Consider the following 144,179-nt stretch of genomic DNA (forward strand, 5'->3'; position numbering starts at 1 on the left):
GATGAGAAACGAGGCTAACTTTTTTTTTCAAAATTTCAAAAAACATGGGCTATAACCTTTCGTTTTTGTCATTTCGTAATTTTTTTCAAATCTTTAAAAATGATGAAAAACGGCGCGCTATAGAATGCCGTACGATATGGGCTATAGCCCATGGTCCAAAATGATGAGAAACGAGGCTAACTTTTATTTTCAAAATTTCAAAAAACATGGGCTATAACCTTTCGTTTTTGTCATTTTGTCATTTTTTTCAAATCTTCAAAAATGATGAAAAACGGCGCGCTATAGTATGCCGTACGATATGGGCTATAGCCCATGGTCCAAAATGATGAGAAACGAGGCTAAGTTTTTTTTTCAAAAATTCAAAAAACATGGGCTATAACCTTTCGTTTTTGTCATTTCGTCATTTTTTTCAAATCTTCAAAAATGATGAAAAACGGCGCGCTATAGTATGCCGTACGATATGGGCTATAGCCCATGGTCCAAAATGATGAGAAACGAGGCTAACTTTTTTTTTCAAAATTTCAAAAAACATGGCCTATAACCTTTCGTTTTTGTCATTTCGTCATTTTTTTCAAATCTTCAAAAATGATGAAAAACGGCGCGCTATAGTATGCCGTACGATATGGGCTATAGCCCATGGTCCAAAATGATGAGAAACGAGGCTAACTTTTTTTTTCAAAATTTCAAAAAACATGGGCTATAACCCATCGTTTTTGTCATTTCGTCATTTTTTTCAAATCTTCAAAAATGATGAAAAACGGCGCGCTATAGTATGCCGTACGATATGGGCTATAGCCCATTGTCCAAAATGATGAGAAACGAGGCTAACTTTTTTTTTCAAAATTTCAAAAAACATGGGCTATAACCCATCGTTTTTGTCATTTCGTAATTTTTTTCAAATCTTTAAAAATGATGAAAAACGGCGCGCTATAGTATGCCGTACGATATGGGCTATAGCCCATGGTCCAAAATGATGAGAAACGAGGCTAACTTTTTTTTTCAAAATTTCAAAAAACATGGGCTATAACCTTTCGTTTTTGTCATTTCGTCATTTTTTTCAAATCTTCAAAAATGATGAAAAACGGCGCGCTATAGTATGCCGTACGATATGGGCTATAGCCCATGGTCCAAAATGATGAGAAACGAGGCTAACTTTTTTTTTCAAAATTTCAAAAAACATGGGCTATAACCTTTCGTTTTTGTCATTTCGTCATTTTTTTCAAATCTTCAAAAATGATGAAAAACGGCGCGCTATAGTATGCCGTACGATATGGGCTATAGCCCATGGTCCAAAATGATGAGAAACAAGGCTAACTTTTTTTTTCAAAATTTCAAAAAACATGGGCTATAACCTTTCGTTTTTGTCATTTCGTCATTTTTTTCAAATCTTCAAAAATGATGAAAAACGGCGCGCTATAGTATGCCGTACGATATGGGCTATAGCCCATGGTCCAAAATGATGAGAAACGAGGCTAACTTTTTTTTTCAAAATTTCAAAAAACATGGGCTATAACCTTTCGTTTTTGTCATTTCGTAATTTTTTTCAAATCTTTAAAAATGATGAAAAACGGCGCGCTATAGAATGCCGTACGATATGGGCTATAGCCCATGGTCCAAAATGATGAGAAACGAGGCTAACTTTTTTTTTCAAAATTTCAAGAAACATGGGCTATAACCTTTCGTTTTTGTCATTTTTTTCAAATCTTCAAAAATGATGAAAAACGGCGCGCTATAGTATGCCGTACGATATGGGCTATAGCCCATGGTCCAAAATGATGAGAAACGAGGCTAACTTTTTTTTTCAAAATTTAAAAAAACATGGGCTATAACCTTTCGTTTTTGTCATTTCGTCATTTTTTAAAAATCTTCAAAAATGATGAAAAACGGCGCGCTATAGTATGCCGTACGATATGGGCTATAGCCCATGGTCCAAAATGATGAGAAACGAGGCTAACTTTTTTTTTCAAAATTTCAAAAAACATGGGCTATAACTTTTCGTTTTTGTCATTTCGTCATGTTTTTCAAATCTTCAAAAATGATGAAAAACGGCGCGCTATAGTATGCCGTACGATATGGGCTATAGCCCATGGTCCAAAATGATGAGAAACGAGGCTAACTTTTTTTTTCAAAATTTCAAAAAACATGGGCTATAACCTTTCGTTTTTGTCATTTCGTAATTTTTTTCAAATCTTTAAAAATGATGAAAAACGGCGCGCTATAGAATGCCGTACGATATGGGCTATAGCCCATGGTCCAAAATGATGAGAAACGAGGCTAACTTTTATTTTCAAAATTTCAAAAAACATGGGCTATAACCTTTCGTTTTTGTCATTTTGTCATTTTTTTCAAATCTTCAAAAATGATGAAAAACGGCGCGCTATAGTATGCCGTACGATATGGGCTATAGCCCATGGTCCAAAATGATGAGAAACGAGGCTAAGTTTTTTTTTCAAAAATTCAAAAGACATGGGCTATAACCTTTCGTTTTTGTCATTTCGTCATTTTTTTCAAATCTTCAAAAATGATGAAAAACGGCGCGCTATAGTATGCCGTACGATATGGGCTATAGCCCATGGTCCAAAATGATGAGAAACGAGGCTAACTTTTTTTTTCAAAATTTCAAAAAACATGGCCTATAACCTTTCGTTTTTGTCATTTCGTCATTTTTTTCAAATCTTCAAAAATGATGAAAAACGGCGCGCTATAGTATGCCGTACGATATGGGCTATAGCCCATGGTCCAAAATGATGAGAAACGAGGCTAACTTTTTTTTTCAAAATTTCAAAAAACATGGGCTATAACCCATCGTTTTTGTCATTTCGTCATTTTTTTCAAATCTTCAAAAATGATGAAAAACGGCGCGCTATAGTATGCCGTACGATATGGGCTATAGCCCATTGTCCAAAATGATGAGAAACGAGGCTAACTTTTTTTTTCAAAATTTCAAAAAACATGGGCTATAACCCATCGTTTTTGTCATTTCGTAATTTTTTTCAAATCTTTAAAAATGATGAAAAACGGCGCGCTATAGTATGCCGTACGATATGGGCTATAGCCCATTGTCCAAAATGATGAGAAACGAGGCTAACTTTTTTTTTCAAAATTTAAAAAAACATGGGCTATAACCTTTCGTTTTTGTCATTTCGTCATTTTTTAAAAATCTTCAAAAATGATGAAAAACGGCGCGCTATAGTATGCCGTACGATATGGGCTATAGCCCATGGTCCAAAATGATGAGAAACGAGGCTAACTTTTTTTTTCAAAATTTCAAAAAACATGGGCTATAACTTTTCGTTTTTGTCATTTCGTCATGTTTTTCAAATCTTCAAAAATGATGAAAAACGGCGCGCTATAGTATGCCGTACGATATGGGCTATAGCCCATGGTCCAAAATGATGAGAAACGAGGCTAACTTTTTTTTTCAAAATTTCAAAAAACATGGGCTATAACCTTTCGTTTTTGTCATTTCGTAATTTTTTTCAAATCTTTAAAAATGATGAAAAACGGCGCGCTATAGAATGCCGTACGATATGGGCTATAGCCCATGGTCCAAAATGATGAGAAACGAGGCTAACTTTTATTTTCAAAATTTCAAAAAACATGGGCTATAACCTTTCGTTTTTGTCATTTTGTCATTTTTTTCAAATCTTCAAAAATGATGAAAAACGGCGCGCTATAGTATGCCGTACGATATGGGCTATAGCCCATGGTCCAAAATGATGAGAAACGAGGCTAAGTTTTTTTTTCAAAAATTCAAAAGACATGGGCTATAACCTTTCGTTTTTGTCATTTCGTCATTTTTTTCAAATCTTCAAAAATGATGAAAAACGGCGCGCTATAGTATGCCGTACGATATGGGCTATAGCCCATGGTCCAAAATGATGAGAAACGAGGCTAACTTTTTTTTTCAAAATTTCAAAAAACATGGCCTATAACCTTTCGTTTTTGTCATTTCGTCATTTTTTTCAAATCTTCAAAAATGATGAAAAACGGCGCGCTATAGTATGCCGTACGATATGGGCTATAGCCCATGGTCCAAAATGATGAGAAACGAGGCTAACTTTTTTTTTCAAAATTTCAAAAAACATGGGCTATAACCCATCGTTTTTGTCATTTCGTCATTTTTTTCAAATCTTCAAAAATGATGAAAAACGGCGCGCTATAGTATGCCGTACGATATGGGCTATAGCCCATTGTCCAAAATGATGAGAAACGAGGCTAACTTTTTTTTTCAAAATTTCAAAAAACATGGGCTATAACCCATCGTTTTTGTCATTTCGTAATTTTTTTCAAATCTTTAAAAATGATGAAAAACGGCGCGCTATAGTATGCCGTACGATATGGGCTATAGCCCATGGTCCAAAATGATGAGAAACGAGGCTAACTTTTTTTTTCAAAATTTCAAAAAACATGGGCTATAACCTTTCGTTTTTGTCATTTCGTCATTTTTTTCAAATCTTCAAAAATGATGAAAAACGGCGCGCTATAGTATGCCGTACGATATGGGCTATAGCCCATGGTCCAAAATGATGAGAAACGAGGCTAACTTTTTTTTTCAAAATTTCAAAAAACATGGGCTATAACCTTTCGTTTTTGTCATTTTGTCATTTTTTTCAAATCTTCAAAAATGATGAAAAACGGCGCGCTATAGTATGCCGTACGATATGGGCTATAGCCCATGGTCCAAAATGATGAGAAACGAGGCTAACTTTTTTTTCCAAAATTTCAAAAAACATGGGCTATAACCCATCGTTTTTGTCATTTCGTCATTTTTTTCAAATCATCAAAAATGATGAAAATTGGCGCGCTATAGTATGCCGTACGATATGGGCTATAGCCCATGGTCCAAAATGATGAGAAACGAGGCTAACTTTTTTTTTCAAAATTTCAAAAAACATGGGCTATAACCTTTCGTTTTTGTCATTTCGTCATTTTTTTCAAATCTTCAAAAATGATGAAAAACGGCGCGCTATAGTATGCCGTACGATATGGGCTATAGCCCATGGTCCAAAATGATGAGAAACGAGGCTAACTTTTTTTTTCAAAATTTCAAAAAACATGGGCTATAACCTTTCGTTTTTGTCATTTCGTCATTTTTTTCAAATCTTCAAAAATGATGAAAAACGGCGCGCTATAGTATGCCGTACGATATGGGCTATAGCCCATGGTCCAAAATGATGAGAAACGAGGCTAACTTTTTTTTTCAAAATTTCAAAAAACATGGGCTATAACCTTTCGTTTTTGTCATTTCGTCATTTTTTTCAAATCTTCAAAAATGATGAAAAACGGCGCGCTATAGTATGCCGTACGATATGGGCTATAGCCCATGGTCCAAAATGATGAGAAACAAGGCTAACTTTTTTTTTCAAAATTTCAAAAAACATGGGCTATAACCTTTCGTTTTTGTCATTTCGTCATTTTTTTCAAATCTTCAAAAATGATGAAAAACGGCGCGCTATAGTATGCCGTACGATATGGGCTATAGCCCATGGTCCAAAATGATGAGAAACGAGGCTAACTTTTTTTTTCAAAATTTCAAAAAACATGGGCTATAACCTTTCGTTTTTGTCATTTCGTAATTTTTTTCAAATCTTTAAAAATGATGAAAAACGGCGCGCTATAGAATGCCGTACGATATGGGCTATAGCCCATGGTCCAAAATGATGAGAAACGAGGCTAACTTTTTTTTTCAAAATTTCAAGAAACATGGGCTATAACCTTTCGTTTTTGTCATTTTTTTCAAATCTTCAAAAATGATGAAAAACGGCGCGCTATAGTATGCCGTACGATATGGGCTATAGCCCATGGTCCAAAATGATGAGAAACGAGGCTAAGTTTTTTTTTCAAAATTTCAAAAAACATGGGCTATAACCTTTCGTTTTTGTCATTTCGTCATTTTTTTCAAATCTTCAAAAATGATGAAAAACGGCGCGCTATAGTATGCCGTACGATATGGGCTATAGCCCATGGTCCAAAATGATGAGAAACGAGGCTAACTTTTTTTTTCAAAATTTAAAAAAACATGGGCTATAACCTTTCGTTTTTGTCATTTCGTCATTTTTTAAAAATCTTCAAAAATGATGAAAAACGGCGCGCTATAGTATGCCGTACGATATGGGCTATAGCCCATGGTCCAAAATGATGAGAAACGAGGCTAACTTTTTTTTTCAAAATTTCAAAAAACATGGGCTATAACTTTTCGTTTTTGTCATTTCGTCATTTTTTTCAAATCTTCAAAAATGATGAAAAACGGCGCGCTATAGTATGCCGTACGATATGGGCTATAGCCCATGGTCCAAAATGATGAGAAACGAGGCTAACTTTTTTTTTCAAAATTTCAAAAAACATGGGCTATAACCCATCGTTTTTGTCATTTCGTCATTTTTTTCAAATCATCAAAAATGATGAAAATTGGCGCGCTATAGTATGCCGTACGATATGGGCTATAGCCCATGGTCCAAAATGATGAGAAACGAGGCTAACTTTTTTTTTCAAAATTTCAAAAAACATGGGCTATAACCTTTCGTTTTTGTCATTTCGTCATTTTTTTCAAATCTTCAAAAATGATGAAAAACGGCGCGCTATAGTATGCCGTACGATATGGGCTATAGCCCATGGTCCAAAATGATGAGAAACGAGGCTAACTTTTTTTTTCAAAATTTCAAAAAACATGGGCTATAACCTTTCGTTTTTGTCATTTCGTCATTTTTTTCAAATCTTCAAAAATGATGAAAAACGGCGCGCTATAGTATGCCGTACGATATGGGCTATAGCCCATGGTCCAAAATGATGAGAAACGAGGCTAACTTTTTTTTTCAAAATTTCAAAAAACATGGGCTATAACCTTTCGTTTTTGTCATTTCGTCATTTTTTTCAAATCTTCAAAAATGATGAAAAACGGCGCGCTATAGTATGCCGTACGATATGGGCTATAGCCCATGGTCCAAAATGATGAGAAACAAGGCTAACTTTTTTTTTCAAAATTTCAAAAAACATGGGCTATAACCTTTCGTTTTTGTCATTTCGTCATTTTTTTCAAATCTTCAAAAATGATGAAAAACGGCGCGCTATAGTATGCCGTACGATATGGGCTATAGCCCATGGTCCAAAATGATGAGAAACGAGGCTAACTTTTTTTTTCAAAATTTCAAAAAACATGGGCTATAACCTTTCGTTTTTGTCATTTCGTAATTTTTTTCAAATCTTTAAAAATGATGAAAAACGGCGCGCTATAGAATGCCGTACGATATGGGCTATAGCCCATGGTCCAAAATGATGAGAAACGAGGCTAACTTTTTTTTTCAAAATTTCAAGAAACATGGGCTATAACCTTTCGTTTTTGTCATTTTTTTCAAATCTTCAAAAATGATGAAAAACGGCGCGCTATAGTATGCCGTACGATATGGGCTATAGCCCATGGTCCAAAATGATGAGAAACGAGGCTAACTTTTTTTTTCAAAATTTCAAAAAACATGGGCTATAACCTTTCGTTTTTGTCATTTCGTCATTTTTTTCAAATCTTCAAAAATGATGAAAAACGGCGCGCTATAGTATGCCGTACGATATGGGCTATAGCCCATGGTCCAAAATGATGAGAAACGAGGCTAACTTTTTTTTTCAAAATTTCAAAAAACATGGGCTATAACCCATCGTTTTTGTCATTTCGTCATTTTTTTCAAATCATCAAAAATGATGAAAATTGGCGCGCTATAGTATGCCGTACGATATGGGCTATAGCCCATGGTCCAAAATGATGAGAAACGAGGCTAACTTTTTTTTTCAAAATTTCAAAAAACATGGGCTATAACCTTTCGTTTTTGTCATTTCGTCATTTTTTTCAAATCTTCAAAAATGATGAAAAACGGCGCGCTATAGTATGCCGTACGATATGGGCTATAGCCCATGGTCCAAAATGATGAGAAACGAGGCTAACTTTTTTTTTCAAAATTTCAAAAAACATAGGCTATAACCTTTCGTTTTTGTCATTTCGTCATTTTTTTCAAATCTTCAAAAATGATGAAAAACGGCGCGCTATAGTATGCCGTACGATATGGGCTATAGCCCATGGTCCAAAATGATGAGAAACGAGGCTAACTTTTTTTTCCAAAATTTAAAAAAACATGGGCTATAACCTTTCGTTTTTGTCATTTCGTCATTTTTTTCAAATCTTCAAAAATGATGAAAAACGGCGCGCTATAGTATGCCGTACGATATGGGCTATAGCCCATGGTCCAAAATGATGAGAAACGAGGCTAACTTTTTTTTCCAAAATTTCAAAAAACATGGGCTATAACCTTTCGTTTTTGTCATTTCGTCATTTTTTTCAAATCTTCAAAAATGATAAAAAACGGCGCGCTATAGTATGCCGTACGATATGGGCTATAGCCCATGGTCCAAAATGATGAGAAACGAGGCTAACTTTTTTTTTCAAAATTTCAAAAAACATGGGCTATAACCCATCGTTTTTGTCATTTCGTCATTTTTTTCAAATCTTCAAAAATGATAAAAAACGGCGCGCTATAGTATGCCGTACGATATGGGCTATAGCCCATGGTCCAAAATGATGGGAAACGAGGCTAACTTTTTTTTCAAAATTTCAAAAAACATGGGCTATAACCCATCGTTTTTGTCATTTCGTCATTTTTTTCAAATCTTCAAAAATGATGAAAAACGGCGCGCTATAGTATGCCGTACGATATGGGCTATAGCCCATGGTCCAAAATGATGAGAAACGAGGCTAACTTTTTTTTTCAAAATTTCAAAAAACATGGCCTATAACCTTTCGTTTTTGTCATTTCGTCATTTTTTTCAAATCTTCAAAAATGATGAAAAACGGCGCGCTATAGTATGCCGTACGATATGGGCTATAGCCCATGGTCCAAAATGATGAGAAACGAGGCTAACTTTTTTTTTCAAAATTTCAAAAAACATGGGCTATAACCTTTCGTTTTTGTCATTTCGTCATTTTTTTCAAATCTTCAAAAATGATGAGAAACGGCGCGCTATAGTATGCCGTACGATATGGGCTATAGCCCATGGTCCAAAATGATGAGAAACGAGGCTAACTTTTTTTTCCAAAATTTAAAAAAACATGGGGTATAACCTTTCGTTTTTGTCATTTCGTCATTTTTTTCAAATCTTTAAAAATGATGAAAAACGGCGCGCTATAGTATGCCGTACGATATGGGCTATAGCCCATGGTCCAAAATGATGAGAAACGAGGCTAACTTTTTTTTTCAAAATTTCAAAAAACATGGGCTATAACCCATCGTTTTTGTCATTTCGTCATTTTTTTCAAATCTTCAAAAATGATAAAAAACGGCGCGCTATAGTATGCCGTACGATATGGGCTATAGCCCATGGTCCAAAATGATGGGAAACGAGGCTAACTTTTTTTTCAAAATTTCAAAAAACATGGGCTATAACCCATCGTTTTTGTCATTTCGTCATTTTTTTCAAATCATCAAAAATGATGAAAAACGGCGCGCTATAGTATGCCGTACGATATGGGCTATAGCCCATGGTCCAAAATGATGAGAAACGAGGCTAACTTTTTTTTTCAAAATTTCAAAAAACATGGGCTATAACCTTTCGTTTTTGTCATTTCGTCATTTTTTTCAAATCTTCAAAAATGATGAAAAACGGCGCGCTATAGTATGCCGTACGATATGGGCTATAGCCCATGGTCCAAAATGATGAGAAACGAGGCTAACTTTTTTTTTCAAAATTTCAAGAAACATGGGCTATAACCTTTCGTTTTTGTCATTTTTTTCAAATCTTCAAAAATGATGAAAAACGGCGCGCTATAGAATGCCGTACGATATGGGCTATAGCCCATGGTCCAAAATGATGAGAAACGAGGCTAACTTTTTTTTTCAAAATTTCAAGAAACATGGGCTATAACCTTTCGTTTTTGTCATTTTTTTCAAATCTTCAAAAATGATGAAAAACGGCGCGCTATAGTATGCCGTACGATATGGGCTATAGCCCATGGTCCAAAATGATGAGAAACGAGGCTAAGTTTTTTTTTCAAAATTTCAAAAAACATGGGCTATAACCTTTCGTTTTTGTCATTTCGTCATTTTTTTCAAATCTTCAAAAATGATGAAAAACGGCGCGCTATAGTATGCCGTACGATATGGGCTATAGCCCATGGTCCAAAATGATGAGAAACGAGGCTAACTTTTTTTTTCAAAATTTAAAAAAACATGGGCTATAACCTTTCGTTTTTGTCATTTCGTCATTTTTTAAAAATCTTCAAAAATGATGAAAAACGGCGCGCTATAGTATGCCGTACGATATGGGCTATAGCCCATGGTCCAAAATGATGAGAAACGAGGCTAACTTTTTTTTTCAAAATTTCAAAAAACATGGGCTATAACTTTTCGTTTTTGTCATTTCGTCATTTTTTTCAAATCTTCAAAAATGATGAAAAACGGCGCGCTATAGTATGCCGTACGATATGGGCTATAGCCCATGGTCCAAAATGATGAGAAACGAGGCTAACTTTTTTTTTCAAAATTTCAAAAAACATGGGCTATAACCCATCGTTTTTGTCATTTCGTCATTTTTTTCAAATCATCAAAAATGATGAAAATTGGCGCGCTATAGTATGCCGTACGATATGGGCTATAGCCCATGGTCCAAAATGATGAGAAACGAGGCTAACTTTTTTTTTCAAAATTTCAAAAAACATGGGCTATAACCTTTCGTTTTTGTCATTTCGTCATTTTTTTCAAATCTTCAAAAATGATGAAAAACGGCGCGCTATAGTATGCCGTACGATATGGGCTATAGCCCATGGTCCAAAATGATGAGAAACGAGGCTAACTTTTTTTTTCAAAATTTCAAAAAACATGGGCTATAACCTTTCGTTTTTGTCATTTCGTCATTTTTTTCAAATCTTCAAAAATGATGAAAAACGGCGCGCTATAGTATGCCGTACGATATGGGCTATAGCCCATGGTCCAAAATGATGAGAAACGAGGCTAACTTTTTTTTTCAAAATTTCAAAAAACATGGGCTATAACCTTTCGTTTTTGTCATTTCGTCATTTTTTTCAAATCTTCAAAAATGATGAAAAACGGCGCGCTATAGTATGCCGTACGATATGGGCTATAGCCCATGGTCCAAAATGATGAGAAACAAGGCTAACTTTTTTTTTCAAAATTTCAAAAAACATGGGCTATAACCTTTCGTTTTTGTCATTTCGTCATTTTTTTCAAATCTTCAAAAATGATGAAAAACGGCGCGCTATAGTATGCCGTACGATATGGGCTATAGCCCATGGTCCAAAATGATGAGAAACGAGGCTAACTTTTTTTTTCAAAATTTCAAAAAACATGGGCTATAACCTTTCGTTTTTGTCATTTCGTAATTTTTTTCAAATCTTTAAAAATGATGAAAAACGGCGCGCTATAGAATGCCGTACGATATGGGCTATAGCCCATGGTCCAAAATGATGAGAAACGAGGCTAACTTTTTTTTTCAAAATTTCAAGAAACATGGGCTATAACCTTTCGTTTTTGTCATTTTTTTCAAATCTTCAAAAATGATGAAAAACGGCGCGCTATAGTATGCCGTACGATATGGGCTATAGCCCATGGTCCAAAATGATGAGAAACGAGGCTAACTTTTTTTTTCAAAATTTCAAAAAACATGGGCTATAACCTTTCGTTTTTGTCATTTCGTCATTTTTTTCAAATCTTCAAAAATGATGAAAAACGGCGCGCTATAGTATGCCGTACGATATGGGCTATAGCCCATGGTCCAAAATGATGAGAAACGAGGCTAACTTTTTTTTTCAAAATTTCAAAAAACATGGGCTATAACCCATCGTTTTTGTCATTTCGTCATTTTTTTCAAATCATCAAAAATGATGAAAATTGGCGCGCTATAGTATGCCGTACGATATGGGCTATAGCCCATGGTCCAAAATGATGAGAAACGAGGCTAACTTTTTTTTTCAAAATTTCAAAAAACATGGGCTATAACCTTTCGTTTTTGTCATTTCGTCATTTTTTTCAAATCTTCAAAAATGATGAAAAACGGCGCGCTATAGTATGCCGTACGATATGGGCTATAGCCCATGGTCCAAAATGATGAGAAACGAGGCTAACTTTTTTTTTCAAAATTTCAAAAAACATAGGCTATAACCTTTCGTTTTTGTCATTTCGTCATTTTTTTCAAATCTTCAAAAATGATGAAAAACGGCGCGCTATAGTATGCCGTACGATATGGGCTATAGCCCATGGTCCAAAATGATGAGAAACGAGGCTAACTTTTTTTTCCAAAATTTAAAAAAACATGGGCTATAACCTTTCGTTTTTGTCATTTCGTCATTTTTTTCAAATCTTCAAAAATGATGAAAAACGGCGCGCTATAGTATGCCGTACGATATGGGCTATAGCCCATGGTCCAAAATGATGAGAAACGAGGCTAACTTTTTTTTCCAAAATTTCAAAAAACATGGGCTATAACCTTTCGTTTTTGTCATTTCGTCATTTTTTTCAAATCTTCAAAAATGATAAAAAACGGCGCGCTATAGTATGCCGTACGATATGGGCTATAGCCCATGGTCCAAAATGATGAGAAACGAGGCTAACTTTTTTTTTCAAAATTTCAAAAAACATGGGCTATAACCCATCGTTTTTGTCATTTCGTCATTTTTTTCAAATCTTCAAAAATGATAAAAAACGGCGCGCTATAGTATGCCGTACGATATGGGCTATAGCCCATGGTCCAAAATGATGGGAAACGAGGCTAACTTTTTTTTCAAAATTTCAAAAAACATGGGCTATAACCCATCGTTTTTGTCATTTCGTCATTTTTTTCAAATCTTCAAAAATGATGAAAAACGGCGCGCTATAGTATGCCGTACGATATGGGCTATAGCCCATGGTCCAAAATGATGAGAAACGAGGCTAACTTTTTTTTTCAAAATTTCAAAAAACATGGCCTATAACCTTTCGTTTTTGTCATTTCGTCATTTTTTTCAAATCTTCAAAAATGATGAAAAACGGCGCGCTATAGTATGCCGTACGATATGGGCTATAGCCCATGGTCCAAAATGATGAGAAACGAGGCTAACTTTTTTTTTCAAAATTTCAAAAAACATGGGCTATAACCTTTCGTTTTTGTCATTTCGTCATTTTTTTCAAATCTTCAAAAATGATGAGAAACGGCGCGCTATAGTATGCCGTACGATATGGGCTATAGCCCATGGTCCAAAATGATGAGAAACGAGGCTAACTTTTTTTTCCAAAATTTAAAAAAACATGGGGTATAACCTTTCGTTTTTGTCATTTCGTCATTTTTTTCAAATCTTTAAAAATGATGAAAAACGGCGCGCTATAGTATGCCGTACGATATGGGCTATAGCCCATGGTCCAAAATGATGAGAAACGAGGCTAACTTTTTTTTTCAAAATTTCAAAAAACATGGGCTATAACCCATCGTTTTTGTCATTTCGTCATTTTTTTCAAATCTTCAAAAATGATAAAAAACGGCGCGCTATAGTATGCCGTACGATATGGGCTATAGCCCATGGTCCAAAATGATGGGAAACGAGGCTAACTTTTTTTTCAAAATTTCAAAAAACATGGGCTATAACCCATCGTTTTTGTCATTTCGTCATTTTTTTCAAATCATCAAAAATGATGAAAAACGGCGCGCTATAGTATGCCGTACGATATGGGCTATAGCCCATGGTCCAAAATGATGAGAAACGAGGCTAACTTTTTTTTTCAAAATTTCAAAAAACATGGGCTATAACCTTTCGTTTTTGTCATTTCGTCATTTTTTTCAAATCTTCAAAAATGATGAAAAACGGCGCGCTATAGTATGCCGTACGATATGGGCTATAGCCCATGGTCCAAAATGATGAGAAACAAGGCTAACTTTTTTTTTCAAAATTTCAAAAAACATGGGCTATAACCTTTCGTTTTTGTCATTTCGTCATTTTTTTCAAATCTTCAAAAATGATGAAAAACGGCGCGCTATAGTATGCCGTACGATATGGGCTATAGCCCATGGTCCAAAATGATGAGAAACGAGGCTAACTTTTTTTTTCAAAATTTCAAAAAACATGGGCTATAACCTTTCGTTTTTGTCATTTCGTAATTTTTTTCAAATCTTTAAAAATGATGAAAACGGCGCGCTATAGAATGCCGTACGATATGGGCTATAGCCCATGGTCCAAAATGATGAGAAACGAGGCTAACTTTTTTTTTCAAAATTTCAAAAAACATGGGCTATAACCTTTCGTTTTTGTCATTTTGTCATTTTTTTCAAATCTTCAAAAATGATGAAAAACGGCGCGCTATAGTATGCCGTACGATATGGGCTATAGCCCATGGTCCAAAATGATGAGAAACGAGGCTAAGTTTTTTTTTCAAAATTTCAAAAAACATGGGCTATAACCTTTCGTTTTTGTCATTTTGTCATTTTTTTCAAATCTTCAAAAATGATGAAAAACGGCGCGCTATAGTATGCCGTACGATATGGGCTATAGCCCATGGTCCAAAATGATGAGAAACGAGGCTAACTTTTTTTTTCAAAATTTCAAAAAACATGGGCTATAACCTTTCGTTTTTGTCATTTCGTCATTTTTTTTAAATCTTCAAAAATGATGAAAAACGGCGCGCTATAGTATGCCGTACGATATGGGCTATAGCCCATGGTCCAAAATGATGAGAAACGAGGCTAACTTTTTTTTTCAAAATTTCAAAAAACATGGGCTATAACCCATCGTTTTTGTCATTTCGTCATTTTTTTCAAATCTTCAAAAATGATGAAAAACGGCGCGCTATAGTATGCCGTACGATATGGGCTATAGCCCATGGTCCAAAATGATGAGAAACGAGGCTAAGTTTTTTTTTCAAAATTTCAAAAAACATGGGATATAACCTTTCGTTTTTGTCATTTCATCATTTTTTTCAAATCTTCAAAAATGATGAAAAACGGCGCGCTATAGTATGCCGTACGATATGGGCTATAGCCCATGGTCCAAAATGATGAGAAACAAGGCTAACTTTTTTTTTCAAAATTTCAAAAAACATGGGCTATAACCTTTCGTTTTTGTCATTTCGTCATTTTTTTCAAATCTTCAAAAATGATGAAAAACGGCGCGCTATAGTATGCCGTACGATATGGGCTATAGCCCATGGTCCAAAATGATGAGAAACGAGGCTAACTTTTTTTTTCAAAATTTCAAAAAACATGGGCTATAACCTTTCGTTTTTGTCATTTCGTAATTTTTTTCAAATCTTTAAAAATGATGAAAAACGGCGCGCTATAGAATGCTGTACGATATGGGCTATAGCCCATGGTCCAAAATGATGAGAAACGAGGCTAACTTTTTTTTTCAAAATTTCAAGAAACATGGGCTATAACCTTTCGTTTTTGTCATTTTTTTCAAATCTTCAAAAATGATGAAAAACGGCGCGCTATAGTATGCCGTACGATATGGGCTATAGCCCATGGTCCAAAATGATGAGAAACGAGGCTAACTTTTTTTTTCAAAATTTCAAAAAACATGGGCTATAACCTTTCGTTTTTGTCATTTCGTCATTTTTTTCAAATCTTCAAAAATGATGAAAAACGGCGCGCTATAGTATGCCGTACGATATGGGCTATAGCCCATGGTCCAAAATGATGAGAAACGAGGCTAACTTTTTTTTTCAAAATTTCAAAAAACATGGGCTATAACCCATCGTTTTTGTCATTTCGTCATTTTTTTCAAATCATCAAAAATGATGAAAATTGGCGCGCTATAGTATGCCGTACGATATGGGCTATAGCCCATGGTCCAAAATGATGAGAAACGAGGCTAACTTTTTTTTTCAAAATTTCAAAAAACATGGGCTATAACCTTTCGTTTTTGTCATTTCGTCATTTTTTTCAAATCTTCAAAAATGATGAAAAACGGCGCGCTATAGTATGCCGTACGATATGGGCTATAGCCCATGGTCCAAAATGATGAGAAACGAGGCTAACTTTTTTTTTCAAAATTTCAAAAAACATAGGCTATAACCTTTCGTTTTTGTCATTTCGTCATTTTTTTCAAATCTTCAAAAATGATGAAAAACGGCGCGCTATAGTATGCCGTACGATATGGGCTATAGCCCATGGTCCAAAATGATGAGAAACGAGGCTAACTTTTTTTTCCAAAATTTAAAAAAACATGGGCTATAACCTTTCGTTTTTGTCATTTCGTCATTTTTTTCAAATCTTCAAAAATGATGAAAAACGGCGCGCTATAGTATGCCGTACGATATGGGCTATAGCCCATGGTCCAAAATGATGAGAAACGAGGCTAACTTTTTTTTCCAAAATTTCAAAAAACATGGGCTATAACCTTTCGTTTTTGTCATTTCGTCATTTTTTTCAAATCTTCAAAAATGATAAAAAACGGCGCGCTATAGTATGCCGTACGATATGGGCTATAGCCCATGGTCCAAAATGATGAGAAACGAGGCTAACTTTTTTTTTCAAAATTTCAAAAAACATGGGCTATAACCCATCGTTTTTGTCATTTCGTCATTTTTTTCAAATCTTCAAAAATGATAAAAAACGGCGCGCTATAGTATGCCGTACGATATGGGCTATAGCCCATGGTCCAAAATGATGGGAAACGAGGCTAACTTTTTTTTCAAAATTTCAAAAAACATGGGCTATAACCCATCGTTTTTGTCATTTCGTCATTTTTTTCAAATCTTCAAAAATGATGAAAAACGGCGCGCTATAGTATGCCGTACGATATGGGCTATAGCCCATGGTCCAAAATGATGAGAAACGAGGCTAACTTTTTTTTTCAAAATTTCAAAAAACATGGCCTATAACCTTTCGTTTTTGTCATTTCGTCATTTTTTTCAAATCTTCAAAAATGATGAAAAACGGCGCGCTATAGTATGCCGTACGATATGGGCTATAGCCCATGGTCCAAAATGATGAGAAACGAGGCTAACTTTTTTTTTCAAAATTTCAAAAAACATGGGCTATAACCTTTCGTTTTTGTCATTTCGTCATTTTTTTCAAATCTTCAAAAATGATGAGAAACGGCGCGCTATAGTATGCCGTACGATATGGGCTATAGCCCATGGTCCAAAATGATGAGAAACGAGGCTAACTTTTTTTTCCAAAATTTAAAAAAACATGGGGTATAACCTTTCGTTTTTGTCATTTCGTCATTTTTTTCAAATCTTTAAAAATGATGAAAAACGGCGCGCTATAGTATGCCGTACGATATGGGCTATAGCCCATGGTCCAAAATGATGAGAAACGAGGCTAACTTTTTTTTTCAAAATTTCAAAAAACATGGGCTATAACCCATCGTTTTTGTCATTTCGTCATTTTTTTCAAATCTTCAAAAATGATAAAAAACGGCGCGCTATAGTATGCCGTACGATATGGGCTATAGCCCATGGTCCAAAATGATGGGAAACGAGGCTAACTTTTTTTTCAAAATTTCAAAAAACATGGGCTATAACCCATCGTTTTTGTCATTTCGTCATTTTTTTCAAATCATCAAAAATGATGAAAAACGGCGCGCTATAGTATGCCGTACGATATGGGCTATAGCCCATGGTCCAAAATGATGAGAAACGAGGCTAACTTTTTTTTTCAAAATTTCAAAAAACATGGGCTATAACCTTTCGTTTTTGTCATTTCGTCATTTTTTTCAAATCTTCAAAAATGATGAAAAACGGCGCGCTATAGTATGCCGTACGATATGGGCTATAGCCCATGGTCCAAAATGATGAGAAACAAGGCTAACTTTTTTTTTCAAAATTTCAAAAAACATGGGCTATAACCTTTCGTTTTTGTCATTTCGTCATTTTTTTCAAATCTTCAAAAATGATGAAAAACGGCGCGCTATAGTATGCCGTACGATATGGGCTATAGCCCATGGTCCAAAATGATGAGAAACGAGGCTAACTTTTTTTTTCAAAATTTCAAAAAACATGGGCTATAACCTTTCGTTTTTGTCATTTCGTAATTTTTTTCAAATCTTTAAAAATGATGAAAACGGCGCGCTATAGAATGCCGTACGATATGGGCTATAGCCCATGGTCCAAAATGATGAGAAACGAGGCTAACTTTTTTTTTCAAAATTTCAAAAAACATGGGCTATAACCTTTCGTTTTTGTCATTTTGTCATTTTTTTCAAATCTTCAAAAATGATGAAAAACGGCGCGCTATAGTATGCCGTACGATATGGGCTATAGCCCATGGTCCAAAATGATGAGAAACGAGGCTAAGTTTTTTTTTCAAAATTTCAAAAAACATGGGCTATAACCTTTCGTTTTTGTCATTTTGTCATTTTTTTCAAATCTTCAAAAATGATGAAAAACGGCGCGCTATAGTATGCCGTACGATATGGGCTATAGCCCATGGTCCAAAATGATGAGAAACGAGGCTAACTTTTTTTTTCAAAATTTCAAAAAACATGGGCTATAACCTTTCGTTTTTGTCATTTCGTCATTTTTTTTAAATCTTCAAAAATGATGAAAAACGGCGCGCTATAGTATGCCGTACGATATGGGCTATAGCCCATGGTCCAAAATGATGAGAAACGAGGCTAACTTTTTTTTTCAAAATTTCAAAAAACATGGGCTATAACCCATCGTTTTTGTCATTTCGTCATTTTTTTCAAATCTTCAAAAATGATGAAAAACGGCGCGCTATAGTATGCCGTACGATATGGGCTATAGCCCATGGTCCAAAATGATGAGAAACGAGGCTAAGTTTTTTTTTCAAAATTTCAAAAAACATGGGATATAACCTTTCGTTTTTGTCATTTCATCATTTTTTTCAAATCTTCAAAAATGATGAAAAACGGCGCGCTATAGTATGCCGTACGATATGGGCTATAGCCCATGGTCCAAAATGATGAGAAACGAGGCTAACTTTTTTTTTCCAAATTAAAAAAAACATGGGCTATAACCTTTCGTTTTTGTCATTTTGTCATTTTTTTCAAATCTTCAAAAATGATGAAAAACGGCGCGCTATAGTATGCCGTACGATATGGGCTATAGCCCATGGTCCAAAATGATGAGAAACGAGGCTAACTTTTTTTTTCAAAATTTCAAAAAACATGGGCTATAACCCATCGTTTTTGTCATTTCGTCATTTTTTTCAAATCTTCAAAAATGATAAAAAACGGCGCGCTATAGTATGCCGTACGATATGGGCTATAGCCCATGGTCCAAAATGATGGGAAACGAGGCTAACTTTTTTTTCAAAATTTCAAAAAACATGGGCTATAACCCATCGTTTTTGTCATTTCGTCATTTTTTTCAAATCATCAAAAATGATGAAAAACGGCGCGCTATAGTATGCCGTACGATATGGGCTATAGCCCATGGTCCAAAATGATGAGAAACGAGGCTAACTTTTTTTTTCAAAATTTCAAAAAACATGGGCTATAACCTTTCGTTTTTGTCATTTCGTCATTTTTTCAAATCTTCAAAAATGATGAAAAACGGCGCGCTATAGTATGCCGTACGATATGGGCTATAGCCCATGGTCCAAAATGATGAGAAACGAGGCTAACTTTTTTTTTCAAAATTTCAAAAAACATGGGCTATAACCTTTCGTTTTTGTCATTTCGTCATTTTTTTCAAATCTTCAAAAATGATGAAAAACGGCGCGCTATAGTATGCCGTACGATATGGGCTATAGCCCATGGTCCAAAATGATGAGAAACGAGGCTAACTTTTTTTTTCAAAATTTCAAAAAACATGGGCTATAACCTTTCGTTTTTGTCATTTCGTCATTTTTTTCAAATCATCAAAAATGATGAAAAACGGCGCGCTATAGTATGCCGTACGATATGGGCTATAGCCCATGGTCCAAAATGATGAGAAACGAGGCTAACTTTTTTTTTCAAAATTTCAAAAAACATGGGCTATAACTTTTCGTTTTTGTCATTTCGTCATTTTTTTCAAATCTTCAAAAATGATGAAAAACGGCGCGCTATAGTATGCCGTACGATATGGGCTATAGCCCATGGTCCAAAATGATGAGAAACGAGGCTAACTTTTTTTTTCAAAATTTCAAAAAACATGGGCTATAACCTTTCGTTTTTGTCATTTCGTCATTTTTTCAAATCTTCAAAAATGATGAAAAACGGCGCGCTATAGTATGCCGTACGATATGGGCTATAGCCCATGGTCCAAAATGATGAGAAACGAGGCTAACTTTTTTTTTCAAAATTTCAAAAAACATGGGCTATAACCTTTCGTTTTTGTCATTTTGTCATTTTTTTCAAATCTTCAAAAATGATGAAAAACGGCGCGCTATAGTATGCCGTACGATATGGGCTATAGCCCATGGTCCAAAATGATGAGAAACGAGGCTAACTTTTTTTTTCAAAATTTCAAAAAACATGGGCTATAACCTTTCGTTTTTGTCATTTCGTCATTTTTTTCAAATCATCAAAAATGATGAAAAACGGCGCGCTATAGTATGCCGTACGATATGGGCTATAGCCCATGGTCCAAAATGATGAGAAACGAGGCTAACTTTTTTTTTCAAAATTTCAAAAAACATGGGCTATAACTTTTCGTTTTTGTCATTTCGTCATTTTTTTCAAATCTTCAAAAATGATGAAAAACGGCGCGCTATAGTATGCCGTACGATATGGGCTATAGCCCATGGTCCAAAATGATGAGAAACGAGGCTAACTTTTTTTTTCAAAATTTCAAAAAACATGGGCTATAACCTTTCGTTTTTGTCATTTCGTCATTTTTTTTAAATCATCAAAAATGATGAAAAACGGCGCGCTATAGTATGCCGTACGATATGGGCTATAGCCCATGGTCCAAAATGATGAGAAACGAGGCTAACTTTTTTTTTCAAAATTTCAAAAAACATGGGCTATAACCTTTCGTTTTTGTCATTTCGTAATTTTTTTCAAATCTTCAAAAATGATGAAAAACGGCGCGCTATAGTATGCCGTACGATATGGGCTATAGCCCATGGTCCAAAATGATGAGAAACGAGGCTAACTTTTTTTTTCAAAATTTAAAAAAACATGGGCTATAACCTTTCGTTTTTGTCATTTTGTCATTTTTTTCAAATCTTCAAAAATGATGAAAAACGGCGCGCTATAGTATGCCGTACGATATGGGCTATAGCCCATGGTTCAAAATGATGAGTAACGAGGCTAACTTTTTTTTCCAAAATTTCAAAAAACATGGGCTATAACCCATCGTTTTTGTCATTTCGTCATTTTTTTCAAATCTTCAAAAATGATAAAAAACGGCGCGCTATAGTATGCCGTACGATATGGGCTATAGCCCATGGTCCAAAATGATGGGAAACGAGGCTAACTTTTTTTTCAAAATTTCAAAAAACATGGGCTATAACCCATCGTTTTTGTCATTTCGTCATTTTTTTCAAATCATCAAAAATGATGAAAAACGGCGCGCTATAGTATGCCGTACGATATGGGCTATAGCCCATGGTCCAAAATGATGAGAAACGAGGCTAACTTTTTTTTTCAAAATTTCAAAAAACATGGGCTATAACCTTTCGTTTTTGTCATTTCGTCATTTTTTTCAAATCTTCAAAAATGATGAAAAACGGCGCGCTATAGTATGCCGTACGATATGGGCTATAGCCCATGGTCCAAAATGATGAGAAACGAGGCTAACTTTTTTTTTCAAAATTTCAAAAAACATGGGCTATAACCTTTCGTTTTTGTCATTTCGTCATTTTTTTCAAATCTTCAAAAATGATGAAAAACGGCGCGCTATAGTATGCCGTACGATATGGGCTATAGCCCATGGTCCAAAATGATGAGAAACAAGGCTAACTTTTTTTTTCAAAATTTCAAAAAACATGGGCTATAACCTTTCGTTTTTGTCATTTCGTAATTTTTTTCAAATCTTTAAAAATGATGAAAAACGGCGCGCTATAGAATGCCGTACGATATGGGCTATAGCCCATGGTCCAAAATGATGAGAAACGAGGCTAACTTTTTTTTTCAAAATTTCAAAAAACATGGGCTATAACCTTTCGTTTTTGTCATTTTGTCATTTTTTTCAAATCTTCAAAAATGATGAAAAACGGCGCGCTATAGTATGCCGTACGATATGGGCTATAGCCCATGGTCCAAAATGATGAGAAACGAGGCTAACTTTTTTTTTCAAAATTTCAAAAAACATGGGCTATAACCTTTCGTTTTTGTGATTTCGTCATTTTTTTCAAATCTTCAAAAATGATAAAAAACGGCGCGCTATAGTATGCCGTACGATATGGGCTATAGCCCATGGTCCAAAATGATGGGAAACGAGGCTAACTTTTTTTTCAAAATTTCAAAAAACATGGGCTATAACCCATCGTTTTTGTCATTTCGTCATTTTTTTCAAATCATCAAAAATGATGAAAAACGGCGCGCTATAGTATGCCGTACGATATGGGCTATAGCCCATGGTCCAAAATGATGAGAAACGAGGCTAACTTTTTTTTTCAAAATTTCAAAAAACATGGGCTATAACCTTTCGTTTTTGTCATTTCGTCATTTTTTTCAAATCTTCAAAAATGATGAAAAACGGCGCGCTATAGTATGCCGTACGATATGGGCTATAGCCCATGGTCCAAAATGATGAGAAACGAGGCTAACTTTTTTTTTCAAAATTTCAAAAAACATGGGCTATAACCTTTCGTTTTTGTCATTTCGTCATTTTTTTCAAATCTTCAAAAATGATGAAAAACGGCGCGCTATAGTATGCCGTACGATATGGGCTATAGCCCATGGTCCAAAATGATGAGAAACGAGGCTAACTTTTTTTTTCAAAATTTCAAAAAACATGGGCTATAACCTTTCGTTTTTGTCATTTTGTCATTTTTTTCAAATCTTCAAAAATGATGAAAAACGGCGCGCTATAGTATGCCGTACGATATGGGCTATAGCCCATGGTCCAAAATGATGAGAAACGAGGCTAACTTTTTTTTTCAAAATTTCAAAAAACATGGGCTATAACCTTTCGTTTTTGTCATTTTGTCATTTTTTTCAAATCTTCAAAAATGATGAAAAACGGCGCGCTATAGTATGCCGTACGATATGGGCTATAGCCCATGGTCCAAAATGATGAGAAACGAGGCTAACTTTTTTTTTCAAAATTTCAAAAAACATGGGCTATAACCTTTCGTTTTTGTGATTTCGTCATTTTTTTCAAATCATCAAAAATGATGAAAAACGGCGCGCTATAGTATGCCGTACGATATGGGCTATAGCCCATGGTCCAAAATGATGAGAAACGAGGCTAACTTTTTTTTTCAAAATTTCAAAAAACATGGGCTATAACCCATCGTTTTTGTCATTTCGTCATTTTTTTCAAATCTTCAAAAATGATGAAAAACGGCGCGCTATAGTATGCCGTACGATATGGGCTATAGCCCATGGTCCAAAATGATGAGAAACGAGGCTAACTTTTTTTTTCAAAATTTCAAAAAACATGGGCTATAACCCATCGTTTTTGTCATTTCGTATTTTTTTCAAATCTTTAAAAATGATGAAAAACGGCGCGCTATAGTATGCCGTACGATATGGGCTATAGCCCATGGTCCAAAATGATGAGAAACGAGGCTAACTTTTTTTTTCAAAATTTCAAAAAACATGGGCTATAACCTTTCGTTTTTGTCATTTCGTCATTTTTTTCAAATCTTCAAAAATGATGAAAAACGGCGCGCTATAGTATGCCGTACGATATGGGCTATAGCCCATGGTCCAAAATGATGAGAAACGAGGCTAACTTTTTTTTTCAAAATTTCAAAAAACATGGGCTATAACCTTTCGTTTTTGTCATTTTGTCATTTTTTTCAAATCTTCAAAAATGATGAAAAACGGCGCGCTATAGTATGCCGTACAATATGGGCTATAGCCCATGGTCCAAAATGATGAGAAACGAGGCTAACTTTTTTTTTCAAAATTTCAAAAAACATGGGCTATAACCCATCGTTTTTGTCATTTCGTCATTTTTTTTCAAATCTTCAAAAATGATGAAAAACGGCGCGCTATAGTATGCCGTACGATATGGGCTATAGCCCATGGTCCAAAATGATGAGAAACGAGGCTAACTTTTTTTTTCAAAATTTCAAAAAACATGGGCTATAACCCATCGTTTTTGTCATTTCGTATTTTTTTTCAAATCTTTAAAAATGATGAAAAACGGCGCGCTATAGTATGCCGTACGATATGGGCTATAGCCCATGGTCCAAAATGATGAGAAACGAGGCTAACTTTTTTTTTCAAAATTAAAAAAAACATGGGCTATAACCTTTCGTTTTTGTCATTTCGTCATTTTTTTCAAATCTTCAAAAATGATGAAAAACGGCGCGCTATAGTATGCCGTACGATATGGGCTATAGCCCATGGTCCAAAATGATGAGAAACGAGGCTAACTTTTTTTTTCAAAATTTAAAAAAACATGGGCTATAACCTTTCGTTTTTGTCATTTTGTCATTTTTTTCAAATCTTCAAAAATGATGAAAAACGGCGCGCTATAGTATGCCGTACGATATGGGCTATAGCCCATGGTCCAAAATGATGAGAAACGAGGCTAAGTTTTTTTTTCAAAATTTCAAAAAACATGGGCTATAACCTTTCGTTTTTGTCATTTCGTCATTTTTTTCAAATCTTCAAAAATGATGAAAAACGGCGCGCTATAGTATGCCGTACGATATGGGCTATAGCCCATGGTCCAAAATGATGAGAAACGAGGCTAACTTTTTTTTTCAAAATTTCAAAAAACATGGGCTATAACCTTTCGTTTTTGTCATTTTGTCATTTTTTTCAAATCTTCAAAAATGATGAAAAACGGCGCGCTATAGTATGCCGTACGATATGGGCTATAGCCCATGGTCCAAAATGATGAGAAACAAGGCTAACTTTTTTTTTCAAAATTTCAAAAAACATGGGCTATAACCTTTCGTTTTTGTCATTTCGTAATTTTTTTCAAATCTTTAAAAATGATGAAAAACGGCGCGCTATAGAATGCCGTACGATATGCGCTATAGCCCATGGTCCAAAATGATGAGAAACGAGGCTAACTTTTTTTTTCAAAATTTCAAAAAACATGGGCTATAACCTTTCGTTTTTGTCATTTTTTTCAAATCTTCAAAAATGATGAAAAACGGCGCGCTATAGTATGCCGTACGATATGGGCTATAGCCCATGGTCCAAAATGATGAGAAACGAGGCTAACTTTTTTTTTCAAAATTTCAAAAAACATGGGCTATAACCCATCGTTTTTGTCATTTCGTCATTTTTTTCAAATCTTCAAAAATGATGAAAAACGGCGCGCTATAGTATGCCGTACGATATGGGCTATAGCCCATGGTCCAAAATGATGAGAAACGAGGCTAACTTTTTTTTTCAAAATTTCAAAAAACATGGGCTATAACTTTTCGTTTTTGTCATTTCGTCATTTTTTTCAAATCTTCAAAAATGATGAAAAACGGCGCGCTATAGTATGCCGTACGATATGGGCTATAGCCCATGGTCCAAAATGATGAGAAACGAGGCTAACTTTTTTTTCCAAAATTTCAAAAAACATGGGCTATAACCTTTCGTTTTTGTCATTTTTTTCAAATCTTCAAAAATGATGAAAAACGGCGCGCTATAGTATGCCGTACGATATGGGCTATAGCCCATGGTCCAAAATGATGAGAAACGAGGCTAACTTTTTTTTTCAAAATTTCAAAAAACATGGGCTATAACCCATCGTTTTTGTCATTTCGTCATTTTTTTCAAATCTTCAAAAATGATGAAAAACGGCGCGCTATAGTATGCCGTACGATATGGGCTATAGCCCATGGTCCAAAATGATGAGAAACGAGGCTAACTTTTTTTTTCAAAATTTCAAAAAACATGGGCTATAACTTTTCGTTTTTGTCATTTCGTCATTTTTTTCAAATCTTCAAAAATGATGAAAAACGGCGCGCTATAGTATGCCGTACGATATGGGCTATAGCCCATGGTCCAAAATGATGAGAAACGAGGCTAACTTTTTTTTCCAAAATTTCAAAAAACATGGGCTATAACCTTTCGTTTTTGTCATTTCGTCATTTTTTTCAAATCTTCAAAAATGATGAAAAACGGCGCGCTATAGTATGCCGTACGATATGGGCTATAGCCCATGGTCCAAAATGATGAGAAACGAGGCTAACTTTTTTTTTCAAAATTTCAAAAAACATGGGCTATAACCCATCGTTTTTGTCATTTTGTCATTTTTTTCAAATCATCAAAAATGATGAAAAACGGCGCGCTATAGTATGCCGTACGATATGGGCTATAGCCCATGGTCCAAAATGATGAGAAACGAGGCTAACTTTTTTTTTCAAAATTTAAAAAAACATGGGCTATAACCTTTCGTTTTTGTCATTTTGTCATTTTTTTCAAATCTTCAAAAATGATGAAAAACGGCGCGCTATAGTATGCCGTACGATATGGGCTATAGCCCATGGTCCAAAATGATGAGAAACGAGGCTAACTTTTTTTTTCAAAATTTCAAAAAACATGGGCTATAACCTTTCGTTTTTGTCATTTTGTCATTTTTTTCAAATCTTCAAAAATGATGAAAAACGGCGCGCTATAGTATGCCGTACGATATGGGCTATAGCCCATGGTCCAAAATGATGAGAAACGAGGCTAACTTTTTTTTCCAAAATTTCAAAAAACATGGGCTATAACCTTTCGTTTTTGTCATTTCGTCATTTTTTTCAAATCTTCAAAAATGATGAAAAACGGCGCGCTATAGTATGCCGTACGATATGGGCTATAGCCCATGGTCCAAAATGATGAGAAACGAGGCTAACTTTTTTTTTCAAAATTTCAAAAAACATGGGCTATAACCCATCGTTTTTGTCATTTCGTCATTTTTTTCAAATCATCAAAAATGATGAAAAACGGCGCGCTATAGTATGCCGTACGATATGGGCTATAGCCCATGGTCCAAAATGATGAGAAACGAGGCTAACTTTTTTTTTCAAAATTTCAAAAAACATGGGCTATAACCTTTCGTTTTTGTCATTTCGTAATTTTTTTCAAATCTTCAAAAATGATGAAAAACGGCGCGCTATAGTATGCCGTACGATATGGGCTATAGCCCATGGTCCAAAATGATGAGAAACGAGGCTAACTTTTTTTTTCAAAATTTCAAAAAACATGGGCTATAACCTTTCGTTTTTGTCATTTCGTCATTTTTTTCAAATCTTCAAAAATGATGAAAAACGGCACGCTATAGTATGCCGTACGATATGGGCTATAGCCCATGGTCCAAAATGATGAGAAACGAGGCTAACTTTTTTTTTCAAAATTTCAAAAAACATGGGCTATAACCTTTCGTTTTTGTCATTTCGTAATTTTTTTCAAATCTTTAAAAATGACGAAAAACGGCGCGCTATAGAATGCCGTACGATATGGGCTATAGCCCATGGTCCAAAATGATGAGAAACGAGGCTAACTTTTTTTTTCAAAATTTCAAAAAACATGGGCTATAACCTTTCGTTTTTGTCATTTCGTCATTTTTTTCAAATCTTCAAAAATGATGAAAAACGGCGCGCTATAGTATGCCGTACGATATGGGCTATAGCCCATGGTCCAAAATGATGAGAAACGAGGCTAACTTTTTTTTTCAAAATTTCAAAAAACATGGGCTATAACCTTTCGTTTTTGTCATTTTGTCATTTTTTTCAAATCTTCAAAAATGATGAAAAACGGCGCGCTATAGTATGCCGTACGATATGGGCTATAGCCCATGGTCCAAAATGATGAGAAACGAGGCTAACTTTTTTTTTCAAAATTTAAAAAAACATGGGCTATAACCTTTCGTTTTTGTCATTTCGTCATTTTTTTCAAATCTTCAAAAATGATGAAAAACGGCGCGCTATAGTATGCCGTACGATATGGGCTATAGCCCATGGTCCAAAATGATGAGAAACGAGGCTAACTTTTTTTTTCAAAATTTCAAAAAACATGGGCTATAACCTTTCGTTTTTGTCATTTTGTCATTTTTTTCAAATCTTCAAAAATGATGAAAAACGGCGCGCTATAGTATGCCGTACGATATGGGCTATAGCCCATGGTCCAAAATGATGAGAAACAAGGCTAACTTTTTTTTTCAAAATTTCAAAAAACATGGGCTATAACCTTTCGTTTTTGTCATTTCGTCATTTTTTTCAAATCTTCAAAAATGATGAAAAACGGCGCGCTATAGTATGCCGTACGATATGGGCTATAGCCCATGGTCCAAAATGATGAGAAACGAGGCTAACTTTTTTTTTCAAAATTTCAAAAAACATGGGCTATAACCCATCGTTTTTGTCATTTCGTCATTTTTTTCAAATCTTCAAAAATGATGAAAAACGGCGCGCTATAGTATGCCGTACGATATGGGCTATAGCCCATGGTCCAAAATGATGAGAAACGAGGCTAACTTTTTTTTTCAAAATTTCAAAAAACATGGGCTATAACCTTTCGTTTTTGTCATTTTGTCATTTTTTTCAAATCTTCAAAAATGATGAAAAACGGCGCGCTATAGTATGCCGTACGATATGGGCTATAGCCCATGGTCCAAAATGATGAGAAACGAGGCTAACTTTTTTTTCCAAAATTTCAAAAAACATGGGCTATAACCTTTCGTTTTTGTCATTTCGTCATTTTTTTCAAATCTTCAAAAATGATGAAAAACGGCGCGCTATAGTATGCCGTACGATATGGGCTATAGCCCATGGTCCAAAATGATGAGAAACGAGGCTAACTTTTTTTTTCAAAATTTCAAAAAACATGGGCTATAACCCATCGTTTTTGTCATTTCGTCATTTTTTTCAAATCATCAAAAATGATGAAAAACGGCGCGCTATAGTATGCCGTACGATATGGGCTATAGCCCATGGTCCAAAATGATGAGAAACGAGGCTAACTTTTTTTTTCAAAATTTCAAAAAACATGGGCTATAACCTTTCGTTTTTGTCATTTCGTAATTTTTTTCAAATCTTCAAAAATGATGAAAAACGGCGCGCTATAGTATGCCGTACGATATGGGCTATAGCCCATGGTCCAAAATGATGAGAAACGAGGCTAACTTTTTTTTTCAAAATTTCAAAAAACATGGGCTATAACCTTTCGTTTTTGTCATTTCGTCATTTTTTTCAAATCTTCAAAAATGATGAAAAACGGCACGCTATAGTATGCCGTACGATATGGGCTATAGCCCATGGTCCAAAATGATGAGAAACGAGGCTAACTTTTTTTTTCAAAATTTCAAAAAACATGGGCTATAACCTTTCGTTTTTGTCATTTCGTAATTTTTTTCAAATCTTTAAAAATGACGAAAAACGGCGCGCTATAGAATGCCGTACGATATGGGCTATAGCCCATGGTCCAAAATGATGAGAAACGAGGCTAACTTTTTTTTTCAAAATTTCAAAAAACATGGGCTATAACCTTTCGTTTTTGTCATTTCGTCATTTTTTTCAAATCTTCAAAAATGATGAAAAACGGCGCGCTATAGTATGCCGTACGATATGGGCTATAGCCCATGGTCCAAAATGATGAGAAACGAGGCTAACTTTTTTTTTCAAAATTTCAAAAAACATGGGCTATAACCTTTCGTTTTTGTCATTTTGTCATTTTTTTCAAATCTTCAAAAATGATGAAAAACGGCGCGCTATAGTATGCCGTACGATATGGGCTATAGCCCATGGTCCAAAATGATGAGAAACGAGGCTAACTTTTTTTTTCAAAATTTAAAAAAACATGGGCTATAACCTTTCGTTTTTGTCATTTCGTCATTTTTTTCAAATCTTCAAAAATGATGAAAAACGGCGCGCTATAGTATGCCGTACGATATGGGCTATAGCCCATGGTCCAAAATGATGAGAAACGAGGCTAACTTTTTTTTTCAAAATTTCAAAAAACATGGGCTATAACCTTTCGTTTTTGTCATTTTGTCATTTTTTTCAAATCTTCAAAAATGATGAAAAACGGCGCGCTATAGTATGCCGTACGATATGGGCTATAGCCCATGGTCCAAAATGATGAGAAACAAGGCTAACTTTTTTTTTCAAAATTTCAAAAAACATGGGCTATAACCTTTCGTTTTTGTCATTTCGTCATTTTTTTCAAATCTTCAAAAATGATGAAAAACGGCGCGCTATAGTATGCCGTACGATATGGGCTATAGCCCATGGTCCAAAATGATGAGAAACGAGGCTAACTTTTTTTTTCAAAATTTCAAAAAACATGGGCTATAACCTTTCGTTTTTGTCATTTTGTCATTTTTTTCAAATCTTCAAAAATGATGAAAAACGGCGCGCTATAGTATGCCGTACGATATGGGCTATAGCCCATGGTCCAAAATGATGAGAAACGAGGCTAACTTTTTTTTTCAAAATTTCAAAAAACATGGGCTATAACCTTTCGTTTTTGTCATTTTGTCATTTTTTTCAAATCTTCAAAAATGATGAAAAACGGCGCGCTATAGTATGCCGTACGATATGGGCTATAGCCCATGGTCCAAAATGATGAGAAACGAGGCTAACTTTTTTTTTCAAAATTTAAAAAAACATGGGCTATAACCTTTCGTTTTTGTCATTTCGTCATTTTTTTCAAATCTTCAAAAATGATGAAAAACGGCGCGCTATAGTATGCCGTACGATATGGGCTATAGCCCATGGTCCAAAATGATGAGAAACGAGGCTAACTTTTTTTTTCAAAATTTCAAAAAACATGGGCTATAACCTTTCGTTTTTGTCATTTTGTCATTTTTTTCAAATCTTCAAAAATGATGAAAAACGGCGCGCTATAGTATGCCGTACGATATGGGCTATAGCCCATGGTCCAAAATGATGAGAAACAAGGCTAACTTTTTTTTTCAAAATTTCAAAAAACATGGGCTATAACCTTTCGTTTTTGTCATTTCGTCATTTTTTTCAAATCTTCAAAAATGATGAAAAACGGCGCGCTATAGTATGCCGTACGATATGGGCTATAGCCCATGGTCCAAAATGATGAGAAACGAGGCTAACCTTTTTTTTCAAAATTTCAAAAAACATGGGCTATAACCTTTCGTTTTTGTCATTTTGTCATTTTTTTCAAATCTTCAAAAATGATGAAAAACGGCGCGCTATAGTATGCCGTACGATATGGGCTATAGCCCATGGTCCAAAATGATGAGAAACGAGGCTAAGTTTTTTTTTCAAAATTTCAAAAAACATGGGCTATAATCTTTCGTTTTTGTCATTTCGTCATTTTTTTCAAATCTTCAAAAATGATGAAAAACGGCGCGCTATAGTATGCCGTACGATATGGGCTATAGCCCATGGTCCAAAATGATGAGAAACGAGGCTAACCTTTTTTTTCAAAATTTAAAAAAACATGGGCTATAACCTTTCGTTTTTGTCATTTCGTCATTTTTTTCAAATCTTCAAAAATTATGAAAAACGGCGCGCTATAGTATGCCGTACGATATGGGCTATAGCCCATGGTCCAAAATGATGAGAAACGAGGCTAACTTTTTTTTTCAAAATTTCAAAAAACATGGGCAATAACCTTTCGTTTTTGTCATTTCGTCATTTTTTTCAAATCTTCAAAAATGATGAAAAACGGCGCGCTATAGTATGCCGTACGATATGGGCTATAGCCCATGGTCCAAAATGATGAGAAACGAGGCTAACTTTTTTTTTCAAAATTTCAAAAAACATGGGCTATAACCTTTCGTTTTTGTCATTTCGTCATTTTTTTCAAATCTTCAAAAATGATGAAAAACGGCGCGCTATAGTATGCCGTACGATATGGGCTATAGCCCATGGTCCAAAATGATGAGAAACGAGGCTAACTTTTTTTTTCAAAATTTCAAAAAACATGGGCTATAACCTTTCGTTTTTGTCATTTCGTAATTTTTTTCAAATCTTTAAAAATGATGAAAAACGGCGCGCTATAGAATGCCGTACGATATGGGCTATTGCCCATGGTCCAAAATGATGAGAAACGAGGCTAACTTTTTTTTCAAAATTTCAAAAAACATGGGCTATAACCCATCGTTTTTGTCATTTCGTCATTTTTTTCAAATCATCAAAAATGATGAAAAACGGCGCGCTATAGTATGCCGTACGATATGGGCTATAGCCCATGGTCCAAAATGATGAGAAACGAGGCTAAGTTTTTTTTTCAAAATTTCAAAAAACATGGGCTATAACCTTTCGTTTTTGTCATTTCGTCATTTTTTTCAAATCTTCAAAAATGATGAAAAACGGCGCGCTATAGTATGCCGTACGATATGGGCTATAGCCCATGGTCCAAAATGATGAGAAACGAGGCTAACTTTTTTTTTCAAAATTTAAAAAAACATGGGCTATAACCTTTCGTTTTTGTCATTTCGTCATTTTTTTCAAATCTTCAAAAATGATGAAAAACGGCGCGCTATAGTATGCCGTACGATATGGGCTATAGCCCATGGTCCAAAATGATGAGAAACGAGGCTAACTTTTTTTTTCAAAATTTCAAAAAACATGGGCTATAACCTTTCGTTTTTGTCATTTCGTCATTTTTTTCAAATCTTCAAAAATGATGAAAAACGGCGCGCTATAGTATGCCGTACGATATGGGCTATAGCCCATGGTCCAAAATGATGAGAAACGAGGCTAACTTTTTTTTTCAAAATTTCAAAAAACATGGGCTATAACCTTTCGTTTTTGTCATTTTGTCATTTTTTTCAAATCTTCAAAAATGATGAAAAACGGCGCGCTATAGTATGCCGTACGATATGGGCTATAGCCCATGGTCCAAAATGATGAGAAACGAGGCTAAGTTTTTTTTTCAAAATTTCAAAAAACATGGGCTATAACCTTTCGTTTTTGTCATTTCGTCATTTTTTTCAAATCTTCAAAAATGATGAAAAACGGCGCGCTATAGTATGCCGTACGATATGGGCTATAGCCCATGGTCCAAAATGATGAGAAACGAGGCTAACTTTTTTTTTCAAAATTTAAAAAAACATGGGCTATAACCTTTCGTTTTTGTCATTTCGTCATTTTTTTCAAATCTTCAAAAATGATGAAAAACGGCGCGCTATAGTATGCCGTACGATATGGGCTATAGCCCATGGTCCAAAATGATGAGAAACGAGGCTAACTTTTTTTTTCAAAATTTCAAAAAACATGGGCTATAACCTTTCGTTTTTGTCATTTCGTCATTTTTTTCAAATCTTCAAAAATGATGAAAAACGGCGCGCTATAGTATGCCGTACAATATGGGCTATAGCCCATGGTCCAAAATGATGAGAAACGAGGCTAACTTTTTTTTTCAAAATTTCAAAAAACATGGGCTATAACCTTTCGTTTTTGTCATTTCGTCATTTTTTTCAAATCTTCAAAAATGATGAAAAACGGCGCGCTATAGTATGCCGTACGATATGGGCTATAGCCCATGGTCCAAAATGATGAGAAACGAGGCTAACTTTTTTTTTCAAAATTTCAAAAAACATGGGCTATAACCTTTCGTTTTTGTCATTTCGTAATTTTTTTCAAATCTTTAAAAATGATGAAAAACGGCGCGCTATAGAATGCCGTACGATATGGGCTATTGCCCATGGTCCAAAATGATGAGAAACGAGGCTAACTTTTTTTTTCAAAATTTCAAAAAACATGGGCTATAACCCATCGTTTTTGTCATTTCGTCATTTTTTTCAAATCATCAAAAATGATGAAAAACGGCGCGCTATAGTATGCCGTACGATATGGGCTATAGCCCATGGTCCAAAATGATGAGAAACGAGGCTACGTTTTTTTTTCAAAATTTCAAAAAACATGGGCTATAACCTTTCGTTTTTGTCATTTCGTCATTTTTTTCAAATCTTCAAAAATGATGAAAAACGGCGCGCTATAGTATGCCGTACGATATGGGCTATAGCCCATGGTCCAAAATGATGAGAAACGAGGCTAACTGTTTTTTTCAAAATTTCAAAAAACATGGGCTATAACCTTTCGTTTTTGTCATTTCGTAATTTTTTTCAAATCATCAAAAATGATGAAAAACGGCGCGCTATAGAATGCCGTACGATATGGGCTATTGCCCATGGTCCAAAATGATGAGAAACGAGGCTAACTTTTTTTTTCAAAATTTCAAAAAACATGGGCTATAACCTTTCGTTTTTGTCATTTTGTCATTTTTTTCAAATCTTCAAAAATGATGAAAAACGGCGCGCTATAGTATGCCGTACGATATGGGCTATAGCCCATGGTCCAAAATGATGAGAAACGAGGCTAACTTTTTTTTTCAAAATTTCAAAAAACATGGGCTATAACCCATCGTTTTTGTCATTTCGTCATTTTTTTCAAATCTTCAAAAATGATGAAAAACGGCGCGCTATAGTATGCCGTACGATATGGGCTATAGCCCATGGTCCAAAATGATGAGAAACGAGGCTAACTTTTTTTTTCAAAATTTCAAAAAACATGGGCTATAACCTTTCGTTTTTGTCATTTCGTCATTTTTTTCAAATCTTCAAAAATGATGAAAAACGGCGCGCTATAGTATGCCGTACGATATGGGCTATAGCCCATGGTCCAAAATGATGAGAAACGAGGCTAACTTTTTTTTTCAAAATTTCAAAAAACATGGGCTATAACCTTTCGTTTTTGTCATTTCGTAATTTTTTTCAAATCTTTAAAAATGATGAAAACGGCGCGCTATAGAATGCCGTACGATATGGGCTATAGCCCATGGTCCAAAATGATGAGAAACGAGGCTAACTTTTTTTTTCAAAATTTCAAAAAACATGGGCTATAACCTTTCGTTTTTGTCATTTTGTCATTTTTTTCAAATCTTCAAAAATGATGAAAAACGGCGCGCTATAGTATGCCGTACGATATGGGCTATAGCCCATGGTCCAAAATGATGAGAAACGAGGCTAAGTTTTTTTTTCAAAATTTCAAAAAACATGGGCTATAACCTTTCGTTTTTGTCATTTCGTCATTTTTTTCAAATCTTCAAAAATGATGAAAAACGGCGCGCTATAGTATGCCGTACGATATGGGCTATAGCCCATGGTCCAAAATGATGAGAAACGAGGCTAACTTTTTTTTTCAAAATTTCAAAAAACATGGGCTATAACCTTTCGTTTTTGTCATTTCGTAATTTTTTTCAAATCTTTAAAAATGATGAAAACGGCGCGCTATAGAATGCCGTACGATATGGGCTATAGCCCATGGTCCAAAATGATGAGAAACGAGGCTAACTTTTTTTTTCAAAATTTCAAAAAACATGGGCTATAACCTTTCGTTTTTGTCATTTTGTCATTTTTTTCAAATCTTCAAAAATGATGAAAAACGGCGCGCTATAGTATGCCGTACGATATGGGCTATAGCCCATGGTCCAAAATGATGAGAAACGAGGCTAAGTTTTTTTTTCAAAATTTCAAAAAACATGGGCTATAACCTTTCGTTTTTGTCATTTCGTCATTTTTTTCAAATCTTCAAAAATGATGAAAAACGGCGCGCTATAGTATGCCGTACGATATGGGCTATAGCCCATGGTCCAAAATGATGAGAAACGAGGCTAACTTTTTTTTTCAAAATTTCAAAAAACATGGGCTATAACCTTTCGTTTTTGTCATTTCGTCTTTTTTTTCAAATCTTCAAAAATGATGAAAAACGGCGCGCTATAGTATGCCGTACGATATGGGCTATAGCCCATGGTCCAAAATGATGAGAAACGAGGCTAACTTTTTTTTTCAAAATTTCAAAAAACATGGGCTATAACCTTTCGTTTTTGTCATTTTGTCATTTTTTTCAAATCTTCAAAAATGATGAAAAACGGCGCGCTATAGTATGCCGTACGATATGGGCTATAGCCCATGGTCCAAAATGATGAGAAACAAGGCTAACTTTTTTTTTCAAAATTTCAAAAAACATGGGCTATAACCTTTCGTTTTTGTCATTTCGTCATTTTTTTCAAATCTTCAAAAATGATGAAAAACGGCGCGCTATAGTATGCCGTACGATATGGGCTATAGCCCATGGTCCAAAATGATGAGAAACGAGGCTAAGTTTTTTTTTCAAAATTTCAAAAAACATGGGCTATAACCTTTCGTTTTTGTCATTTCGTCATTTTTTTCAAATCTTCAAAAATGATGAAAAACGGCGCGCTATAGTATGCCGTACGATATGGGCTATAGCCCATGGTCCAAAATGATGAGAAACGAGGCTAACTTTTTTTTTCAAAATTTCAAAAAACATGGGCTATAACCTTTCGTTTTTGTCATTTTGTCATTTTTTTCAAATCTTCAAAAATGATGAAAAACGGCGCGCTATAGTATGCCGTACGATATGGGCTATAGCCCATGGTCCAAAATGATGAGAAACGAGGCTAACTTTTTTTTTCAAAATTTCAAAAAACATGGGCTATAACCCATCGTTTTTGTCATTTCGTCATTTTTTTCAAATCTTCAAAAATGATGAAAAACGGCGCGCTATAGTATGCCGTACGATATGGGCTATAGCCCATGGTCCAAAATGATGAGAAACGAGGCTAACTTTTTTTTTCAAAATTTCAAAAAACATGGGCTATAACCCATCGTTTTTGTCATTTCGTATTTTTTTTCAAATCTTTAAAAATGATGAAAAACGGCGCGCTATAGTATGCCGTACGATATGGGCTATAGCCCATGGTCCAAAATGATGAGAAACGAGGCTAACTTTTTTTTTCAAAATTTCAAAAAACATGGGCTATAACCTTTCGTTTTTGTCATTTCGTCATTTTTTTCAAATCTTCAAAAATGATGAAAAACGGCGCGCTATAGTATGCCGTACGATATGGGCTATAGCCCATGGTCCAAAATGATGAGAAACGAGGCTAACTTTTTTTTCCAAAATTTCAAAAAACATGGGCTATAACCTTTCGTTTTTGTCATTTTGTCATTTTTTTCAAATCTTCAAAAATGATGAAAAACGGCGCGCTATAGTATGCCGTACGATATGGGCTATAGCCCATGGTCCAAAATGATGAGAAACGAGGCTAACTTTTTTTTTCAAAATAACAAAAAACATGGGCTATAACCCATCGTTTTTGTCATTTCGTCATTTTTTTCAAATCATCAAAAATGATGAAAAACGGCGCGCTATAGTATGCCGTACGATATGGGCTATAGCCCATGGTCCAAAATGATGAGAAACGAGGCTAACTTTTTTTTTCAAAATTTCAAAAAACATGGGCTATAACCTTTCGTTTTTGTCATTTCGTCATTTTTTTCAAATCTTCAAAAATGATGAAAAACGGCGCGCTATAGTATGCCGTACAATATGGGCTATAGCCCATGGTCCAAAATGATGAGAAACGAGGCTAACTTTTTTTTTCAAAATTTCAAAAAACATGGGCTATAACCTTTCGTTTTTGTCATTTCGTAATTTTTTTCAAATCTTTAAAAATGATGAAAAACGGCGCGCTATAGAATGCCGTACGATATGGGCTATAGCCCATGGTCCAAAATGATGAGAAACGAGGCTAACTTTTTTTTTCAAAATTTCAAAAAACATGGGCTATAACCTTTCGTTTTTGTCATTTTGTCATTTTTTTCAAATCTTCAAAAATGATGAAAAACGGCGCGCTATAGTATGCCGTACGATATGGGCTATAGCCCATGGTCCAAAATGATGAGAAACGAGGCTAACTTTTTTTTTCAAAATTTCAAAAAACATGGGCTATAACCCATCGTTTTTGTCATTTCGTCATTTTTTTCAAATCTTCAAAAATGATGAAAAACGGCGCGCTATAGTATGCCGTACGATATGGGCTATAGCCCATGGTCCAAAATGATGAGAAACGAGGCTAACTTTTTTTTTCAAAATTTCAAAAAACATGGGCTATAACTTTTCGTTTTTGTCATTTCGTCATTTTTTTCAAATCTTCAAAAATGATGAAAAACGGCGCGCTATAGTATGCCGTACGATATGGGCTATAGCCCATGGTCCAAAATGATGAGAAACGAGGCTAACTTTTTTTTCCAAAATTTCAAAAAACATGGGCTATAACCTTTCGTTTTTGTCATTTCGTCATTTTTTTCAAATCTTCAAAAATGATGAAAAACGGCGCGCTATAGTATGCCGTACGATATGGGCTATAGCCCATGGTCCAAAATGATGAGAAACGAGGCTAACTTTTTTTTTCAAAATTTCAAAAAACATGGGCTATAACCCATCGTTTTTGTCATTTCGTCATTTTTTTCAAATCATCAAAAATGATGAAAAACGGCGCGCTATAGTATGCCGTACGATATGGGCTATAGCCCATGGTCCAAAATGATGAGAAACGAGGCTAACTTTTTTTTTCAAAATTTCAAAAAACATGGGCTATAACCTTTCGTTTTTGTCATTTCGTCATTTTTTTCAAATCTTCAAAAATGATGAAAAACGGCGCGCTATAGTATGCCGTACGATATGGGCTATAGCCCATGGTCCAAAATGATGAGAAACGAGGCTAACTTTTTTTTTCAAAATTTCAAAAAACATGGGCTATAACCTTTCGTTTTTGTCATTTCGTAATTTTTTTCAAATCTTTAAAAATGATGAAAACGGCGCGCTATAGAATGCCGTACGATATGGGCTATAGCCCATGGTCCAAAATGATGAGAAACGAGGCTAACTTTTTTTTTCAAAATTTCAAAAAACATGGGCTATAACCTTTCGTTTTTGTCATTTTGTCATTTTTTTCAAATCTTCAAAAATGATGAAAAACGGCGCGCTATAGTATGCCGTACGATATGGGCTATAGCCCATGGTCCAAAATGATGAGAAACGAGGCTAAGTTTTTTTTTCAAAATTTCAAAAAACATGGGCTATAACCTTTCGTTTTTGTCATTTCGTCATTTTTTTCAAATCTTCAAAAATGATGAAAAACGGCGCGCTATAGTATGCCGTACGATATGGGCTATAGCCCATGGTCCAAAATGATGAGAAACGAGGCTAAGTTTTTTTTTCAAAATTTCAAAAAACATGGGCTATAACCTTTCGTTTTTGTCATTTCGTCATTTTTTTCAAATCTTCAAAAATGATGAAAAACGGCGCGCTATAGTATGCCGTACGATATGGGCTATAGCCCATGGTCCAAAATGATGAGAAACGAGGCTAACTTTTTTTTTCAAAATTTCAAAAAACATGGGCTATAACCCATCGTTTTTGTCATTTCGTCATTTTTTTCAAATCTTCAAAAATGATGAAAAACGGCGCGCTATAGTATGCCGTACGATATGGGCTATAGCCCATGGTCCAAAATGATGAGAAACGAGGCTAACTTTTTTTTTCAAAATTTCAAAAAACATGGGCTATAACCCATCGTTTTTGTCATTTCGTATTTTTTTTCAAATCTTTAAAAATGATGAAAACGGCGCGCTATAGTATGCCGTACGATATGGGCTATAGCCCATGGTCCAAAATGATGAGAAACGAGGCTAACTTTATTTTTCAAAATTTCAAAAAACATGGGCTATAACCTTTCGTTTTTGTCATTTCGTCATTTTTTTCAAATCTTCAAAAATGATGAAAAACGGCGCGCTATAGTATGCCGTACGATATGGGCTATAGCCCATGGTACAAAATGATGAGAAACGAGGCTAACTTTTTTTTTCAAAATTTCAAAAAACATGGGCTATAACCTTTCGTTTTTGTCATTTTGTCATTTTTTTCAAATCTTCAAAAATGATGAAAAACGGCGCGCTATAGTATGCCGTACGATATGGGCTATAGCCCATGGTCCAAAATGATGAGAAACGAGGCTAACTTTTTTTTTCAAAATTTCAAAAAACATGGGCTATAACCTTTCGTTTTTGTCATTTTGTCATTTTTTTCAAATCTTCAAAAATGATGAAAAACGGCGCGCTATAGTATGCCGTACGATATGGGCTATAGCCCATGGTCCAAAATGATGAGAAACGAGGCTAACTTTTTTTTTCAAAATTTCAAAAAACATGGGCTATAACCTTTCGTTTTTGTCATTTCGTAATTTTTTTCAAATCTTTAAAAATGATGAAAACGGCGCGCTATAGAATGCCGTACGATATGGGCTATAGCCCATGGTCCAAAATGATGAGAAACGAGGCTAACTTTTTTTTTCAAAATTTCAAAAAACATGGGCTATAACCTTTCGTTTTTGTCATTTTGTCATTTTTTTCAAATCTTCAAAAATGATGAAAAACGGCGCGCTATAGTATGCCGTACGATATGGGCTATAGCCCATGGTCCAAAATGATGAGAAACGAGGCTAAGTTTTTTTTTCAAAATTTCAAAAAACATGGGCTATAACCTTTCGTTTTTGTCATTTCGTCATTTTTTTCAAATCTTCAAAAATGATGAAAAACGGCGCGCTATAGTATGCCGTACGATATGGGCTATAGCCCATGGTCCAAAATGATGAGAAACGAGGCTAACTTTTTTTTTCAAAATTTCAAAAAACATGGGCTATAACCCATCGTTTTTGTCATTTCGTCATTTTTTTCAAATCATCAAAAATGATGAAAAACGGCGCGCTATAGTATGCCGTACGATATGGGCTATAGCCCATGGTCCAAAATGATGAGAAACGAGGCTAACTTTTTTTTTCAAAATTTCAAAAAACATGGGCTATAACCTTTCGTTTTTGTCATTTCGTCATTTTTTTCAAATCTTCAAAAATGATGAAAAACGGCGCGCTATAGTATGCCGTACGATATGGGCTATAGCCCATGGTCCAAAATGATGAGAAACGAGGCTAACTTTTTTTTTCAAAATTTCAAAAAACATGGGCTATAACCTTTCGTTTTTGTCATTTCGTAATTTTTTTCAAATCTTTAAAAATGATGAAAACGGCGCGCTATAGAATGCCGTACGATATGGGCTATAGCCCATGGTCCAAAATGATGAGAAACGAGGCTAACTTTTTTTTTCAAAATTTCAAAAAACATGGGCTATAACCTTTCGTTTTTGTCATTTTGTCATTTTTTTCAAATCTTCAAAAATGATGAAAAACGGCGCGCTATAGTATGCCGTACGATATGGGCTATAGCCCATGGTCCAAAATGATGAGAAACGAGGCTAAGTTTTTTTTTCAAAATTTCAAAAAACATGGGCTATAACCTTTCGTTTTTGTCATTTCGTCATTTTTTTCAAATCTTCAAAAATGATGAAAAACGGCGCGCTATAGTATGCCGTACGATATGGGCTATAGCCCATGGTCCAAAATGATGAGAAACGAGGCTAACTTTTTTTTTCAAAATTTCAAAAAACATGGGCTATAACCTTTCGTTTTTGTCATTTCGTAATTTTTTTCAAATCTTTAAAAATGATGAAAACGGCGCGCTATAGAATGCCGTACGATATGGGCTATAGCCCATGGTCCAAAATGATGAGAAACGAGGCTAACTTTTTTTTTCAAAATTTCAAAAAACATGGGCTATAACCTTTCGTTTTTGTCATTTTGTCATTTTTTTCAAATCTTCAAAAATGATGAAAAACGGCGCGCTATAGTATGCCGTACGATATGGGCTATAGCCCATGGTCCAAAATGATGAGAAACGAGGCTAAGTTTTTTTTTCAAAATTTCAAAAAACATGGGCTATAACCTTTCGTTTTTGTCATTTCGTCATTTTTTTCAAATCTTCAAAAATGATGAAAAACGGCGCGCTATAGTATGCCGTACGATATGGGCTATAGCCCATGGTCCAAAATGATGAGAAACGAGGCTAACTTTTTTTTTCAAAATTTCAAAAAACATGGGCTATAACCTTTCGTTTTTGTCATTTGTCATTTTTTTCAAATCTTCAAAAATGATGAAAAATGGCGCGCTATAGTATGCCGTACGATATGGGCTATAGCCCATGGTCCAAAATGATGAGAAACGAGGCTAACTTTTTTTTTCAAAATTTAAAAAAACATGGGCTATAACCTTTCGTTTTTGTCATTTCGTCATTTTTTTCAAATCTTCAAAAATGATGAAAAACGGCGCGCTATAGTATGCCGTACGATATGGGCTATAGCCCATGGTCCAAAATGATGAGAAACGAGGCTAACTTTTTTTTTCAAAATTTCAAAAAACATGGGCTATAACCCATCGTTTTTGTCATTTCGTCATTTTTTTCAAATCATCAAAAATGATGAAAAACGGCGCGCTATAGTATGCCGTACGATATGGGCTATAGCCCATGGTCCAAAATGATGAGAAACGAGGCTAACTTTTTTTTTCAAAATTTCAAAAAACATGGGCTATAACCTTTCGTTTTTGTCATTTCGTCATTTTTTTCAAATCTTCAAAAATGATGAAAAACGGCGCGCTATAGTATGCCGTACGATATGGGCTATAGCCCATGGTCCAAAATGATGAGAAACGAGGCTAACTTTTTTTTTCAAAATTTCAAAAAACATGGGCTATAACCTTTCGTTTTTGTCATTTCGTAATTTTTTTCAAATCTTTAAAAATGATGAAAACGGCGCGCTATAGAATGCCGTACGATATGGGCTATAGCCCATGGTCCAAAATGATGAGAAACGAGGCTAACTTTTTTTTTCAAAATTTCAAAAAACATGGGCTATAACCTTTCGTTTTTGTCATTTTGTCATTTTTTTCAAATCTTCAAAAATGATGAAAAACGGCGCGCTATAGTATGCCGTACGATATGGGCTATAGCCCATGGTCCAAAATGATGAGAAACGAGGCTAAGTTTTTTTTTCAAAATTTCAAAAAACATGGGCTATAACCTTTCGTTTTTGTCATTTCGTCATTTTTTTCAAATCTTCAAAAATGATGAAAAACGGCGCGCTATAGTATGCCGTACGATATGGGCTATAGCCCATGGTCCAAAATGATGAGAAACGAGGCTAACTTTTTTTTTCAAAATTTCAAAAAACATGGGCTATAACCTTTCGTTTTTGTCATTTCGTAATTTTTTTCAAATCTTTAAAAATGATGAAAACGGCGCGCTATAGAATGCCGTACGATATGGGCTATAGCCCATGGTCCAAAATGATGAGAAACGAGGCTAACTTTTTTTTTCAAAATTTCAAAAAACATGGGCTATAACCTTTCGTTTTTGTCATTTTGTCATTTTTTTCAAATCTTCAAAAATGATGAAAAACGGCGCGCTATAGTATGCCGTACGATATGGGCTATAGCCCATGGTCCAAAATGATGAGAAACGAGGCTAAGTTTTTTTTTCAAAATTTCAAAAAACATGGGCTATAACCTTTCGTTTTTGTCATTTCGTCATTTTTTTCAAATCTTCAAAAATGATGAAAAACGGCGCGCTATAGTATGCCGTACGATATGGGCTATAGCCCATGGTCCAAAATGATGAGAAACGAGGCTAACTTTTTTTTTCAAAATTTCAAAAAACATGGGCTATAACCTTTCGTTTTTGTCATTTGTCATTTTTTTCAAATCTTCAAAAATGATGAAAAACGGCGCGCTATAGTATGCCGTACGATATGGGCTATAGCCCATGGTCCAAAATGATGAGAAACGAGGCTAACTTTTTTTTTCAAAATTTAAAAAAACATGGGCTATAACCTTTCGTTTTTGTCATTTCGTCATTTTTTTCAAATCTTCAAAAATGATGAAAAACGGCGCGCTATAGTATGCCGTACGATATGGGCTATAGCCCATGGTCCAAAATGATGAGAAACGAGGCTAACTTTTTTTTTCAAAATTTCAAAAAACATGGGCTATAACCTTTCGTTTTTGTCATTTTGTAATTTTTTTCAAATCTTCAAAAATGATGAAAAACGGCGCGCTATAGTATGCCGTACGATATGGGCTATAGCCCATGGTCCAAAATGATGAGAAACAAGGCTAACTTTTTTTTTCAAAATTTCAAAAAACATGGGCTATAACCTTTCGTTTTTGTCATTTCGTCATTTTTTTCAAATCTTCAAAAATGATGAAAAACGGCGCGCTATAGTATGCCGTACGATATGGGCTATAGCCCATGGTCCAAAATGATGAGAAACGAGGCTAACTTTTTTTTTCAAAATTTCAAAAAACATGGGCTATAACCTTTTGTTTTTGTCATTTCGTCATTTTTTTCAAATCTTCAAAAATGATGAAAAACGGCGCGCTATAGTATGCCGTACGATATGGGCTATAGCCCATGGTCCAAAATGATGAGAAACGAGGCTAACTTTTTTTTTCAAAATTTCAAAAAACATGGGCTATAACCTTTCGTTTTTGTCATTTCGTCATTTTTTTCAAATCTTCAAAAATGATGAAAAACGGCGCGCTATAGTATGCCGTACGATATGGGCTATAGCCCATGGTCCAAAATGATGAGAAACGAGGCTAACTTTTTTTTTCAAAATTTCAAAAAACATGGGCTATAACCCATCGTTTTTGTCATTTCGTCATTTTTTTCAAATCTTCAAAAATGATGAAAAACGGCGCGCTATAGTATGCCGTACGATATGGGCTATAGCCCATGGTCCAAAATGATGAGAAACGAGGCTAACTTTTTTTTTCAAAATTTCAAAAAACATGGGCTATAACCCATCGTTTTTGTCATTTCGTATTTTTTTTCAAATCTTTAAAAATGATGAAAAACGGCGCGCTATAGTATGCCGTACGATATGGGCTATAGCCCATGGTCCAAAATGATGAGAAACGAGGCTAACTTTTTTTTTCAAAATTTCAAAAAACATGGGCTATAACCTTTCGTTTTTGTCATTTCGTCATTTTTTTCAAATCTTCAAAAATGATGAAAAACGGCGCGCTATAGTATGCCGTACGATATGGGCTATAGCCCATGGTCCAAAATGATGAGAAACGAGGCTAACTTTTTTTTCCAAAATTTCAAAAAACATGGGCTATAACCTTTCGTTTTTGTCATTTCGTCATTTTTTTCAAATCTTCAAAAATGATGAAAAACGGCGCGCTATAGTATGCCGTACGATATGGGCTATAGCCCATGGTCCAAAATGATGAGAAACGAGGCTAACTTTTTTTTTCAAAATAACAAAAAACATGGGCTATATCCCATCGTTTTTGTCATTTCGTCATTTTTTTCAAATCATCAAAAATGATGAAAAACGGCGCGCTATAGTATGCCGTACGATATGGGCTATAGCCCATGGTCCAAAATGATGAGAAACGAGGCTAACTTTTTTTTTCAAAATTTCAAAAAACATGGGCTATAACCTTTCGTTTTTGTCATTTCGTCATTTTTTTCAAATCTTCAAAAATGATGAAAAACGGCGCGCTATAGTATGCCGTACAATATGGGCTATAGCCCATGGTCCAAAATGATGAGAAACGAGGCTAACTTTTTTTTTCAAAATTTCAAAAAACATGGGCTATAACCTTTCGTTTTTGTCATTTCGTAATTTTTTTCAAATCTTTAAAAATGATGAAAAACGGCGCGCTATAGAATGCCGTACGATATGGGCTATAGCCCATGGTCCAAAATGATGAGAAACGAGGCTAACTTTTTTTTTCAAAATTTCAAAAAACATGGGCTATAACCTTTCGTTTTTGTCATTTTGTCATTTTTTTCAAATCTTCAAAAATGATGAAAAACGGCGCGCTATAGTATGCCGTACGATATGGGCTATAGCCCATGGTCCAAAATGATGAGAAACGAGGCTAACTTTTTTTTTCAAAATTTCAAAAAACATGGGCTATAACCCATCGTTTTTGTCATTTCGTCATTTTTTTCAAATCTTCAAAAATGATGAAAAACGGCGCGCTATAGTATGCCGTACGATATGGGCTATAGCCCATGGTCCAAAATGATGAGAAACGAGGCTAACTTTTTTTTTCAAAATTTCAAAAAACATGGGCTATAACCTTTCGTTTTTGTCATTTCGTCATTTTTTTCAAATCATCAAAAATGATGAAAAACGGCGCGCTATAGTATGCCGTACGATATGGGCTATAGCCCATGGTCCAAAATGATGAGAAACGAGGCTAACTTTTTTTTTCAAAATTTCAAAAAACATGGGCTATAACCCATCGTTTTTGTCATTTCGTCATTTTTTTCAAATCATCAAAAATGATGAAAAACGGCGCGCTATAGTATGCCGTACGATATGGGCTATAGCCCATGGTCCAAAATGATGAGAAACGAGGCTAACTTTTTTTTTCAAAATTTCAAAAAACATGGGCTATAACCTTTCGTTTTTGTCATTTCGTAATTTTTTTCAAATCTTTAAAAATGATGAAAACGGCGCGCTATAGAATGCCGTACGATATGGGCTATAGCCCATGGTCCAAAATGATGAGAAACGAGGCTAACTTTTTTTTTCAAAATTTCAAAAAACATGGGCTATAACCTTTCGTTTTTGTCATTTTGTCATTTTTTTCAAATCTTCAAAAATGATGAAAAACGGCGCGCTATAGTATGCCGTACGATATGGGCTATAGCCCATGGTCCAAAATGATGAGAAACGAGGCTAAGTTTTTTTTTCAAAATTTCAAAAAACATGGGCTATAACCTTTCGTTTTTGTCATTTCGTCATTTTTTTCAAATCTTCAAAAATGATGAAAAACGGCGCGCTATAGTATGCCGTACGATATGGGCTATAGCCCATGGTCCAAAATGATGAGAAACGAGGCTAACTTTTTTTTTCAAAATTTCAAAAAACATGGGCTATAACCCATCGTTTTTGTCATTTCGTCATTTTTTTCAAATCTTCAAAAATGATGAAAAACGGCGCGCTATAGTATGCCGTACGATATGGGCTATAGCCCATGGTCCAAAATGATGAGAAACGAGGCTAACTTTTTTTTCCAAAATTTCAAAAAACATGGGCTATAACCTTTCGTTTTTGTCATTTCGTCATTTTTTTCAAATCATCAAAAATGATGAAAAACGGCGCGCTATAGTATGCCGTACGATATGGGCTATAGCCCATGGTCCAAAATGATGAGAAACGAGGCTAACTTTTTTTTTCAAAATTTCAAAAAACATGGGCTATAACCCATCGTTTTTGTCATTTCGTCATTTTTTTCAAATCATCAAAAATGATGAAAAACGGCGCGCTATAGTATGCCGTACGATATGGGCTATAGCCCATGGTCCAAAATGATGAGAAACGAGGCTAACTTTTTTTTCAAAATTTCAAAAAACATGGGCTATAACCTTTCGTTTTTGTCATTTCGTCATTTTTTTCAAATCTTCAAAAATGATGAAAAACGGCGCGCTATAGTATGCCGTACGATATGGGCTATAGCCCATGGTCCAAAATGATGAGAAACGAGGCTAACTTTTTTTTTCAAAATTTCAAAAAACATGGGCTATAACCTTTCGTTTTTGTCATTTCGTAATTTTTTTCAAATCTTTAAAAATGATGAAAACGGCGCGCTATAGAATGCCGTACGATATGGGCTATAGCCCATGGTCCAAAATGATGAGAAACGAGGCTAACTTTTTTTTTCAAAATTTCAAAAAACATGGGCTATAACCTTTCGTTTTTGTCATTTTGTCATTTTTTTCAAATCTTCAAAAATGATGAAAAACGGCGCGCTATAGTATGCCGTACGATATGGGCTATAGCCCATGGTCCAAAATGATGAGAAACGAGGCTAAGTTTTTTTTTCAAAATTTCAAAAAACATGGGCTATAACCTTTCGTTTTTGTCATTTCGTCATTTTTTTCAAATCTTCAAAAATGATGAAAAACGGCGCGCTATAGTATGCCGTACGATATGGGCTATAGCCCATGGTCCAAAATGATGAGAAACGAGGCTAACTTTTTTTTTCAAAATTTCAAAAAACATGGGCTATAACCCATCGTTTTTGTCATTTCGTCATTTTTTTCAAATCTTCAAAAATGATGAAAAACGGCGCGCTATAGTATGCCGTACGATATGGGCTATAGCCCATGGTCCAAAATGATGAGAAACGAGGCTAACTTTTTTTTTCAAAATTTCAAAAAACATGGGCTATAACTTTTCGTTTTTGTCATTTCGTCATTTTTTTCAAATCTTCAAAAATGATGAAAAACGGCGCGCTATAGTATGCCGTACGATATGGGCTATAGCCCATGGTCCAAAATGATGAGAAACGAGGCTAACTTTTTTTTCCAAAATTTCAAAAAACATGGGCTATAACCTTTCGTTTTTGTCATTTCGTCATTTTTTTCAAATCTTCAAAAATGATGAAAAACGGCGCGCTATAGTATGCCGTACGATATGGGCTATAGCCCATGGTCCAAAATGATGAGAAACGAGGCTAACTTTTTTTTTCAAAATTTCAAAAAACATGGGCTATAACCCATCGTTTTTGTCATTTCGTCATTTTTTTCAAATCATCAAAAATGATGAAAAACGGCGCGCTATAGTATGCCGTACGATATGGGCTATAGCCCATGGTCCAAAATGATGAGAAACGAGGCTAACTTTTTTTTTCAAAATTTCAAAAAACATGGGCTATAACCTTTCGTTTTTGTCATTTCGTCATTTTTTTCAAATCTTCAAAAATGATGAAAAACGGCGCGCTATAGTATGCCGTACGATATGGGCTATAGCCCATGGTCCAAAATGATGAGAAACGAGGCTAACTTTTTTTTTCAAAATTTCAAAAAACATGGGCTATAACCTTTCGTTTTTGTCATTTCGTAATTTTTTTCAAATCTTTAAAAATGATGAAAACGGCGCGCTATAGAATGCCGTACGATATGGGCTATAGCCCATGGTCCAAAATGATGAGAAACGAGGCTAACTTTTTTTTTCAAAATTTCAAAAAACATGGGCTATAACCTTTCGTTTTTGTCATTTTGTCATTTTTTTCAAATCTTCAAAAATTATGAAAAACGGCGCGCTATAGTATGCCGTACGATATGGGCTATAGCCCATGGTCCAAAATGATGAGAAACGAGGCTAAGTTTTTTTTTCAAAATTTCAAAAAACATGGGCTATAACCTTTCGTTTTTGTCATTTCGTCATTTTTTTCAAATCTTCAAAAATGATGAAAAACGGCGCGCTATAGTATGCCGTACGATATGGGCTATAGCCCATGGTCCAAAATGATGAGAAACGAGGCTAACTTTTTTTTTCAAAATTTCAAAAAACATGGGCTATAACCTTTCGTTTTTGTCATTTCGTAATTTTTTTCAAATCTTTAAAAATGATGAAAACGGCGCGCTATAGAATGCCGTACGATATGGGCTATAGCCCATGGTCCAAAATGATGAGAAACGAGGCTAACTTTTTTTTTCAAAATTTCAAAAAACATGGGCTATAACCTTTTGTTTTTGTCATTTTGTCATTTTTTTCAAATCTTCAAAAATGATGAAAAACGGCGCGCTATAGTATGCCGTACGATATGGGCTATAGCCCATGGTCCAAAATGATGAGAAACGAGGCTAAGTTTTTTTTTCAAAATTTCAAAAAACATGGGCTATAACCTTTCGTTTTTGTCATTTCGTCATTTTTTTCAAATCTTCAAAAATGATGAAAAACGGCGCGCTATAGTATGCCGTACGATATGGGCTATAGCCCATGGTCCAAAATGATGAGAAACGAGGCTAACTTTTTTTTTCAAAATTTCAAAAAACATGGGCTATAACCCATCGTTTTTGTCATTTCGTCATTTTTTTCAAATCTTCAAAAATGATGAAAAACGGCGCGCTATAGTATGCCGTACGATATGGGCTATAGCCCATGGTCCAAAATGATGAGAAACGAGGCTAACTTTTTTTTTCAAAATTTCAAAAAACATGGGCTATAACCCATCGTTTTTGTCATTTCGTATTTTTTTTCAAATCTTTAAAAATGATGAAAAACGGCGCGCTATAGTATGCCGTACGATATGGGCTATAGCCCATGGTCCAAAATGATGAGAAACGAGGCTAACTTTTTTTTTCAAAATTTCAAAAAACATGGGCTATAACCTTTCGTTTTTGTCATTTCGTCATTTTTTTCAAATCTTCAAAAATGATGAAAAACGGCGCGCTATAGTATGCCGTACGATATGGGCTATAGCCCATGGTACAAAATGATGAGAAACGAGGCTAACTTTTTTTTTCAAAATTTCAAAAAACATGGGCTATAACCTTTCGTTTTTGTCATTTTGTCATTTATTTCAAATCTTTAAAAATGATGAAAAACGGCGCGCTATAGAATGCCGTACGATATGGGCTATAGCCCATGGTCCAAAATGATGAGAAACGAGGCTAACTTTTTTTTTCAAAATTTCAAAAAACATGGGCTATAACCTTTCGTTTTTGTCATTTTGTCATTTTTTTCAAATCTTCAAAAATGATGAAAAACGGCGCGCTATAGTATGCCGTACGATATGGGCTATAGCCCATGGTCCAAAATGATGAGAAACGAGGCTAACTTTTTTTTTCAAAATTTCAAAAAACATGGGCTATAACCTTTCGTTTTTGTCATTTTGTCATTTTTTTCAAATCTTCAAAAATGATGAAAAACGGCGCGCTATAGTATGCCGTACGATATGGGCTATAGCCCATGGTCCAAAATGATGAGAAACGAGGCTAACTTTTTTTTTCAAAATTTCAAAAAACATGGGCTATAACCTTTCGTTTTTGTCATTTCGTAATTTTTTTCAAATCTTTAAAAATGATGAAAACGGCGCGCTATAGAATGCCGTACGATATGGGCTATAGCCCATGGTCCAAAATGATGAGAAACGAGGCTAACTTTTTTTTTCAAAATTTCAAAAAACATGGGCTATAACCTTTCGTTTTTGTCATTTTGTCATTTTTTTCAAATCTTCAAAAATGATGAAAAACGGCGCGCTATAGTATGCCGTACGATATGGGCTATAGCCCATGGTCCAAAATGATGAGAAACGAGGCTAAGTTTTTTTTTCAAAATTTCAAAAAACATGGGCTATAACCTTTCGTTTTTGTCATTTCGTCATTTTTTTCAAATCTTCAAAAATGATGAAAAACGGCGCGCTATAGTATGCCGTACGATATGGGCTATAGCCCATGGTCCAAAATGATGAGAAACGAGGCTAACTTTTTTTTTCAAATTTTCAAAAAACATGGGCTATAACCTTTCGTTTTTGTCATTTTGTCATTTTTTTCAAATCTTCAAAAATGATGAAAAACGGCGCGCTATAGTATGCCGTACGATATGGGCTATAGAGCGCCGCAGTGACGTCAGAGCCAGACCCAGAAGTAAAAATCCCATTCACCTGGACCATAGGGAATTCTCGTATCAGCCATAATATCGTAACAATTCCATGTACACTTACCATTGTGGTCGTGGTTGTAAAATGGTTCTATATGCTCCTGTAGAAACCCCAAGCATGCATGCTATCACTCTAGTTTTAGTAAAAACGATCTTTATGCGCGACCTCACGGAGAAGTACTTCATTACCCAGAATGCTAAAGTCCAAACATCCGGTGATGTCGACGTCTGTGATTGGTGGAGGTTGCGGTTTCCGTGGAAATCGTTACTGCCCCCTGTTGACCCGCCATATTAGAACACTAGTATTCTAATACCGTTTACAGGTATACGTTCAGGTACAATGATTTCTTTATCGAATATGTTACGGTATTTTAAAAATGAAGAAAAGAGTGTCCGCCGCGGTGAAAACCACTATGAGTCTGGCCATGTCCTGGCATGTTCTTTTTCACAAGGCCAGCTTATTGGCTCTGTAAGAGCCAGTATGAAGAACAAGACATACAAAGTTATGGTGAGTTCAGAATTAGTAACTAACGTTTATCTCTCTACGTCTACATAAATCAAACTGACTCAAACAATTCATGTTATAGTGGGAATTACAAATTAATTAACGAATTAATAAACAGCAGGGGAGAACACAAGTACCAGCCAGAAGTAACAACATTATTTATGATGACTGATGTTAAAATACAGTAGTGTACAGCAGGAGATCTCACACACACACACAGTCACACACACACACACAGTCACACACACATTAATATTTTAATGGCCAGTGGTGCATGTACTCAATTTGTTTTAGTAAAAAAAGTAAAAGTATCAATATTGCAATGTAGAAATACTCTGTTAAGTACAGTCAAGGTAATCAGAAGTTACTTGTAGTACTCATTGTGCAGAATGTCATGTTTCACAAGTTATTATATGTATACAATTTATCACAAAACAATGAGACATGTTGTAAGCTTGTAGATTGGCTATAAGTGTATATTTTTGTTATGTATGTGGTTCAATCATACATTATTTCAATAATAGCACTGCTGTTATCTTGACATTGCCTAGTTCCTTTAAGACGGTGAATGACGTCATCACGCTGAGACCGTAACTGTATCCCTGTATGAATAAGTGCGCCATTCTAACTAAAACAATGGATATACAGTAAACGTTGTTTGAGTCTTTATTTGCTGTTATTGTAAGAGAACAAACATAACAGAACTGGCGACGAGGTTATACGAATCTACAGTGCAACAAATGGACGTAAAAAAAATATATATATATATAAAGAAAAAGACGAGGAACGACGCTCCGACGATAAACAACAGAGCGAGGTAAAAGTAACTTGAAAACAACGCGAATATGGCTGGATTTGTGGCTGTGGGTCATATGGACAGTTTTGACAGTACAGCTGAAGATTGGACTTCCTACGTGGAAAGAGTTGAACAGTATTGTGGGGCTAACCAAATTGAAGAGGAGAGACAAGTTGCGGTGCTGCTCAGTGTTATGGGAGTTAAAACGTACAACTTGCTCCGCAGTCTCATTGCACCCACCAAACCTGCTACCAAAACGTTTACGGAGATCACAGACGTTCTAAAGAAGCATCTGAATCCAACACCACTGCTGATAGCAGAACGTTTTCGTTTTCACAAAAGGAATCAATCACAGTCTGAGACCATATCGGATTACATTGCAGAGCTCCGTAGATTGACGGAGCATTGTGAGTTTGGAGACGGACTATCGGACGCTCTGAGAGACAGACTTGTGTGCGGGATGCACAACGAAGGCATCCAGAAACGTCTTCTGACTGAAGACAAATTAACATTGGCTCGTGCATTGCAAATAGCCATATCAATGGAAACGGCAACAAAGGATGCAAATGAGCTACAAGGCAAACACAATGAAGCAGAAAGGTTAGTGCACAAGTTCCACACAAACCAACGAAATGAGAAAACACGAAATGAGAAAACACAGCCTTGCTACAGATGTGGAAAAAAGTCACATGATCCTGCAGATTGTTGGTTCAAGGATAAAGACTGCAGGCAGTGCAATAAACGGGGGCACATTCAGAAAATGTGCAAATCAAGGTACAGTGACAGACAAGGGAAGAGAACAGGAAAAGGCAGCCACAAAGTACATGAAGTAACAGAGACAGACTCAGATGACTCAAATGAAGAGAATTTGGCTTGTCTTGATTTATACTCCACAGAAGATGGTGACAATGAAGTCATATGGCTGACACCTAAAGTTAATGGAGTGCCATTCAAAATGGAACTCGATACTGGATCTGCACTGTCTATCATATCCTTACAGGACTACAAGGAGCATTTCCCTGATGTGAAACTGAAACGCACCAGTGTGAAACTGAAAACATACACAGGTGAGCGGATCACTCCACTGGGAAAAGTAAAGGTGAAAGTGGCATATGAGGGCCAAGGGTGCAACCTTGAGTTGTATGTACTTCAGTATGGAGGCGTGCCATTATTTGGACGACAGTGGTTGAGGCACATCCGTTTGAACTGGCATGACATAAAAGCCATGCAAATCGCCACCAAGGACAAGAACCTGTGTGCAGACGTGCAACTGACACAGGTAATGGATAAACATGCACAAGTGTTCAGAGAGGGCATCGGTACCCTAAAACACATCAAGGCACGGATTGAGCTTGAAGACGACGCAACGCCAAAATTTCACAAGGCTCGCCCTGTTCCATATGCATTACGCCCTAAAGTGGAAGCAGAGCTCCAACATCTAGTGGAGCAAGGAATATTATCCAAGGTGGACTGGTCTGAGTGGGCAACGCCTATAGTACCTGTGGGGAAAAAGACAACTGATAAAGTAAGGATTTGTGGAGACTTTAAAGTGACATTGAATCCTGTAATACATGCAGAACAGTATCCACTTCCACGCATTGACGATATTTTTGCTTCGTTGTCACACGGTGAGCGTTTCTCCAAGATTGACCTTGCACAGGCCTATCTACAAATGGAAGTGGAAGAGCCTTCGCAGAAATATCTGACCATAAATACACACAAGGGCCTGTACCAGTATAGTAGACTAGTGTTTGGCATTGCCAGTGCCCCAGCGATTTGGCAGCGGGCCATGGACCAGGTGTTACAAGGAATACCAGGCACACAGTGCTTTTTGGATGACATCGTGGTGACTGGGCCAGATACTGCCACTCATTTGGCAAACCTAGATGCTGTGCTAACAAGGCTGGAGGAGTATGGCCTGAGAGCTAATAGGAGCAAATGTGAGTTTTTCCAAGACTCCATTGAGTACTGTGGACACAAAATCGACAGACATGGCCTGCACAAGACTAAGGACAAGGTGGATGCCATGCTGAATGCTCCACAGCCAGAAAACGTGAGTCAATGTCGCTCATTTCTAGGTTTAATTAATTACTATCATCGATTCTTGCCAAATCTCTCAACTGTGTTACACCCACTGAATGCACTGCTACAAAAGGACACCAAATGGAGGTGGACCAAGGAGTGTGCACAAGCATTCACTGCAGCCAAGCAACTTATAACCTCTGATGCAGTGTTGGCACACTATGACCCATGCCTTCCTCTGCGCCTTGCTTGTGATGCTTCACCATATGGCATAGGGGCTGTATTATCACATAGGATGCCTGATGGCTCAGAGAGACCCATTGCTTTTGCTTCTCGGTCTTTAACGTCTGCTGAGCGCAATTATGCACAAATTGACAGAGAAGCTTTGAGCTTGGTATGGGGTGTGAAAAAGTTTAATCAGTACCTCTATGGGCAACGTTTCACTTTGATTACTGATCACCAGCCCCTAGTATCCATCTTTTGTCCCCAGAAAGGTGTTCCCGCCATGGCAGCGGCACGCATACAACGATGGGCTTTATTCTTAGGAGCGCACACGTACACAATTGAATATAAAAGTACTAAGCTCCATGGAAATGCGGATGGACTGTCTCGGCTACCACAAGCAACGTTTGAAAAAGCTACTGATCCTGCGGTAGTGCTGCATATGTCACAGATAGAACCCCTGCCTGTTACTAGCGCACAGGTACAAAGAGAGACAAGAAATGACCCTGTCCTAGCTAAGGTCTATGATTTGACAGTGAACGGATGGCCAGCACATGGGAATGCTCAGCTTCCGGAGTATGCCACACGACAACATCAACTCTCTGTGTGCCAAGGTTGCATTATGTGGGGGTCTCGTGTTGTCGTACCTCCAACACTACGTTCCAGAGTGCTCGCATCACTGCATGAAGGACACCTAGGTGTGGTTAAAATGAAAAGCCTGGCCAGAAGTTATGTATGGTGGCCTGGCATCGATAGCCAAATTGAAGACCTTGCCAAGTCATGCACAGGTTGTCAACAGACCCAGCGACAACCCCAGCCAGCACCTGTCCACACATGGGAATGGCCTTCCACCCCCTGGCATCGCATACATATCGATTATGCAGGGCCGTTTTTGGATCATATGTTTCTTATTGTTGTCGACGCCCATTCAAAGTGGCCTGAAATCTTTGCAGTTAAGAAAGCCACGGCTGCAAAGACAGTTAACCTCCTGCGAATGCTTTTTGCTCGCACAGGCTTGTGCCTGCAACTAGTGAGTGATAATGCCAGCATTTTCATGGGGGAGGAGTTCCAAGGCTTCCTCAAGAGCAATGGCATTAAACACATCACGTCAGCCCCTCACCACCCGGCCACGAATGGGCTGGCGGAACGTTTTGTTCAAACTTTCAAACAGTCAATGAAAGCAAGCAGGAAGGAGGAAGTGCCGTTACAACAGAAGGTAGCCAACTTTCTTCTGGCATACAGAAACACTGCACATGCCACCACAGGACAGACACCGGCAATGCTGTTCTTAGGACGACCCTTGAGGTCACGCTTAGATTTGCTAAAACCAGACATTCGCAAACACGTTCAAGAGAAACAGTGTTCTCCCAGCCAGCTGAAAAGGAAGATGAGAACCTTTGATATTGGACAAAAAGTCCTGGCCAGAGACTATCGCAGTCCCACTCAGAAATGGATGTCTGGGGAGATACTGTCACAGACAGGACCCTTGTCGTACACTGTCGGTGTGGAGCCCAACATGATCTGGCGCAGACACGTCGACCAGCTTCTAGATGCATCCACCGGTGAAGTCACCACAGAGACAGCGGGTTCAGATACTCCTCAGGCCACAGATGATACCTTCATGACAACAGCTCGTGGTACTGTTCACACTGACACTCAAATTCCAGAGACTGTGGACATTACTCAGGGTGTGACTGACTCTGACCCTGGTCCACTACGGCGCTACCCTGGAAGAGACCGTAGACCCCCTCAGAGGTTGGAATTATAGTTAACACGGATATGGACTACACGGCCTGTGAACTTTAACACACACGCACGCACACACACACACGCGCGCACACACACACACACACACACACACACACACACACACACACACACACACACACACACACACACACACACACTGGACTGATATTCAAAGAAAAATGAAAAAGAGTTTTGGGATTCTGTATTACATTTCATAACTGTTATGGTGCCTTAATTTCTGTTTGAATGCTATACCTATATTTACTTAATATTCCCTGGCACATTCTGATAGTTGGTGGACTTAAAAATTAGAAGGGAGGAATTGTTATGTATGTGGTTCAATCATACATTATTTCAATAATAGCACTGCTGTTATCTTGACATTGCCTAGTTCCTTTAAGACGGTGAATGACGTCATCACGCTGAGACCGTAACTGTATCCCTGTATGAATAAGTGCGCCATTCTAACTAAAACAATGGATATACAGTAAACGTTGTTTGAGTCTTTATTTGCTGTTATTGTAAGAGAACAAACATAACAATTTTGTAATAATAACCAAAATCTATAAAGTAACTAACTGCCTGGTAACTAAGGTTTTCAATTAATTGTAGTCGAGTAACACAAAATACATTATACATTATTTAAATCATGAGGTACCTTTGGATTTATATAAAATGTAATGATTAGGTAAGAACATATGCTATCCATTACATTGAAGCTGTGATTGTTATTTTTGTTATCAAGTATCAAACATTGAAGCTGTGATATCATCGTATACGTCTCGTCCATAATGTGAACGCCGACTTGTTCTTCGGGAAAGTGTGGAAACGGCAAATATTGACCCCAGGCCGGTGGTTGCAGTCGGGAACAAAGCACTGCACCATACTTATGTTATGGTACAAAAGAACAGATAAACTTTTTAATGTAGACTAGAAACTATAATCAAAGAACAAACACTACACGACTGACGACTCCAGTGCACAACGCGGGCAATTTCTCATTCCAGCCTTCCAGGAAGTGAACGTCAGTCGCAATGCTTCATGGGAGTGTAGTTTCAGCATTTTGGACAAAAAGTATGTACACAGTGTTGTACCCTGCCCCTTTTTTCTTCTTTCTGATTATTTATTCGGTGCAAAAAATTTAGTTTATTGTCATGATTTCTCACGACTCGAGTTGGCTTTGTACGAGCCTTAAAAGGTCTTTAAATAAATACGGACTGAATTGGCTATGACTGAAATGAATGGTAAGTTACTTCCTGGGCCGTTCGTCCGTTCTGAGAGGGGGAGGGACTGCGACGCTCTATAGGTTACAGTGTTTTTACAACCAGTATCACCCAAGTATAGATTACAGTGTTTTTACTTAACCAGTATCACCCAAGTATAGATTACAGTGTTTTTACTTAACCAGTATCACCCAAGTATAGATTACAGTGTTTTTACTTAACCAGTATCACCCAAGTATAGATTACAGTGTTTTTACAACCAGTATCACCCAAGTATAGGTTACAGTGTTTTTACTTGTGGGCCAGCCATGTTTCCATCAGAGTTTAGAAGCACTCGTTTTCTCTAAAAGCAACGTCCTGCTGCCTCTTGCATGCATTATGTGCTAATTCAAAACAGGTGGTACCCAGGGGCAGTTGAGTGATGTCTAACAAGCGCTTCCAAACTCCAGCACTTAGAAAAATAAGCAGCTGCAAGGACCCAAAGTAGCTCATAACATGAAACATGTCTACAGTGGACTTTTATGAAACAAACAAACAGCTGCAATGTTGGTGAGTTTGACGTTGTGTAGGCCTAATACAATCAGAGAGGACTTTTCTGTTTGGATGAATGGGCTGCCATTGCACCTATAGGTAGCACGTTGCCATTAACTTTAATATAATATGGTAAAATGGACGCGGTCTGCGTGATTCTCTCTCTCCCTCTCTGTCACGTCGCAGCCATCAGATCTACAAGCTCACAGAGCGGGGCGATGCGACGCGCTGTGAGCTTGTAGATCTGCTCTTCTAGTGTGGGCGGAACGAGGAAGTGTCTCGTTCCATCCCCCCCAAACAACAGTCAGAAGATCATTTGGGCGATCTTTTCCCTCTGTGCTCTCCAGCTCTGCTCTGCTCAACAAGGACAAGGTGTACACAGGTATATATAAAAGTATATATTTATGCCGTTAGTATGTTGTGTTTACACTTAACCTGTGGTTAACAATAAGCCTATACTACATGTATATCTGAATATTGAATACTTTAGTGTTTCCAATACTAAACTAAGCAACAGCTACATATCCTTAAATATTTTCAATAGCCTGTACTTATGTCTTCTGTAATCTCAGCATCATTGAAATTCTGAAAATGAAGACTTTGTCCTTTTATAAGAAAACAAATATACCGGTAGGTTAAATGTACTTTTCTGAGTTTAAGTTAGTGACAGTGCAATATATATATTTTTAAACAATGCATTTATTTTCCTTTTTTACACACACACAACTGACAATACAAACATACAAAAAACAACAATGAACATTACAAGACAATTACTGGTATAAAGAAAGCAAAACAACAATAACCACAACAAAAACAAACAACAACAGCACTACTCCTCTTCAGCTCCATCCATTAAATGTGACAATTTTTTGTTCTTTATGTAACTTATAAAACATCCCCACACCTCCTGAAACTTTTCTTGTTTGTCCTTAAGAATGTAATGCAATCTTTTCCAAAGGTAAACATAAACATAATTCCTTGAACCGCTGTGTGATACTTGGTTTGTCTGGCCTCTTCCAGGTCAATGCTATCATTCTCTTAGCTTGTAAAAGACATATATCGATAAACATTTGTTCATTACTCTTTGTGACAGACGCAATATAATTAGTATTATACACCAAAGACAAGCCCCTTGGCATTTTATCTGTTGATTTATCCTCCATTTTCAATTAATCTGAACATTAAAGACATGACATACAAATACACACTTCTATGAAAAAAGGAATAACTGTTAAATGAAGTGTATCTCAGTGTCTGTCTGTCTGTCTGTCTGTCTGTCTCTGTCTCTCTCTCTGTCTGTCTGTCTATCTCTGTGTCTCTGTCTCTCTCTGTCTCTCAATTTTCAACAGGCTTTATTGGCATGACATTTTACAAGTGTTGCCAAAGCACAATCACAGATATGACAAACAACAACATAACAACATAATATCAATGAAAAGAAAATAATAATACTTGTGACAGGAATTGACATATTCTGCAGCCAAAACTGCACATTGTTTCTGTTCCCCCAGAAGGAGTGGTAATTTCTCCCTTTCTGTCATACTTCGGAATTCTGGGAAATTTGTTTCAAATTTTGGGAAAAACTCCTCTAATATTTGTGTAGTTTTTACATTGTGTTAAGTGTAATTCTGTCTCTATAGCTCCGTCATCACAGTGTGTAGTTTTTACATTGTGTTAAGAAGTGTAACTCTGTCTCTATAGCTCCGTCATCACAGTGTGTAGTTTTTACATTGTGTTAAGAAGTGTAATTCTGTCTCTATAGCTCCGTCATCACAGTGTGTAGTTTTTACATTGTGTTAAGAAGTGTAATTCTGTCTCTATAGCTCCGTCATCACAGTGTGTATTTTTTACATTGTGTTAAGAAGTGTAACTCTGTCTCTATAGCTCCGTCATCACAGTGACAGCACAGGCACAGCCTCTCCTCTGGGCAGCCAGGTATGTCTGTCTGTCTGTCTGTCTGTCTGTCTGTCTGTCTGTCTGTCTGTCTGTCTGTCTGTCTGTCTGTCTGTCTGTCTGTCTGTCTGTGTCTAATCCAAAGCAGCACAGGCTGTCGTGTGCTGTGCTGTGCACAGCAAACAACGAACGGCATTTTGCATTTATAACTGAAATAAACTCAGAGGCTTCGTGGAAACGGCACACGCAAGTGTAAAGGAACGGCATTTTGCTTCTCTTGCCGTAAAATTAACTGAAATAAAGCGCCATTTAATCGAGGCTTTATGACAGCAGCGAGACGAGTGGTTGCTGCGCGAGGCGCACGCCACGCATGGCTCGCAATCATAGCTGCCTGGGAGAAATGCGAGGCCCTGTGCGTTAATAATTAAATTGTTAATATACAAAACTATACAAAGATGATCACATTTCTAAGGACAAACCTTATTAGAAAAAATATTAATAGCATAGCATAGCAAAGCCTTTTGAAATGTGTATAGGTTACTGAATTGCAGGTGCTGCTGCCAAATGTAAATATATACGGTATTTTTTTTTGTTGGGTCAGCCCTACTGTCCGTGCACATTGTCAAAGTCTTTCTCAGGTTTGTATCAGTTACTGTGGTTAGGTAGTCTGCCACAGTATACTGTCTGTTTAGAGGCAAATATGTTTCTAGTTTGTTGTGATTGTGTGAGTTCGTTCCAATATGTGATGCATTTATCTTTTTCTTTATATATAATCTAATAGTCTCTGTCTCTCTCTGTCTCTCTCTCTGTCCCTCTCTCTCTGTCTCTCTCTCTGTCTCTCTCTGTCTCTCCGCCCATCTCCACTTTATCTAATCAGGACACAGAAGTCATTTTATTATCCAGTCCAAAGTCTACAGTACAGAAGCAGAACCAAGGGTGGTGTACAGTACAGAACCATGGGCGGACGGGATTCATGACAGGTAAAGATTCAAACAAACATTTGATGACTATACGCATAACATCTTTATGGTGTGAATTTGTCCCCAGTGGGACAATAAAGGAAGATGAGATTTCATAAGTTGAAGCAGTGAATTATTATTCAAAGGATTTACTCTTGTTTTATTTCTTAAGATTTATGTTTTGGGGCTTTTATGCCTTTATTGATAGGACAGTAACTCACAGCATATGGGGAGTAACACGCAGCAAAGGTCGTCGGGATCGGGATTCGAACCATTGCAGCCTAGGGCGCCCGTACCACCACACCGGTGACCCGGGGTGTCTTGTTTGTCATTTCTATCGTCTACTCGTGCTTATGAGAACACCACAGACAGTTTGAAGTTGCTCGAAACTCCTTCAACTTGTTTTGTTTCATAAATATGTTAGTAACAACATATCAAAAGGTCCTATAAGAAATCCCAGTGGCGGAACATATTGAAAAATGCTGAAATAGGTCATGAATCACTCATCATGTACTTAATTATCTGTTTTGAATCTCAGGTATGTTTCCATTGGCATTGCATAGTTGACTCATCAACATAGAGTACAGTACAGTACAGTGCCACACCTTAATGTTCTGACAACAACTATTTAAGCTACAAAACTAGTTTAGCCTGTAGAACTCTCCTCATGTCCCCAAGTAACACTGTCCTCTGAAAGGCCATCTGCAGTAACCTAATATGAAGTATTACTGCACACCCATTCAGCTTTAATAACCTAACCTTTAAATCTGCATTTCACGCTTTGTTTGTATGTACAGGATTTACTACGACGTGGCTCTTTTGTTAACCCATTCTGACCTGAGATCAGATTCATACGAGGTTTCCACTGGACACACACTGGTCTGATTAACCCATTCTGACCTGAGATCAGATTCTAAAAAATGTCAGTCGTTCTTTGATTTTTCAAAAATAGCAGACCTACAAGCTCGTAGCGCGCCACTCGGTGGCGCGCTACGAGCTTGTAGATCTGCTATTTTTCAATAGCTAAAGCATAACATCGTGCTAACACCAAAATGGGTTCCCGGCCAGAATGGGTTAATAACCTAATAAGAAGTATACTGCACACACATTCAGCTTTAATAACCTAATATGAAGTATACTGCAGTAACTGCACACCCATTCAGCTTTGCAGCCAAGTGTCCCTTTCTCTTGCAACTGTACTTACTGTATAAGACCCATTTATTGAAATCCCAAACATGGAATGTACTGTACTTGGACCATGCATTGTGCCACATACAGTAATGCCTGTCTCAGGACGGCCACCTGCCAGTATACAGTGGATAACTTCCCAGTCTTGCTGGGTAAGTTAATTGGGTAACTACTGTATATATCTATAACTACTTTAACCCTGACATCCTGATTTTGGGCATGTCATTATAGGCTAAGAAGAAAGGACAATTGCTGATCTACAAGGTCACAACATGCCGTAATGTGTTGTGAGCTTGTAGATTGGCTTTTTTTGATAAGTGACTTATTTTAAAATGTGTAGCGCAGTGGAATAGAGTAGACCATATATGCCACGTCAAGAGTCTATTAGTACTGTAGGCTATACATTTGTGTTCTGGTAATATCATTGATCATTTAATTGTTTTGCATGTCCGTGGCAAAAATAAAACATTAATGCAAATGTCGATCACATTCACAAGCTGGCATAGTGAGGGTGCAGATAGTGCTGTACTATCATGGTTATTGGTGGTGAAGGCAATATACTAATAATGTTAGTCTGGATATATCAAATCCTGTGTTGAGGATCACATGCACTTTATGAACAAAATAACACCCAAACCAGACAATTAATTAAAAGGTTTCATAATTACAGTCTGCTTGAGGTGTAATGCAGCTTTAAACAACATAGCAGACAGTGGCACTGGTACATATCTGAACTCATCATCTTCTCCTCCTACAGTGCGTGTCAACCACATTAATCCCCATAGCCGACATTGGAATGGCCCTTTTGTTTTTCATACCAATCGTCGCATAGAAGCGTCATGGTTTTGTTATGCGTACACACCCATGGCGCTGTGCCAAGATAACTCACAAATCAAGACAAACGCACGCACACGCAGTCAAGTTGTCTACCGATGTTAACCATCTCAAACCCTCACCCTATAACCTAACCTCCCACGGGACAGCACACCTAAACCTAACCTAACCCTTAACGCACCCCTCAACAACCTTAACCCGGTCGTCTTAACGCACCCCTCACCAACCTTAATCCGGTCGTGTTAACGCACCGCTCACCAACCTTAATCCGGTCGTCTTAACGCACCCCTCACCAACCTTATCTAACCAAAGGATGTCTCCCGAGCCACTTCCAATGTGATTGAACTAGCCATTTTGTTTCTTAACTTTGTGTCTTATATCTTTATGGGTCCAATAAGCCGTGTCGGTCTGTCTCTGCCCCAAAAAGCAAGAATTTCAAACCCACAAAACGTATAATATTTGTCTCTTTCCTTTCGTTATTTTAATCCATTGGATGATATGCCCCAATCTCTTAACTTCATGTTTTCGTCAACGGACATGGAGAAAACGAATTAGAAAGTAAATAATAAAGCTGTCATTGGTCAAAAGCCAGTGCCCCTCACGGGGCCAGAGGGCTGAGCAGAGCCTTCTATAGGCTCTGGGGCCGACAAATATTAGCCCCAGTGTTGAGTAAATCAACAGAGGTGTGGCAGCGCCAGGAGAGTGTGACCCAACTTGATGTGTTTTTAAGAGTCTGTTTAATTATTTAATAATTTCGTTTCATGAAGGTTCACAATTAATACTGTGAATTAGTTGCACTAGCAAAGTGTAACATGCAGTGAGAGGACGGAACGTTTGTTCTTCTAGCCCAGGTTCTCTGGGGTCCCAATATAAGGAGCGCAGCTTCTGGTTCCCCTCAGTTACGTTCTGGAAAGAAAAGCAACACTCATTGCTCCGTCTTTATCCCTGTTTATTCAGGTTCAGTTTTATTAATGAGGTACTCAGCAGCCCTGAGACCCGTAACAGAGGCTTGTCATCAGTGGCGGAGGGAATGTCCCACGGGGCCCTGAGGCCAGATTGACTACTACCACACACCCCCCCGGCCGCACGGTGATACCACGGTGATACCACTTCCGACTGAACCCCTCAACGTGGCTCAGCTATACCAGTTATACCAGCATACCTGAATCAATGAATACACATAATGTAGCCTCACAGGTTGCATATTGAAAATCACGTCACATGTCAAAATGTATATGATATCCATAACCATTCATTCCTAACGGAGCTAATAAAATACTGGAGGGTGTATAAGGCCGCTACTCGCATACAGTTCAAGTTGTGCCGCCTGCCGTCTGTACATTCGGGATTTGTTGATTAAATAGTGTCTTAATGTTTCAATTCAAGTGGTAAAGTTCACGTCGGCATGTCCGTCCGTCTTTCTGATGCTGTTGTTGTCTTAACTCAATGTCTGCCAACGACCTAATTGACCTCTTTTTTAGCAACTCCCACAGCGCCAACGACGTCTTTGTCGTCTTTTTCAGACGGGTATAACATTGGACCAAAAAAAAAAAAAAAAAAAAATCTTTTTTTTTTTTTTTTTTTTAAACAAAAAAATGAAAATTTAAATTAAATAAAAAAATGTATAGAGACTGGCGCTTAGGGACTTTTTGGCACTTCTTAAAAGCGATGAATGAGTTAAGTTGGTATTCCTGTCATGCGACTTCACCCCACCTCCACTAAGTAAGACTCAGTGCATGTGGATGGAGCTGTTGTGTTTGTATTCCACCTTTTACTCCATCTATCTTGCCCTCTTTTGAAAGTGCCTGTGGTAATCTTTGGGTCTTGTTTTGACTGTTCAAAGAATCAAAACTCACCTTTTATCAGGCGATTGCAGAGCAGTACTGTACAGCCACCGGACAGACCAGAGCAAATCAGTCTACTCTTAACGTGCAGCCAAGCAGCCCAGTTTAAACACTCGATTTCCTGCCTGCGCCGTGAAGGGGCCTTCACAATACAGCGTCACCCTTTACCTCCCAATGAACTACATGTTACACTGCTTATTATTGACAGGAAATGTAGCTTTATTCGCGGTAACTTAACAGCGTGTTTGTGGGAGAGAGCGAGAGAGAGAGAGAGAATACAGTTTAATACCACGCATGCGGGAGCGGCCCCCTGAGCCCTGGCCTGAGGCGACTGCCTCGCCTATATCTCCGCGCCTGCTTGTCATGTCAGGAACAAGGAACTGAAAAATGTTACTCTGGGAAATTGAAACGATAAAGTTCCGTGAGTTGTTTAACAGGTTCTTCCCAGACCGTGCACGCCATCAAAGACATTAAGATGAATTGCAGTCGTGCCTTTTAGATGCGTGGTGAGACGAGAAAAAAGATGAGGGGGAAAATAGACGAGAAAAATAAAGGTTAAATGTACTTTTCTGAGTTCAAGTTAGTGACAGTGCAATATAATTAGTATTATACACCAAAGACAAGCCCCTTGGCATTGTATCTGTTGAATTATCCTCCATTTTCAATTAATCTGAACATTAAAGACATGTATGACATACAAATACACACTTCTATGAAAAAAGGAATAACAGTTAAATAAAGTTACAAATGACAATACAATAATTATTGCAGATTTGCAGTTTGGCCACACAGCCTTATTTATATCCTACCAAAACGTTTGAACTGATGCTGGAAAAACATGCAGGGAAGATGGCCCATTTTTAGCATTTCAATTCATTCAGTGAGTGAGAGAGAGAGAGACAGTCATTTGAATGCTTAGCATAGTAGCCTAAACCCACCATCACAACTTGTTTAGAAGTCAATTCAAAACATTAGCATCTATTCTAGACACTCTCTGGCAGACAGTTGATCACAGCCTGACAGAAGTGGGTATGGGTAAGGGAGGGAGCAGTGCTCCACCTTGTGGTACCAACTGGGATTGGCTGTGCTTCGAAAACTGTGCTGAAAACATAAACTGTGCTCACAGTAAGACGCACAGAGAGACAGATCATCATCATCATCATCATCATCATCATCATCATACTAAAATTCAGCTAATGTCTGAATTATGAGCTTGTAGGTCTGCTATTTTTGAAGAATCGAAGAACGACTGACATTTTTTAGAATCTGATCTCAGGTCAGAATGGGTTAATCGTACCAGTGTGTGTCCAGTGGAAACCTCGTATGAATCTGATCTCAGGTCAGAATGGGTTAAATCTGCATTTCACGCTTTGTTTGTATGTACAGGATTTACTACGACGTGGCTCTTTTGTTAATAACCTAATATGAAGTATACGGCACACCCATTCAGCTTTAATAACCTAATATGAAGTATACTGCAGTAACTGCACACCCATTCAGCTTTGCAGCCAAGTGTCCCTTTCTCTTGCAACTGTACTTACTGTATAAGACCCATTTATTGAAATCCCAAACATGGAATATACTGTACTTGGACCATGCATTAATAATTATGCCACATACAGTAATGCCTGTCTCAGGACGGCCACCTGCCAGTATACAGTGGATAACTTCCCAGTCTTGCTGGGTAAGTTAATTGGGTAACTACTAACTACTGTATATATCTATAACTACTTTAACCCTGACATCCTGATTTTGGGCATGTCATTATAGGCTAAGAAGAAAGGACAATTGCTGATCTACAAGGTCACAACATGCCGTAATGTGTTGTGAGCTTGTAGATTGGCTTTTTTTGATAAGTCACTTATTTTAAAATGTGTAGCGCAGTGGAATAGAGTAGACAATATATGACATGTCAAGAGTCTATTAGTACTGTAGGCTATACATTTGTGTTCTGGTAATATCATTGATCATTTAATTGTTTTGCATGTCCGTGGCAAAAATAAAACATTAATGCAAATGTCGATCACATTCACAAGCTGGCATAGTGAGGGTGCAGATAGTGCTGTACTATCATGGTTATTGGTGGTGAAGGCAATATACTAATAATGTTAGTCTGGATATATCAAATCCTGTGTTGAGGATCACATGCACTTTATGAACAAAATAACACCCAAACCAGACAATTAATTAAAAGGTTTCATAATTACAGTCTGCTTGAGGTGTAATGCAGCTTTAAACAACATAGCAGACAGTGGCACTGGTACATATCTGAACTCATCATCTTCTCCTCCTACAGTGCGTGTCAACCACATTAATCCCCATAGCCGACATTGGCATGGCCCTTTTGTTTTTCATACCAATCGTCGCATAGAAGCGTCATGGTTTTGTTATGCGTACACACCCATGGTGCTGTGCCAAGATAACTCACAAATCAAGACAAACGCACGCACACGCAGTCAAGTTGTCTACCGATGTTAACCATCTCAAACCCTCACCCTATAACCTAACCTCCCACGGGACAGCACACCTAAACCTAACCTAACCCTTAACGCACCCCTCAACAACCTTAACCCGGTCGTCTTAACGCACCCCTCACCAACCTTAATCCAGTCGTGTTAACGCACCCCTCACCAACCTTAATGCGGTCGTTTTAACGCACCCCTCACCAACCTTATGTCTAACCAAAGGATGTCTCCCGAGCCACTTCCAATGTGATTGAACTAGCCATTTTGTTTCTTAACTTTGTGTCTTATATCTTTATGGGTCCAATAAGCCGTGTCTGTCTCTGCCCCAAAAAGCAAGAATTTCAAACCCACAAAACGTATAATATTTGTCTCTTTCCTTTCGTTATTTTAATCCATTGGATGATATGCCCCAATCTCTTAACTTCATGTTTTCGTCAACGGACATGGAGAAAACGAATTAGAAAGTAAATAATAAAGCTGTCATTGGTCAAAAGCCAGTGCACCTCACGGGGCCAGAGGGCTGAGCAGAGCCTTCTATAGGCTCTGGGGCCGACAAATATTAGCCACAGTGTTGAGTAAATCAACAGAGGTGTGGCAGCGCCAGGAGAGTGTGACCCAACTTGATGTGTTTTTAAGAGTCTGTTTAATTATTTAATAATTTCGTTTCATGAAGGTTCACAATTAATACTGTGAATTAGTTGCACTAGCAAAGTGTAACATGCAGTGAGAGGACGGAACGTTTGTTCTTCTAGCCCAGGTTCTCTGGGGTCCCAATATAAGGAGCGCAGCTTTCGGTTCTCTGGGGTCCCAATATAAGGAGCAAATTGAAAATCAAGTCACATGTCAAAATGTATATCCATAACCATTCATTCCTAACGGAGCTAATAAAATACTGGAGGGTGTATAAGGCCGCTACTCGCATACAGTTGTGCCGCCTGCCGTCTGTACATGGCTGTGATGAATGGGACGGCTTCGGGATTTGTTGATTAAAATAGTCTCTTAATGTTTCAATTCAAGTGGTAAAGTTCACGTGGGCATGTCCGTCCGTCTTTCTGATGCTGTTGTTGTCTTAAGTTGGTATTCCTGTCATGCGACTTCACCCCACCTCCACTAAGTAAGACTCAGTGCATGTGGATGGAGCTGTTGTGTTTGTATTCCACCTTTTACTCCATCTATCTTGCCCTCTTTTGAAAGTGCCTGTGGTAATCTTTGGGTCTTGTTTTGACTGTTCAAAGAATCAAAACTCACCTTTTATTGCAGAGCAGGGCTAACAACTGTATATACAGCCACCGGACAGACCGGAGCAAATCAGTCTACTCTTAACGTGCAGCCAAGCAGCCCAGTTTAAACACCCTATTTCCTGCCTGCGCCGTGAAGGGGCCTTCACAATACAGCGTCACCCTTTACCTCCCAATGAACTACATTTTACACTGCTTATTATTGACAGGAAATGTAGCTTTATTCGCGGTAACTTAACAGCGTGTTTGTGGGAGAGAGCGAGAGAGAGAGAGAGAATACAGTTTAATACCACGCATGCGGGAGCGGCCCCCTGAGCCCTGGCCTGAGGCGACTGCCTCGCCTATATCTCCGCGCCTGCTTGTCATGTCAGGAACAAGGAACTGAAAAATGTTACTCTGGGGAAATTGAAACGATAAAGTTCCGTGAGTTGTTTAACAGGTTCTTCCCAGACCGTGCACGCCATAAAAGACATTAAGATGAATTGCAGTCGTGCCTTTTAGATGCGTGGTGAGACGAGAAAAAAGATGAGGGGGAAAATAGACGAGACGAGACGAGAAAAATAAAGGTTAAATGTACTTTTCTGAGTTCAAGTTAGTGACAGTGCAATATAATTAATATTATACACCAAAGACAAGCCCCTTGGCATTGTATCTGTTGAATTATCCTCCATTTTCAATTAATCTGAACATTAAAGACATGTATGACATACAAATACACACTTCTATGAAAAAAGGAATAACGGTTAAATAAAGTTACGAATTACAATACGATAATTATTGCAGATTTGCAGTTTGGCCACACAGCCTTATTTATATCCTACCAAAACGTTTGAACTGATGCTGGAAAAACATGCAGGGAAGATGGCCCATTTTTTGCATTTCAATTCATTCAGTGAGTGAGAGAGAGAGACAGTCATTTGAATGCTTAGCATAGTAGCCTAAACCCACCATCACAACTTGTTTAGAAGTCAATTCAAAACATTAGCATCTATTCTAGACACTCACTGGCAGACAGTTGATCACAGCCTGACAGAAGTGGGTATGGGTAAGGGAGGGAGCAGTGCTCCACCTTGTGGTACCAACTGGGATTGGCTGTGCTTCGAAAACTGTGCTGAAAACATAAACTGTGCTCACAGTAAGACGCACAGAGAGACAGATGTCATTGAATTGAGCATTATCTATACACAACAAAGTGTTAACATCTAGCTATAAAGCAAGTCTCCTCACTTTGTGCTATCTAGATCTAGCATAGTAAGACAAGACACGACACGACACAACAGATACAATGGTTCTTCTGAATGTGATCAATTGTGAGGGATTCACTAGACATTATAACCACAGACTGGTTGTTAGAGGGTTTCACTAGACATTATACCACAGACTGGTTGTTGGAGGGTTTCACTAGACATTATACCCACAGACTGGTTGTTAGAGGGTTTCACTAGACATTATACCCACAGACTGGTTGTTAGAGGGTTTCACTAGACATTATACCCACAGACTGGTTGTTAGAGGGTTTCACTAGGACATTATACCACAGACTGGTTGTTAGAGGGTTTCACTAGGACATTATACCACAGACTGGTTGTTGGAGGGTTTCACTAGACATTATACCCACAGACTGGTTGTTAGAGGGTTTCACTAGACATTATACCACAGACTGGTTGTTAGAGGGTTTCACTAGGACATTATACCACAGACTGGTTGTTAGAGGGTTTCACTAGGACATTATACCACAGACTGGTTGTTAGAGGGTTTCACTAGACATTATACCACAGACTGGTTGTTAGAGGGTTTCACTAGACATTATACCCACAGACTGGTTGTTAGAGGGTTTCACTAGGACATTATACCCACAGACTGGTTGTTAGAGGGTTTCACTAGACATTATACCACAGACTGGTTGTTAGAGGGTTTCACTAGGACATTATACCACAGACTGGTTGTTAGAGGGTTTCACTAGGACATTATACCACAGACTGGTTGTTAGAGGGTTTCACTAGGACATTATACCCACAGACTGGTTGTTAGAGGGTTTCACTAGACATTATACCCACAGACTGGTTGTTAGAGGGTTTCACTAGGACATTATACCACAGACTGGTTGTTAGAGGGTTTCACTAGACATTATACCACAGACTGGTTGTTAGAGGGTTTCACTAGACATTATACCCACAGACTGGTTGTTAGAGGGTTTCACTAGACATTATACCCACAGACTGGTTGTTAGAGGGTTTCACTAGACATTATACCCACAGACTGGTTGTTAGAGGGTTTCACTAGACATTATACCCACAGACTGGTTGTTAGAGGGTTTCACTAGACATTATACCCACAGACTGGTTGTTAGAGGGTTTCACTAGGACATTATACCCACAGACTGGTTGTTAGAGGGTTTCACTAGGACATTATACCACAGACTGGTTGTTAGAGGGTTTCACTAGGACATTATACCCACAGACTGGTTGTTAGAGGGTTTCACTAGGACATTATACCACAGACTGGTTGTTAGAGGGTTTCACTAGACATTATACCCACAGACTGGTTGTTAGAGGGTTTCACTAGACATTATACCCACAGACTGGTTGTTAGAGGGTTTCACTAGACATTATACCCACAGACTGGTTGTTAGAGGGTTTCACTAGACATTATACCCACAGACTGGTTGTTAGAGGGTTTCACTAGACATTATACCCACAGACTGGTTGTTAGAGGGTTTCACTAGGACATTATACCCACAGACTGGTTGTTAGAGGGTTTCACTAGGACATTATACCACAGACTGGTTGTTAGAGGGTTTCACTAGGACATTATACCCACAGACTGGTTGTTAGAGGGTTTCACTAGGACATTATACCACAGACTGGTTGTTAGAGGGTTTCACTAGGACATTATACCACAGACTGGTTGTTAGAGGGTTTCACTAGACATTATACCACAGACTGGTTGTTAGAGGGTTTCACCAACCTGGGATTCCCCAAAAGGAGGCAAAACACCATATATGCCGGAGAAACCGTTACTTTTACCCATAGAGTGCTGAGTGACATGTCTATTGTATCATGAAAACGCATCCCATGGTTTTGTAAAAGTAACTCTACTGCACCAATAATATTTGTGTCCTTCGATGCATCTCCTTTGTGTTGACATAAATAAATGGTTAAAATGTATGTGTGTGCGTGCGTGCCTGTAATCTTGACAGGTTTCCTGAAGACCAAAGATGAGTCAGTGTGAGGAGAGAGAGGAGGAGGAGGGAGCTGACAAACATCACATCCACAGACCAGAGTCTCCACATACAAAGTATGTTAATCCTGCTATTTGATTTTACTTATAAACATCACGGTTAATTCTTTTTGTTGTATTAATAACAAAATAAAAAATGACGCTCCTTACGTTAATTCACATATTGTACACATATTGAATAAATGGTCTTCTTCGTTTCTATGATTCCAGAAGTCTGTACCACAGAGCAGGGTCTCCAACACCCAGCCTTCTGTCTATGAAGAGTGACGTGTCTAAAGGAGAACCTCCTAACTTCAGTAATGAACCTGGACCTCCACACACACAGTATGTCAATCCTCCTGTTCAATATACACACTATGGACCTCATTTACAACAGCATTTACGCTCATATCGTGAGCGGAGCGTGAGCAAACGGGCATTTACGAGGATTCCCACATTACGTTGGTCGTAAACTCCGCTCAGTTCCACGTCAGCTCAGAGGATAGTGTACTCGCGATCAATGCATGCGTATATTTATTCAGAAGGCTTTAGGCTTCATGCTGAATCAATGAATAGTTGCCAGACCCATATAAAATATGTAGGCATGTGTCCCCAACATTGGTCAGCACATACATGTTTTTAAAGCAGAGTATCACGCATGGCTTGCGCTTGTATGCCTACAGTATATGCATGCATTCTAGAGGCATTGGTCAAGTTAGCCTACAGAAACTGCCCCGCAGCCGAAGCCCGACACCTTTTTATTTATTTATTAGGATATTTCTAGCATGCGACTCACTCTCAGCAGCCTTCTGCTCGCAGTGCAACGCGTTGTGAGCTTGTAGATCGGCTATGGCAGACTCGCGCTGCATGTTAGAAAACAAACTCACAGTTATAATAAGAACGTGCACTTATCTGCACTGTACAAACCCAACGTTGTTTAGTGTAGTAATGCCTGCAGTATAGGCCTATTTAAATTGTTTTGTTACGGAGCTCCTCTGAGTCAGTTATGACTGTGTGTGTGTGTGTGTGTGTGTGTGTGTGTGTGTGTGTGTGTGTGTGTGTGTGTGTGTGTGTGTGTGAGATTCAAGATTCAAGATTCAATAATTTATTTGCCATGTCAACAAGTTGATAGGAATTTGTCTTGGTTCATACTCAACATATACAGACAGTCAGACAACCATAGATACACAAACAAGAAGGACAATACAAAAACAAAAACCAGCAGCATAGGAAATTACATTCAGTTTTTTAAAGTGCTATAATTATGCATATACTATGAGTTCAGATGTCTAATGGCTACGGGGTAAGTGCTATCCCTGAAGCGACATGTTGAGCTCTGGATACTTCTATATCTCCTGCCTGATGGGAGGAGATTGAAGAGGTGATGTGCAGGATGGGAGTTGTCTGCAATGATTTTATTTGCCTTCCTAATTATTCTGGTGGAATAGAGTGAGGAAAGTGTAGGGACGCCTGGCTCCTGTGTGTGTGTGTGTGTGTGTGTGTGTGTGTGTGGGGACGGACGGACGGACGGCAGCATGCTGCCGCTGAACCAAGTCCAATCCGGGTGAAATTCACATCGTAAAATGTATATAACGGCGCGTCATTCGGCCATTCATCGTTTTAAGCCAGCTCACCTTAATTCATTATAATATGGGCAACTGTAGCTGTGTAAGCTGTAGGCTACTACATTGATCTCATCATGAGATCAATCAGGTTTGATGCCAACTAAAGCCAAATGTCCCGCGGATCATTTTAATAGGAGGACATCATGAAATGAACCTGCACTTATACATCTGACAAAGAGGATTTCATGATTCTGAATCCATTCCAAGCATTAGTTTTGCATGAAAAACTCTCCTTGGACTTAGTGTGTCAGAAACAGCTTTCCATAAAGCAATTATACATTTTGAACTCACAAAAGTGACTACTGGCCAATATCAGCGCGTCTTTTCCGGTACTTCTGTTTATATTAATAACGAAATAAAAAATGACGCTCCTTACGTTAATTCACATATTGTACACATATTGAATAAATGGTCTTCTTCGTTTCTATGATTCCAGAAGTCTGTACCACAGAGCAGGGTCTCCAACACCCAGCCTTCTGTCTATGAAGAGTGACGTGTCTAAAGGAGAACCTCCTAACTTCAGTAATGAACCTGGACCTCCACACACACAGTATGTCAATCCTCCTGTTCAATATACACACTATGGACCTCATTTACAACAGCATTTACGCTCATATCGTGAGCGGAGCGTGAGCATACGGGCATTTACGAGGATTCCCACATTACGTTGGTCGTAAACTCCGCTCAGTTCCACGTCAGCTCAGAGGGTAGTGTACTCGCGATCAATGCATGCGTATATTTATTCAGAAGGCTTTAGTCTTCATGCTGAATCAATGAATAGTTGCCAGACCCATATAAAATATGTAGGCATGTGTCCCCATCATTGGTCAGCACATACATGTTTTTAAAGCAGAGTATCACGCATGGCTTGCGCTTGTATGCCTACAGTATATGCATGCATTCTAGAAGCATTGGTCAAGTTAGCCTACAGAAACTGCCCCGCAGCCGAAGCCTGACACCTTTTTATTTATTTATTAGGATATTTCTAGCATGCGACTCACTCTCAGCAGCCTTCTGCTCGCAGTGCAACGCGTTGTGAGCTTGTAGATCGGCTATGGCAGACTCGCGCTGCATGTTAGAAAACAAACTCACAGTTATAATAAGAACGTGCACTTATCTGCACTGTACAGATCCAACGTTGTTTAGTGTAGTAATGCCTGCAGTATAGGCCTATTTAAATTGTTTTGTTACGGAGCTCCTCTGAGTCAGTTATGACTGTGTGTGTGTGTGTGTGTGTGTGTGTGTGTGTGTGTGTGAGATTCAAGATTCAAGATTCAATAATTTATTTGCCATGTCAACAAATTGATAGGAATTTGTCTTGGTTCATACTCAACATATACAGACAGTCAGACAACCATAGATACACAAACAAGAAGGACAATACAAAAACAAAAACCAGCAGCATAGGAAATTACATTCAGTTTTTTAAAGTGCTATAATTATGCATATACTATGAGTTCAGATGTCTAATGGCTACGGGGTAAGTGCTATCCCTGAAGCGACATGTTGAGCTCTGGATACTTCTATATCTCCTGCCTGATGGGAGGAGATTGAAGAGGTGATGTGCAGGATGGGAGTTGTCTGCAATGATTTTATTTGCCTTCCTAATTATTCTGGTGGAATAGAGTGAGGAAAGTGTAGGGACGCCTGGCTCCTGTGTGTGTGTGTGTGTGTGTGTGTGTGTGTGTGTGTGTGTGTGTGTGTGTGTGTGTGTGTGTGTGTGTGTGTGTGTGTGTGTGTGTGTGGGACGAACGGACGGATGGACGGCAGCATGCTGCCGCTGAACCAAGTCCAATCCGGGTGAAATTCACATCGTAAAATGTATATAACGGCGCGTCATTCGGCCATTCATCGTTTTAAGCCAGCTCACCTTAATTCATTATAATATGGGCAACTGTAGCTGTGTAGGCTGTAGGCTACTACATTGATCTCATCATGAGATCAATCAGGTTTGATGCCAACTAAAGCCAAATGTCCCGCAGATCATTTTAATTATGATTAAAGGAGGACATCATGAAATGAACCTGCACTTATACATCTGACAAAGAGGATTTCATGATTCTGAATCCATTCCAAGCATTAGTTTTGCATGAAAAACTCTCCTTGGACTTAGTGTGTCAGAAACAGCTTTCCATAACGCAATTATACATTTTGAACTCACAAAAGTGACTACTGGCCAATATCAGCGCGTCTTTTACGGTACTTCTGTTTATATTAATAATGAAATAAAAAATGACGCTCCTTACGTTAATTTACATATTGTACACATATTGAATAAATGGTCTTCTTCGTTTCTATGATTCCAGAAGTCTGTACCACAGAGCAGGGTCTCCAACACCCAGCCTTCTGTCTATGAAGAGTGACCTGTCTAAAGGAGAACCTCCTAACTTCAGTAATGAACCTGGACCTCCACACACACAGTATGTCAATCCTCCTGTTCTCCTTTACAACCAACAGCTCCATCTGGTGTCTGAATTGTGTACTCCAAGTCAAATCAAATCATGGAATACAAGCTAATGTTATGCTAATTACTGTCTGTTATTTACTTAGTATTATTTCTAGTAGTATTATTCACTGTCTCTGTTGTTTATGTATTGTTATTTCTGTCTGTATGATTCCAGAAGTGTCCACCACAGAGCAGAGTCGCCAACTCCCAGCCTACTGTCTGTGAAGAGTGACCTGTCTAAAGGAAAACCTCCTGACTTCAGTAATGAACCTGGACCTCCTGATTCACAGTATGTCAACCCTCCTATAAATATATACAACACTATAACACTGTAACACTATAAAATATACACTATTACACTATAACATATTTTATAGTGCCGGTGAGAAGGCGGGCAGCTGTGTTCTGCACTAGCTGTAAACGCCTGAGTGACGCCTGGTCGATGCCAATATACAAAGAGTTGCAATAATCTATTATTGATTAAATCAAAGCATGGATAACCATCTCCAGCTGTTTTTAGGGGGAGGTAGGATTTGACCGTGGCGATGATTGGAAGAAGAGAGTTTTAACGACGGAGCTGATTTGTATATTAAGTTTAAAATCTTTATCAAAAATAAAACCAAGAGGGGGGACAGTGGCACAGTCGGTAGTGTTGTCGCCTCACAGCTAGAAGGTCCTGGGATCGATTCCCGCTGTGGGCGCTGGGGGCGTGTTCTCTCTGCGTCATCAGAGCCCATACCCGAGGCGGGGTTGGCGAAACAGCCTTTCTGTGTGGAGTTTGTATGATCTCCCCGTTTCCCTTAGGGTAGGTACCCTCACATGTTCTCCCCGTGTCCCCTAGGGTAGGTACCCTCACATGTTCTCCCCGTGTCCCCTAGGGTAGGTACCCTCACGTGTTCTCCCCGTGTCCCCTAGGGTAGGTACCCTCACGTTTTATCCCCGTGTCCCCTAGGGTAGGTACCCTCACATGTTCTCCCCGTGTCCCCTAGGGTAGGTACCCTCACATGTTCTCCCCGTGTCCCCTAGGGTAGGTACCCTCACATGTTCTCCCCGTGTCCCCTAGGGTACCCTCACAAAAAAATGCAGTAATCCTGGTCGGAATGTGTTAAGGAGATAACTGTTACGATTGCTCAATTCAACAGACCCATTCAGGATTCTAAAAACGCCTTCTCAATCCTGACCTAAGTTTTAAGTGTTTAGAGAGGCACTCGTCTTTATCTCCTTGGGCAAATCATTCCATTGCACCGTTTGTACTACATGGAATACAAGTTACTGTTATGCTAATTACTGTCTGTTATTTACTTAGTATTATTTCTAGTAGTATTATTCACTGTCTCTGTTGTTTATGTATTGTTATTTCTGTCTGTATGATTCCAGAAGTGTCCACCACAGAGCAGAGTCTCCAACTCCCAGCCTTCTGTCTGTGAAGAGTGACCTGTCTAAAGCAATGCCTCCTGACTTCAGTAACGAACCTGGACCTCCTGATTCACAGTATGTCAACCCTCCTATAAATATATACAACACTATAACACTGTAACACTATACAATATACACTATAACATATTTTATAGTGCCGGTGAGAAGGCGGGCAGCTGTGTTCTGCACTAGCTGTAAACGCCTGAGTGACGCCTGGTCGATGCCAATATACAAAGAGTTGCAATAATCTATTCTTGATGAAATCAAAGCATGGATAACCATCTCCAGCTGTTTTTAGGGAGAGGTAGGATTTGACCGTGGCGATGATTGGAAGAAGAGAGTTTTAACGACGGAGCTGATTTGTTTATTAAGTTTAAAATCTTTATCAAAAATAAAACCAAGAGGGGGGACAGTGGCACGGTCGGTAGTGTTGTCGCCTCACAACTAGAAGGTCCTGGGTTCGATTCCCGCTGTGGGTGCTGGGGGCGTGTTCTCTCCTCTGCGTCATCAGTGCCCATACCCGAGGCGGGGTTGGCGAAAGGGCCTTTCTGTGTGGAGTTTGTATGTTCTCCCCGTGTCCCCTAGGGTAGGTACGCTCACATGTTCTCCCCGTGTCCCCTAGAGTAGGTACGCTCACATGTTCTCCCAGTATCCCCTAGGGTAGGTACCCTCACATGTTCTCCCCGTTTCCCCTAGGGTAGGTACCCTCACATGTTCTCCCCGTGTCCCCTAGGGTAAGTACCCTCACATGTTCTCCCAGTGTCCCCTAGGGTAGGTACCCTCACATGTTCTCCCCGGGTCCCCTAGGGTTGGTACCCTCACATGTTCTCCCCATGTCCCCTAGGGTAGGTACCCTCACATGTTCTCCCCGTGTCCCCTAGGGTAGGTAGGTACCCTCACATGTTCTCCCTGTGTCCCCTAGGGTAGGTACCCTCACATGTTCTCCCCGTGTCCCCTAGGGTAGGTACCCTCACAAAAACATGCAGTAATCCTGGTCGGAATGTGTTAAGGAGATAACTGTTACAATTGCTCAATTCAACAGACCCATTCAGGATTCTAAAAACGCCTTCTCAATCCTGACCTAAGTTTTAAGTGTTTAGAGAGGCACTTGTCTTTATCTCCTTGGGCAAATCATTCCATTGCACCGTTTGTACTACATGGAATACAAGCTACTGTTATGCTAATTACTGTCTGTTATTTACTTAGTATTATTTCTAGTAGTATTATTCACTGTCTCTGTTGTTTATGTATTGTTATTTCTGTCTGTATGATTCCAGAAGTGTCCACCACAGAGCAGAGTCTCCAACTCCCAGCCTTCTGTCTGTGAAGAGTGACCTGTCTAAAGCAATGCCTCCTGACTTCAGTAACGAACCTGGACCTCCTGATTCACAGTATGTCAACCCTCCGATAAATGTATACAACACTATAACACTGTAACACTATACAATATACACTATTACACTATAACATATTTTATAGTGCCGGTGAGAAGGCGGGCAGCTGTGTTCTGCACTAGCTGTAAACGCCTGAGTGACGCCTGGTCGATGCCAATATACAAAGAGTTGCAATAATCTATTCTTGATGAAATCAAAGCATGGATAACCATCTCCAGCTGTTTTTAGGGGAGGTAGGATTTGACCGTGGCGATGATTGGAAGAAGAGAGTTTTAACGACGGAGCTGATTTGTTTATTAAGTTTAAAATCTTTATCAAAAATAAAACCAAGAGGGGGGACAGTGGCACGGTCGGTAGTGTTGTCGCCTCACAGCTAGAAGGTCCTGGGTTCGATTCCCGCTGTGGGTGCTGGGGCCGTGTTCTCTCCTCTGCGTCATCAGTGCCCATACCCGCGGCGGGGTTGGCGAAAGGGCCTTTCTGTGTGGAGTTTGTATGTTCTCCCTGTGTCCCCTAGGGTAGGTACGCTCACATGTTCTCCCCGTGTCCCCTAGAGTAGGTACGCTCACATGTTCTCCCAGTATCCCCTAGGGTAGGTACCCTCACATGTTCTCCCCGTGTCCCCTAGGGTAAGTACCCTCACATGTTCTCCCAGTGTCCCCTAGGGTAGGTACCCTCACATGTTCTCCCCGTGTCCCCTAGGGTAGGTACCCTCACAAGTTCTTCCCATGTCTCCTAGGGTAGGTACCCTCACATGTTCTCCCCGTGTCCCCTAGGGTAGGTACCCTCACAAAAACATGCAGTAATCCTGGTCGGAATGTGTTAAGGAGATAACCGTTACAAATGCTCAATTCAACAGACCCATTCAGGATTCTAAAAACGCCTTCTCAATCCTGACCTAAGTTTTAAGGGTTTATAGACTTTAGAGAGGTACTTGTCTTTATCTCCTTGGGTAAATCATTCCATTGCACCGTTTGTACTACATGGAATACAAGCTACTGTTATGCTAATTACTGTCTGTTATTTACTTAGTATTTTTTCTAGTAGTATTATTCACTGTCTCTGTTGTTTATGTATCGTTATTTCTGTCTGTATGATTCCAGAAGTGTCCACCACAGAGCAGAGTCTCCAACTCCCAGCCTTCTGTCTGTGAAGAGTGACTGGTCTAAAGGAATTCCTCCTAACTTCAGTAACGAACCTGGACTTCCTGATTCACAGTATGTCAACCCTCCTATAAATATATACAACACTATAACACTGTAACACTATACAATATACACTATACACTATAACACTATACAATATAACATATTTTATTGTGCCGGTGAGAAGGCGGGCAGCTGTGTTCTGCACTACAGTAGCTGTGAACGCCTGAGTGACGCCTGGTCGATGCCAATATACAAAGAGTTGCAATAATCTATTCTTGATGAAATCAAAGCATGGATAACCATCTCCAGCTGTTTTTAGGGAGAGGTAGGATTTGACCGCGGCGATGATTGGAAGAAGAGAGTTTTAACGACGGAGCTGATTTGTTTATTAAGTTTAAAATCTTTATCAAAAATAAAACCAAGAGGGGGGACAGTGGCACAGTCGGTAGTGTTGTCGCCTCACAGCTAGAAGGTCCTGGGTTCGATTCCCGCTGTGGGCGCTGGGGGCGTGTTCTCTCCTCTGTGTATCAGAGCCCATACCCGAGGCGGGGTTGGTGAAAGGGCCTTTCTGTGTGGAGTTTGTATGTTCTCCCCGTTTCCCCTAGGGTAGGTACCCTCACATGTTCTCCCCGTGTCCCCTAGGGTAGGTACCCTCACATGTTCTCCCCGTGTCCCCTAGGGTAGGTACCCTCACATGTTCTCCCCGTGTCCCCTAGGGTAGGTACCCTCACATGTTCTCCCTGTGTCCCCTAGGGTAGGTACCCTCACATGTTCTCCCCGTGTCCCCTAGGGTAGGTACCCTCACATGTTCTCCCCGTGTCCCCTAGGGTAGGTACCCTCACAAGTTCTCCCCATGTCTCCTAGGGTAGGTACCCTCACATGTTCTCCCCGTGTCCCCTAGGGTAGGTACCCTCACAAAAACATGCAGTAATCCTGGTCGGAATGTGTTAAGGAGATAACCGTTACAAATGCTCAATTCAACAGACCCATTCAGGATTCTAAAAACGCCTTCTCAATCCTGACCTAAGTTTTAAGGGTTTATAGACTTTAGAGAGGTACTTGTCTTTATCTCCTTGGGTAAATCATTCCATTGCACCGTTTGTACTACATGGAATACAAGCTACTGTTATGCTAATTACTGTCTGTTATTTACTTAGTATTTTTTCTAGTAGTATTATTCACTGTCTCTGTTGTTTATGTATCGTTATTTCTGTCTGTATGATTCCAGAAGTGTCCACCACAGAGCAGAGTCTCCAACTCCCAGCCTTCTGTCTGTGAAGAGTGACTGGTCTAAAGGAATTCCTCCTAACTTCAGTAACGAACCTGGACTTCCTGATTCACAGTATGTCAACCCTCCTATAAATATATACAACACTATAACACTGTAACACTATACAATATACACTATACACTATAACACTATACAATATAACATATTTTATTGTGCCGGTGAGAAGGCGGGCAGCTGTGTTCTGCACTACAGTAGCTGTAAACGCCTGAGTGACGCCTGGTCGATGCCAATATACAAAGAGTTGCAATAATCTATTCTTGATGAAATCAAAGCATGGATAACCATCTCCAGCTGTTTTTAGGGGGAGGTAGGATTTGACCGCGGCGATGATTGGAAGAAGAGAGTTTTAACGACGAAGCTGATTTGTTTATTAAGTTTAAAATCTTTATCAAAAATAAAACCAAGAGGGGGGACAGTGGCACAGTCGGTAGTGTTGTCGCCTCACAGCTAGAAGGTCCTGGGTTCGATTCCGGCTGTGGGCGCTGGGGGCGTGTTCTCTCCTCTGCGTCATCAGAGCCCATACCCGAGGCGGGGTTGGGGAAACGGCCTTTCTGTGTGGAGTTTGTATGTTCTCCCCGTTTCCCCTAGGGTAGGTACCCTCACATGTTCTCCCCGTGTCCCCTAGGGTAGGTACCCTCACATGTTCTCCCCGTGTCCCCTAGGGTAGGTACCCTCACATGTTCTCCCTGTGTCCCCTAGGGTAGGTACCCTCACATGTTCTCCCCGTGTCCCCTAGGGTAGGTACCCTCACATGTTCTCCCCGTGTCCCCTAGGGTAGGTACCCTCACAAGTTCTCCCCATGTCTCCTAGGGTAGGTACCCTCACATGTTCTCCCCGTGTCCCCTAGGGTAGGTACCCTCACAAAAACATGCAGTAATCCTGGTCGGAATGTGTTAAGGAGATAACCGTTACAAATGCTCAATTCAACAGACCCATTCAGGATTCTAAAAACGCCTTCTCAATCCTGACCTAAGTTTTAAGGGTTTATAGACTTTAGAGAGGTACTTGTCTTTATCTCCTTGGGTAAATCATTCCATTGCACCGTTTGTACTACATGGAATACAAGCTACTGTTATGCTAATTACTGTCTGTTATTTACTTAGTATTTTTTCTAGTAGTATTATTCACTGTCTCTGTTGTTTATGTATCGTTATTTCTGTCTGTATGATTCCAGAAGTGTCCACCACAGAGCAGAGTCTCCAACTCCCAGCCTTCTGTCTGTGAAGAGTGACTGGTCTAAAGGAATTCCTCCTAACTTCAGTAACGAACCTGGACTTCCTGATTCACAGTATGTCAACCCTCCTATAAATATATACAACACTATAACACTGTAACACTATACAATATACACTATACACTATAACACTATACAATATAACATATTTTATTGTGCCGGTGAGAAGGCGGGCAGCTGTGTTCTGCACTACAGTAGCTGTGAACGCCTGAGTGACGCCTGGTCGATGCCAATATACAAAGAGTTGCAATAATCTATTCTTGATGAAATCAAAGCATGGATAACCATCTCCAGCTGTTTTTAGGGGGAGGTAGGATTTGACCGCGGCGATGATTGGAAGAAGAGAGTTTTAACGACGAAGCTGATTTGTTTATTAAGTTTAAAATCTTTATCAAAAATAAAACCAAGAGGGGGGACAGTGGCACAGTCGGTAGTGTTGTCGCCTCACAGCTAGAAGGTCCTGGGTTCGATTCCGGCTGTGGGCGCTGGGGGCGTGTTCTCTCCTCTGCGTCATCAGAGCCCATACCCGAGGCGGGGTTGGGGAAACGGCCTTTCTGTGTGGAGTTTGTATGTTCTCCCCGTTTCCCCTAGGGTATAGTACCCTCACATGTTCTCCCCGTGTCCCCTAGGGTAGGTACCCTCACATGTTCTCCCCGTGTCCCCTAGGGTAGGTACCCTCACATGTTCTCCCCGTGTCCCCTAGGGTAGGTACCCTCACATGTTCTCCCTGTGTCCCCTAGGGTAGGTACCCTCACATGTTCTCCCCGTGTCCCCTAGGGTAGGTACCCTCACATGTTCTCCCCGTGTCCCCTAGGGTAGGTACCCTCACAAGTTCTCCCCATGTCTCCTAGGGTAGGTACCCTCACATGTTCTCCCCGTGTCCCCTAGGGTAGGTACCCTCACAAAAACATGCAGTAATCCTGGTCGGAATGTGTTAAGGAGATAACCGTTACAAATGCTCAATTCAACAGACCCATTCAGGATTCTAAAAACGCCTTCTCAATCCTGACCTAAGTTTTAAGGGTTTATAGACTTTAGAGAGGTACTTGTCTTTATCTCCTTGGGTAAATCATTCCATTGCACCGTTTGTACTACATGGAATACAAGCTACTGTTATGCTAATTACTGTCTGTTATTTACTTAGTATTTTTTCTAGTAGTATTATTCACTGTCTCTGTTGTTTATGTATCGTTATTTCTGTCTGTATGATTCCAGAAGTGTCCACCACAGAGCAGAGTCTCCAACTCCCAGCCTTCTGTCTGTGAAGAGTGACTGGTCTAAAGGAATTCCTCCTAACTTCAGTAACGAACCTGGACTTCCTGATTCACAGTATGTCAACCCTCCTATAAATATATACAACACTATAACACTGTAACACTATACAATATACACTATACACTATAACACTATACAATATAACATATTTTATTGTGCCGGTGAGAAGGCGGGCAGCTGTGTTCTGCACTACAGTAGCTGTAAACGCCTGAGTGACGCCTGGTCGATGCCAATATACAAAGAGTTGCAATAATCTATTCTTGATGAAATCAAAGCATGGATAAGCCCATACCCGAGGCGGGGTTGGGGAAAGGACCTTTCTGTGTGGAGTTTGTATATTCTCCCCGTGTCCCCTAGGGTAGGTACCCTCACCTTTTAACCTATTCAGGATTCTAAAAACGCCTTCTCAATCCTGACCTAAGTTTTAAGTGTTTAGAGATGCACTTGTCGCTCTAAACTCCTCTCTCCTTGGGCAAATCATTCCATTGCACTGTTTGTAGGGATGTCAGGGGGTAACCGGCTAGTAACCAGATCGTTTTTAGTAATAGTACAACATAAACATTACAGACTGTAGTTGTCACTGTACAATACTTTAAAACAGTTGTCATGTTGCACACATGCCTAAAATTGCTGTTATTTGCGCCGCCCAGCTTGTCACACTCCAGGCTGCATGAACAGCGCTGCTCGGGCGCTGTTTTCTGCCCCCTCAATGTCCCAAAGTTCTCTGTTGTACTCCGTCTCCCCACACTGGCACGCTTAGCCCATGATGCGTCCAGTGGCTTTATAGTTAGGCTATAGGCTGCTCAGATCTGGACTGGACTTATTTATGTTTTGGAATAGAACCGGCGGACCTCTGTACTGTAGACACGCAGATGCATGCATGCAGATGCGATGCGTTGTTTATTGATGATTAAGCCTACAACAATTTATTTATATTGTTAAATGTTGCTTTAACAACATTTTGTTTGTCTTTTAAAAAGGAGCATAAATAAATGTATACCATTCGTCTACCAACTTTAATTATGTAGCCTATACATGCATATTACATTTGGGGTATTATATTAAAAAAATAAATTAATAAAATCAACAACCGTTAATTAACCGGATAATGCCATCGGCTACCCGGCTTGAAAATTAACCGTTAGATACATATGTATCTATATGTATATATTCTATTGTCTTCATCTATATGTATCTATATGTACAGTATATATTATATTGTCTTCATATTTATGTATGTATATATTCTATTGTCTTCATCTATATGTATCTATATGTATATATTCTATTGTCTTCATCTATATGTATCTATATGTATATATTATATTGTCTTCATCTCCACAGAGAGACATTCAGAAACACACCTGGACAGAAGACATTCAGTCGAACCACACCTGGACACAGTAAGACTGGACACATTTTACACTGACATTTTATTTCAATGAATGAAATGGTTAAATAGCAGCAGACTCATCAGATTAAATATACTCGTTGTATTCCTGTCTCATTGTCCAAATACAAATACTGATGATAAACACATACATTTAGACTAAAAAAACGATCCAATGTTTTATTTTAGCCAATTTTCTCCTTTTTTTCTTTTACAAATTTAGATTTTCTGGAGGATATATACATAGTAGTTTTAATGCTATGGATTGTTCAATGTAAAGTTGTAAATGAAGCATAATGTTTAACATGTATTAATTGTCTCCTCATATCAGATGTCCGTCTGCCGGGGTATTTAAAGGTCTATAGGGTCACTTTGGACGGTCTTGAACATGTGACATTCGTCACTGAACATCCCTCCCTCTCCAACATCTACACAGACCTCCACCTATCAGCGGGAGGGAGTGAAGGGGTTAATCAGCAACATGAGGTGTGGCAGCTTGAGACCGCCTCCAGCATGAAGACCCTCTATGACGTCCTAATCAAGTGCCGTTCCATCTTTAAGACCGTCCTCCCTGGCAGAGACACACCCAGCAGCAGAGTTCTGACCAATGGCATCGCTGGCATCGGAAAGACATTCTCCGTGCGTAAGTTCGCTCTGGACTGGGCGAGAGGTTTGGAGAACCAAGATATAGATCTCCTGGTTCTCTTCGCATTCCGGGAGCTGAACTTGGTCCGAGATAAGCAGCACAGTCTTCTCTCACTGATCCATGGTTTCCATCCAACGTTAGAGAAGCTCACAGCAGAGCAGCTTGCTGCCTGGAAAGTTGGCTTCATCTTCGATGGTCTCGATGAAAGCAGGTTTCCGCTGAAATTCCAGAACGTTGACGTCGATTCTGACGCCTTCGACAACAATGACGTCGTCTCTGATGTCACGGTGACATCATCGGTGGGCCTGCTGCTGACGAACCTCTTCAAGGGGAATCTTCTCCCCTCGGCTCTCTTCTGGATAACCACCAGACCTGCAGCAGCCAATCAGATCCCTCCTGAATGCGTTGACATGGTGACAGAAATACGAGGGTTCACAGAGCCCCAGAAGGAGGAGTTCTTCAGGAAGATGTTCAGTGATGATGAGGAGCTGGCCAGCACCATCATCTCACACGTGAAGACATCCAAGAGCATCCACATCATGTGTCACATCCCAGTCTTCTGTTGGATGACCGCTACCGTTGTGGAGGACCTGGTGAAGACAGGCAAGAGAGGACAGATGCCCAAGAACCTGACCGGGATGTACAGCCACTTCATATCGCTCATGATAAAAAGGATGATGACAAAGTATGATGAGACTGACAGGGATGTTCTTCTGCAGCTGTGCCTGCTGGCGTTTGTACATCTGAAGAAAGGCAGCGTCACGTTCTACCAAGAAGACCTGGAAGAGTGTGGTCTCGATGTGAACCACGCCGCGCTGTACTCGGGAGTGTGCACAGAGGTCTTCAAAGAAGAGACCGTTCAATCTCAGAGAAAGATCTACAGCTTTGTTCATCTGAGCATCCAGGAGTTCCTGGCTGCAGTCTACCTGATGCACTGTTTCACACAGAAGAAGAACATGAAGGTACTGAAGACATTCCTGGGAGGAGAAGAAGACGAAGACGAAGACGTCTTCCTGCAGAGAGCCATGGAAGAATCCCTGAAGAGTATGGGAGGAGGAGGAGGAGGAGGAGAAGGAGAAGATTCCATGGAAGAATCCCTGAAGAGTATGGGAGGAGGAGGAGGAGGAGGAGGAGGAGGAGGAGGAGGAGGAGGAGGAGGAGGAGGAGGAGGAGGAGAAGAAGGAGAAGGAGAAGGAGAAGGAGAAGAAGACGAAGACGTCTTCCTGCAGAGAGCCATTGAAGAATCCCTGAAGAGTATGGGAGGAGGAGGAGGAGGAGGAGGAGGAGGAGAAGAAGACGAAGACGTCTTCCTGCAGAGAGCCATGGAAGAATCCCTGAAGAGTATGAATGGAGAAATGACCCTGGAGGACTTCCTGCAGAGAGCCAGCGAAAAAGCCCTGAAGAGTAAGAACGGCCACCTGGACCTCTTTGTCCGCTTCCTTCATGGCCTCTCGCTGGAGTCCAACCAGAGTCTGTTAGGAGGCCTGCTGGGTCACACAGAGAACCATCCAGAGAGCATCCAGAGAGTCATCAACAACCTGAAGGAGATGAAAATGAAAGATGCGAGTCTCTCTCCTGACAGATTCATCAACATCTTCCACTGTCTGATGGAGATGAACGACCACTCAGTACATCAGGAGATCCAACAGTACCTGAAGTCAGCGGACAGATCAAAGACACAACTGTCTGAGAGCCAGTGTTCAGCTCTGGCCTTCATGCTGCTGACGTCAGAGGAGGTTCTGGAGGAGTTTGACCTGCACCAATATGACACATCATCATCAACATGGGGGAGATTCAGACTACTCCCAGCTGTGAGGAACAGCAGAAAGGCTCGGTTAGTAGTCATGTGGATAGAAAACCTGTTAGATTCAATCTACCATCACACCATATAATAATAATCAGGTCTCAAAGTGTGTGTGTGTGTGTGTGTGTGTGTGTGTGTGTGTGTGTGTGTGTGTGTGTGTGTGTGTGTGTGTGTGTGTGTGTGTGTGTGTGTGTGTGTGTGTGTGTGTGTGTGTGTGTGTGTGTGTGTGTGTGTGTGTGTGTGTGTGTGTGTGTGTGTGTGCACAATATTTTTACATTACATTTTTTGCCTAAATGGAACTGACTGACACGCACAGAACAAAGTAAAAAGAATAAATAAGATAACATTCATAGATCAATCAATGCAAGTTACACACTGAAGTATTAAACCATTTTGGGCGGGAACCCATTTTGGTGTTTTAAACATTATGTTATGCTTTAGCTTTTGAAAAATAACAGATCTACAAGCTCATAGCGCGCCACTCAGTTGCGCGCTATGAGCTTGTAGGTCTGCTATTTTAATCGAAGAAAGACTGACATAGAAACATAGCTTTTTCAGAAAACTGTCAGGATGTGTAGAAGACATTTTTTGAATCTGATCTCAGGTCAGAATGGGTTAATACAGATTATCTGTCTTTCACTTTGATGTTTTCTGGTTCCCTGTTCTTATATGACCTGTCAATATCTGACCAACTAGACTGTTCTTATATGACCTGTCAATATCTGACCAACTAGACTGTTCTTATATGACCTGTCAATATCTGACCAACTAGACATTGGTACATTTACATTACACTTTATAGTTCATTTCATTTAACATGAATTTGATCTAATCTGTGTTGATGATCACTGATTTTACATCATCTACATTTACAGACTTGTTGGCTGTGACCTCAACGAGGCACAATATGAGATTGTGGCTTCAGCTCTCAGCTCTAATCCTTCACATCTGAGAGAATTGGACATCAGTTATAATGAGATAGAGGATCCATCCATGGACCTGCTCTCTGCTGCATTGAAGAGTCCAAACTGTCATCTGGAGATACTGAGGTCACATTATTATTTACATAAGTTCTGTTTTATTATTTATAGTTTGATTCTTAATAATAAGAGTGTTAATAAAGTTGACATCATGGTATCCCACTGATTAGAATAATAATATGGTCAGAGTTTGTGTTGTCTAGTTCACACTCTCACATCACAATGCTACGGTACAGTAACTACAATATGTGATCCATCATGGCTGCTAGGGGATTATCATTATGTGAACTAATGGGGTACAGTGATTACAGTATGTAGTCATGTTGGCACGCACGCACACTTACACACACACACACACACACACACACACAATTCCTATGTTGGAAGATTAAGATTATGATGATTTACTTCACATTATCCCTGCCTTCTCTTTCCATCTCTTGGGGTCTTTACTCCAAACCTCTGATATTCAGTCCAGATATTTCATGTGTAATTACAGACTTGCTGGCTGTACCTTCACACAGACAGGATTTGAAGTTCTGCTCTCAGCTCTCAGCTCTAATCTTCTCCATCTGAAAGAATTGGACCTCAGTTTCATCTGCCTGCAGGAATCACAACTGCTCCAGCTCTCTGCGTTACTGAAGAGTCCACAGTGTGGACTGCAGATCCTGGGGTAAAGAATGTGTGTTCTCTCTGTGTGGATCTCTACTTGAACATCAACAGCACTTTGTTAAATGTGTATTTCTCTGCAGGTTGTCAGGCTGTGGAGTCACAGAGGAAGGCTGTTCTTCTCTGGCTTCAGCTGTGACCTCCAACCCCTCCTCCCAGCTGAAACAGCTGGACTTGAACTTCAGCCACTTAGGAGACTCTGCTCTGAAGAAGCTGTCTGCTGCCCTGGATACTGTCAAGTGAGTAGACTTGTGTAGAGCGGCCGTCAAAGGTTACAGGTTAAATTCCCGGCTCCTCCTGGCTGCAACATGTCGAAGTGTCCTTGAGCAAGACTCTCTGAACCCCTAACAGCTCCCGATGAGCATGCATGTTTTCCTCTGCCATCGGTGGGTGAATGTGAACTACATTGTAATGTAAAGCGCTTTATAAATACAGTTTCCCATATTATCATATCATATTACCATATGATCCATGGTTCATTCTAGCAGAGATTTAATATACAGTAGATAGTGTCTATGTTCCATGGTTCATTCTATAGATTTAATATACAGTAGATAGTGTCTATGTTCCATGGTTCTATTACATAGATTTAATATACAGTAAATAGTGTAGGTTCTATAACATAGATTAATATACAGTAGATAGTGTCTATGTTCCATGGTTCTATAACATAGATTAATATACAGTAGATAGTGTCTATGTTCCATGGTTCTATAACATAGATTAATATACAGTAGATAGTGTCTATGTTCCATGGTTCTATAACATAGATTAATATACAGTAGATAGTGTCTATGTTCCATGGTTCTATAACATAGATTAATATACAGTAGATAGTGTCTATGTTCCATGGTTCTATAACATAGATTAATATACAGTAGATAGTGTCTATGTTCCATGGTTCTATAACCTAGATTAATATACAGTAGATAGTGTCTATGTTCCATGGTTCTATAACCTAGATTAATATACAGTAGATAGTGTCTATGTTCCATGGTTCTATAACCTAGATTAATATACAGTAGATAGTGTCTATGTTCCATGGTTCTATAACCTAGATTAATATACAGTAGATAGTGTCTATGTTCCATGGTTCTATAACCTAGATTAATATACAGTAGATAGTGTCTATGTTCCATGGTTCTATAACCTAGATTAATATACAGTAGATAGTGTCTATGTTCCATGGTTCTATAACATAGATTAATATACAGTAGATAGTGTCTATGTTCTATAACATAGATTAATATAAAGTAGATAGTGTCTATGTTCCATGGTTCTATAACATAGATTAATATACAGTAGATAGTGTCTATGTTCCATGGTTCTATAACCTAGATTAATATACAGTAGATAGTGTCTATGTTCCATGGTTCTATAACATAGATTAATATACAGTAGATAGTGTCTATGTTCCAGGTATATATATCCGAACATTGATATATTATTGTTTTAGGGTCTATTTTTTATGTCCAATGTATTTGTATTTGGTTCATAAAGTTAACATAACTATAACTAAATGCATTTGAAATTAAATAAAAATGTTACTTTTCAGGATTCCAATTAAAAAATAGCAAAACAATAATTCACGATTTCAGTTCAAATAATAGCAAAAATAGCTGATCCACAAGCTCAAAACGCGTCACATTGCGGCGTGTTTTGAGCTTGTAGATTGGCTGTTTTTGCTACGACAGTAGTGTGCAATGTAATGTGTAATATGTGTCCCTCTGGGGTGAGGGTGGAAATATAGCAGAACTCTGACTAGGGAGATAGGTGGGTTATTGTTCTGAGTTTTAATTCATGTAGAATGTAATTAGATGTAATTACTTACCTCTGTCATCGGTGTATGAATGTGTGTGAATGGGTGAATGTAATGCACATGTAGTAAATCGCCTTGGATAAAGGTGCTATATAAATGCACCATTTACAGACAGTACATGTGAGGGACTTTAATAGTTTCTTTTAAACCAAAAAGGCTCTTTCACACACTTATGCCGCAGTGTGCCAGTAATCACCCTCCTTATTTGTGCCTAAGGTTGCCTATAGACAATTTTAATATAGCCAATCACAAGCTCCGTTGTAACCAAATGGACCCAAAACAATCTCAGATTTAAAGGTGCAATAGACCACTAGATGTTGCTCTCTGAACACCTGTTTCATGAGGGTTCTTGCTTGACTCACATCTGTTCTGTAGGGCAGCAATATTATGCAGTTTGCAACGCTGCAATATGGTAGCCTGGCCAGTGTTCATTTTGACAGCTAATTCCAATTTAGTCTTTTGAATAACACACGCTTTAGTTTTAGTCCTATTTTACTCATCTGAAATCGTCTAGTCTTAGTCATCAAAACTGGTGGCAGCTGCCTCCAAGCGTCCTTTAGGGGGGAAAGTACAAAGTCTTGAAAGTCTTGATATCGGAAGGTCGCCAGTTCGTATCCCCGTACCGGCACGTTACAATTACCACCGCTGAAGTGCCCTTGGACAAGGCATTTGAACCCCTACCATGAAATGTTCTATGAGCAGGGCCTGGCTGTAAACTAGTTCTTGAGCTTAGTCCAGTTACCCTGGGTAAACATAGTACCTTTCCTTTCCTTTATGGTACCAATGTGTGTGATGTTTGGACAGAGTCTGTGGGAGAATGATGACAAAATGTGTTTAGTAAATATTTGGTGGGCCTAAAACAGGCCGATGTGAGACATTAACCCATTTAGGCCTAAGGCCGATTCTAAAAACGCCTTCTAAAGCCTGACCGAAGTTTTCTGAAAAACTTCAATTATTATTATTTTAATAATATTTTTTTATCCCACGATTCTGTAACCCATTTTTCACCCCTGTGTCAATGATCTAATGTGACCCTGGGCTCTACACACCCTCCGCCAACCTAGTCCCCATATATGGGGGACAAGGGGAGAGCAACGGACTTGAACTCATGCTTCCTTCATGCCTGAGAGTCCAAGTTGCTCCTTTACACCTGACAGGGGGGAGTTTCCGTGAAAGGAACACGTTATTCCAACCAGTTCCTTTCCCCTCCATCAGGCGCCCCGGCTGGCCAGGGGGAGGCAGTTTATTGACCAGGATTACTGCATGTTTTTTTTAGGGTACCTACCCTTCATAAACTTAAATTATTTATATAGCAGCATCAATTATTTTAAAATTTTGAATACTGTCCATACTGTACAGAACCCAACAATGGGTTCCCGGCCTGAGGGGGTAAAACACCAAAAGGGGTTCCCGCCCAGAGCAGAGGTTTTGACTTGATTCATTGTTGTTCTACTTCCTACAGTGTGAATCATGGAGGAGAACACTGGACTAAACCTCAACTCCTTACAACACGTGAGTCTGTCTGTCTGTCTGTCTGTCCTTCTGGGATCTATCCTCGGACCCTCCTTTTCCCTCTACACCAAATCTGCTGAAAATATTTTGTGGAACTAGGGGCGTTCCAGGGGGTCCGTGGAGGGTTCCAGGGGGTCCGTGGAGAGTTCCAGGGGGTCTGTGGGGCGTTCCAGGGGGTCCGTGGGGGGTTACAGGGGGTCCGTGGAGGGTTCCAGGGGGTCTGTGGAGGGTTCCAGGGGGTCTGTGGAGGGTTCCAGGGGTCTGTGGAGGGTTCCAGGGGTCCGTGGGGGGTTCCAGGGGTCTGTGGAGGGTTCCAGGGGGTCTGTGGAGGGTTCCAGGGGTCTGTAGAGGGTTCCAGGGGTCCGTGGGGGGTTCCAGGGGTCTGTGGAGGGTTCCAGGGGGTCTGTGGAGGGTTCCAGGGGGTCTGTGGAGGGTTCCAGGGGTCTGTGGAGGGTTCCAGGGGTCCGTGGAGGGTTCCAGGGGTCTGTGGAGGGTTCCAGGGGTCCGTGGAGGGTTCCAGGGGTCTGTGGAGGGTTCCAGGGGTCCGTGGAGGGTTCCAGGGGTCTGTGGAGGGTTCCAGGGGGTCCGTGGGTTGTGGGTCGTTCCTCGATTTTTCAAAAATAGCAGATCTACAAGCTCATAGCGCGCCACCGAGTGGCGCGCTATGAGCTTGTAGATCTGCTATTTTTCAATGGCTAAAGCATAACATGATGCTATAACACCAAAAGGGGTTCCCGCCCAAAAATGGGTTAAACACTTTATCCATATTTTATACGTTGGCTATGTTACGACACAATTAGTCTAGGGGTAATTAAGTGTAACATTGAATGGACCGACAGGACACCAGCTTCAAAATGCGAACATTTATTTTATATATGGATGAATAAATAGGGAAAAGACGAATGTTTTACAGAATAACAGATTAAACTCAAAAGAAAACCTAACAAACAGACACAAAATAATACTACAACTAAAGCAAAACAAATTCCTTTCCGAAGGGAATAAATTAAGGAATAACTATAATCAAAAGTCCACAACTGTGTGGCGGCTGGGAGAGAGAGGGTTCCGGCCTGTCTCCCCGTTGTCTTCCAGAACAGACTGACTCATATAGTATAGGTGAGTAGGAGAGAGAGGGTTCCGGCCTGTCTCCCCGTTGTCTTCTAGAACAGACTGACTCATATAGTATAGGTGAGTAGGAGAGAGAGGGTTCCGGCCTGTCTCCCCGTTGTCTTCCAGAACAGACTGACTCATATAGTATAGGTGAGTAGGAGAGAGAGGGTTCCGGCCTGTCTCCCCGTTGTCTTCTAGAACAGACTGACTCATATAGTATAGGTGAGTAGGAGAGAGAGGGTTCCGGCCTGTCTCCCCGTTGTCTTCTAGAACAGACTGACTCATATAGTATAGGTGAGTAGGAGAGAGAGGGTTCCGGCCTGTCTCCCCGTTGTCTTCCAGAACAGACTGACTCATATAGTATAGGTGAGTAGGAGAGAGAGGGTTCCGGCCTGTCTCCCCGTTGTCTTCTAGAACAGACTGACTCATATAGTATAGGTGAGTAGGAGAGAGAGGGTTCCGGCCTGTCTCCCCGTTGTCTTCTAGAACAGACTGACTCATATAGTATAGGTGAGTAGGAGAGAGAGGGTTCCGGCCTGTCTCCCCGTTGTCTTCTAGAACAGACTGACTCATATAGTATAGGTGAGTAGGAGAGAGAGGGTTCCGGCCTGTCTCCCCGTTGTCTTCCAGTAACAGACTGACTCATATAGTATAGGTGAGTAGGAGAGAGAGGGTTCCGGCCTGTCTCCCCGTTGTCTTCCAGAACAGACTGACTCATATAGTATAGGTGAGTAGGAGAGAGAGGGTTCCGGCCTGTCTCCCCGTTGTCTTCTAGAACAGACTGACTCATATAGTATAGGTGAGTAGGAGAGAGAGGGTTCCGGCCTGTCTCCCCGTTGTCTTCTAGAACAGACTGACTCATATAGTATAGGTGAGTAGGAGAGAGAGGGTTCCGGCCTGTCTCCCCGTTGTCTTCTAGAACAGACTGACTCATATAGTATAGGTGAGTAGGAGAGCCATGATCAGGAGCACTCCCACTCCAGACCGACAGCCAGTCAGGGCCCATCACTCCCTGACAGACGGGCCAGCCTCAGAGGTGTCAATCATCAATCAGTCCACCTGCGGATGATTAGGGAAAACACACACAGGCACCACTCCCCCCACCCTAGTACTGTGTAGTTGAGAACAATATGAGAACTTCTGATAAATATTCATATATATCCTCCCAAATATACACTATAATGATATAATGATCCCCGATCATCACAGGCTATTTAAAAATAGCAGATCTACAAGCTCACAGCGCATCACTGCGTGCCGCGCTTTGAGCTTGTACATCTGATACTGTGTGTGTGTGTGTGTGTGTGTGTGTGTGTGTGTGTGTCATTGGAGGGTTCCAGGGGTCCGTGGGGGGTTCCAGGGGGTCTGTGGACGGTTCCAGGGGGTCTGTGGGGGGTTCCAGGGGGTCCGTGGGGGGTTCCAGGGGGTCTGTGGACGGTTCCAGGGGGTCTGTGGACGGTTCCAGGGGGTCTGTGGACGGTTCCAGGGGGTCTGTGGACGGTTCCAGGGGTCCGTGGAGGGTTCCAGGGGGTCTGTGGGGGGTTCCAGGGGGTCTGTGGACGGTTCCAGGGGGTCTGTGGGGGGTTCCAGGGGGTCTGTGGACGGTTCCAGGGGTCCGTGGACGGTTCCAGGGGTCCGTGGAGGGTTCCAGGGGGTCTGTGGAGGGTTCCAGGGGGTCCGTGGGGGGTTCCAGGGGGTCTGTGGGGGGTTCCAGGGGGTCTGTGGAGGGTTCCAGGGGTCCGTGGGGGGTTCCAGGGGGTTCGTGGGTCGTGGGTCGTTCTTCGATTTTTCAAAAATAGCAGATCTACAAGCTCATAGCGCGCCACTCGGTGGCGCGCTATGAGCTTGTAGATCTGCTATTTTTCAATGGCTAAAGCATAACATGATGCTAACACCAAAAGGGTTTCCCGCCCAAAAATGGGTTAAACACTTTATCCATATTTTATACGTTGGCTATTTAAAAATAGCAGATCTACAAGCTCACAGCGCATCACTGCGTGCCGCGCTTTGAGCTTGTACATCTGATACCTTGTGTGTGTGTGTGTGTGTGTGTGTGTGTGTGTGTGTGTGTGTGTGTGTGTGTGTGTGTGTGTGTGTGGTCGTGCTCCGTGCACGTATCATTCAGTGAAGGATGTATTTAATGTGTACTGTGTTGTTTTCTCATCAGATTTCCAGCGTCTCACTCTGGACACAAACACAGCACACTGTGACCTCTCTCTGTCTGAGAACAACAGGAAGGTGACCCGTCAGGATGGTCAGAGTCATTCATATCCTGACCATCCTGACAGGTTTGATAGACGGCCTCAGGTCCTGAGTTCAGAGAGTCTAGATGAACGCTGCTACAGTGAGGTACAGGTCAGTGGAGTGGTTAGGATAGGAGTGACTGACGGAGACATCGGTAGGAAAGGAGCCGGTCGGTACTGTGGGCTTGGAGGGAATGAACATTCCTGGAGTCTGGTCTGTGTTGATGGTCAGCGTGGTGACGGTTACTCTGTCACACACAATAGTAAGACGACTGTCCTTCCTATCCGTCCCTCTGGCTCCAACAGAGTAGCCGTATATCTGGACCGTCCCGCTGGGACTCTGTCCTTCTACAGAGTGTTAGAGGACACTCTGACTCACCTGTACACCGTCCAGACCACCTTCACTCAACCGCTCTATGCTGGGTTTGGGTTGAGCCCTGACTCCTCTGTGTCTCTGTGTGAGGACAGACAGGCTGTGAGGACAGACAGACAGGCAGACAGGCTGTGAGGACAGACAGACAGACAGACAGGCTGGGGTCACCATTAGGGTCATCTGGGGTCACGGTTAGGGTCATCTGGGGTCACGGTTAGGGTCACCTGGGGTCACCATTAGGGTCATCTGGGGTCGTTGACATGTAAAAGTAACACAGTGGTTCTCAACCTGTGGGTCGAGACCCTCTTATTTTCTTAAGATTCATTTTCGGCTTTTCTATTGTATTCTATTCTATTCATATTCTATAACAATCATATACCTCAAGGAAACATGCACACGCACACACACACGCACACACACACACACACACACACACACACACACACACACACACACACACACACACACATAGTGTGTGTGCATTGGGTCCAGATGGTTCAAATGGAACCAAATGGACCGCGACGGGGCACGGCACCTCCCATAAACATCCACCCAATCCACTTCTCTCCACCTGAGTCGTTCCCTGAGAGACAAAGACTTTGAGAAGCTGTCCAGTGTGTCGCAGCGTGAGCTTGTAGAGCGGCTATTTTGTGTAAAAACTGTCATTACGACCGCATCAAGGCCCGCCAAATGTTTTATTCCAAAGACTGACTAAAACTAAAATAGAAATGTGCTGCCCAAAACAACACTGTTGTCACAATGCTGTTATCTTATATAACTATATATTTGTTGTTATATTTGAGATGTGTTGATTAAAAAACATATTTACATTTCATGCTGTTGAACGCCTTCTTTGACCCTCCCATGAGCCTTCTTTGAGGAGCGCTAGTCCCTCCTATGAGCAGCTTTTCAGGGTGAGTGTGACCCTCCTATGAACAGCTGTTCAGGGTGAGTGTGACCCTCCTATGAGCAGCTGTTCAGGGTGAGTGTGACCCTCCTATGAACAGCTGTTCAGGGTGAGTGTGACCCTCCTATGAGCAGCTGTTCAGGGTGAGTGTGACCCTCCTATGAGCAGCTGTTCAGGGTGAGTGTGACCCTCCTATGAGCAGCTGTTCAGGGTGAGTGTGACCCTCCTATGAACAGCTGTTCAGGGTGAGTGTGACCCTCTTATGAACAGTTGTTCAGGGTGAGTGTGACCCTCCTATGAACAGCTGTTCAGGGTGAGTGTGACCCTCCTATGAGCAGCTGTTCAGGGTGAGTGTGACCCTCCTATGAACAGCTGTTCCGGGTGAGTGTGACCCTCCTATGAACAGCTGTTCAGGGTGAGTGTGACCCTCCTATGAACAGCTGTTCAGGGTGAGTGTGACCCTCATATGAACAGCTGTTCAGGGTGAGTGTGACCCTCCTATGAACAGCTGTTCAGGGTGAGTGTGACCCTCCTATGAACAGCTGTTCAGGGTGAGTGTGACCCTCCTATGAACAGCTGTTCAGGGTGAGTGTGACCCTCCTATGAACAGCTGTTCAGGGTGAGTGTAACCCTGTAACGGTTTGATAATTAAATTGAACTGTTACTCTTTTTTAAATTACGAGATATTGACTGATCTCCTTACGACACAACTGATTTCTGTAGGACAGGAATAGCTTAATTGACAATAGACACACAGCAAACAAACTCATGAGAACACAGCGAAGTAGTGATGAAGTTAGGTGATGTTTTATCCAACCAGATTAAATAATAATAATATACAGCCAGGGGTAAACTCCCACAAAATCAAAAGAAAGAGCTTAAAGTTCTGAACCACCGTTTGAACGAATGTCCGTGATCTACGCTCGCACGCACGCACGCACGCACGCCCGCTCGCTTAAATAGTTTATTAAATAGGTCTGTAAGAAAAGAGTAAATATTAAAGTCCACGTCTCGCTCGTGCACGCCCGCACGCTATATTGTTCCTTGTCGCTCCGTATAGATCCAAACGGCTCCAATAACGTCCCAGAAAGAGGGAAACCCGAAAGGTCACTCCAAAAAGGTTATCCAAAAAGTTAAGGGATCCCCAGAAACGATATAATCCACAGTAATGATTCCAGGGCAAACAAACACAGTGGATCCTCGCGGGGTGTAACAGAAAATATATACGGTCTCACCGGTCTCTTCAGTGTTGCAGTATCGTGCGCTGCAGTGTGGCCTTAGCTATATTATATATATAGCGTTCGTTCGAGCAGAGTTATTATTTAATAAATAATTGATGAAACTGATCCAGGTCTCCCGTGGACTTCCTGAATGGTTTGCCTCTCTCGTTCGTTCCTCCCGCGGGCCGGCGACCAACGCCTCTTTTGTCGTGCGTCAGACAGCCTCAGACCCGTCAATCAAAATAATCCCCTCAAATCATAACATAGGCTTTCAAAACACCCCTTAAACAATAACAAAACAAAACAACTTAGGGCCTTACCCTTAAAGGATGGCGTTAAATAAGGACCATTATTACATAAATGACATACACTTTTAAATGCCATAAATAAAATAAATCCTTTTTTCAACTTAATGTGTGGCAGCGCTACATAGACCCCCCCTCCAGCCATCGGCTACTAGGGTGAGGTACCATAGAACCTTTTTATATTAACCACATTGACAGTGTCCTGTTTATCAGGTGGGTTATTCCATCCAATTCGGTAATTCACCGGCCCTAATTTTCTCAGTACTTTAGCTGGCCCCTCCCACTTGGGCGCTAGCTTGGCGGAGAACTTGTCGCTGGCCTTCGAGAGAGGATGAGTCCTGACCCAGACTAGGTCACCCGTTTGAAAGTGCGCTTCTTTCCTGCGGGCATTATAATACCTAGCTTGTCTAGCCTGGTGCACACCCACTCTCCTCTGGACCTCCTCCGCCATCTTCTGTAGTCTCTCCACCAGGTTATATGCGGCTTGGTCTGCAGGAGACGGTGGTTTATTGATCAGCCTCTCCAGTGGGCCGTGGAGCTTCCGACCCAAAGCCAACTCAGCAGGGACTTTCCCAGTGGTTTCCTGGTGAGCTGTGTTGAGGGCGAAGCGGAACTCTGGTAGCCACTGGTCCCAGGTGTTATGGTGCTCGCCGACGAATGATGCAATCATGGTTTTCAATGTCCGGTTAATGCGTTCTGTAAGGTTGGTTTGTGGATGGTAACTGGTGGTGAGTTTCTGGACCACACCCCAAGCCTTGCAGAGGTCCATCAACAAGTTGGCAGTGAATTGAGGTCCTCTGTCCGAAACGAGATACGAGGGCACCCCCCAGCGGGTGAAGATTTCCTCCCTGAGGATTTTGATGAGACGAGGTGTTTTGCTGTCTTTCAAGGGGAACATCTCCACCCATTTGGAGTAATAGTCCACCACCACCAGGAGGTAAACGTTGCCGGCTTTGCTCCTGGGGAATGGACCCATCAGGTCGATGCCTAACATCACTCCGGGAGCCGTGACTTGAGTGCTCTGTAGTAGCCCTGCCGGCTTGGTGTTGCTTGCCTTGTACTGCTGGCAGGTCACACAAGTCTTTGTGTGATCCCAGACGTCCTTTCGGACCGTTGGCCACCAGGCTACCTCCAGCACTCGTAAAAGGGTCTTCAGGCGACCCAGATGACCACCCAACGGGTTGTCGTGGAAGTACCGCAGGAATTCTGCCACCAGAGTCTGCGGGACGACCAACTGCCACTTTTCTCCCTGGTTCTTCACCGGCACTCTTCGGTACAATAGCCCTTGGTTGTCACAGAAGCCGATGCGATCGGGTGGAGATGTTGTCCGACCGCTGTCTCTCCTCAGGTCCATCACTCCCTGGTCTGTTCCTTGGGCCGCTGCCAATTCTGCCAATGTGGTCGGCAAGTCCGAGGGGCTTTTCGAGGACATGACAAGACAGGGTGATGAGTGAATGGAGAGTGGTTCGTAAGCACGGGACAGTGCATCCGGGGCGACGTTAAGACAACCCTTCCGATAATGAACCTTGAAGCTGAATTGTTGCAGTCGGAGTATCCAACGAGTCAGTCGAGAGGTGGTCTTCGGGCAGTTGAAAGCCCAGGACAGTGCGGCGTGGTCCGTGAAGACTGTGAACTCTGGTCCCTCCAGATAGTGCCTCCACTTTTCCACAGCCCAGACCACGGCCAGGCACTCCTTCTCAGAGGTGGAATAATTCCGCTCCGGGCCTCGGAGTCCCCTCGACGCGTAAGCAATTACATGCTCACCATCATCGGTGGTCTGGGAGAGGATGGCTCCGAGACCCACTTCACTGGCGTCCGTGTGTACCTGAAAAGGTAGTGATGTATTGGGTTGCGCCAACACAGGTGAGCTCTGCAACGCCTGCTTCAGAGCTTCCATGCTGTCTTGACACTCGCTGGTCCAGTTCCATTCCACTCCCTTCCTCTTCAGATTGTTGAGAGGGGCTGCCATGTCTGCAAAATGGGGAATGAACTTGTGATACCATCCCGCAAGCCCCAAGAAACGCTGCACAGCCTTTAGATCCTGAGGGACAGGATATTCAGACACTGCTTGTGTTTTCGATGGATCAACCTCCACGCCTCTGTTGGAGACGATGTGCCCCAAAAACTTCAGCTCTTGCTTGAAAAAGTGACACTTCTTCATGTTGAGGCTGAGATTGGCGGCATGTAACTTCTTGAAAATGGATTCCAAATCTCGAAGATGTTGTTCTTTGGAGTGAGAGTAGACTATGATGTCATCGATGTACACAAAGCATAGCTTTCCCCTCAATTCCGCCAAGACCGTCTCCATCAGTCTCTGAAAGGAGGCTGCAGCATTCCGCAGACCGAATGGCATAGCCTTAAACTGGAAAAGTCCAAGCGAGGTTATGAAAGCAGTCTTCGCCTTGCTCTCATTTGCCATCGCCACCTGCCAGTATCCAGACTGCAAGTCCAAGGAACTGAACCAGGAGGCCCCTTCCAAGGACTCAAGGATATCATGAATGATGGGCATCGGATAAGCGTCTGGCAGGGTCTTGGCATTCACCCTTCGGTAGTCCACACAGAATCTGTAGGACCCGTCTGGTTTGTTCACCAGAACTACAGGTGATGACCAAGCTGACTGTGACGGCTCAATGATCCCATCTCCCAGCATCTTCTCCACATGTTCCTCAATGACCTTCTTCTTCTGAGGAGACACCCGATACGCCTTGGATCGTACAGGCACTTCATCCTGCACGAAGATGGTGTGTTTCACCACAGATGTCTTCCCCAGTTTACTGGAGGTGACAGCAGGCCAGTCACCCACGAGCCGTTGTAGCTCCTCCGGACAGTCCGTGTCATAAGGAGCCCGTAACTCTGGGTTGACCGTAGATGCCCAGCAATCTCTCATCTCCCCTGGAGGCAAGGCATAGTAGAGGAGGATGCCTGGTTGGTAGACGATGGTGGGAGACTTGTCCCACAAGCTGGACTCGGCCTTCTGGCTTAAGAAAGGATAATAGGTGTAACCTTTTCCAGTCTTCACCCCATAACTATTCTTAGCCAGATCAAGAATGGCACCGGTCTTGGCAAGGAAGTCTAGGCCAAGGATCAGTGGGAACACAAGATGGCGATCTTGCATGACATGGGTGTCGATGGTTCTTTTCACACCATGCCAGTCGAACCCGAGATCTTTCTTGCCCAAGGCTCGATGAGCTGAGCCATCAGCTAGGACAAAACCCTGTCGGGTAAACGGTAAGGTTTCATCTGGTTGCATGACTTGCTTCCACAGACTTTCCTTAATAAGAGTGAAAGAACTCCCAGTGTCCACCACTGCCTCAACTGGGATTCCCTTGATGGTAACCGGGACCAACAGGAGCTTGTTTTCGTTATCTTTGTAGCTCTTGTTTTGCACTAGAGAAAGCTCTGCAATGGTCTTCGCCGGCTGTTTCTTCTCCTTCTTGCCCTGTTTGTCAGTACTCGCCTTCACCCTCTGCCAGTAGTCCTGGGTTCCTGAGAAGTCCTTCTCCACCATGGACCCCACCTTTACTAGCTCGGTCACTGTCGTCACAGTGCCCCGCAGGCAGCCAGCCACTTTAGGGTTGATGTTACTCAAGATGCGTCTCACTATATCTTCCTCTGGCATGTCTCGCTTCCACTTGAGGCACAGTGCACGATAATCGTACGCGAAATCCCTGAGACATTGCTCTGGTTTCTGCACCATGGACCTCAGTCTCTCCTCCACTTCTGTCATGTAGTCAGAGGAGAGGAAAGCGGACATGAAGGCATTTCTAAATGAGACCCAATCGTGGACATGGCTTTTTGCAGCCTGCCACCAGCTGAGTGCCGGCCCCTTGAAGACGGAAGATAGGGCTCCCAAAAGTTCACGGTTGGAGAGGGGTCTTAAGGCAAGGAAGGTCTCACACTGATCAACGAAGGCAAGGACATCGGAAGTTTCAGTCGTGGCACCAAACGTAGGAAATTCCAGCCGCACAGGAGGTTTGGAATAAGACGGAGAGGAGAATGAATGCACACCAGACTGATTATATGATATAGGGGGCGCTATGGAGCTGACATCGGTGGAAACTGCTGGAGGTCTATTTGATACAGGTGTACTAGTAGGTCTTGCCCTAGCAAGCTCTTTCTTCCACTCGTCGTCCCTGCGTAACAAACAGTTTATGGTATCCATTTCCAGTTTCTGCATGTCTGCCCTGATATCTTCTCCTAGTTTGTTGAAAGTAGCTTCAAAGGACTGTCTTAGGTGGGCCTCCCTGTTCACTGAACTGGCTATAGATGCTCTAAAATCATTTTCGAGCTTAACCAATTTTTTTTTCAGAGACTTCACCTCACCTTTAAGTTCCCCATTAACACTCTTCAGAGAAGTCACCTCACCTTTAAATTCATCATGATCAGCCTTTAGAGAATTCACCTGCCCTTTAAGCTCATTGTAATGAGTCACATCCTTCTCATCCCTCCCCTCATCATCCTCATCATCATCATCATCATCATCGTCATCATCATCATCATCATCGTCATCATCATCATTATTATCATCAGGTTTAACCTGGGTCTCATCCTGCCCTCTTTGCCTCTCATCCCCCCCATACAAATCACTTAATGAGGTTTCAAGAGGGGGACTTCTCCTTGTGGTGAAAGATCCCGAAGTGAAATCTGGGTCACCATGAAATACAGGGAGATCAACCTCTGGAGTAGAGGACTCATGGACAGGAGGAAACACGTCGTCACTTATTGGTTCTCCTCCTGCTGCTGTTGCCATATTGTAAAGCTAAACCAAACAAGTTTATCAAAATCAATTTAAATCAGTCCCCGTATGGGCCACCATATGTAACGGTTTGATAATTAAATTGAACTGTTACTCTTTTTTAAATTACGAGATATTGACTGATCTCCTTACGACACAACTGATTTCTGTAGGACAGGAATAGCTTAATTGACAATAGACACACAGCAAACAAACTCATGAGAACACAGCGAAGTAGTGATGAAGTTAGGTGATGTTTTATCCAACCAGATTAAATAATAATAATATACAGCCAGGGGTAAACTCCCACAAAATCAAAAGAAAGAGCTTAAAGTTCTGAACCACCGTTTGAACGAATGTCCGTGATCTACGCTCGCACGCACGCACGCACGCACGCCCGCTCGCTTAAATAGTTTATTAAATAGGTCTGTAAGAAAAGAGTAAATATTAAAGTCCGCGTCTCGCTCGTGCACGCCCGCACGCTATATTGTTCCTTGTCGCTCCGTATAGATCCAAACGGCTCCAATAACGTCCCAGAAAGAGGGAAACCCGAAAGGTCACTCCAAAAAGGTTATCCAAAAAGTTAAGGGATCCCCAGAAACGATATAATCCACAGTAATGATTCCAGGGCAAACAAACACAGTGGATCCTCGCGGGGTGTAACAGAAAATATATACGGTCTCACCGGTCTCTTCAGTGTTGCAGTATCGTGCGCTGCAGTGTGGCCTTAGCTATATTATATATATAGCGTTCGTTCGAGCAGAGTTATTATTTAATAAATAATTGATGAAACTGATCCAGGTCTCCCGTGGACTTCCTGAATGGTTTGCCTCTCTCGTTCGTTCCTCCCGCGGGCCGGCGACCAACGCCTCTTTTGTCGTGCGTCAGACAGCCTCAGACCCGTCAATCAAAATAATCCCCTCAAATCATAACATAGGCTTTCAAAACACCCCTTAAACAATAACAAAACAAAACAACTTAGGGCCTTACCCTTAAAGGATGGCGTTAAATAAGGACCATTATTACATAAATGACATACACTTTTAAATGCCATAAATAAAATAAATCCTTTTTTCAACTTAATGTGTGGCAGCGCTACAACCCTCCTATGAACAGCTGTTCAGGGTGAGTGTGACCCTCCTATGAACAGCTGTTCAGGGTGAGTGTGACCCTCCTATGAACAGCTGTTCAGGGTGAGAGTGACCCTCCTATGAGCAGCTGTTCAGGGTGAGTGTGACCCTCCTATGAACAGCTGTTCAGGGTGAGAGTGACCAGAACGCAAACATTGAAGCTAAAAGTGAGGGCAGGAAGATTGAAGACGGAAACGGTGAGGACATTCCGGATGATTTGATTGGTTGAACACGGAAAGTGATGTATGATGAATGATAAGAGCGCCCCTCACTTCACACGGGTGTGATTAAAATGTTTATTCTGTAATGATATATAATTATTCAAATATTTGAGGCACATTTTCACGATTTTAAAAAAATAGCAGATCTACAAGCTCACCCCTCTGTAATTAAATAATTACTGTGCTTCAACTCAGTACTCAACTACTTACATAACTACTCATTATCAAAATGTATCTCTTGTATATACACATCATCCATATAAAAATATCCATTTTAAACACATAAGCACCTGAATTATCCATTTTCCTTTGTGGTGGATTCAGGTACTTTGGTATCAGGATGCCCACCGTCGGAAATGATGCAGTCAGACGTCAGATTGTAAAAGTTATAACATGGATATTTATTTCCATTATAAAAAAAGAGGTAACATGGTTTTCCAAAAATCACAGGCTAAGACAATTATAAGAACATGAGACAGAAAAGGGCTGGGCCCTTCCACGAACACTTCTCAAAAAGCACTCCCAAAAATCACTCTGTGTGCGGTCTATATGATCCAGGATTTTGGCTTCTATCCAATGAGATTGTCCGGCTGGACACTGCCCTAATCTTAAGACTGTCTCCGAAATTGGAGAGCCTATCACACCGTTGCACGCAAGAGAGAGAGAGAGAGAGAGCCTTGGTCTCAAGTTAGGGGCCTCTCAGACACATGTTTTGGCCTTTCTCGACATGTGCCTAATTGTGCGTGTGCCTACGCATGGCCCATATATGGCGTTTGTATGGCGTGCGCAATGTGTGTGTGCTACACACTCGGCTAACAGACCCCAGCTGGTATGAATTATTCTGTTATTGAGCTCTCCTATTACTTGACCAACTAGACCAACCAATATGGACCCCTCCGCTCAATGCAGTCTTTAGGTCTTAAACAGCAGACTTATGGCATATAAAACATAATCAATACTTCTGCGAACTCACAATTGTTAGTACATGTGGGGGTGTATATGAATATGTGTACGTGTTAGATATATATATATATATGTGTGTGTATGGAAGAGTGTGCGTGTGTGTGTGTGTGTATGTGAGAGTGTGTGTGTGTGTATGTGAGTGTAGGAATGTGTATGAGAGTGTGTGTGTATGCGTGTGTGCATGTATCAGATTGGTGTGTGTCTTACAAATTACACTACACCTTCTCCCTGTATTTTGTGAAAATCACATTTTACTTTAAACAGATTTATGCTAGAACATTGTTTCTGCTCATCCCTCAAACTGTTCCACAGTTACACCCCTAATCCAAACACAAACACTTTTATTGTGGTATTTCTGTTTAACGTTTTAAAATTAAATAAATCCCTCAAATTATAACCCCCCCCCCCCTCCCTATCCTGAAACAAATTCTGAATATTTGCTGGTAAATTATGGTTCCTATAGCCTTGTACATTATTATTGCTGTTTGATAAGCTATAAGTCAGTGAATTTGAGCAGTTTTCTGTAAAAAATAGAGAATTAGTATGTTCCAGATAGCTGACCGTATGAATGGTTGATACTGAATACTGAACTGAATTCTGATAGTTATTTCCATATAATGAAAATATGGCAATACTAATTGAATTGAACAGTAGAGAGTGTGAAGTGACTTGGAATGGAGAACCTGCTTTGCCTTATTTATGACTGCTATACTTTGTACTTGACGTTAGTAAATAATGTGTGGTTTCCAGCTAAGCCTGTCATCTATTGTCACGCCCAGAAATGTATTTCCACGGACCCGGTCAATATAATAATATAATAAATGTATTTCCACGGACCCGGTCAATATAATAATATAATAATATAATAAATGTATTTCCACGGACCCGGTCAATATAATAATATAATAATATAATAAATGTATTTCCACGGACCCGGTCAATATAATAATATAATAATATAATAAATGTATTTCCACGGACCCGGTCAATATAATAATATAATAATATAATAAATGTATTTCCACGGACCCGGTCAATATAATAATATAATAAATGTATTTCCACGGACCCGGTCAATATAATAATATAATAAATGTATTTCCACGGACCCGGTCAATATAATAATATAATAAATGTATTTCCACGGACCCGGTCAATATAATAATATAATAAATGTATTTCCACGGACCCGGTCAATATAATAATATAATAAATGTATTTCCATGGACCCGGTCAATATAGCAATCCCATCAATATGAATATGTACCTGTGTGTTAGTCCTTTGGTTACCAAATAGTATAAACACATTTAAAGATAATTTATTATAATCAAACCATGACTTTAATTTACTTAATTCTTCATTGATGTCAACCTGCAGTTCATCCAGATTATCACCAGAGCAAAATACAGTGCAGTGTCGTCTGCAGAAAGTACTATAGTGACAGCAGCTTTGATATACTTTGTAAATATCATTGATATAAAGAATAAATAGTTTGGGCCTCAGTACTGACCCCTGGGGGACACCACAAGTCATTTCCAGACAACTTGAGCAATAGGTGCCCGGCTTCACAAACTGTCTGTTGCCGTCTGTCCAAGTAACTTTTAATCCAGTTTATTGTTTATTGTGATGGATAGTGTCAAAAGCTTTTTTGAGGTAAATGAATATTCCTATTGCATACTGCCGATTATCAATTGCGTCTGTATTGCATTCTTTCTATGGATTCCATCAGTGCCTGAGATGTTGATCTGTTCTTTCTGAAACCATATTGACTATGAGAGTATATTAAATCTGTCCAAGAATGAACCTATGAAGTCTGCTGTTAAAACGTTTCTCCAATATCTTTGAGAATTGTGGCAGTAATTGTGGCAGAAGTGGTGTTTATTGCTACCATTTTTATACAGTGGAATGACCTTTGCTAAATCATTTATTGGTCTGGAAATGAACCTGTTTGCAATGATACATTAGGCCTACATATGTGTGTAAATGGCCTAGAAATCCCCCCAATGACCTGTTTGACCAGTGACATGTGTCAATATCATTATAGTCAGTAAATGTTTTGTTTTGACTGTTTTTGACTATGTCCAAAATGTCCAATTTCCTTCACTTCACTCAAGAAAACATTGAGCAAGGATTTCTATCAACCATTCCCCCCCACATGTTCACCATCTGATCCTCGGTCCTGAATTCTACTGCCTATAGATCAGGGCCCACATTAACAAAACACTGATTGAATTGAAGCGATCTTTTTAATTACTTATCTTTACACAGAAACATTACTTTTTACATTTTTACATAATGTGTGTCTTATAGCATCGTTTAAATGCTTAATTTATAGGAGTTTTTTTTTGCAAATTAATATTTTTTTCAATACTCTAGAGGGTACTCTTATTTTGAAGAGATCGTCTTGAATTTGCTAGCTGATTAGATTTGCCAGAAAATAGTGCCGGGCAAATAGCTTGCAGGTGTGAGAGCAACTTTGATTGACAGTTTGCCACAAGACTCCTCTCCACACCTCAGCAGGTAAATATAATAAAGTGTTTCAATTAGAAATGACAACATTGGTTGTTGTTGTTGTTGTTGATTTGACCACCAATGAATATTCAACACAATTATTTTAAAGAATTTCTTTTTAGACAACTGAAATACAAATATATATTATAAACCGACTGTGGCAGTCTGTTTGTATATAGTTACGTGTTCAATTAAGGCATGTGTGCAAATCCCTCCTGAAAATGGCACACGTTTTACAAGAAAAAAAAGCTTCTTTTTATTTCCCAAACCTTTTAATTCCTATATCACCTGTTTTTCATTGTTCTGTGAAGCACTATTGTGTGTGTGTCACTGTGTGTGTGTGTGTGTGTGCGTGTGTGTGTGTGTGTGTGTGTGTGTGCGCGACTGTGCGCGCGTGCGTGTTTACGTGCGTGCGCGAGTCGCACTACAAAAAGATAACCTGCTTGCGTTGTCGAAACAACATTACCCAAAATGCAATGCTTTGAGTTGTCGGAACAACATTACCCAACATGCACTGCTTTGAGTTCTCGGAACAACATTACCCAACATGCATTGGTTCCGTTTCCGCATCTCGCGGGCTTTGTTTTTGCTATGGCGGTCGGCTTCGAAATCCGAATCTCCCTGTTGTCTTTCTTTAAACTTATTTTCGATGTTTATATAATGCAAAAATCTTTTCTCCTGGTGCTACATTACGGGTAACTACCGGCATGTGTTATTATAGTTTGGCATTGTTACTTTGCAACTTCTCCAAGCCTGTTTGTTGTATAGAGCGCCGCAGTGACGTCAGAGCCAGACCCAGAAGTAAAAATCCCATTCACCTGGACCATAGGGAATTCTCGTATCAGCCATAATATCGTAACAATTCCATGTACACTTACCATTGTGGTCGTGGTTGTAAAATGGTTCTATATGCTCCTGTAGAAACCCCAAGCATGCATGCTATCACTCTAGTTTTAGTAAAAACGATCTTTATGCGCGACCTCACGGAGAAGTACTTCATTACCCAGAATGCTAAAGTCCAAACATCCGGTGATGTCGACGTCTGTGATTGGTGGAGGTTGCGGTTTCCGTGGAAATCGTTACTGCCCCCTGTTGACCCGCCATATTAGAACACTAGTATTCTAATACCGTTTACAGGTACATGTGCAGGTACAATGATTTCTTTATCGAATATGTTACGGTATTTTAAAAATGAAGAAAAGAGTGTCCGCCGCGGTGAAAACCACTATGAGTCTGGCCATGTCCTGGCATGTTCTTTTTCACAAGGCCAGCTTATTGGCTCTGTAAGAGCCAGTATGAAGAACAAGACATACAAAGTTATGGTGAGTTCAGAATTAGTAACTAACGTTTATCTCTCTACGTCTACATAAATCAAACTGACTCAAACAATTCATGTTATAGTGGGAATTACAAATTAATTAACGAATTAATAAACAGCAGGGGAGAACACAAGTACCAGCCAGAAGTAACAACATTATTTATGATGACTGATGTTAAAATACAGTAGTGTACAGCAGGAGATCTCACACACACACAGTCACACACACACACACACACACACACACACACACACACACACACACACACACACACACACACACATTAATATTTTAATGGCCATGCAGTGGTGCATGTACTCAATTTGTTTTAGTAAAAAAAGTAAAAGTATCAATATTGCAATGTAGAAATACTCTGTTAAGTACAGTCAAGGTAATCAGAAGTTACTTGTAGTACTCATTGTGCAGAATGTCATGTTTCACAAGTTATTATATGTATACAATTTATCACAAAACAATGAGACATGTTGTAAGCTTGTAGATTGGCTATAAGTGTATATTTTGTAATAATAACCAAAATCTATAAAGTAACTAACTGCCTGGTAACTAAGGTTTTCAATTAATTGTAGTCGAGTAACACAAAATACATTATACATTATTTAAATCATGAGGTACCTTTGGATTTATATAAAATGTAATGATTAGGTAAGAACATATGCTATCCATTACATTGAAGCTGTGATTGTTATTTTTGTTATCAAGTATCAAACATTGAAGCTGTGATATCATCGTATACGTCTCGTCCATAATGTGAACGCCGACTTGTTCTTCGGGAAAGTGTGGAAACGGCAAATATTGACCCCAGGCCGGTGGTTGCAGTCGGGAACAAAGCACTGCACCATACTTATGTTATGGTACAAAAGAACAGATAAACTTTTTAATGTAGACTAGAAACTATAATCAAAGAACAAACACTACACGACTGACGACTCCAGTGCACAACGCGGGCAATTTCTCATTCCAGCCTTCCAGGAAGTGAACGTCAGTCGCAATGCTTCATGGGAGTGTAGTTTCAGCATTTTGGACAAAAAGTATGTACACAGTGTTGTACCCTGCCCCTTTTTTATTCTTTCTGATTATTTATTCGGTGCAAAAAATTTAGTTTATTGTCATGATTTCTCACGACTCAAGTTGGCTTTGTACGAGCCTTAAAAGGTCTTTAAATAAATACGGACTGAATTGGCTATGACTGAAATGAATGGTAAGTTACTTCCTGGGCCGTTCGTCCGTTCTGAGAGGGGGAGGGACTGCGACGCTCTATAGCCCATGGTCCAAAATGATGAGAAACGAGGCTAAGTTTTTTTTTCAAAATTTCAAAAAACATGGGCTATAACCTTTCGTTTTTGTCATTTCGTCATTTTTTTCAAATCTTCAAAAATGATGAAAAACGGCGCGCTATAGTATGCCGTACGATATGGGCTATAGCCCATGGTCCAAAATGATGAGAAACGAGGCTAACTTTTTTTTTCAAAATTTCAAAAAACATGGGCTATAACCCATCGTTTTTGTCATTTCGTCATTTTTTTCAAATCTTCAAAAATGATGAAAAACGGCGCGCTATAGTATGCCGTACGATATGGGCTATAGCCCATGGTCCAAAATGATGAGAAACGAGGCTAACTTTTTTTTTCAAAATTTCAAAAAACATGGGCTATAACCCATCGTTTTTGTCATTTCGTATTTTTTTTCAAATCTTTAAAAATGATGAAAAACGGCGCGCTATAGTATGCCGTACGATATGGGCTATAGCCCATGGTCCAAAATGATGAGAAACGAGGCTAACTTTTTTTTTCAAAATTTCAAAAAACATGGGCTATAACCTTTCGTTTTTGTCATTTCGTCATTTTTTTCAAATCTTCAAAAATGATGAAAAACGGCGCGCTATAGTATGCCGTACGATATGGGCTATAGCCCATGGTACAAAATGATGAGAAACGAGGCTAACTTTTTTTTTCAAAATTTCAAAAAACATGGGCTATAACCTTTCGTTTTTGTCATTTTGTCATTTATTTCAAATCTTTAAAAATGATGAAAAACGGCGCGCTATAGAATGCCGTACGATATGGGCTATAGCCCATGGTCCAAAATGATGAGAAACGAGGCTAACTTTTTTTTTCAAAATTTCAAAAAACATGGGCTATAACCTTTCGTTTTTGTCATTTTGTCATTTTTTTCAAATCTTCAAAAATGATGAAAAACGGCGCGCTATAGTATGCCGTACGATATGGGCTATAGCCCATGGTCCAAAATGATGAGAAACGAGGCTAACTTTTTTTTTCAAAATTTCAAAAAACATGGGCTATAACCTTTCGTTTTTGTCATTTTGTCATTTTTTTCAAATCTTCAAAAATGATGAAAAACGGCGCGCTATAGTATGCCGTACGATATGGGCTATAGCCCATGGTCCAAAATGATGAGAAACGAGGCTAACTTTTTTTTTCAAAATTTCAAAAAACATGGGCTATAACCTTTCGTTTTTGTCATTTCGTAATTTTTTTCAAATCTTTAAAAATGATGAAAACGGCGCGCTATAGAATGCCGTACGATATGGGCTATAGCCCATGGTCCAAAATGATGAGAAACGAGGCTAACTTTTTTTTTCAAAATTTCAAAAAACATGGGCTATAACCTTTCGTTTTTGTCATTTTGTCATTTTTTTCAAATCTTCAAAAATGATGAAAAACGGCGCGCTATAGTATGCCGTACGATATGGGCTATAGCCCATGGTCCAAAATGATGAGAAACGAGGCTAACTTTTTTTTTCAAAATTTCAAAAAACATGGGCTATAACCTTTCGTTTTTGTCATTTCGTAATTTTTTTCAAATCTTTAAAAATGATGAAAACGGCGCGCTATAGAATGCCGTACGATATGGGCTATAGCCCATGGTCCAAAATGATGAGAAACGAGGCTAACTTTTTTTTTCAAAATTTCAAAAAACATGGGCTATAACCTTTCGTTTTTGTCATTTTGTCATTTTTTTCAAATCTTCAAAAATGATGAAAAACGGCGCGCTATAGTATGCCGTACGATATGGGCTATAGCCCATGGTCCAAAATGATGAGAAACGAGGCTAAGTTTTTTTTTCAAAATTTCAAAAAACATGGGCTATAACCTTTCGTTTTTGTCATTTTGTCATTTTTTTCAAATCTTCAAAAATGATGAAAAACGGCGCGCTATAGTATGCCGTACGATATGGGCTATAGCCCATGGTCCAAAATGATGAGAAACGAGGCTAACTTTTTTTTTCAAAATTTCAAAAAACATGGGCTATAACCCATCGTTTTTGACATTTCGTCATTTTTTTCAAATCTTCAAAAATGATGAAAAACGGCGCGCTATAGTATGCCGTACGATATGGGCTATAGCCCATGGTCCAAAATGATGAGAAACGAGGCTAACTTTTTTTTTCAAAATTTCAAAAAACATGGGCTATAACCCATCGTTTTTGTCATTTCGTATTTTTTTTCAAATCTTTAAAAATGATGAAAAACGGCGCGCTATAGTATGCCGTACGATATGGGCTATAGCCCATGGTCCAAAATGATGAGAAACGAGGCTAACTTTTTTTTTCAAAATTTCAAAAAACATGGGCTATAACCTTTCGTTTTTGTCATTTCGTCATTTTTTTCAAATCTTCAAAAATGATGAAAAACGGCGCGCTATAGTATGCCGTACGATATGGGCTATAGCCCATGGTACAAAATGATGAGAAACGAGGCTAACTTTTTTTTTCAAAATTTCAAAAAACATGGGCTATAACCTTTCGTTTTTGTCATTTTGTCATTTATTTCAAATCTTTAAAAATGATGAAAAACGGCGCGCTATAGAATGCCGTACGATATGGGCTATAGCCCATGGTCCAAAATGATGAGAAACGAGGCTAACTTTTTTTTTCAAAATTTCAAAAAACATGGGCTATAACCTTTCGTTTTTGTCATTTTGTCATTTTTTTCAAATCTTCAAAAATGATGAAAAACGGCGCGCTATAGTATGCCGTACGATATGGGCTATAGCCCATGGTCCAAAATGATGAGAAACGAGGCTAACTTTTTTTTTCAAAATTTCAAAAAACATGGGCTATAACCTTTCGTTTTTGTCATTTCGTCATTTTTTTCAAATCTTCAAAAATGATGAAAAACGGCGCGCTATAGTATGCCGTACGATATGGGCTATAGCCCATGGTCCAAAATGATGAGAAACGAGGCTAACTTTTTTTTTCAAAATTTCAAAAAACATGGGCTATAACCTTTCGTCGTTGTCATTTTGTCATTTTTTTCAAATCTTCAAAAATGATGAAAAACGGCGCGCTATAGTATGCCGTACGATATGGGCTATAGCCCATGGTCCAAAATGATGAGAAACGAGGCTAACTTTTTTTTTCAAAATTTCAAAAAACATGGGCTATAACCTTTCGTTTTTGTCATTTCGTAATTTTTTTCAAATCTTTAAAAATGATGAAAACGGCGCGCTATAGAATGCCGTACGATATGGGCTATAGCCCATGGTCCAAAATGATGAGAAACGAGGCTAACTTTTTTTTTCAAAATTTCAAAAAACATGGGCTATAACCTTTCGTTTTTGTCATTTTGTCATTTTTTTCAAATCTTCAAAAATGATGAAAAACGGCGCGCTATAGTATGCCGTACGATATGGGCTATAGCCCATGGTCCAAAATGATGAGAAACGAGGCTAACTTTTTTTTTCAAAATTTCAAAAAACATGGGCTATAACCTTTCGTTTTTGTCATTTCGTAATTTTTTTCAAATCTTTAAAAATGATGAAAACGGCGCGCTATAGAATGCCGTACGATATGGGCTATAGCCCATGGTCCAAAATGATGAGAAACGAGGCTAACTTTTTTTTTCAAAATTTCAAAAAACATGGGCTATAACCTTTCGTTTTTGTCATTTTGTCATTTTTTTCAAATCTTCAAAAATGATGAAAAACGGCGCGCTATAGTATGCCGTACGATATGGGCTATAGCCCATGGTCCAAAATGATGAGAAACGAGGCTAAGTTTTTTTTTCAAAATTTCAAAAAACATGGGCTATAACCTTTCGTTTTTGTCATTTCGTCATTTTTTTCAAATCTTCAAAAATGATGAAAAACGGCGCGCTATAGTATGCCGTACGATATGGGCTATAGCCCATGGTCCAAAATGATGAGAAACGAGGCTAACTTTTTTTTTCAAAATTTCAAAAAACATGGGCTATAACCCATCGTTTTTGACATTTCGTCATTTTTTTCAAATCTTCAAAAATGATGAAAAACGGCGCGCTATAGTATGCCGTACGATATGGGCTATAGCCCATGGTCCAAAATGATGAGAAACGAGGCTAACTTTTTTTTTCAAAATTTCAAAAAACATGGGCTATAACCCATCGTTTTTGTCATTTCGTATTTTTTTTCAAATCTTTAAAAATGATGAAAAACGGCGCGCTATAGTATGCCGTACGATATGGGCTATAGCCCATGGTCCAAAATGATGAGAAACGAGGCTAACTTTTTTTTTCAAAATTTCAAAAAACATGGGCTATAACCTTTCGTTTTTGTCATTTCGTCATTTTTTTCAAATCTTCAAAAATGATGAAAAACGGCGCGCTATAGTATGCCGTACGATATGGGCTATAGCCCATGGTACAAAATGATGAGAAACGAGGCTAACTTTTTTTTTCAAAATTTCAAAAAACATGGGCTATAACCTTTCGTTTTTGTCATTTTGTCATTTATTTCAAATCTTTAAAAATGATGAAAAACGGCGCGCTATAGAATGCCGTACGATATGGGCTATAGCCCATGGTCCAAAATGATGAGAAACGAGGCTAACTTTTTTTTTCAAAATTTCAAAAAACATGGGCTATAACCTTTCGTTTTTGTCATTTTGTCATTTTTTTCAAATCTTCAAAAATGATGAAAAACGGCGCGCTATAGTATGCCGTACGATATGGGCTATAGCCCATGGTCCAAAATGATGAGAAACGAGGCTAACTTTTTTTTTCAAAATTTCAAAAAACATGGGCTATAACCCATCATTTTTGTCATTTCGTCATTTTTTTCAAATCTTCAAAAAGGATGAAAAACGGCGCGCTATAGTATGCCGTACGATATGGGCTATAGCCCATGGTCCAAAATGATGAGAAACGAGGCTAAGTTTTTTTTTCAAAATTTCAAAAAACATGGGCTATAACCTTTCGTTTTTGTCATTTCGTCATTTTTTTCAAATCTTCAAAAATGATGAAAAACGGCGCGCTATAGTATGCCGTACGATATGGGCTATAGCCCATGGTCCAAAATGATGAGAAACGAGGCTAACTTTTTTTTTCAAAATTTCAAAAAACATGGGCTATAACCTTTCGTTTTTGTCATTTTGTCATTTTTTTCAAATCTTCAAAAATGATGAAAAACGGCGCGCTGTCATTTCGTCATTTTTTTCAAATCTTCAAAAATGATGAAAACGGCGCGCTATAGTATGCCGTACGATATGGGCTATAGCCCATGGTCCAAAATGATGAGAAACGAGGCTAACTTTTTTTTTCAAAATTTAAAAAAACATGGGCTATAACCTTTCGTTTTTGTCATTTCGTCATTTTTTTCAAATCTTCAAAAATGATGAAAAACGGCGCGCTATAGTATGCCGTACGATATGGGCTATAGCCCATGGTCCAAAATGATGAGAAACGAGGCTAACTTTTTTTTTCAAATTTTCAAAAAACATGGGCTATAACCTTTCGTTTTTGTCATTTCGTCATTTTTTTCAAATCTTCAAAAATGATGAAAAACGGCGCGCTATAGTATGCCGTACGATATGGGCTATAGCCCATGGTCCAAAATGATGAGAAACGAGGCTAACTTTTTTTTTCAAAATTTCAAAAAACATGGGCTATAACCTTTCGTTTTTGTCATTTTGTCATTTTTTTCAAATCTTCAAAAATGATGAAAAACGGCGCGCTATAGTATGCCGTACGATATGGGCTATAGCCCATGGTCCAAAATGATGAGAAACGAGGCTAACTTTTTTTTTCAAAATTTCAAAAAACATGGGCTATAACCCATCGTTTTTGTCATTTCGTCATTTTTTTCAAATCATCAAAAATGATGAAAAACGGCGCGCTATAGTATGCTGTACGATATGGGCTATAGCCCATGGTCCAAAATGATGAGAAACGAGGCTAACTTTTTTTTCCAAAATTTCAAAAAACATGGGCTATAACCTTTCGTTTTTGTCATTTCGTCATTTTTTTCAAATCTTCAAAAATGATGAAAAACGGCGCGCTATAGTATGCCGTACGATATGGGCTATAGCCCATGGTCCAAAATGATGAGAAACAAGGCTAACTTTTTTTTTCAAAATTTCAAAAAACATGGGCTATAACCTTTCGTTTTTGTCATTTCGTAATTTTTTTCAAATCTTTAAAAATGATGAAAAACGGCGCGCTATAGAATGCCGTACGATATGGGCTATAGCCCATGGTCCAAAATGATGAGAAACGAGGCTAACTTTTTTTTTCAAAATTTCAAAAAACATGGGCTATAACCTTTCGTTTTTGTCATTTTGTCATTTTTTTCAAATCTTCAAAAATGATGAAAAACGGCGCGCTATAGTATGCCGTACGATATGGGCTATAGCCCATGGTCCAAAATGATGAGAAACGAGGCTAACTTTTTTTTTCAAAATTTCAAAAAACATGGGCTATAACTTTTCGTTTTTGTCATTTCGTCATTTTTTTCAAATCTTCAAAAATGATGAAAAACGGCGCGCTATAGTATGCCGTACGATATGGGCTATAGCCCATGGTCCAAAATGATGAGAAACGAGGCTAACTTATTTTTCCAAAATTTCAAAAAACATGGGCTATAACCTTTCGTTTTTGTCATTTCGTCATTTTTTTCAAATCTTCAAAAATGATGAAAAACGGCGCGCTATAGTATGCCGTACGATATGGGCTATAGCCCATGGTCCAAAATGATGAGAAACGAGGCTAACTTTTTTTTTCAAAATTTCAAAAAACATGGGCTATAACCTTTCGTTTTTGTCATTTCGTAATTTTTTTCAAATCTTCAAAAATGATGAAAAACGGCGCGCTATAGTATGCCGTACGATATGGGCTATAGCCCATGGTCCAAAATGATGAGAAACGAGGCTAACTTTTTTTTTCAAAATTTCAAAAAACATGGGCTATAACCTTTCGTTTTTGTCATTTTGTCATTTTTTTCAAATCTTCAAAAATGATGAAAAACGGCGCGCTATAGTATGCCGTACGATATGGGCTATAGCCCATGGTCCAAAATGATGAGAAACGAGGCTAACTTTTTTTTTCAAAATTTCAAAAAACATGGGCTATAACCCATCGTTTTTGTCATTTCGTCATTTTTTTCAAATCATCAAAAATGATGAAAAACGGCGCGCTATAGTATGCTGTACGATATGGGCTATAGCCCATGGTCCAAAATGATGAGAAACGAGGCTAACTTTTTTTTTCAAAATTTCAAAAAACATGGGCTATAACCTTTCGTTTTTGTCATTTCGTAATTTTTTTCAAATCTTCAAAAATGATGAAAAACGGCGCGCTATAGTATGCCGTACGATATGGGCTATAGCCCATGGTCCAAAATGATGAGAAACGAGGCTAACTTTTTTTTTCAAAATTTCAAAAAACATGGGCTATAACCTTTCGTTTTTGTCATTTCGTCATTTTTTTCAAATCTTCAAAAATGATGAAAAACGGCGCGCTATAGTATGCCGTACGATATGGGCTATAGCCCATGGTCCAAAATGATGAGAAACAAGGCTAACTTTTTTTTTCAAAATTTCAAAAAACATGGGCTATAACCTTTCGTTTTTGTCATTTCGTAATTTTTTTCAAATCTTTAAAAATGATGAAAAACGGCGCGCTATAGAATGCCGTACGATATGGGCTATAGCCCATGGTCCAAAATGATGAGAAACGAGGCTAACTTTTTTTTTCAAAATTTCAAAAAACATGGGCTATAACCTTTCGTTTTTGTCATTTTGTCATTTTTTTCAAATCTTCAAAAATGATGAAAAACGGCGCGCTATAGTATGCCGTACGATATGGGCTATAGCCCATGGTCCAAAATGATGAGAAACGAGGCTAACTTTTTTTTTCAAAATTTCAAAAAACATGGGCTATAACTTTTCGTTTTTGTCATTTCGTCATTTTTTTCAAATCTTCAAAAATGATGAAAAACGGCGCGCTATAGTATGCCGTACGATATGGGCTATAGCCCATGGTCCAAAATGATGAGAAACGAGGCTAACTTATTTTTCCAAAATTTCAAAAAACATGGGCTATAACCTTTCGTTTTTGTCATTTCGTCATTTTTTTCAAATCTTCAAAAATGATGAAAAACGGCGCGCTATAGTATGCCGTACGATATGGGCTATAGCCCATGGTCCAAAATGATGAGAAACGAGGCTAACTTTTTTTTTCAAAATTTCAAAAAACATGGGCTATAACCTTTCGTTTTTGTCATTTCGTCATTTTTTTCAAATCTTCAAAAATGATGAAAAACGGCGCGCTATAGTATGCCGTACGATATGGGCTATAGCCCATGGTCCAAAATGATGGGAAACGAGGCTAACTTTTTTTTTCAAAATTTCAAAAAACATGGGCTATAACCTTTCGTTTTTGTCATTTCGTAATTTTTTTCAAATCTTTAAAAATGATGAAAAACGGCGCGCTATAGAATGCCGTACGATATGGGCTATAGCCCATGGTCCAAAATGATGAGAAACGAGGCTAACTTTTTTTTTCAAAATTTCAAAAAACATGGGCTATAACCTTTCGTTTTTGTCATTTTGTCATTTTTTTCAAATCTTCAAAAATGATGAAAAACGGCGCGCTATAGTATGCCGTACGATATGGGCTATAGCCCATGGTCCAAAATGATGAGAAACGAGGCTAACTTTTTTTTTCAAAATTTCAAAAAACATGGGCTATAACTTTTCGTTTTTGTCATTTCGTCATTTTTTTCAAATCTTCAAAAATGATGAAAAACGGCGCGCTATAGTATGCCGTACGATATGGGCTATAGCCCATGGTCCAAAATGATGAGAAACGAGGCTAACTTATTTTTCCAAAATTTCAAAAAACATGGGCTATAACCTTTCGTTTTTGTCATTTCGTCATTTTTTTCAAATCTTCAAAAATGATGAAAAACGGCGCGCTATAGTATGCCGTACGATATGGGCTATAGCCCATGGTCCAAAATGATGAGAAACGAGGCTAACTTTTTTTTTCAAAATTTCAAAAAACATGGGCTATAACCTTTCGTTTTTGTCATTTCGTAATTTTTTTCAAATCTTCAAAAATGATGAAAAACGGCGCGCTATAGTATGCCGTACGATATGGGCTATAGCCCATGGTCCAAAATGATGAGAAACGAGGCTAACTTTTTTTTTCAAAATTTCAAAAAACATGGGCTATAACCTTTCGTTTTTGTCATTTTGTCATTTTTTTCAAATCTTCAAAAATGATGAAAAACGGCGCGCTATAGTATGCCGTACGATATGGGCTATAGCCCATGGTCCAAAATGATGAGAAACGAGGCTAACTTTTTTTTTCAAAATTTCAAAAAACATGGGCTATAACCCATCGTTTTTGTCATTTCGTCATTTTTTTCAAATCATCAAAAATGATGAAAAACGGCGCGCTATAGTATGCTGTACGATATGGGCTATAGCCCATGGTCCAAAATGATGAGAAACGAGGCTAACTTTTTTTTTCAAAATTTCAAAAAACATGGGCTATAACCTTTCGTTTTTGTCATTTCGTAATTTTTTTCAAATCTTCAAAAATGATGAAAAACGGCGCGCTATAGTATGCCGTACGATATGGGCTATAGCCCATGGTCCAAAATGATGAGAAACGAGGCTAACTTTTTTTTTCAAAATTTCAAAAAACATGGGCTATAACCTTTCGTTTTTGTCATTTCGTCATTTTTTTCAAATCTTCAAAAATGATGAAAAACGGCGCGCTATAGTATGCCGTACGATATGGGCTATAGCCCATGGTCCAAAATGATGAGAAACAAGGCTAACTTTTTTTTTCAAAATTTCAAAAAACATGGGCTATAACCTTTCGTTTTTGTCATTTCGTAATTTTTTTCAAATCTTTAAAAATGATGAAAAACGGCGCGCTATAGAATGCCGTACGATATGGGCTATAGCCCATGGTCCAAAATGATGAGAAACGAGGCTAACTTTTTTTTTCAAAATTTCAAAAAACATGGGCTATAACCTTTCGTTTTTGTCATTTTGTCATTTTTTTCAAATCTTCAAAAATGATGAAAAACGGCGCGCTATAGTATGCCGTACGATATGGGCTATAGCCCATGGTCCAAAATGATGAGAAACGAGGCTAACTTTTTTTTTCAAAATTTCAAAAAACATGGGCTATAACTTTTCGTTTTTGTCATTTCGTCATTTTTTTCAAATCTTCAAAAATGATGAAAAACGGCGCGCTATAGTATGCCGTACGATATGGGCTATAGCCCATGGTCCAAAATGATGAGAAACGAGGCTAACTTATTTTTCCAAAATTTCAAAAAACATGGGCTATAACCTTTCGTTTTTGTCATTTCGTCATTTTTTTCAAATCTTCAAAAATGATGAAAAACGGCGCGCTATAGTATGCCGTACGATATGGGCTATAGCCCATGGTCCAAAATGATGAGAAACGAGGCTAACTTTTTTTTTCAAAATTTCAAAAAACATGGGCTATAACCTTTCGTTTTTGTCATTTCGTCATTTTTTTCAAATCTTCAAAAATGATGAAAAACGGCGCGCTATAGTATGCCGTACGATATGGGCTATAGCCCATGGTCCAAAATGATGGGAAACGAGGCTAACTTTTTTTTTCAAAATTTCAAAAAACATGGGCTATAACCTTTCGTTTTTGTCATTTCGTAATTTTTTTCAAATCTTTAAAAATGATGAAAAACGGCGCGCTATAGAATGCCGTACGATATGGGCTATAGCCCATGGTCCAAAATGATGAGAAACGAGGCTAACTTTTTTTTTCAAAATTTCAAAAAACATGGGCTATAACCTTTCGTTTTTGTCATTTCGTCATTTTTTTCAAATCTTCAAAAATGATGAAAAACGGCGCGCTATAGTATGCCGTACGATATGGGCTATAGCCCATGGTCCAAAATGATGAGAAACGAGGCTAACTTATTTTTCCAAAATTTCAAAAAACATGGGCTATAACCTTTCGTTTTTGTCATTTCGTCATTTTTTTCAAATCTTCAAAAATGATGAAAAACGGCGCGCTATAGTATGCCGTACGATATGGGCTATAGCCCATGGTCCAAAATGATGAGAAACGAGGCTAACTTTTTTTTTCAAAATTTCAAAAAACATGGGCTATAACTTTTCGTTTTTGTCATTTCGTCATTTTTTTCAAATCTTCAAAAATGATGAAAAACGGCGCGCTATAGTATGCCGTACGATATGGGCTATAGCCCATGGTCCAAAATGATGAGAAACGAGGCTAACTTATTTTTCCAAAATTTCAAAAAACATGGGCTATAACCTTTCGTTTTTGTCATTTCGTCATTTTTTTCAAATCTTCAAAAATGATGAAAAACGGCGCGCTATAGTATGCCGTACGATAAGGGCTATAGCCCATGGTCCAAAATGATGGGAAACGAGGCTAACTTTTTTTTTCAAAATTTCAAAAAACATGGGCTATAACCTTTCGTTTTTGTCATTTCGTAATTTTTTTCAAATCTTTAAAAATGATGAAAAACGGCGCGCTATAGAATGCCGTACGATATGGGCTATAGCCCATGGTCCAAAATGATGAGAAACGAGGCTAACTTTTTTTTTCAAAATTTCAAAAAACATGGGCTATAACCTTTCGTTTTTGTCATTTCGTCATTTTTTTCAAATCTTCAAAAATGATGAAAAACGGCGCGCTATAGTATGCCGTACGATATGGGCTATAGCCCATGGTCCAAAATGATGAGAAACGAGGCTAACTTTTTTTTTCAAAATTTCAAAAAACATGGGCTATAACCTTTCGTTTTTGTCATTTTGTCATTTTTTTCAAATCTTCAAAAATGATGAAAAACGGCGCGCTATAGTATGCCGTACGATATGGGCTATAGCCCATGGTCCAAAATGATGAGAAACGAGGCTAAGTTTTTTTTTCAAAATTTCAAAAAACATGGGCTATAACCTTTCGTTTTTGTCATTTCGTCATTTTTTTCAAATCTTCAAAAATGATGAAAAACGGCGCGCTATAGTATGCCGTACGATATGGGCTATAGCCCATGGTCCAAAATGATGAGAAACGAGGCTAACTTTTTTTTTCAAAATTTCAAAAAACATGGGCTATAACCCATCGTTTTTGTCATTTCGTCATTTTTTTCAAATCATCAAAAATGATGAAAAACGGCGCGCTATAGTATGCCGTACGATATGGGCTATAGCCCATGGTCCAAAATGATGAGAAACGAGGCTAACTTTTTTTTTCAAAATTTCAAAAAACATGGGCTATAACCTTTCCTTTTTTGTCATTTCGTCATTTTTTTCAAATCTTCAAAAATGATGAAAAACGGCGCGCTATAGTATGCAGTACGATATGGGCTATAGCCCATGGTCCAAAATGATGAGAAACGAGGCTAACTTTTTTTTTCAAAATTTCAAAAAACATGGGCTATAACCTTTCGTTTTTGTCATTTCGTAATTTTTTTCAAATCTTTAAAAATGATGAAAACGGCGCGCTATAGAATGCCGTACGATATGGGCTATAGCCCATGGTCCAAAATGATGAGAAACGAGGCTAACTTTTTTTTTCAAAATTTCAAAAAACATGGGCTATAACCTTTCGTTTTTGTCATTTTGTCATTTTTTTCAAATCTTCAAAAATGATGAAAAACGGCGCGCTATAGTATGCCGTACGATATGGGCTATAGCCCATGGTCCAAAATGATGAGAAACGAGGCTAACTTTTTTTTTCAAAATTTCAAAAAACATGGGCTATAACCTTTCGTTTTTGTCATTTTGTCATTTTTTTCAAATCTTCAAAAATGATGAAAAACGGCGCGCTATAGTATGCCGTACGATATGGGCTATAGCCCATGGTCCAAAATGATGAGAAACGAGGCTAAGTTTTTTTTTCAAAATTTCAAAAAACATGGGCTATAACCTTTCGTTTTTGTCATTTCGTCATTTTTTTCAAATCTTCAAAAATGATGAAAACGGCGCGCTATAGTATGCCGTACGATATGGGCTATAGCCCATGGTCCAAAATGATGAGAAACGAGGCTAATTTTTTTTTTCAAAATTTAAAAAAACATGGGCTATAACCTTTCGTTTTTGTCATTTCGTCATTTTTTTCAAATCTTCAAAAATGATGAAAAACGGCGCGCTATAGTATGCCGTACGATATGGGCTATAGCCCATGGTCCAAAATGATGAGAAACGAGGCTAACTTTTTTTTTCAAAATTTCAAAAAACATGGGCTATAACCTTTCGTTTTTGTCATTTCGTAATTTTTTTCAAATCTTTAAAAATGATGAAAACGGCGCGCTATAGAATGCCGTACGATATGGGCTATAGCCCATGGTCCAAAATGATGAGAAACGAGGCTAACTTTTTTTTTCAAAATTTCAAAAAACATGGGCTATAACCTTTCGTTTTTGTCATTTTGTCATTTTTTTCAAATCTTCAAAAATGATGAAAAACGGCGCGCTATAGTATGCCGTACGATATGGGCTATAGCCCATGGTCCAAAATGATGAGAAACGAGGCTAAGTTTTTTTTTCAAAATTTCAAAAAACATGGGCTATAACCTTTCGTTTTTGTCATTTCGTCATTTTTTTCAAATCTTCAAAAATGATGAAAAACGGCGCGCTATAGTATGCCGTACGATATGGGCTATAGCCCATGGTCCAAAATGATGAGAAACGAGGCTAACTTTTTTTTTCAAAATTTAAAAAAACATGGGCTATAACCTTTCGTTTTTGTCATTTTGTCATTTTTTTAAAATCTTCAAAAATGATGAAAACGGCGCGCTATAGTATGCCGTACGATATGGGCTATAGCCCATGGTCCAAAATGATGAGAAACGAGGCTAACTTTTTTTTTCAAAATTTCAAAAAACATGGGCTATAACCCATCGTTTTTGTCATTTCGTCATTTTTTTCAAATCTTCAAAAATGATGAAAAACGGCGCGCTATAGTATGCCGTACGATATGGGCTATAGCCCATGGTCCAAAATGATGAGAAACGAGGCTAACTTTTTTTTTCAAAATTTCAAAAAACATGGGCTATAACCTTTCGTTTTTGTCATTTCGTCATTTTTTTAAAATCTTCAAAAATGATGAAAAACGGCGCGCTATAGTATGCCGTACGATATGGGCTATAGCCCATGGTCCAAAATGATGAGAAACGAGGCTAACTTTTTTTTTCAAAATTTCAAAAAACATGGGCTATAACCCATCGTTTTTGTCATTTCGTCATTTTTTTCAAATCTTCAAAAATGATAAAAAACGGCGCGCTATAGTATGCCGTACGATATGGGCTATTGCCCATGGTCCAAAATGATGGGAAACGAGGCTAACTTTTTTTTCAAAATTTCAAAAAACATGGGCTATAACCCATCGTTTTTGTCATTTCGTCATTTTTTTCAAATCTTCAAAAATGATGAAAAACGGCGCGCTATAGTATGCCGTACGATATGGGCTATAGCCCATGGTCCAAAATGATGAGAAACGAGGCTAACTTTTTTTTTCAAAATTTCAAAAAACATGGGCTATAACCTTTCGTTTTTGTCATTTCGTCATTTTTTTAAAATCTTCAAAAATGATGAAAAACGGCGCGCTATAGTATGCCGTACGATATGGGCTATAGCCCATGGTCCAAAATGATGAGAAACGAGGCTAACTTTTTTTTTCAAAATTTCAAAAAACATGGGCTATAACCCATCGTTTTTGTCATTTCGTCATTTTTTTCAAATCTTCAAAAATGATAAAAAACGGCGCGCTATAGTATGCCGTACGATATGGGCTATTGCCCATGGTCCAAAATGATGGGAAACGAGGCTAACTTTTTTTTCAAAATTTCAAAAAACATGGGCTATAACCCATCGTTTTTGTCATTTCGTCATTTTTTTCAAATCATCAAAAATGATGAAAAACGGCGCGCTATAGTATGCCGTACGATATGGGCTATAGCCCATGGTCCAAAATGATGAGAAACGAGGCTAACTTTTTTTTTCAAAATTTCAAAAAACATGGGCTATAACCTTTCGTTTTTGTCATTTCGTCATTTTTTTCAAATCTTCAAAAATGATGAAAAACGGCGCGCTATAGTATGCCGTACGATATGGGCTATAGCCCATGGTCCAAAATGATGAGAAACGAGGCTAACTTTTTTTTTCAAAATTTCAAAAAACATGGGCTATAACCTTTCGTTTTTGTCATTTCGTAATTTTTTTCAAATCTTTAAAAATGATGAAAAACGGCGCGCTATAGAATGCCGTACGATATGGGCTATAGCCCATGGTCCAAAATGATGAGAAACGAGGCTAACTTTTTTTTTCAAAATTTCAAAATACATGGGCTATAACCTTTCGTTTTTGTCATTTTGTCATTTTTTTCAAATCTTCAAAAATGATGAAAAACGGCGCGCTATAGTATGCCGTACGATATGGGCTATAGCCCATGGTCCAAAATGATGAGAAACGAGGCTAAGTTTTTTTTTCAAAATTTCAAAAAACATGGGCTATAACCTTTCGTTTTTGTCATTTTGTCATTTTTTTCAAATCTTCAAAAATGATGAAAAACGGCGCGCTATAGTATGCCGTACGATATGGGCTATAGCCCATGGTCCAAAATGATGAGAAACGAGGCTAAGTTTTTTTTTCAAAATTTCAAAAAACATGGGCTATAACCTTTCGTTTTTGTCATTTCGTCATTTTTTTCAAATCTTCAAAAATGATGAAAACGGCGCGCTATAGTATGCCGTACGATATGGGCTATAGCCCATGGTCCAAAATGATGAGAAACGAGGCTAACTTTTTTTTTCAAAATTTCAAAAAACATGGGCTATAACCTTTCGTTTTTGTCATTTCGTCATTTTTTTCAAATCTTCAAAAATGATGAAAAACGGCGCGCTATAGTATGCCGTACGATATGGGCTATAGCCCATGGTCCAAAATGATGAGAAACGAGGCTAACTTTTTTTTTCAAAATTTAAAAAAACATGGGCTATAACCTTTCGTTTTTGTCATTTTGTCATTTTTTTAAAATCTTCAAAAATGATGAAAACGGCGCGCTATAGTATGCCGTACGATATGGGCTATAGCCCATGGTCCAAAATGATGAGAAACGAGGCTAACTTTTTTTTTCAAAATTTCAAAAAACATGGGCTATAACCCATCGTTTTTGTCATTTCGTCATTTTTTTCAAATCTTCAAAAATGATGAAAAACGGCGCGCTATAGTATGCCGTACGATATGGGCTATAGCCCATGGTCCAAAATGATGAGAAACGAGGCTAACTTTTTTTTTCAAAATTTCAAAAAACATGGGCTATAACCTTTCGTTTTTGTCATTTCGTCATTTTTTTAAAATCTTCAAAAATGATGAAAAACGGCGCGCTATAGTATGCCGTACGATATGGGCTATAGCCCATGGTCCAAAATGATGAGAAACGAGGCTAACTTTTTTTTTCAAAATTTCAAAAAACATGGGCTATAACCCATCGTTTTTGTCATTTCGTCATTTTTTTCAAATCTTCAAAAATGATAAAAAACGGCGCGGTATAGTATGCCGTACGATATGGGCTATTGCCCATGGTCCAAAATGATGGGAAACGAGGCTAACTTTTTTTTCAAAATTTCAAAAAACATGGGCTATAACCCATCGTTTTTGTCATTTCGTCATTTTTTTCAAATCTTCAAAAATGATGAAAAACGGCGCGCTATAGTATGCCGTACGATATGGGCTATAGCCCATGGTCCAAAATGATGAGAAACGAGGCTAACTTTTTTTTTCAAAATTTCAAAAAACATGGGCTATAACCTTTCGTTTTTGTCATTTCGTCATTTTTTTAAAATCTTCAAAAATGATGAAAAACGGCGCGCTATAGTATGCCGTACGATATGGGCTATAGCCCATGGTCCAAAATGATGAGAAACGAGGCTAACTTTTTTTTTCAAAATTTCAAAAAACATGGGCTATAACCCATCGTTTTTGTCATTTCGTCATTTTTTTCAAATCTTCAAAAATGATAAAAAACGGCGCGCTATAGTATGCCGTACGATATGGGCTATTGCCCATGGTCCAAAATGATGGGAAACGAGGCTAACTTTTTTTTCAAAATTTCAAAAAACATGGGCTATAACCCATCGTTTTTGTCATTTCGTCATTTTTTTCAAATCATCAAAAATGATGAAAAACGGCGCGCTATAGTATGCCGTACGATATGGGCTATAGCCCATGGTCCAAAATGATGAGAAACGAGGCTAACTTTTTTTTTCAAAATTTCAAAAAACATGGGCTATAACCTTTCGTTTTTGTCATTTCGTCATTTTTTTCAAATCTTCAAAAATGATGAAAAACGGCGCGCTATAGTATGCCGTACGATATGGGCTATAGCCCATGGTCCAAAATGATGAGAAACGAGGCTAACTTTTTTTTTCAAAATTTCAAAAAACATGGGCTATAACCTTTCGTTTTTGTCATTTCGTAATTTTTTTCAAATCTTTAAAAATGATGAAAAACGGCGCGCTATAGAATGCCGTACGATATGGGCTATAGCCCATGGTCCAAAATGATGAGAAACGAGGCTAACTTTTTTTTTCAAAATTTCAAAATACATGGGCTATAACCTTTCGTTTTTGTCATTTTGTCATTTTTTTCAAATCTTCAAAAATGATGAAAAACGGCGCGCTATAGTATGCCGTACGATATGGGCTATAGCCCATGGTCCAAAATGATGAGAAACGAGGCTAAGTTTTTTTTTCAAAATTTCAAAAAACATGGGCTATAACCTTTCGTTTTTGTCATTTTGTCATTTTTTTCAAATCTTCAAAAATGATGAAAAACGGCGCGCTATAGTATGCCGTACGATATGGGCTATAGCCCATGGTCCAAAATGATGAGAAACGAGGCTAAGTTTTTTTTTCAAAATTTCAAAAAACATGGGCTATAACCTTTCGTTTTTGTCATTTCGTCATTTTTTTCAAATCTTCAAAAATGATGAAAACGGCGCGCTATAGTATGCCGTACGATATGGGCTATAGCCCATGGTCCAAAATGATGAGAAACGAGGCTAACTTTTTTTTTCAAAATTTCAAAAAACATGGGCTATAACCTTTCGTTTTTGTCATTTCGTCATTTTTTTCAAATCTTCAAAAATAATGAAAAACGGCGCGCTATAGTATGCCGTACGATATGGGCTATAGCCCATGGTCCAAAATGATGAGAAACGAGGCTAACTTTCTTTTTCAAAATTTCAAAAAACATGGGCTATAACCTTTCGTTTTTGTCATTTTGTCATTTTTTTCAAATCTTCAAAAATGATGAAAAACGGCGCGCTATAGTATGCCGTACGATATGGGCTATAGCCCATGGTCCAAAATGATGAGAAACGAGGCTAAGTTTTTTTTTCAAAATTTCAAAAAACATGGGCTATAACCTTTCGTTTTTGTCATTTCGTCATTTTTTTCAAATCTTCAAAAATGATGAAAAACGGCGCGCTATAGTATGCCGTTACGATATGGGCTATAGCCCATGGTCCAAAATGATGAGAAACGAGGCTAACTTTTTTTTTCAAAATTTCAAAAAACATGGGCTATAACCTTTCGTTTTTGTCATTTTGTCATTTTTTTCAAATCTTCAAAAATGATGAAAAACGGCGCGCTATAGTATGCCGTACGATATGGGCTATAGCCCATGGTCCAAAATGATGAGAAACGAGGCTAAGTTTTTTTTTCAAAATTTCAAAAAACATGGGCTATAACCTTTCGTTTTTGTCATTTCGTCATTTTTTTCAAATCTTCAAAAATGATGAAAACGGCGCGCTATAGTATGCCGTACGATATGGGCTATAGCCCATGGTCCAAAATGATGAGAAACGAGGCTAATTTTTTTTTTCAAAATTTAAAAAAACATGGGCTATAACCTTTCGTTTTTGTCATTTCGTCATTTTTTTCAAATCTTCAAAAATGATGAAAAACGGCGCGCTATAGTATGCCGTACGATATGGGCTATAGCCCATGGTCCAAAATGATGAGAAACGAGGCTAACTTTTTTTTTCAAAATTTCAAAAAACATGGGCTATAACCTTTCGTTTTTGTCATTTCGTAATTTTTTTCAAATCTTTAAAAATGATGAAAACGGCGCGCTATAGAATGCCGTACGATATGGGCTATAGCCCATGGTCCAAAATGATGAGAAACGAGGCTAACTTTTTTTTTCAAAATTTCAAAAAACATGGGCTATAACCTTTCGTTTTTGTCATTTTGTCATTTTTTTCAAATCTTCAAAAATGATGAAAAACGGCGCGCTATAGTATGCCGTACGATATGGGCTATAGCCCATGGTCCAAAATGATGAGAAACGAGGCTAAGTTTTTTTTTCAAATTTTCAAAAAACATGGGCTATAACCTTTCGTTTTTGTCATTTCGTCATTTTTTTCAAATCTTCAAAAATGATGAAAAACGGCGCGCTATAGTATGCCGTACGATATGGGCTATAGCCCATGGTCCAAAATGATGAGAAACGAGGCTAACTTTTTTTTTCAAAATTTAAAAAAACATGGGCTATAACCTTTCGTTTTTGTCATTTTGTCATTTTTTAAAAATCTTCAAAAATGATGAAAACGGCGCGCTATAGTATGCCGTACGATATGGGCTATAGCCCATGGTCCAAAATGATGAGAAACGAGGCTAACTTTTTTTTTCAAAATTTCAAAAAACATGGGCTATAACCCATCGTTTTTGTCATTTCGTCATTTTTTTCAAATCTTCAAAAATGATGAAAAACGGCGCGCTATAGTATGCCGTACGATATGGGCTATAGCCCATGGTCCAAAATGATGAGAAACGAGGCTAACTTTTTTTTTCAAAATTTCAAAAAACATGGGCTATAACCTTTCGTTTTTGTCATTTCGTCATTTTTTTAAAAATCTTCAAAAATGATGAAAAGCGGCGCGCTATAGTATGCCGTACGATATGGGCTATAGCCCATGGTCCAAAATGATGAGAAACGAGGCTAACTTTTTTTTTCAAAATTTCAAAAAACATGGGCTATAACCCATCGTTTTTGTCATTTCGTCATTTTTTTAAAATCTTCAAAAATGATAAAAAACGGCGCGCTATAGTATGCCGTACGATATGGGCTATAGCCCATGGTCCAAAATGATGGGAAACGAGGCTAACTTTTTTTTCAAAATTTCAAAAAACATGGGCTATAACCCATCGTTTTTGTCATTTCGTCATTTTTTTCAAATCATCAAAAATGATGAAAAACGGCGCGCTATAGTATGCCGTACGATATGGGCTATAGCCCATGGTCCAAAATGATGAGAAACGAGGCTAACTTTTTTTTTCAAAATTTCAAAAAACATGGGCTATAACCTTTCGTTTTTGTCATTTTGTCATTTTTTTCAAATCTTCAAAAATGATGAAAAACGGCGCGCTATAGTATGCCGTACGATATGGGCTATAGCCCATGGTCCAAAATGATGAGAAACGAGGCTAAGTTTTTTTTTCAAAATTTCAAAAAACATGGGCTATAACCTTTCGTTTTTGTCATTTCGTCATTTTTTTCAAATCTTCAAAAATGATGAAAAACGGCGCGCTATAGTATGCCGTACGATATGGGCTATAGCCCATGGTCCAAAATGATGAGAAACGAGGCTAACTTTTTTTTTCAAAATTTCAAAAAACATGGGCTATAACCTTTCGTTTTTGTCATTTTGTCATTTTTTTCAAATCTTCAAAAATGATGAAAAACGGCGCGCTATAGTATGCCGTACGATATGGGCTATAGCCCATGGTCCAAAATGATGAGAAACGAGGCTAAGTTTTTTTTTCAAAATTTCAAAAAACATGGGCTATAACCTTTCGTTTTTGTCATTTCGTCATTTTTTTCAAATCTTCAAAAATGATGAAAACGGCGCGCTATAGTATGCCGTACGATATGGGCTATAGCCCATGGTCCAAAATGATGAGAAACGAGGCTAATTTTTTTTTTCAAAATTAAAAAAAACATGGGCTATAACCTTTCGTTTTTGTCATTTCGTCATTTTTTTCAAATCTTCAAAAATGATGAAAAACGGCGCGCTATAGTATGCCGTACGATATGGGCTATAGCCCATGGTCCAAAATGATGAGAAACGAGGCTAACTTTTTTTTTCAAAATTTCAAAAAACATGGGCTATAACCTTTCGTTTTTGTCATTTCGTAATTTTTTTCAAATCTTTAAAAATGATGAAAACGGCGCGCTATAGAATGCCGTACGATATGGGCTATAGCCCATGGTCCAAAATGATGAGAAACGAGGCTAACTTTTTTTTTCAAAATTTCAAAAAACATGGGCTATAACCTTTCGTTTTTGTCATTTTGTCATTTTTTTCAAATCTTCAAAAATGATGAAAAACGGCGCACTATAGTATGCCGTACGATATGGGCTATAGCCCATGGTCCAAAATGATGAGAAACGAGGCTAAGTTTTCTTTTCAAAATTTCAAAAAACATGGGCTATAACCTTTCGTTTTTGTCATTTCGTCATTTTTTTCAAATCTTCAAAAATGATGAAAAACGGCGCGCTATAGTATGCCGTACGATATGGGCTATAGCCCATGGTTCAAAATGATGAGAAACGAGGCTAACTTTTTTTTTCAAAATTTAAAAAAACATGGGCTATAACCTTTCGTTTTTGTCATTTTGTCATTTTTTAAAAATCTTCAAAAATGATGAAAACGGCGCGCTATAGTATGCCGTACGATATGGGCTATAGCCCATGGTCCAAAATGATGAGAAACGAGGCTAACTTTTTTTTTCAAAATTTCAAAAAACATGGGCTATAACCCATCGTTTTTGTCATTTCGTCATTTTTTTCAAATCTTCAAAAATGATGAAAAACGGCGCGCTATAGTATGCCGTACGATATGGGCTATAGCCCATGGTCCAAAATGATGAGAAACGAGGCTAACTTTTTTTTTCAAAATTTCAAAAAACATGGGCTATAACCCATCGTTTTTGTCATTTCGTCATTTTTTTCAAATCTTCAAAAATGATAAAAAACGGCGCGCTATAGTATGCCGTACGATATGGGCTATAGCCCATGGTCCAAAATGATGGGAAACGAGGCTAACTTTTTTTTCAAAATTTCAAAAAACATGGGCTATAACCCATCGTTTTTGTCATTTCGTCATTTTTTTCAAATCATCAAAAATGATGAAAAACGGCGCGCTATAGTATGCCGTACGATATGGGCTATAGCCCATGGTCCAAAATGATGAGAAACGAGGCTAACTTTTTTTTTCAAAATTTCAAAAAACATGGGCTATAACCTTTCGTTTTTGTCATTTCGTCATTTTTTTCAAATCTTCAAAAATGATGAAAAACGGCGCGCTATAGTATGCCGTACGATATGGGCTATAGCCCATGGTCCAAAATGATGAGAAACGAGGCTAACTTTTTTTTTCAAAATTTCAAAAAACATGGGCTATAACCTTTCGTTTTTGTCATTTCGTAATTTTTTTCAAATCTTTAAAAATGATGAAAAACGGCGCGCTATAGAATGCCGTACGATATGGGCTATAGCCCATGGTCCAAAATGATGAGAAACGAGGCTAACTTTTTTTTTCAAAATTTCAAAAAACATGGGCTATAACCTTTCGTTTTTGTCATTTTGTCATTTTTTTCAAATCTTCAAAAATGATGAAAAACGGCGCGCTATAGTATGCCGTACGATATGGGCTATAGCCCATGGTCCAAAATGATGAGAAACGAGGCTAAGTTTTTTTTTCAAAATTTCAAAAAACATGGGCTATAACCTTTCGTTTTTGTCATTTTGTCATTTTTTTCAAATCTTCAAAAATGATGAAAAACGGCGCGCTATAGTATGCCGTACGATATGGGCTATAGCCCATGGTCCAAAATGATGAGAAACGAGGCTAAGTTTTTTTTTCAAAATTTCAAAAAACATGGGCTATAACCTTTCGTTTTTGTCATTTCGTCATTTTTTTCAAATCTTCAAAAATGATGAAAACGGCGCGCTATAGTATGCCGTACGATATGGGCTATAGCCCATGGTCCAAAATGATGAGAAACGAGGCTAACTTTTTTTTTCAAAATTTCAAAAAACATGGGCTATAACCTTTCGTTTTTGTCATTTCGTCATTTTTTTCAAATCTTCAAAAATGATGAAAAACGGCGCGCTATAGTATGCCGTTACGATATGGGCTATAGCCCATGGTCCAAAATGATGAGAAACGAGGCTAACTTTTTTTTTCAAAATTTCAAAAAACATGGGCTATAACCTTTCGTTTTTGTCATTTTGTCATTTTTTTCAAATCTTCAAAAATGATGAAAAACGGCGCGCTATAGTATGCCATACGATATGGGCTATAGCCCATGGTCCAAAATGATGAGAAACGAGGCTAAGTTTTTTTTTCAAAATTTCAAAAAACATGGGCTATAACCTTTCGTTTTTGTCATTTCGTCATTTTTTTCAAATCTTCAAAAATGATGAAAACGGCGCGCTATAGTATGCCGTACGATATGGGCTATAGCCCATGGTCCAAAATGATGAGAAACGAGGCTAATTTTTTTTTTCAAAATTTAAAAAAACATGGGCTATAACCTTTCGTTTTTGTCATTTCGTCATTTTTTTCAAATCTTCAAAAATGATGAAAAACGGCGCGCTATAGTATGCCGTACGATATGGGCTATAGCCCATGGTCCAAAATGATGAGAAACGAGGCTAACTTTTTTTTTCAAAATTTCAAAAAACATGGGCTATAACCTTTCGTTTTTGTCATTTCGTCATTTTTTTAAAATCTTCAAAAATGATGAAAAACGGCGCGCTATAGTATGCCGTACGATATGGGCTATAGCCCATGGTCCAAAATGATGAGAAACGAGGCTAACTTTTTTTTTCAAAATTTCAAAAAACATGGGCTATAACCCATCGTTTTTGTCATTTCGTCAATTTTTTTCAAATCTTCAAAAATGATAAAAAACGGCGCGCTATAGTATGCCGTACGATATGGGCTATAGCCCATGGTCCAAAATGATGGGAAACGAGGCTAACTTTTTTTTCAAAATTTCAAAAAACATGGGCTATAACCCATCGTTTTTGTCATTTCGTCATTTTTTTCAAATCATCAAAAATGATGAAAAACGGCGCGCTATAGTATGCCGTACGATATGGGCTATAGCCCATGGTCCAAAATGATGAGAAACGAGGCTAACTTTTTTTTTCAAAATTTCAAAAAACATGGGCTATAACCTTTCGTTTTTGTCATTTCGTCATTTTTTTCAAATCTTCAAAAATGATGAAAAACGGCGCGCTATAGTATGCCGTACGATATGGGCTATAGCCCATGGTCCAAAATGATGAGAAACGAGGCTAACTTTTTTTTTCAAAATTTCAAAAAACATGGGCTATAACCTTTCGTTTTTGTCATTTCGTAATTTTTTTCAAATCTTTAAAAATGATGAAAAACGGCGCGCTATAGAATGCCGTACGATATGGGCTATAGCCCATGGTCCAAAATGATGAGAAACGAGGCTAACTTTTTTTTTCAAAATTTCAAAAAACATGGGCTATAACCTTTCGTTTTTGTCATTTTGTCATTTTTTTCAAATCTTCAAAAATGATGAAAAACGGCGCGCTATAGTATGCCGTACGATATGGGCTATAGCCCATGGTCCAAAATGATGAGAAACGAGGCTAAGTTTTTTTTTCAAAATTTCAAAAAACATGGGCTATAACCTTTCGTTTTTGTCATTTTGTCATTTTTTTCAAATCTTCAAAAATGATGAAAAACGGCGCGCTATAGTATGCCGTACGATATGGGCTATAGCCCATGGTCCAAAATGATGAGAAACGAGGCTAAGTTTTTTTTTCAAAATTTCAAAAAACATGGGCTATAACCTTTCGTTTTTGTCATTTCGTCATTTTTTTCAAATCTTCAAAAATGATGAAAACGGCGCGCTATAGTATGCCGTACGATATGGGCTATAGCCCATGGTCCAAAATGATGAGAAACGAGGCTAACTTTTTTTTTCAAAATTTCAAAAAACATGGGCTATAACCTTTCGTTTTTGTCATTTCGTCATTTTTTTCAAATCTTCAAAAATGATGAAAAACGGCGCGCTATAGTATGCCGTTACGATATGGGCTATAGCCCATGGTCCAAAATGATGAGAAACGAGGCTAACTTTTTTTTTCAAAATTTCAAAAAACATGGGCTATAACCTTTCGTTTTTGTCATTTTGTCATTTTTTTCAAATCTTCAAAAATGATGAAAAACGGCGCGCTATAGTATGCCATACGATATGGGCTATAGCCCATGGTCCAAAATGATGAGAAACGAGGCTAAGTTTTTTTTTCAAAATTTCAAAAAACATGGGCTATAACCTTTCGTTTTTGTCATTTCGTCATTTTTTTCAAATCTTCAAAAATGATGAAAACGGCGCGCTATAGTATGCCGTACGATATGGGCTATAGCCCATGGTCCAAAATGATGAGAAACGAGGCTAAATTTTTTTTTCAAAATTTAAAAAAACATGGGCTATAACCTTTCGTTTTTGTCATTTCGTCATTTTTTTCAAATCTTCAAAAATGATGAAAAACGGCGCGCTATAGTATGCCGTACGATATGGGCTATAGCCCATGGTCCAAAATGATGAGAAACGAGGCTAACTTTTTTTTTCAAAATTTCAAAAAACATGGGCTATAACCTTTCGTTTTTGTCATTTCGTAATTTTTTTCAAATCTTTAAAAATGATGAAAACGGCGCGCTATAGAATGCCGTACGATATGGGCTATAGCCCATGGTCCAAAATGATGAGAAACGAGGCTAACTTATTTTTTCAAAATTTCAAAAAACATGGGCTATAACCTTTCGTTTTTGTCATTTTGTCATTTTTTTCAAATCTTCAAAAATGATGAAAAACGGCGCGCTATAGTATGCCGTACGATATGGGCTATAGCCCATGGTCCAAAATGATGAGAAACGAGGCTAAGTTTTTTTTTCAAATTTTCAAAAAACATGGGCTATAACCTTTCGTTTTTGTCATTTCGTCATTTTTTTCAAATCTTCAAAAATGATGAAAAACGGCGCGCTATAGTATGCCGTACGATATGGGCTATAGCCCATGGTCCAAAATGATGAGAAACGAGGCTAACTTTCTTTTTCAAAATTTAAAAAAACATGGGCTATAACCTTTCGTTTTTGTCATTTTGTCATTTTTTAAAAATCTTCAAAAATGATGAAAACGGCGCGCTATAGTATGCCGTACGATATGGGCTATAGCCCATGGTCCAAAATGATGAGAAACGAGGCTAACTTTTTTTTTCAAAATTTCAAAAAACATGGGCTATAACCCATCGTTTTTGTCATTTCGTCATTTTTTTCAAATCTTCAAAAATGATGAAAAACGGCGCGCTATAGTATGCCGTACGATATGGGCTATAGCCCATGGTCCAAAATGATGAGAAACGAGGCTAACTTATTTTTTCAAAATTTCAAAAAACATGGGCTATAACCTTTCGTTTTTGTCATTTCGTCATTTTTTTAAAATCTTCAAAAATGATGAAAAGCGGCGCGCTATAGTATGCCGTACGATATGGGCTATAGCCCATGGTCCAAAATGATGAGAAACGAGGCTAACTTTTTTTTTCAAAATTTCAAAAAACATGGGCTATAACCCATCGTTTTTGTCATTTCGTCATTTTTTTCAAATCTTCAAAAATGATAAAAAACGGCGCGCTATAGTATGCCGTACGATATGGGCTATAGCCCATGGTCCAAAATGATGGGAAACGAGGCTAACTTTTTTTTCAAAATTTCAAAAAACATGGGCTATAACCCATCGTTTTTGTCATTTCGTAATTTTTTTCAAATCATCAAAAATGATGAAAAACGGCGCGCTATAGTATGCCGTACGATATGGGCTATAGCCCATGGTCCAAAATGATGAGAAACGAGGCTAACTTTTTTTTTCAAAATTTCAAAAAACATGGGCTATAACCTTTCGTTTTTGTCATTTCGTCATTTTTTTCAAATCTTCAAAAATGATGAAAAACGGCGCGCTATAGTATGCCGTACGATATGGGCTATAGCCCATGGTCCAAAATGATGAGAAACGAGGCTAACTTTCTTTTTCAAAATTTCAAAAAACATGGGCTATAACCTTTCGTTTTTGTCATTTTGTCATTTTTTTCAAATCTTCAAAAATGATGAAAAACGGCGCGCTATAGTATGCCGTACGATATGGGCTATAGCCCATGGTCCAAAATGATGAGAAACGAGGCTAAGTTTTTTTTTCAAAATTTCAAAAAACATGGGCTATAACCTTTCGTTTTTGTCATTTCGTCATTTTTTTCAAATCTTCAAAAATGATGAAAAACGGCGCGCTATAGTATGCCGTACGATATGGGCTATAGCCCATGGTCCAAAATGATGAGAAACGAGGCTAACTTTTTTTTTCAAAATTTCAAAAAACATGGGCTATAACCTTTCGTTTTTGTCATTTTGTCATTTTTTTCAAATCTTCAAAAATGATGAAAAACGGCGCGCTATAGTATGCCGTACGATATGGGCTATAGCCCATGGTCCAAAATGATGAGAAACGAGGCTAAGTTTTTTTTTCAAAATTTCAAAAAACATGGGCTATAACCTTTCGTTTTTGTCATTTCGTCAATTTTTTCAAATCTTCAAAAATGATGAAAACGGCGCGCTATAGTATGCCGTACGATATGGGCTATAGCCCATGGTCCAAAATGATGAGAAACGAGGCTAAATTTTTTTTTCAAAATTTAAAAAAACATGGGCTATAACCTTTCGTTTTTGTCATTTCGTCATTTTTTTCAAATCTTCAAAAATGATGAAAAACGGCGCGCTATAGTATGCCGTACGATATGGGCTATAGCCCATGGTCCAAAATGATGAGAAACGAGGCTAACTTTTTTTTTCAAAATTTCAAAAAACATGGGCTATAACCTTTCGTTTTTGTCATTTCGTAATTTTTTTCAAATCTTTAAAAATGATGAAAACGGCGCGCTATAGAATGCCGTACGATATGGGCTATAGCCCATGGTCCAAAATGATGAGAAACGAGGCTAACTTTTTTTTTCAAAATTTCAAAAAACATGGGCTATAACCTTTCGTTTTTGTCATTTTGTCATTTTTTTCAAATCTTCAAAAATGATGAAAAACGGCGCGCTATAGTATGCCGTACGATATGGGCTATAGCCCATGGTCCAAAATGATGAGAAACGAGGCTAAGTTTTTTTTTCAAATTTTCAAAAAACATGGGCTATAACCTTTCGTTTTTGTCATTTCGTCATTTTTTTCAAATCTTCAAAAATGATGAAAAACGGCGCGCTATAGTATGCCGTACGATATGGGCTATAGCCCATGGTCCAAAATGATGAGAAACGAGGCTAACTTTTTTTTTCAAAATTTAAAAAAACATGGGCTATAACCTTTCGTTTTTGTCATTTTTGTCATTTTTTTAAAATCTTCAAAAATGATGAAAACGGCGCGCTATAGTATGCCGTACGATATGGGCTATAGCCCATGGTCCAAAATGATGAGAAACGAGGCTAACTTTTTTTTTCAAAATTTCAAAAAACATGGGCTATAACCCATCGTTTTTGTCATTTCGTCATTTTTTTCAAATCTTCAAAAATGATGAAAAACGGCGCGCTATAGTATGCCGTACGATATGGGCTATAGCCCATGGTCCAAAATGATGAGAAACGAGGCTAACTTTTTTTTTCAAAATTTCAAAAAACATGGGCTATAACCTTTCGTTTTTGTCATTTCGTCATTTTTTAAAAATCTTCAAAAATGATGAAAAGCGGCGCGCTATAGTATGCCGTACGATATGGGCTATAGCCCATGGTCCAAAATGATGAGAAACGAGGCTAACTTTTTTTTTCAAAATTTCAAAAAACATGGGCTATAACCCATCGTTTTTGTCATTTCGTCATTTTTTTCAAATCTTCAAAAATGATAAAAAACGGCGCGCTATAGTATGCCGTACGATATGGGCTATAGCCCATTGTCCAAAATGATGGGAAACGAGGCTAACTTTTTTTTCAAAATTTCAAAAAACATGGGCTATAACCCATCGTTTTTGTCATTTCGTCATTTTTTTCAAATCATCAAAAATGATGAAAAACGGCGCGCTATAGTATGCCGTACGATATGGGCTATAGCCCATGGTCCAAAATGATGAGAAACGAGGCTAACTTTTTATTTCAAAATTTCAAAAAACATGGGCTATAACCTTTCGTTTTTGTCATTTCGTCATTTTTTTCAAATCTTCAAAAATGATGAAAAACGGCGCGCTATAGTATGCCGTACGATATGGGCTATAGCCCATGGTCCAAAATGATGAGAAACGAGGCTAACTTTTTTTTTCAAAATTTCAAAAAACATGGGCTATAACCTTTCGTTTTTGTCATTTCGTAATTTTTTTCAAATCTTTAAAAATGATGAAAAACGGCGCGCTATAGAATGCCGTACGATATGGGCTATAGCCCATGGTCCAAAATGATGAGAAACGAGGCTAACTTTTTTTTTCAAAATTTCAAAAAACATGGGCTATAACCTTTCGTTTTTGTCATTTTGTCATTTTTTTCAAATCTTCAAAAATGATGAAAAACGGCGCGCTATAGTATGCCGTACGATATGGGCTATAGCCCATGGTCCAAAATGATGAGAAACGAGGCTAAGTTTTTTTTTCAAAATTTCAAAAAACATGGGCTATAACCTTTCGTTTTTGTCATTTTGTCATTTTTTTCAAATCTTCAAAAATGATGAAAAACGGCGCGCTATAGTATGCCGTACGATATGGGCTATAGCCCATGGTCCAAAATGATGAGAAACGAGGCTAAGTTTTTTTTTCAAAATTTCAAAAAACATGGGCTATAACCTTTCGTTTTTGTCATTTCGTCATTTTTTTCAAATCTTCAAAAATGATGAAAACGGCGCGCTATAGTATGCCGTACGATATGGGCTATAGCCCATGGTCCAAAATGATGAGAAACGAGGCTAACTTTTTTTTTCAAAATTTAAAAAAACATGGGCTATAACCTTTCGTTTTTGTCATTTCGTCATTTTTTTCAAATCTTCAAAAATGATGAAAACGGCGCGCTATAGTATGCCGTACGATATGGGCTATAGCCCATGGTCCAAAATGATGAGAAACGAGGCTAACTTTTTTTTTCAAAATTTAAAAAAACATGGGCTATAACCTTTCGTTTTTGTCATTTCGTCATTTTTTTCAAATCTTCAAAAATGATGAAAAACGGCGCGCTATAGTATGCCGTACGATATGGGCTATAGCCCATGGTCCAAAATGATGAGAAACGAGGCTAACTTTTTTTTTCAAAATTTCAAAAAACATGGGCTATAACCTTTCGTTTTTGTCATTTCGTCATTTTTTTCAAATCTTCAAAAATGATGAAAAACGGCGCGCTATAGTATGCCGTACGATATGGGCTATAGCCCATGGTCCAAAATGATGAGAAACGAGGCTAACTTTTTTTTTCAAAATTTCAAAAAACATGGGCTATAACCTTTCGTTTTTGTCATTTTGTCATTTTTTTCAAATCTTCAAAAATGATGAAAAACGGCGCGCTATAGTATGCCGTACGATATGGGTTATAGCCCATGGTCCAAAATGATGAGAAACGAGGCTAACTTTTTTTTTCAAAATTTCAAAAAACATGGGCTATAACCCATCGTTTTTGTCATTTCGTCATTTTTTTCAAATCATCAAAAATGATGAAAAACGGCGCGCTATAGTATGCCGTACGATATGGGCTATAGCCCATGGTCCAAAATGATGAGAAACGAGGCTAACTTTTTTTTTCAAAATTTCAAAAAACATGGGCTATAACCTTTCGTTTTTGTCATTTCGTCATTTTTTTCAAATCTTCAAAAATGATGAAAAACGGCGCGCTATAGTATGCCGTACGATATGGGCTATAGCCCATGGTCCAAAATGATGAGAAACGAGGCTAACTTTTTTTTTCAAAATTTCAAAAAACATGGGCTATAACCTTTCGTTTTTGTCATTTCGTCATTTTTTTCAAATCTTCAAAAATGATGAAAAACGGCGCGCTATAGTATGCCGTACGATATGGGCTATAGCCCATGGTCCAAAATGATGAGAAACAAGGCTAACTTTTTTTTTCAAAATTTCAAAAAACATGGGCTATAACCTTTCGTTTTTGTCATTTCGTAATTTTTTTCAAATCTTTAAAAATGATGAAAAACGGCGCGCTATAGAATGCCGTACGATATGGGCTATAGCCCATGGTCCAAAATGATGAGAAACGAGGCTAACTTTTTTTTTCAAAATTTCAAAAAACATGGGTTATAACCTTTCGTTTTTGTCATTTTGTCATTTTTTTCAAATCTTCAAAAATGATGAAAAACGGCGCGCTATAGTATGCCGTACGATATGGGCTATAGCCCATGGTCCAAAATGATGAGAAACGAGGCTAACTTTTTTTTTCAAAATTTCAAAAAACATGGGCTATAACTTTTCGTTTTTGTCATTTCGTCATTTTTTTCAAATCTTCAAAAATGATGAAAAACGGCGCGCTATAGTATGCCGTACGATATGGGCTATAGCCCATGGTCCAAAATGATGAGAAACGAGGCTAACTTTTTTTTTCAAAATTTCAAAAAACATGGGTTATAACCTTTCGTTTTTGTCATTTTGTCATTTTTTTCAAATCTTCAAAAATGATGAAAAACGGCGCGCTATAGTATGCCGTACGATATGGGCTATAGCCCATGGTCCAAAATGATGAGAAACGAGGCTAACTTTTTTTTTCAAAATTTCAAAAAACATGGGTTATAACCTTTCGTTTTTGTCATTTTGTCATTTTTTTCAAATCTTCAAAAATGATGAAAAACGGCGCGCTATAGTATGCCGTACGATATGGGCTATAGCCCATGGTCCAAAATGATGAGAAACGAGGCTAACTTTTTTTTTCAAAATTTCAAAAAACATGGGCTATAACCTTTCGTTTTTGTCATTTCGTCATTTTTTTCAAATCTTAAAAAATGATGAAAAACGGCGCGCTATAGTATGCCGTACGATATGGGCTATAGCCCATGGTCCAAAATGATGAGAAACGAGGCTAACTTTTTTTTTCAAAATTTCAAAAAACATGGGCTATAACCTTTCGTTTTTGTCATTTCGTAATTTTTTTCAAATCTTTAAAAATGATGAAAAACGGCGCGCTATAGAATGCCGTACGATATGGGCTATAGCCCATGGTCCAAAATGATGAGAAACGAGGCTAACTTTTTTTTTCAAAATTTCAAAAAACATGGGCTATAACCTTTCGTTTTTGTCATTTTGTCATTTTTTTCAAATCTTCAAAAATGATGAAAAACGGCGCGCTATAGTATGCCGTACGATATGGGCTATAGCCCATGGTCCAAAATGATGAGAAACGAGGCTAAGTTTTTTTTTCAAAATTTCAAAAAACATGGGCTATAACCTTTCGTTTTTGTCATTTCGTCATTTTTTTCAAATCTTCAAAAATGATGAAAAACGGCGCGCTATAGTATGCCGTACGATATGGGCTATAGCCCATGGTCCAAAATGATGAGAAACGAGGCTAACTTTTTTTTTCAAAATTTCAAAAAACATGGGCTATAACCTTTCGTTTTTGTCATTTTGTCATTTTTTTCAAATCTTCAAAAATGATGAAAAACGGCGCGCTATAGTATGCCGTACGATATGGGCTATAGCCCATGGTCCAAAATGATGAGAAACGAGGCTAAGTTTTTTTTTCAAAATTTCAAAAAACATGGGCTATAACCTTTCGTTTTTGTCATTTCGTCATTTTTTTCAAATCTTCAAAAATGATGAAAACGGCGCGCTATAGTATGCCGTACGATATGGGCTATAGCCCATGGTCCAAAATGATGAGAAACGAGGCTAATTTTTTTTTTCAAAATTTAAAAAAACATGGGCTATAACCTTTCGTTTTTGTCATTTCGTCATTTTTTTCAAATCTTCAAAAATGATGAAAAACGGCGCGCTATAGTATGCCGTACGATATGGGCTATAGCCCATGGTCCAAAATGATGAGAAACGAGGCTAACTTTTTTTTTCAAAATTTCAAAAAACATGGGCTATAACCTTTCGTTTTTGTCATTTCGTAATTTTTTTCAAATCTTTAAAAATGATGAAAACGGCGCGCTATAGAATGCCGTACGATATGGGCTATAGCCCATGGTCCAAAATGATGAGAAACGAGGCTAACTTTTTTTTTCAAAATTTCAAAAAACATGGGCTTTAACCTTTCGTTTTTGTCATTTTGTCATTTTTTTCAAATCTTCAAAAATGATGAAAAACGGCGCGCTATAGTATGCCGTACGATATGGGCTATAGCCCATGGTCCAA

At 38.5% G+C, this 144,179-nt stretch overlaps 1 protein-coding gene across 1 annotated transcript; it reads left to right on the forward strand.

The window, feature by feature from the left end:
* Nucleotides 1-58,522: 58,522 nt before the first annotated feature.
* Nucleotides 58,523-96,318, forward strand: LOC308314748 (uncharacterized protein; the record flags this gene model as incomplete). The annotated part of the gene is made up of 20 exons (XM_080762416.1): nt 58,523-58,550; nt 60,942-61,044; nt 71,792-71,889; nt 72,043-72,156; nt 73,873-73,986; nt 75,743-75,856; nt 77,260-77,373; nt 78,576-78,689; nt 79,793-79,906; nt 81,066-81,174; nt 82,301-82,416; nt 83,578-83,691; nt 84,982-85,040; nt 85,359-86,777; nt 86,916-87,507; nt 88,353-88,526; nt 88,957-89,130; nt 89,210-89,365; nt 92,408-92,457; nt 95,735-96,318. Exons 3-20 carry the CDS (start codon nt 71,810-71,812, stop codon nt 96,316-96,318), a joined length of 4,311 nt encoding a protein of 1,436 aa, XP_080618542.1. The 5' UTR covers nt 58,523-58,550; nt 60,942-61,044; nt 71,792-71,809.
* Between the last annotated feature and the right edge of the window lie 47,861 nt (nt 96,319-144,179).

Source organism: Protomyctophum bolini (assembly GCF_963924005.1).
Source record: "Protomyctophum bolini genome assembly, chromosome: 1".
Classification (NCBI taxonomy): domain Eukaryota; kingdom Metazoa; phylum Chordata; class Actinopteri; order Myctophiformes; family Myctophidae; genus Protomyctophum; species Protomyctophum bolini.